Genomic DNA, 143,131 nt, shown 5'->3' with positions numbered 1-143,131 from the left:
TAATCAGGATTTGGATGTTATTAAAGTAACATTTTTTTGTGAAAAGGAACTGAATTTATAAAAATGAACCAACTCTTCAGCCAGACCTGTTTTGAATTGCAAAAGCAGCTGGGAGATTTGGCTGAAAAGTCAAGGTTGGGGTTTTTTTTCTTCGTCAGAGTTTGTAAGATATTTGGAGGGACATAGCATTTATTTCTTATTTCTCTGAGTTTCAGTCCAGGTCTTGGAAAAACCCATCTGACAGTGAGTTTGTATATTTTACATTTTTTCCCTAAGTATGCTAGGCTCATTAGCAAGCCTTGGAAAAGGCATGCTTTGTTAAAGTGAGTATGGAAAACAAGATACTAAGGGCTCAAATCTGTCTCCAGAATATAAATAAGCCTAGCTTCCTTTGGAGCAGATTCTGACCACAGTTATACTGGAAGCCTTGTTCCAGGGAGAGCCATGAATGTGCGTTTGCTCGGAAATGCTGCACCTTCAACAAATTTCCTCACAGTGCTCACTGAGTTCCTGGCTCCAGGATGTGCCATCTACCTGCAGAGGGGCTTCAGGACATCCAAAGCATCCTGGAGGGCAGGGATAGGACATGGGGTGTTGCTGGGTGGGAGATCCCTGCCCAGCAGCAGTGGGGGTGTCAGGGCTGTCCCAAATCCTGCTGTTTCCTCGCTGCCCCACGGCTCTGGCCAGCAGCAAGCAGGCACAGGCAGTGAATAGTCTGTTGCTGGCTATGGGCTCCCTGGAAAAGTTTTCTCTTCCTGTGGATCAAGGGAAAATAAATAATTTTTCCTTGCTTTACGTGGAGCTGTTTGTTTGGTTGTGGTTTTGCCTCCAGCAGCAGGGGGGTTCTACCTCTGCACCCACCAAGGACGTGGCAGTGGCAGCTCAACATCCAGTGCCTTAACTCTGGTTTGCTCCATCCGACACCCACTGTGTAAATACTACAGGATTGGCTCCAGTGTGCTGACCAAAGAGGGCACTGCTCCAAACCATGCTTCAAAACCTTAAATGAAATAAGGAAAAGATGTCTGTGGCACTGGGTGAAGCAGTCATCTTCAGCTGAGCATCTTCATTTTTATGGTCATTTTTTAATGAAAATATGGGATTTGAGAAGTTTGTATGTATGAAACATCTGTGGGAGCACTGCTTAACCAGTTGGCACAAGGTGGATGTATCCTCATGAGACATAATTTATACTTCCCTGTTAAGCCAAAGTTGTTCTATTCACTATCATTATCCTAAGCTGGGTCCTTTGGTGATCTCATAATTCCAGAAGTACAATAGCCAAATAAGCCTTGATTAAAGAGGTCCCTGTTTTCAAGCCAAGCATATGCTAATACTGGAGAATAAAACAGTGGAGATGCAGTGGTACTGGAGAACTTGGAATATCCTGAATTTCTGCTTGAGAAAAACACAGTTTCTTGAGGCAGGATGTAAAATTTTGCATTTGAAACATACTCTGGAGCTCAGGTCTCCCCAAAGGATAAGATTTATCTGGTTCTTGAGTTTATCTCCAGCAGAGTATTTATGTGAGCCTGGGCATAACACCAGCTGACACCTTTTAGATCCCTGAAATGTCTCAGGCTGCTGCGGTACCACGTGGCAAACCCTGTGAAATAATTTTGATGAATCACTGTTCTGGCTGTAAGTGGTTTGTGCTGTAACCCATCTGTGCTAGCAGAAACATCATCTTCACAGAATGTTTATTTTTGTCAGGTTCATCAGCTTTCCCTGCTACTCTGTCTGAAATCACCTTTTGTAGCATTACTCTGGAGATAACAACATTCTATTTATGCTGTTAAAAGGCCAGTTAGATTAATACTAAAAACTCCGCTTTTGGGTAGCAAATTTGACATGGTGGGAAATGATGCCTTTTTTAATATTCCTCATAATCTCTTTTTTGTGTGGCAAAACTGCATTTATCTCAACAGAGCTCCACAGCAGCACATTAACCGTGCCCAGCATGTGCAGTTTTCCCTCACAAGGTGCAGTGTCATGTTTCTCGTGCTGCAGCAGTGCACGGTTCTGTCTCTTGGTGGGATTTACTAGAGGAGCAATCCTCTTCCAGCTGGAGGAGATGGGAAGGAGGAAAATATTTTTCCATCTGTGTAGACTTGAGAGCAGCTCTGGAGTGGCGGGAGAGCAGGACTGTTAAAGAAGGACTGTTAGTGGTGTCGTTTAACAAAATACAGCAGGACTCCCTGGAGCTCTGGGACCAGCAGAATTTGCCTTCCACTTCCCTCTCATATCCTCTCTGGCTGGAGCCAAAGCAAAGGGAACTGTTTGCAGAGCACAGGGAGCAAATGCTGTTAAGTGAGCAGGTAGGAGGAGGAACGGTGTGCTGGAGTATCCGCTCGAGCATTTGGGGAAGCCTCGGAGTATTTGGTTGAACCTTCCTGTAGTCAGCAAAGCGCCTCGGGAAGGCACGTGCAGCAAATCATTCATTACCTCGGGGCTTTGCTGCCCGAGAGCAGCCTGCCTTCGGATGCAGGGCTGCATCTTCCCCTGCATAACGCGAAACCAGCATTTCTGGGAGAAGCCAATTTCCCAGCTAGCTGTCATCTCTGCGTTCAGCTCTGTGACTCACTCCTATCCTTCACCAAGGCACTGCTGTCTTTATCTTCCTATCGAGATAATCAAGTGTCATTCTTACTATTTTTTAATTTGGGAACTGGGATTCAGGGAAATTGCACAACTCTCCAGAGAGGAAGGAGCCTGGATCCCATAGCACTGACTCGGTGCTGAGCAGGACCAGGTGTGTGACCCATCCTGTGATCTCAGGGCCACTCTGGAGGGTGGCACTGGGATCCCCAGGTCAATCCTCATGACGCTGTGCCCTGCTGAAAAGGTCTCTCATGGAAACCTACAGGTGAATTCCCTGGCTCTATTCGTTAATGATATCCCAGGTTTATTTTCTCGTTTGTCTGGTGTCACTAATCGAGCAGTAATTGAATTAGCTGGAAAGAAGGATAAGATAAATTACGAGGAGGAATTAACTTTGTGCACCTGAGGTCAGAAGGCTCCTAGAAAATTCAAGGTGAGAATTGGCTGGACTATAAATGAGATTTAGCAGGAGGATACCAAGTTCCCTGGAGAATCGAGAAGCAGAAGTGCATATTACAAATCAGCTGTGAAAATCCAGAGGTGTCTCAAACTTTTTGGGCAATCCCTTTCTGTTTTAAGATGGGGAAGCAAAGGATGGCATTTACATTCTTTCCAACTGCTGTATTTGATGAAGAGAATTTCCCTGAAATTTATCTTTTCATTCTTGTGTGAATAGACTCTGCCAGAAAGATATTTTCCCTTCTCTATTAATATTAAGGTAGTAAATTGTCTGTCCCTGTGTTCAGTCACTGGCCTTCCTTTTTTTTCCCCCTCTGGTTGGTCTGTAGTTTAAGTTCATCTTTCATGAAAACCATATGTTGGATTAAAGACACGTTATTATTTTCATGCATTGTAATGTACTCTATTACCTTCTCCATCACAGCCCATGTAAAAATAATTATTATTCCATGTGTCACTTTGGGTACATTTAAGATTCTTTAGGTCTTCTCTAGAGCTTATTTCTGACTCACTGGTCTCATTCTATTTTTATGTCAGAATCAGCCAAATATAAACATCTTAATTTTATAAAAGGCTTTTAAAAATATGAAAAATGCATGTTAAAAATAAATAGAAAATGAAGTCATTCAGGAAAATATTAAGGGAATGACAGTAAATTATTTCATACATTGAAACTCCATAAATAAAGGTAATTAAGTTGCAGTATAAAGAAAAATTCCAGTCTTAAACACGAAAGCAAAAGCAGCAGTTCATACACTTGCATTTGCTTTGACAGTTGTATTTGCTCTTATGAACAAAGGTTGCAATTAGGTGACTTTTATGGGTTTGTGAACTTAGCTTTTTGCAGCAAGTTTAACCTGATTATCCTGACTCCATAGCAAGAGTTGCATTCGATCAGTTCACTTGATTGTTAATGTTCCCTTCCCACCAAACCTCAGCTGTGGCTGTGTTAAATAAAAATACAGACACTGGTATGGTAACCTCACCATCTGCTATGCAGCCTTGGGTTTTGTTCTGGAGTTGGAGTTGCGATACGTTACTGGAAATCGTGGGTTAAGTCGCTGAAATTAGATGGGACCCCTGCAGTCTAATCCATAGGAACCAGCCAATTCTTTTGAGTGTTCTGTGTTTGATTAGTTGTACTGTAACTAAAGAAATTACCAATAGTCTTCTGTCTGGAAGTGATTAACCCACCAAGTGCTCATACCTATATTCTCTAAGCATCTTCAAATAATATAAGGCTTCATTTATGTTCCTTAATAAGGAAACAGATGAAAATCGTTTCCAGCCTTAATTCTGTGGCTTGTGTGTAACAAGCTGTTCTGCCTTGTGCCTCGGTGATGGCTGTTCAATTGTTGGTGATTATGCTGCATTTTAATTAAAGAGCTAAAATGCTATTTGTATAAATGGAACGTGCTTCTCGGCACAGCCACGACCCACAGAGGGAAAGAAATCAGATAATGATGGGAGCCACCTAAGCAAACAAAACCTGGCACGTTGACCCTGCACACTCGTGGAGATGTGGGTGTGATTGCTTGAATTATGGCTAAATTTCTCCTGGCCTCCGCAGCATCAGAGTTTTCATTCATTGAGGGAAAAAAAGGAACAAAGCCTAGGGGGAAGGAAAAAAAAAAGCCTCTCTCAATTCTGACTTCTTGATGATGATGATGATGATGATCTTTGCTATTTAAAAAAAAAAAGCAGATTGAATTGTTTTGTTAGATTTGCAGACTGAAAGAGCAGCAAAATACAAATTCATCCTTATGTGGTTCTCATTGGAAGGAGGAGATTCATGTCCTGTCCCCCAAAAAACATAAGAACTTTGTGCCTTGAGCAAGGGCCTGGTGGCTGAGGATCCCACCAGGGGAGGCCTCTGGAGTTTGGTCCAGCAGGCTGGACTCAGGGCTTGGGTGAGGAGGCACACCCACCTCGGGGCTACCCACCGAGCTCACTGAGCCTCTCTGCCCTGACCTGCCCACCAGGTGCCGGAGTTCAGCTGTGAAATTCATTGCACCTTGCCCCTCCCGTTGGACTCTCAGCTTCTCTCCAGGTGCTCCCTGACCGTGGGCAGAGGGAAAGAGGCCGGGTGAGTTTTGCTGTGGGAGCGGGACTGCACATGGCGGGAGAATGCCGAGTGCCCGCCTTCGCCAGCCGCCCGCTGGCGTAACACCACAGCAACCTCTGCACGTTCTAGTAAAACTAACCTCCTTTTCTCCAGAGCAGGCCAGAGCAGGCCTTGTGGGAAAGGGCAAAGGAAGAAGGGCCAATAAGGCCCAAGGTTTTGCCTCGTCTCTTCTGGGAATATTCCTGCACCTGTTTTCACAGTAAATGAATTTCTGCATTGGCCTGGAGCTTGGGCTGTGCCCTGCAGATAGTGAGGAAGGCACAGATGCCTCCTGTGACATTCCTACAGTCTTTCATTTAACTCTTCCTATGCATAAAGTGTGGATAAAACCAAGATAGCCTCTTACAGCATGCAAATTAATGCAACTTCCTTAAAATAAGTAGCACAGTACGTCACGTGTTGATAAATAACCAACAGATGACACATACTGAATTTCAAGAGTTTCTGTGAGGCCACAAAATAAAAATCACTGTGCTAAATTCCTAAATTATAAATTCTGTAATTGGATTTCTCCTTTTGATTCACTGTAAATTGCATGGTTCTCACAGCAGCTTTTCAGTGGTTCCTTGGAAGTGATTATTCTCACGGAATATTTTTTTATCTTAAAAATCACTCCAGTGTTCAGCCTGAACCTGCAACCATGTTGTAATTGGTATCTCAACTGGTTATTGCAGGAGAGAGACGCTGCAGATGGGAAAGCTTTGAAGAGAAGCATTTCCAAAGTCAAGGTTTTTCATGTGCAGCATTGCACAGCACAGAGAGGTCTGCGTAGAACAGTTTGATTTGAGAAATAGGGATATAAATGCTCTGGGAGGTTTTGATGTACTCCTAATATTAAGGAATAAACCAGACATGAACCAGGCCCTGGTTCTCACCTGTGCTGGAAACCTAAGCATGAATCCCAAATCCATTTTAACCAACTGATGCATCTCCTTAATTTTCATGGATTTCAAACTGAGCTCAGCTCCTCCACAAGCATTTGCTGAGATGCATTTTAGATGAGTTCATCAGAGTTTGTGTTAGTCTGTAATATGATGTATGTAATGGGCTTTTACAGTAAATAGAATTTGTGGCTTCATTTCCTGTGCCATGCAACTGAAAGTTCTGTGTGATTCATACAGAAAAATCTGCTTACACAGCATTTGTCGTTGGCTGCTGCTTGTCCTCAGGCTGCAGAAATAAGGGAGAGATTGGCAAATCAGACAGGTAAATTTGTGTGGGAAATATCACTTCATGGTGCAGGGTAGCCCATTCTGTACCTCCCCTCAGCACTGCACTCAGGAGGGGTTGATGGGAGCCAGGATCCTGTGGGATTCTGCAAGGTGGACACGAGCATTTTTCATTTGCTGGGCTTTTGAGCAACATGTATTCACTGAGAAATGAAGAGAGCAGGGATGCTGTGGAAATAACCTGACTTCTTGTGGGCTGTGAAGCCATGGGAGTGTCAAAACTGGAAATGGGATGGTCTGGTTTGCACCACTGAGCCTCTTCTGTGACCACCCAGTGGTGCCTGGTGCCTCCAGGCCCTGGAGAGTGGAAAGCAGAAGTCAGGGATGGAGGGGAGTTGCCTGTTGGGTCTGAGGTGGAAAAAGGCAGTTGACAGCTTTTGCCCAAACCTCTCAGTCCATGGCAAGGTAGTGGAGGCAGAAAACACTTTTTGTTGAGCAGGGAGTAGAGTCTGAAATCTAGAGGGGTTGTTGGCTTGTCCCGTCTCACACAAAACTGCAGCAAAATGGGAGCTAGGGAAAATCCCTGGCCTCCAAAACAAACTCCTCATCCTTTGTTTGCTCTGTTTTGCCTACTTTGGTTGAAAATCCTCGGGAAGGAGAAGCTCTCACCATGAGTTACACTGTGCTTAGAACAGCCTGTCTTCATCATGGCTGGTACTTCTAGGAATTACTGCTTTTCCAAGGGAATCCGCATCACGGAGAAATAATAATACTCATCCTTACTGAATGTCCTTTCCAACATTGCAAGGACTAAATGGAAATAGAGAATAAAGCTACTTTTCTGGTTCTAAAAATAATTCTTCTGGGTCATGCGGAAAATCATCGTGGAGGTTATTTGTGGGAGTTCAAATGTTCAGTTGTTCTGCTTTCCTTTTTCTAGGAATTGCTGCATGCCCGAGTGTCAGCCTCCAAAATTCTCAAAAAGCTCATGAAAAGAGCTGCTCTGTTTCCTTTGGAAAAACTGGATGGCAGTGGAAGGAGAGAAAAAAAAAAGTGTTAGAAAGTGTTACGGCTTTACTGGGATTTGGAAATACATTTTAGGATTTACCTATTGGTGTCACAACTCAAACTGGACAAGGAATTAATTTGGGGATAGAATTTATTAATTTTAATGTGTTGTGACCCACCTCTAGGACAGAAGGACTGCTCAGGGGTGCAATGTCAGTGGAAAATCACGAGGTTTTCCTTGAGAAACAATGCCATTCCTCAAAGGTTGGTAGTGTGCAATAAAGGAGGCTGATGGGGAGCTGCTTGGAGCATCTTCCAAGGTTAAGGAAGGGCTGTTTGATGTGCTCAGCGATGAGGGCACAGCCATGAGGGAGTGTCTGTGTGGGTCCTGGGGACAACAGGAACCAGCAAAGTTTGCCCAAAAGAGATGGGTTTCCTAAAAGCCGCTGGCAAAGGCAGGATGCTGAGGCAGCAGAACTGCTGACCAGCAATTCCTGCACTCTTAACTGTTTGCCAAAATATAATAATTTTTTTTTATAGTCAAAGGCTGAAAATAGGAAAAAAAAATAAAGCAAACCAGTGCTGGTCCAGTGTAGAGCAAGTGGTTTCCTGGTCCTAAAGCAGTTGTCAAACCACAGGTCATCAGCTCTGCAGTTTGCAGTTCTTTCTCTGGAATAAAAGGAAGGCAGAGCTGAATAAGCAGCAGAGAGGTTCCTTCTGGGTGCATCCACACTTTAAAGGCTACCTTGTTCTTTTTAGCTTGTATACCAGCATATACATTTAAAAGATAAATGAAATCAATCAAGACAGGAGGTCCCAGCCCTTTGCACTCTTTAATGGTTTTTTTTCCAGCACAAAATGTCTTTTTAAGTCGGGGAGTTATATCATATATGGGAATTCCTATGTCTTGGTAACAAGAGAGGGGGATGGGACAAAGGTAGCGGATCTGTGAATGGTAGGAAGATATACAGACAGTTTTTATTTTCTCCAGCTCCATCCTGTCTGCATGTTAACAAAAGTAAAAAAAAAAATTGGTTCTGTGGCCTGTATGGTGCATTTTTTGTAATCTGTTTGCATGGAAGAGAAAACTCTGATGTTCCTGTAAAACTTCTTTACATCAAACAAGGGAAGAAATCAGCTCACCTGTCAATGCTCATCTTCTTTCTAGCACTAACTTTTCATCTCATGTTCTCTTGCTGCGTGCTGTACAAGGATGAGGGAGGGGAACACCACAGCACTGCTCGTTTGGAGAAGAATCTGTTGGACAAAAATTGGCAGGCTCTTAGCCTCAAAGTTTCAAATCTATTTCTTGATACCTGTCAGCTTCAGGAGCACAGCATTAGCTTTTCTCCCTCTTCTCTGTCATGTCAGCAGGCTGAGAAGAGGCTGAAATGAGCTGATTGTCTCTTTCTTGAGAAAAATCAAGGCACAGCCAACAAATAGCAAGCACAGAAATCTGAACAACTGAAAAGCTTCTTCTGCCTTAATTAACTTTCTTGGCTCTGAGTTCTAGTCTGCCTAAGAACATGTTCAGCAATGAGGTTCACAGAGCTGAAAAATGTTTGCACTATGAGATATAACTGCTTATCACATTATCCAACCCTGATAATAGATGTGCCACCCTGGGAGCCAGAGGTTTGGGGCAGAGGAAAGATCACTTAGTTCTGAGTAGAACTAAATGCTGAAGGGATTTTGGCTTAGTAAAACAGCCATAGGCAGGAGAAAAATTAGGATTTTGCCAAAGAAATATTGGGGGGGGGGGGGGGGGCGACATTTTACTACTGGCTTTTAATCTTCTTGGCTTCTCAAATACATAGAGGGACTGGAGAATAGTTACTGAGTAATCTGTAGTGAGAATTGGCTGTGTTCTGCTGGGTTAGATGTGTGTGCAGCATTTCTTCCGTGTTTTCAGCCAAAGCTTCCCGTGGTGCTGCTGCTGTGGAGGATGCTGAGTCCCAGGTGATGGATAGTCACCATTCCAGGCCTGTTCTCTGAGTTAGGCCCAGTCCTGCTAGAGGAGCCCTGGAAAGTTGGGAGACCTCGCATACGAGCTCATCGGGGCCTTGGGCTGGCTGCTGGAAATTCTCCTTTCCATGAGCAGTTTAAATCCTGTGGAAAACTCCCACTGACTTTGCAGGGATTATCCATTTGTGGAAAGTTATTTTGAGGGAGGTGCATTCCTTTGTAAAACAGCTGGCAACGAGTCTGGGCAGCGCTGAGGTCTCAGTCCTGGCTGTGTATTTTTGTTGGTCCCAGTCTGTCCTGTGCCACGCACAATGGGAATGCACTCCGTGGCTACAGCTTGCACTTTCTGTTTTAGTCCCATAAAAATAATAATAAAAAAAGAAATCAAGGCTTGAGTGCCTAGGTGTTTTCAGATATTGGACCCCTTGGGCTATATCATGTCTGTGTCTTCGTGCAATTCTGCTTGAAAAACACAGACCCAGCATGACCTGTCTTTTGTTAGGGCTTTTGGGCTCCCAGATGAGGGAAGTTGCATCATACATGGAACAGTGTTTTCATTAATTTTCTGAGCGTTGTTATTAATTGTACTCTTTTTCTATTTTAATACCTTATATTTCTGTTTATAGTGTGTTTTTTTGATCTCATTCATCTGTGTATTTTCAATAATAGTCCAATATTTAATTTGAAGGTAAAGTAGAAAAGTCCCCATGCTAGTTCATTTAAAGAACATGTCATCTGCTGTCTGCTCAACACATTTCCTGTGATGTTTCAAGACAGAGAACCCTGTGCTGCTTTTACATTGAAGAGTTTGCTAGCAAAAATACACCTCTTCTGATTTAAAATCAGGACCTACATTTCTCACATCCCCCTGTTGTCTCGCACACAGAATCCCATCCGATACTGCTGTGCCAGAAAACATTAGCAGATAAAGTGCAGAGCAGGTCAGGGTATTCCTAATTCAGATTAATGACCCCATTCCGCTGCCTCCTTAGCAGGAAATTAGAAAGTGCTGGGAAGGAGAAAATAGCGATTCATAACGTGGGGCTCTCTGTATTGGCAGTTGCACTCATTAAAGCTAAGATATTGTTTTGATATAAAATAATTGAGCCTGACTTATTTATGGGCTGCGGCTCATGGAGATTCCTTGAGAAGACTGCTGGCTCAATGTCTGGATCCCCCTTCCTAAGGGGGAGCTGGCCTTCCTCTGAATTCCTGCTCATGGGAAATGAGTTACTATGCAGAAGTAAAATTTTTGCCTGGATAAATGGTCCCAGTTCAAGAGCATTGAACTCCAGTCTAGTATGGAAGTATGGAATGCTCCTTCAGAGAGTGATATCCATGCATGTCACACGGGCATGGAGTAGGAAGGAGCTCTGTGTGTGACGTGTCAGGTGAGACTGGGCAGAGGCCAGGGTGTGTATGAGCTTGGATTTTCAATTTTCAGCACTGGCACTGGTAATCTACAGTCTGCTGAAATCCTGAATCAGGTGTATTAGGTGTCTCTTTTAATTCTGGGTCGGGCCTGTAATCTTTAAGGACTCTACTCACCGGATACTCCAAGGTGGCCCCGTGCACAGCTCAGTGTTGCCTTGATTGAACACTGAGGTCAGAGGCCAGCAGGAGCCAGAGGTCCCTGCAAACCCGCCCCGTGCACGGGCCCGCTGAGCTCTCTGCCTCCGTGTCATGAAGACAAATGGCATTTTTTAAAATTCTCCCAATGAACTAACATTCATTTTCTGGTGTCTCTTCCTTCTTTATTGCTTCCTAATGAGCTTCGTTCCCATCACCTCTAGCCTTCTGCTTCCCAACCTGCATTTACACCCTTGCATGGAAGAGAAGCAAATTGAACAAATTAATTAAGTTGGCCTGTCTAATGAAATGGCTTTGGTGACTTCTGGGTTTTCGTCTCTTGCTTTTTACAGGAATCTTCTACAAATCTTTAATGGCCACAGTTGCTGGGCTTTTTCTGTCCATAGTTGACAAGAACATCACGTTTTCTTTGTATGGTGTCTCCAACTTAACTGAGAACATTTCATTCTCTGTCTATATTTATATTTTTATATATATATTACATACACGTGTGTATTTTTACTCTTTATTTGTATATTTTTGGTAGTCATTTTGCCTCCTTGTTTATTTTTTTAGCAATGGAATTTTCATAAAAGTGCTTTTCAGGAGCCATTTGGAATAACAGCTGTTTCTTAGGAGAGGGGCTCTGTGCTATTACAGTCCACAAAACTTCCTCTTGACCCTGGACTGGTCAGGGTGTATTTTTTCTCCTGTTCTTCTCATGCTGCTTTGTTTGCCCTTGGACAAGTCAACTGATTCAGAATCAAATGTTAGCTAGGTTGTTATTTTCTTGCTCTTGCAGATGACACAACTTCTAACACAGCACCACTCTTACCAGATGAAAGTGCCATGGATTCTTTCCAAGGAATATGTGAATAATTTTAAATTCCTCTGCTGAAACTGCTTTTACTGAACCTTTCCCCCTTCCAATCTGCACTGTTTTCACGTTGAAGTAATAAATACATACAGGCCTTTGGTATCTGGTTACCTTTCTTCCTTTTCATTCCACAGCTCATCACTTCATTATAGCTGAAAAAAAGTGATGCTCCTGTGAAGTGAAGCTTGTATAAAACACTGTTCTGGTATGAAACAGTGCCTGAAACTTCAGTAGTCGTTCATGTAAGGTCTGACATGTCATGTGTTGAAATGCCAGTGGGAGCCTGATTCAGCTGCCAGTGTTGTTAACCCTGTAAACTTTAGTGGCATTATGGCAGAATGAGAAATACAAATTTTAAACTCATCCTTCTGTGCCATTTAATTCACTGCACATGAGCATGTCCAGGAGGAACAGCACAAGATTTTGTTCTTGCTTCTTCTATCACACAGATTATTGTGCAGTATTTTGCCATTGTGCAACCAGAATGTGTAGAGATGGATGATAAATATGGGGAAATTATTATTTTACACACTCAGTACATTGTAGTGAGTACAATGGGTTCGTTTCAGTCCCCAGGTATGCAGTTGCTAATACAGTCTCAGAAGGAATGAGGGGATCCAGAATAAAACAAAAGCCATCAATTGGGGGTTATTATGGGAGAAAGAAGTTCTCAGAAATTCTTTAAGCCGCATCCTCTTTCTATCCTTGTGTGGTTTTTATGTACTCTTGGTGTCTTTATGTGTTCCTTCTACCCCAGTGATAGAAAGGCCATAAATGGCTCTCTGTGGGGAACTTAAAATGCCAGAAAGTGCTGCAGAAGACACGAGCTGGGTCAGCGCTGCTTACAGTGTTCACCTCTGGAGTCAGACCTGCTACTTGGAAAGCTGCATATCAGTGGTGGGTTTATTTGTGGTTTTTTTCTTTTAGTTTGGGATACCAGAAAAAGATACCTCTGCTGAGAAGAGTGGCCTCACCTCTAGGTGAGATTTTGGACAATTTCGTTCATCCTTCTGTGTTCACGTTCACTGGCTCCAGCTTTCTCAGTTGAAGGAGCCTCTTCCTGTCTGGAATTTCCTGCATTCAAGGCAGTAACAATTCAGCTGATTTTGGGAATTTTGGGAGCAGTCTGCACTCAAAAACTGTCACTAGGACTTAATGGAAGCAGCAGCTGGCAGTGCTTGCTGAGATGGAGGGTAGCTCGTAGCAGGATGAAGGTGAAATAATTTGTTAAAAGCTGCTGTGCAGGAGTAGCGGGCCTGGGAACGATTCAGCCTCGTGATGCCCATTCTTCCCAATGCCTCCCAGTCTACAAACAAGGGTGTTTGACCTCACAAGGGCACAGATTCAGCAAAACCTAGGTTTTGTCACTACGTACCTGTCCTGCCTCAGGAGGAGCAGTTTCCTCGCTTGTGCCTTGGAATGCTTTGGAAAGGGACTTTCTAGGTAATGCTGTAGTTTTGTAGGGAATAATCCAATTCTTTTAGTCTGAAAAATCTCTTTAGATGTTTAGGAAGAAGCCAAATTAGGGGAGAGACAAACAAGGATGTGCAAAGGACCACAAATAGCATGGGGGGTTTTGTCAGTTTTCTTCAGGAAAAGAAGCCCTGACACCTCTGCTCTACATGTTTGACGTTCACTCCCTTTATGGGAGCTGGCACTGCAGAGAATATGTATTTATAGGGATGTATTCACACAACTTTGCTTCACACAGACTACTGATTTAGATGTCTAATTTAGGAGCACAGGCGCTCTCTGTAGTCGGCAGAGCCTAAATGAAGGTCTCTGAGTTACCCCCTGAGAGGAGGCACCTTTCTCCACCGAGTTCAGAGCAACCTGACGTTCCTAATTTAGGCCCGTAAGCCACGCGTGCAGTGTGTGAGCCTTGAGTAAACAACACTCAGGGATTAAGTGCTGGCCCTGGCACTGCTTTCCCCCACAGGCAGTGAACTCTTCAGAGATCATGACTTGGTCAGACTTGAGTGTGGCTGAAGAGAAGGATCATCTTCCTTCCCTGCTGAATGTAGCCAGATCCATGGGCCTCAGTGACTTGAGGGCAGAGACACACTTGCATAGGACCGTGCCCAAAATACCATTTAGTCAGTGAGGGGAAAGGGAACTCCCTACCCCAGACCCAGCCATGCATGCTCAACTTCAGGTGGTAGGGCAGGTAGTGGCACGAGCCCCTGCAAGCTGCTACTTGCACAACTGGCTACCATGGCTGTTATCCTGGGATGAACAGAGCTGGAAAAATAAAAAAGGGAAGAAAACCCCACCCCAAAGCAACCCCCACCTCTGCAGAAGTGGAGGTTAGTGAAGTGAGGACCAGAAGGGATCTGGGAGCCCCCATCTCCTCCATCTGCCTCAGCCGGGGGCTCTTCCTGTGACCCCGCACAAATTGTGGATCTCTTGCTGCTTCTCCACCTCTTTGCAATGTGAATGGTTTTATTCACAGAAGGTGATGTCACGAGATTGTTGTGAGGGGATGTGACTCAATGTTTGTATAATGCTTTGAAGATGAAGAGTGCTAAGTATTGTTATTTGAGATGGCAACAAAATAAAACAAAGTATGTTCGGTGCAGCTGTTCGAGCCAAATCCATTTTCAGTTTATCTTCCAAGCAGGAATTCAAAATCAAAAGTAAAAATCCTTGCCAACTGGAACTTTACAGCTTGATGGGAAAGTTAGAAAGAGAATTAATTGGGTTTTAAATAGTTGTAACTGTATTGCGATGGAGCGTGGAGTGCTCATCTACTTCTAATTGCCAGTCAGTTTGGAACTGGGAATCAAGGTTTGCTCAGGGGAATCTTTTTTTCAGAAAAGGAAAATAGTTGAGCCATCTTGCATGGCACACTGTATAAACTGTCAGAACTCTGAAAACATGTGCTTTTTCCACTTTATGCTGCCTTTTTGCAGTAATGCAAACCATCAGAAGATGTGGAAAGCAATGAAACGGCCAAATGCCACCACAGAGCTCCTCGGGGGAATCACTGTCCCCTCCCAGACAGCTCAGCCTCTGATCCTGCCCCAAAGGGCTGCTCCAGTAGGGCAATGGTTCTCCCGGCCCCAGCAGCCTCTGCCTGGGATAATCTGGGATCGGGTGCCACCGCTCTGTGTGCTGGCCCCTCAGCATCTGCTCCTGGTTGCTCATACAGGGGTCCATGACAGGAGGATTTTCCCTTTGGATCAGGGTTGTCAATAACCACACAGCGCTTACTCACTGTGTGATAGATCAGAATTTGCTCCCCGGCCTTTGCGATGGCCTTTAGCCTCTCTCCCCTCAGTTTTGGGAACACAGAAATTCCTGTGCTGAATCAGGCTAATGGTTCAGCATTCCAGGAGCAGCAGCTGACCTAAAACCCCAGGGACAGATGTGCTTCAAAATTGTTTCTACCTCGTGGTTGATATTTCAAAATATGAGAGCAAAAATCTGCTTCCCGCAGAGTCTATAAAAAGGACACAATAACGCTTTCACTTCCCAGGAGCAGTGCTGAGCCCAGACCGTTTGCAAAACACTTTCAAGTCCTGGACTTAAATTAGCAAAGCTCAACTATTTTTACCTCCCAAAGACCTGCCCCTCTTAAGGAAATGTACATTTGATTTAGAGTTTTTCCTGATGTTCAAAGGGGACTTGGACGTGTCTCTCAGCCTCTTGTGTTTGATGGGATTTGTGCATGTGAAGCACCTTCATAAGAGGGTTATTCATTACTTCTCACTTTGAGTGAACACACTGTTTTCCAGCTAAGCCATCCTGTTTAAGTTTTGCTGTCCTGTGCAGAGGTATGCCTTCAGATCCCAGTTTTTGTTTTCTTAATACTTTTGAAGTTACTTGTTCCTAAAATACGACTCTCAGTAAACATTTCAGTGCTTTAATTTGGCTTCAATTTACGTTTGAATATTAAAGTTCCAAAATAGTTTTATGAGCAAATAAAAATACGATGGCTCTGGGAGCCTTTCTTTTCAATATCTTTTAGTTATGTTAAACTCTGCACTCAAGTAACTGCCTTATAAACAGCTTTATACTGCAAGTCATTGGAACAACATTCCGTAATGGCTTGCAAATGGCATAACATTTTGTGCCCCAGTTTCTGCAGCCAGAATGAACAAGATCATTGGAAAGGTTGCTGATAAAAGTGGGCATAAAAAAGATAACCTTAAATCTAAACCCTCTATATCACAAGCAATTGAACAAAGTAAAAAAAACCCCATATATATTTCTTCTCAGAAGCGACACGAGCCAGCCCAATCCTGCTTGCTGAAATGCATTTTCTTATCATATTCCAAGTAAAATTTTTATTTCTTTTAAAGCTGTGCTTGCTGTGACAAAAAATGATTGCATAAATCATTTTTCCTCACCTTTGGAAAGCTGATTCTCTCTGAGAATCAATTAGTTAGCTGCCAGAAGAAAGCCTGGATCATATATTCTGGAACACTTAGTGGGCAGAGCAGTGTTGAAACACCCGTGGCAAATGTTCATTACTTGAGGTCTGGCAAAATTAAAAGTGCAGCACAGGACTGACATTTTTTTAGTTAAAACCTAAGGCATTACTGGAGAGAAACCTGTATAATTAGATGCTTATATTTCTTTTCAAGGTGTAAATCTTACAGATTTTTATGAATGTTACCATCAGCTACAAAAATGGGAAATAGCAGAAAAGATGGTCAGTGCTAGTGTGGTATTTTGCAAAATCTTGATTTAAAAAAACCCATCAAGTCACTAAAAGATATAATCTTTTACACTTATTGTCTTGACAACTTTGATATTTCAAGTGCTTTTTGAAACACATCCAGAAACTCATGGGACCCGGTTCCACATGGTACAGCTTCTTATGCCCCTCCCAAAACATAAACCCCAAACCCACCAACCAAATACCTTGCCTGAGAAGTTTTGACAGAAAATGAAGCTTTGTTAACTGAGGGACCTGTGCCTCTTTTGTGTGGGCAGTGTTTTGGGTGTCAGCTGTTTGGTGATCATACATTTTAATTAAGGCAGGGCACAGTGATGTGTGCGCTTTATTTGAGCTTGTTCTCCCTTTTAAGCCTAATGAACTTATTCAGCCCCACAAGCAGGAACAAGCCTGTCAGATCCCTTTGCCAGCGGACTTTGGCACAGATCCCTGAGCAGATAGTGTGAGATGGCGTCACTCAAGAGAGGGAATTGTCCAATCCTATAGAAATCCAGCTGCTGTTCTTAGTAAAATACAGTACTCTAAGGTGGGGCATATTTTCCTCCTACCTTCCTGTGAGGATGGTGATGCACTGGGGGAGAAAGATGTTTCCCAAATGCATTTCTAGGAACAAATGCTTTTGGAGATGCTGAGGTGGCTACACCACTCAAATTCTGGCTTTCTCACTGCTTATTTTATAAGCTGCTCTCAAGCTTATGAGCTGCAGCCGGATGGACTGTGGTCCTTCTGGGAAACATCTCTAGGTTTTATTTCATCAGAGTTTGAGAGCTGTAGCCATGAGTTACTGCGCAGTCACCTTCACATGCACTACACTGTGCAGTAAAAGCAAACTGCTCAGGTTTTGGTTTTTATTTTGATTTGATTTGAACAGACTTTCCTGACTTGCGTGCGAGAGAAGAGAGTGAGGCAGAAAGATCAGGTGGCAGTTTTCACAGGGATGGTCCCAAAGGTTAGAGCAGCAGTTGAGGATCAGGATTTCTGTCTTTTCCCTGCCTCAGTTATGGCTCACTGTCACTGAGAGAATTCACGTGCTCTTTCTGAGCTCAAGTTCACAGGGATTTTCTGTCTGACACGGTGTGATAACATTGTCTCATGGTGGTGCTGAGGGAATGATGTGTAGCTAAAGCAAAGACTTGGACCAGGAGTCCTGTTCTGGTCAGATTTACATCTGTCTGTAAGCCATGCCTGAGCTTCCTTCTTCCATCAAACGATACTGTAATCCTGAATTTATACATTAAGGAATCCCTTCAGTGGGTAACCGCAAAGTGGCCAGCGGTACAAAATGTCGTGTGCAATGTCCACATGCAAGAACGGGGTCTGTGAGGGGAAACCCTGTAAAACGGGGGGAGATTCTTGGGAATCACCCCGATACCCGTGGAAGTGGCTCTCGCGTGAGTCACAAAAGGCGTGGGCCTTTCCTGGGAGAGGCGCAAGGCAGTTTCTCCGGAATCGCTCTCTGTGGTGCCGTTGCCTCTTTGCCAGTGCCGGGAGAGCAGGTTGGAGGCAGGCGCAGGCCTGGCGGCGTGGGATGCTCTAAAGGGCCGTTAAGGACCACGCCCGGAGGTGAAGCCCCTTTTTTTCTGTGGAGATCAAACAGGAGGGTGTCTCAGGCGGTCGGGGGAGCGCCGATGTGCATATTTATATAAGTGTATCATTTGTGCGTATTTTATACGTGCCCATATCCCTACGGGCCGGCGCGCTCAGGCATCGCCTGTGTGCGTGCGCCACCTGCCGGCCGCAATGCCCTTCCCGCCTTTTTTCCCGCCGCCCTTCCCGCCGCTTCCCTTGCTACTTTCTGTGGGACCCAGGGAAGAGTCGTGAGGGGATGTGGTTGAGGAGGGAACCGCCCCGGCAGGCTGCAGGTGTTTTGAGCTGTGGATAATGTCCCCATGCCGTATTACATGTCACCCACATTCATCCCGCCGTATTTTTGAGTTTCTCCAAGGGAGACCCAAGTTCTCAGCCCCAGAGGAAACATCCTCTGCACTCTTTGGAGATTCTCCCTGTGGGGAGATGCCCAGACATCTTCCACTGTCTCTGTCTGAGTTAATGCCGGCAGGGATTTCGTTTAAGGGACCCTGTTTTCCATTAGCAGTTACTCCCACACAGGGCTGCCCTCCCAGTGTTCCCAGCCTTGGTGTGTGGTTTGTAGTGCTGGAAGTCACGCACTGTTCCAGCCCTCTGTGGTGGGAACAGACGACCAGAAAGGCCTGGATTTGCCCTATGTAACCTGTGGGCACAGCTGGCCTGTGCAGGTAGCCCTCAGCCCGGGGATTTGTGTGCTGGGAGGGCTTCCAGAGGGTCCTGGAGAGCTGAGCCATCCTCTCAGATCCACACTCTCCCCATGGAGCACTCGGAGTGACTGGTTCCATGTGGACGCATCTGGATAGGTGGCAAAAGCTGAGGAAGATAAGTCTGGGTCAGCATATCTTATCAAAGACAGGTACAGAGCAAGTTTATTTAAGCTGTGTTTGACTTACCTGTATAAAAGCCAGAGGGGAATGTAGCTCTTGGCTCCTCAGTACAATTATGTTTTATTTGATACTTTATGTCTAATTTCTGCAATTTTAGTGCTCATATTAATTATTTTTGAAAATGTCAATTAATAGGTCCGGGGGTTGGTTTATTTGTCTGTTTATCCCCAAGTGATGTTCACTAAATAACAAATCCACACAGTTCACCAAGCTGAATGAAGTCACTCCGCTGCTGTTTCCCTACTTCCCATGCAGTACTTCTCATGGACAGATGAGGCTGCTATGGAATTGGTTATTTCAGCTGGGAGAGTGCTATTTAGGGGACTGTCCTCTGCCTGCTAGATACATGCTGAGGGCTCTGACAAGCCTTGACACAAGTAGTTACTCCTGCCTGGCTTCTTCTAGCCTAGATCACTATAAAGTGCAATGACAGAGGGCTGGTTACCCTTGACAGATGCTTGGAGGTGATGCTGAAGGTGACCACCAGTTTCACAGTGTGACACGTGTATCAGTGCTTCCCAGTTCTGTGCAGGTGTCACCTCGCTGCCACGGGCACACCCAAACTTTGGTTTGCATTTAGAGGGCACTGGGCTGCCTTGAGAGCTGCTTCTCCCGTCTGCCAAAATTCCTGCCTGGACTGCTCCTGCTGTTTTTTACTGTAACATTAAGCTTGTAGACATTACAGCACTGTCAGCTGGAATCCCTGGCTCCACCACTGACTTCAAATTTGTAGTCTGGCCTTAACCTTAGCACAAGCAAATGCTTATTTAGGTTGTTTTGCAAGTGTATGATTTAAAGACATCACCAAATTTCTGGCTAATCAAGATCTTTCCAGAAGCAAACAATAAATGGCAGCAAAGCATATTCTTGAAGTAGATTTTACGTACAAAAATCTGAGCATTAGAAATCTGTCTTTTTAGTAATGAGATAAAAAACACAGAATCAGCTTCTAGGATCAAAGATAAATCTCCTTGTTCTACACATAACACATGGTATGGGATGATGATGTGTAACAAGCAGCACACCTGACACCCTCACAATGAAAACCACTTTCTCCAGGCAGAACCGTTTGGTACCCTTATAAATCCAAAAGAAAATCAGGTTGTATTGTCCCAAGAAAGAGCATCTACTTAGAGCAGACCAAAATGTTATTTTTCCCTAAGGGAGCATATTGAATGCAACATTATTCTCCAGGTAATGGACAAAACCGTTCTTTATTACAAAGACTTCATGCCCTTTCATAAGCGTTAATAATGCTGGGGATGTGTGGGTGGGAGAGCAGGTGGGTAGGAGTGCTAAATGGAAAAGCGAAAGGCAGAGCTATGAGGCTGTAATTTCTTATGAAATATTGCTCCATGTGATACCTCTTTGCTTTGAAACATTTTTATAGAAGAGAAATACTTTGCATTTCCTGCAGTCTTCAAGTTTTTGCTGGTTTTTGTAACTGCAGTACTTCTGGAAGGCGGTGGGGAGGGGATAGCTTAGGAAAGCCTTTATTTATCCCAATGACGTCCAGTAGCACCAGCAGTGGAAATTTCCTTGTGCTCTGGGCCAGTGCCTGAATCTTGTCTAAAATCATCTCCTAGGCTCAGAGCAATATCCCTCTCCAGCTCCCTCAAGCCTCCCGAGATGGGACTCATTGCTGTTCTTCCAAAAACATTTTCCTGTGCTTCAGAAATTGGGTGGTTTTCCCTCATTATCCTCTTTGGAGGTCACAGAGCGATAATGGCAGCAGAGGTGGCTGCACACGGGTGGATTCCGGGGGATTCCTGGGATGGACTCCATGTCCGAGTACCTGGAATCCTTCCATCTTCTGTTTGCTTGGAAAATTCTGTCATTGAATCTGATTCCTACATTGTGGCCACCAAATGTTTCAGCCTCACAGCTCTGGCTCATGTGGCAGTAAGGGCCCTGGAGATTTTTTCCAGTTTCAACCTGTTTGGCTCACTATTGCTATTGTAAAACTGTAAAACCTTCCCCACAGGTACTAGTAAAGGTCTAGGACTGTCCTTTCATAAGAATTCCTATGGGAATTCCCATTCAGGGTCCAGAAAACTCTATTAACACAGTTCTTTCATCCACAGTGTCCAGAAATGCTTTTCTGAAATGATCAGATTGAAACTTCTCTTCATAGTTGCACAGATTTTTTCATGGCTGAAAGTAAAATCCAGTGAGCTTGAAATTTCACTATGTAGACCTCACCAGCCAGCTTCTATCTAAATTAAAGAAAGACTCCATTTCTAGGAATAATAACATTATAAAAAATAATTAACACGAGAATGAATATTTGCAGCCCTAATAGTCAGAAGCAGGAGAGGTAATGAGCAAGATTAAAATCAGTGCTGGCCTTTCCTGTTAGAAGTTTATGGGCATTTAATGAATTTAAATGGAAAAAGGAAGCTGATAATTGAATTATTCGTAAGAACTTTCTTCAGCAGGGTTTGAATGATTGCTGTTGGCTTTCACTGCTGTGCTCCCATTTGTCACCTCAACCCGTGCACTGGGAGTACTGGATCTATATTTATTTGTAAGCAGGCAAACGTGGGAAGTGTGCTATTGATGGCATTGACTGGAAACATGTAACCAGCACCACAAAAAGGTGAGTTGGAGCAGGAGCCAACTGCTCAGAGATTGCTACAGCCACCTAAAGAGTTAGACAGGAGCAGAGAAATCATTTGAAAGAGGTAACTGTGTCAGGCTGGAGAAGTGCTTTTATGCCTCTACTTAGAGTTTCCCATGTAACAACTGACAATTATATGGGGACGTGTGGGAAAAAGAGGTTCCTACAGGAAACTCTGGGCAATTTGCATTGGTCCATAAAGAAAGGCAGAGAACAGCAGAAAAAAGGCAGGCTCAGCCTACACAACTAGCAGGGAAAATGCTGCAACATGAATTAATTTTCATTAAAAAGGTGCGTGGAACAGCAGGAGGACAAACTGCAGCTCTCTGCAGATGGAAAGGGCAGTGGGAGGAAGATGCCAGCAGGGAAAATGCTGCAAATTGGTGTTTTGGAGAAAAGGCAAATGCGTTCACCCTGTCAGCTGCGGGAGGTTTCTTTTTATTGCAGGCTGTGTGTGGTAGCTAATGTGTGTGCATCCTTGTGGCTTTGGGGATTGTTAGCTTGGGTTGGTTTTAGTACCTGAAAACCCTCAAAAACTACTGGAAAAAAATCTAACAATTGTGAGTTATCCCGACACTGACATCCCTGCAGACCAGCGGCCTGCAAAGAAACCCAGAAGGAACTTTTCCCTTCTCACAGAGGTCTATCCATTTGCCACAAAAACAACAGATGTTAAAAGGAAGTAATTTTAAACTGTAAGGTTTAAATTGGCAGCAGGGGAAGACAAGTTGCCAAAATGTGTTTCTGAAAGCCTCAATTCCGCCTAGTGGGAGACTTGCACGTTTGGCCTCTGCACAGAGACACTTGCATTTCATTTAATCTGCTGTGGCGCAATCAGAAGGCCCTGGCTAAAAGAAGTGTCCTGTGAAGCAGATCCAGAGCACTTGGCCCATGGAAAGCTCTGCACTGCTCTGCTTTTATCTCTGGTGGTGGTTTTTGAGGTGTGTCGGTGAGGGCTGCACTCACCAAGTGTCTGGTGGGGGTATTTGCCATGTGGGAAGAAGCAATGGGATTTGGTCCCTGGAACTTCCCAAATGCAGCTTTTCTGTCTGGGTGTGAGCGCTCCAGTAGCTGAAGGGAGTTCACAGTACCCCCTATGCATGAGCAAAGCTTAAGGAAAAAGAGATTACAGTGACAGGGATCTGTGGAAATAGCTAAAAAGGCAGAGGGTACAGGACAGCTCCGAAACTCTAAAATTACTTTGTAATAAGTTGTACAGGATCCTTTCTAATTATTACACACATGTACAAAGAAATGAGAAGTGTTTTGTAAATGTAGTGGTCAGAGAAGGAGAGTAATTGAAATGTTAATTCTAATCATATGCTATGCCCATGCATTGATTTTTTAATTCATGTTATCCATTAATTAGTTAATGCCTGTAAAGCACATTGAAGATAGAAAATGCTAGAAATTACTATGGACTATTGTTACTATCGTTATCCACTAAGTTTAATTAATTCTTGTACATTTTAATTGGATTATTGAGATGTAAACTTGACAAAGATGATTTCGGACCAAAGGCTGTCCTCAGAATCCTGGCAAAGTGAGCAGCTGCAGTGCCCATCCATACAAATCAGGAGACTGCCTTGTTTCTGCAGATTGATACATAAATCTTCTTAGGTTCGTGCTTCATGAGCATTGCATCTGATGGCTTCCCTCTCCCCTGGAATGCTCCTTGTTTAGGGCCAGGCTGGGACGTGTTCAGCCCGGCCTGGCGATGGTATTGCTACAGGAGGATGTGTTACAGTGCTGAGCAGTGATTTATGTTCCTGGAAGATGAGAAACAAGAAGATTATAACACAAAGATGAGAAGACTCTCAATTTCCCTGTGGGGCCAGCACATTTCTGTCACCCTTTGAAGAAGGGGAGTTGTCTTTAAACCAGTAGTGTCTTTAACAGAATCTGGTTGTAGTTTGTTCTCGTTCCTTCCTATGTCTGTAATCATGATGAAACCCTCTGACTTTGTCCTTCATTCTTGTCTGTGCTTTGGAAGGTTGTATGGGAAATAACTGTTTCTATTCAGCCTTATTTATTTATTTATTTATTTATTTATAAATAGCTGCTTTTGAGGGAAGCATCGATATCTGATCCTCTTGGAAGAAAACCTCTGTGAGGTTTTCCTTTCAACTTGGTCCATATTGCTTCCCCCCGCCCCTGTGATAGATCAGGGATATTCTGGGTTTGTGTGAAGTTGAAAGTGGTCTAGTTCCAGAACCTGCTTTATTTCCAAAAGTAATTTCTCAGCTGCACATCTTCCCATGGCTGTTTGCAGCAGGGCTCGGTGCTCTGCATTTTTTCCAAATGTTTTGATTTTAATGCTTATAAGAACCACTGTTAAAAAATCTCCCACCAAAATAAAAAAAAGGCATTATAGTGGAAAAAGGAACACAAACACATTTGCTCTTTTTAAAAAGACATTTATCAAAGTTCAGTCAGCTGGGGTTTTCTGACACATGGCTGACTTGAAAAATTCTCTTTAACATCTTTGCATTTTAGGCAATGTAAGAAAGTACCACTTGGATTACTGCAACTGTGAGGATTTTAATTGACAAGAGAAAAAAGTAGGCATTGTGATTTTTTCCCCCCTAATTATTTTTTGTTAGATATTTCCCTCTTCTAATTTTGTTTCTGTAATTTTCTCTGTGCAAATGTCATTCTACTTTTACAAAAAGATGAGGACCAAGGCTGGTAAGAAGTACTTGAGCAGGGTATGAGTCCAGCAGTCCTTGCAAGTAATGGAAAGCCATGTATTGGAGCCAGTGAGTTTTGGGACAAATTCTAAAATATCTAACTGGTCTCTGCCTCTGTAGCACTGAATTCCTATTAAAAATTAGTGAAGTTTGTTTCCTTTTTAAATCATAACTTTCTTTGAGTCAGTTCTGGGGTCTTATGTAGTGACATCATACCCCAGTTCTTCAGGACTAACCCAGTTGTCCATATCCACAGATGCTAGAAAGTTACAATCTGTTATTTAGCCTTGAAGAACATTGGCCGAGTCAGCCTAGGGAATCTCATTTCTGGGTTAGATCCTCCTTTGTTTCACATGGTGCTGAAGTTGCAAGAGTTTGCTATGCAAAAATCTTTGTGCACACTGTTTATCTAATGTTACAGAGAAAATGCTCATCCCCTGAAGGTTGGGGGTTGGGGTTTTTGGCATCTAATATTTCCTTGTTGGGAACAATTGTTTCAACTGCAGCCTATCAGTTTATTTTCAGAACCGCTTGCCCTTGGCATTTTTCATACCTCAGCTGTGACAAAATGTACAGCAGTGTGATTCTCTTTCCTCTCCCTGTGTATTCCAAACGTTAGGGTGTGTGTCATCCCAAATTGCTGGGAAGTGACTGAGGTCAGCAGGATTTTGCTGGCCGTTCTCAAGGAATGGTTTGTGCTTTACTTAGATTAAATCTTATTTCTTGGAATTGCTAAATTGCCCCCTCTCTGTTTTAGCTCTGTTTCATTCAGTTTAGAATGTCCAGTCTGGTCTGTCATGCCTGTGGCTGTGCAAGCCATACACAGGGATTTTCTCTACCCATGAATTCCTGCTCCACTTAAAAACCCAAACAAGCCTAAAAGCCTCTCACTCCAATGCCCAGTTTCCTGAGTTCATGCATCTCTTCTGGAATTGATTAAGTAATAATAGCTCAAAGGAGGATGCTTAGAATAGAAATCCTGATTTGGGTGTTCCTTTTTGTTTTGCTGTTCCTGTTCATAAGCAAATAGAACAAAATCTCCAATAATGTGCATATCATTGCAGCACAGTGTTGTAATGATACAGCATGTAACATTAAGTTAGCACTAGATAGAGTAGTTCACTTACCTAATATATTGAACACAGCCTAATTAAATATTTAATGGATTTTTCCCACTGAGAGGAATCAGCAGAATAACTAACGAGTGTGTTCCTGGAGATGAAAGTTGCAGAGGAAGGTGATCTGTGGGGATTGTTGTTCATTCAATAACCTTGTGAGCTGCCTTTCCAATTACTGATATGTAGATGCATATTTCAGTGGCCCCAAACCAGTGAGAACTTCAAAGTCTTACTGCATGACACAGTGGTAAATGTTCAGCTGATTACTGTTTGCTGAACTGACAATAAAGTTGTGGTTTGTTCCTTCCTTAGTTTAATGTGAGCACAGCTTTGCAGTGAGAAATGCCCATATATTATTACATGGGACACTGAGATTTAACTAATTCTGCCTCTTTCCTTTGTAGGAACCGGAGATCTAAAGGTGTATCTTGTAAATTCTAGGAGCACTGTCTTTTTATGGACTATATTGAGGACAGTCCTCTCCTTTAGTAGTTCTATAGCCTCAGCTCCAAGGGGTCCCACTCCATGGCTGGGGGTCTCAGTTGCCATTGCAGTACAAATAAATAAATGAGGCTCAGCATGGATAATGCACAGCAGTCTTTATTCTGTCCTGAATGGCATTGTCAGAGCTGATAATTAATTAATTTCTGGAGCCAGTGGTGTCTGCACAGGGCTGGAGCAAGTGAACATTGTATCTCTTAGCAGGCAGCTTCCTTCTACAGTCCTGTAGTTTCCAACTGATGTGAAGGCAATAACTTTAGATCCATCTGGGCTTTAATTCCAGCTGAAACTTACAACTCCGCTAGGCACTGTGATAGTTTTACTGCCATACCATTAACTCTCCTTTTCTGGCAACCTTTCTTGTTTTTCTCATCAAAAATAATCTGTAGATAGCAATTAAAAAAAAAAAAAATTGGCAAAAGGTGTCTACTGTCCTGGGCAGACTCTCTGTTCACTGGGCCCTTTCACTGACATTGTGAATGAGCCCAAAGGGCTCTGAGCACCAGCTCCTTCACCCGTGTTACTGCCATGTTCCACCAGAGCCCTGTGAGGAATTGCTGGTGAGCTGGAGACCCAGGGTTTGTTCAGATATGGGATATAAACCCTAAGAAATACTGCAGTCATCTTTAAATTGCTGTAGCAGCACAGGGAATGCACTCAATAGGAAGTGCCATGTTCCGTTAGATAAGCTCTGAGTGCTTCATTTCATAGGAGCCCAAACACTGAAGGGTTTTGTTGTTGTTGTTGTTGGGTTTTTCTTCTGTTCTTTTCCTTTTGTTTGCATTTTAATTAAAAAGGAAAGGGGGAAAAAAGCCCAGTTTTAAAAAAGATGATAAGGAAATGGGAATTATCAGAGCTGCAACTGGTATAAAGAAAGTGAATGTTATCACAGCCACATCTGCTGGAGAGGTTGTGTTACTCCTGCTGCTTTTTATTCTGTAAAACTTAAAGGGTCTTGGAATTCTTTCTTGCAGCAGGAGCTGTGCAGAGCTAAGCACCCCTCAGATGAAGCCTGGGTGAAGGCTGGCAGGGCAGCATTGTGGGTTAACTTGTCAGGAAATGAGCTGTTCCTGAGCTCATCCTGAGGGATGTTGTGGAAAGCAGCACTCCAGATGCTGTGGCCTGGCCACTGGCTTTGGGAAGTGCTGAGATGGACTTGGGGTTGCAGTGAGGATGAGACTGATGTGGACTGATGTGCAAATGTCTCCTGTGGGTGGTCCTTGGTTTTAGGCTTTACTATCATTACTTGGTTTCCAATTTTGTACTCAAGGACCAATGCTTGGCTGGATGAATGGTTTTGTTTGTGTTTTTAAACTAGTCTAGTATTTAAAGTGACTGTATGGGAATCTTCAAAAGAATCTAATTTTGCTTCTCTGTAAATAGGTAATCCTAGTAAAGATGTGAAAACCTTAGGATGGGAAGTTTGGATAATTTGGAAGTCCCTGGAATGGTTTCCCACTGAGCTGTACTGTGGAAGTTGTCAGTGAAACAGCAATAGACAGCGAGAAATTGGCTTCTGCAACAGACTGCTGGTGTCTCTGTGACAAAGTGGTGAATAAATAACCAATGATTTCGCAACAGAGCCCACCTTACTAACCTGAAATTTTGGGATATGTGTTGAAAGTTACAAAATCCCGCCCTACCAAGGAAGGAGCTGGATATAAAAGGCCATTGCGTAGCTATGAGTCAGCTGGAATGAGTGGATGGGTGACTGATTTAAATGTTTTTTGATAAATTAAGATGATTCTAAATGAAAAATAGTGTTACAAACCATTGGAGATCTGTCCTAGTGTAGATTAGTTTTACTAAAGCACACATAGCTTTGTAAAAAATGCAATGAGTAATCACTTTTTGTAAAAAGGTTTTATTAACACATATCAATAATGCCTTAATCTCATTCCAATGCTTGTGCTTACTAAGTATGTTGTAAATGCTTAAAGCTCTATTGATGTCTTAGAGGAGGACAGAAGGTCTCCATCTTCATGTCTGTAGATACTGTGTCAGTATTTGCCCCTTTTCCAGGGTTGGGGGAGCAAAGGATGATACTCTAGGACATGCACCTCGTCTCACTTCCCACCATATGGGCATGTACTTTATTTCCATCAGCAATGGTGGAAAGAAGCATCTGGCCCCTTATTAACTCACTAATCAAGTATGAACAGGAAGTAAAGTCCAGTGTTACTCAAATGATGAACAGGAGCACAATTAAAACAACCCCACAGATGCTCTGGTTATGTGTCTGTGTTGGATCCCAGCCAGAACAAACTGTCAGCTCTGCAGAAAAGTTGCCAAGCCCTCCACGATAAAATCAGCTGCATAAAAATGTTGTAATTAACGATTTCCCTCTAACATCTACGGATGCCTTTAAGTTATTGTTTCAGGAATGTTTTCTGCCGAGTTGGAAAGGTGCCTGTTTCCATATTTTATGTTGCCTCTAAGGATCAGCCGTCAGCCCACTTGTTTAACCGTGGGCAGTTATAAAGCATGTTCATTTACATGAACCTCACTGAGATTAACAGACGGGTTTGGGAGCATGGGCCAACACCTGCAGGAGCAATTTCCCTGTCAGTTTGAGTGGCAGTATCTGTTCCTGGCTCAGGAAAAGATCTTTTCCTTACTCACCTAATCCATGACTTGGGGAACCTGGATTTGTCCCGGAGGAGGGGCACACAAGTCTACAACTGAAATAAAAGGCAAAGTGCCTACGTGAGACCTTCCAGGAGTTTTCATTCTATTACAGGTTCCAAGTCAAAGCTGCAAGTCTGGCTGAGCCGCAGCCACTGGCTAAGCTCAAGCAGGACGTGCTCATTGCTCTCCTCTCCTCTCCTCTAGGGCATCTTTGGTGTCTGTCCCGAGTCAGGGTGTGTTTAGTCTGCTCCAGATGCAGGCTTCTGTCAGCACGGTTGGGCTTGCTCCATCTCCATCCCTGGCCTTGTGTGCTTCTTCCAATTCCCTTGCATCCCATACAGGTTCTGTGAGCCAGATCAGTGCAGTCATCCACGGGAAAACCAGTCATTATTCATAAGTGGTAGATTTTGGCATTATTTTTTCATTGACTCACGAAGCTGATCCAGCTCACCACACACTTGCATGGTTGCTGAACCATGAGGAAGGTGTAGGTGGCAACAGGAGGAAGTTCACAGCAAACTTTGCTTTGTGAGAATTTCTGAATTTTGAAATACGGAGGTAAATTTTTCAACAATTTCAAGAAGAAAAATCTTTTAATGTAGTTAGTTTTCTTACAAAATAAATAGAAACTATTTACCACAAGCAGTTAATTAAAGGGGTTTAAGTTGCAACTTTCTGAAATTTTGAAAAGCTCAATGACAAATTCAAGCTGATCTTATCTCCTCTCTTCAGGTTGTTAATTTGAAAACTTTTTTTTCTAGATTTCTTTTATGTTTTCTCCTAGTTGGAATTACATGAACTTCTTTCTCTCTCACAAGTATTTCTGGGATGAGAAAAGTGCATGTTGCCTAGTCTGGTTTGCTCAAAGTTGGCTCTTTACTTTTACCTGTGCTCAAGTTCAGGAGCAAAACATGAGGATTCCATCTGTAAATGCTTTGAATACAAAAGCAGTCATTTTGACGACTGAAGGATTTTGTTTCTGGCCAGCTTTAGCTAGATGGCGTTATCCATAATATCCTTTGTGCAGTGGAAGTGGGCATGCAGTGAAGTAGGAAATACTGTGTGGATGGCCTGGTGTCAGACTATTAACTTTCATAGGTACCAACACTGTGAACACTGCTGGAGACTCCATTAGGAAAAGTTGATCTATATTGTATTGTAAAATGCATTATCTAATTTATGCTGGTGCAGTGACTACAGGAGTGGCAGTCAGGGCTGGAAAGTGAATCCTTTGATGGTGAAAGAGCTGGAGGAGGAGTGGATGGATCCTGTGGCCGGTAAGTGCTGGCACAGCTGGCATTTACGGCAGGGATCTGTTTTTTGTGACCGTGGGACGCTCTTTGAGTGTCAAGGACTGTTAGGAGGAGGTGTGATCCTCCTGGCCAAATAAGGCAAGAGCATTTTTCCAATGTGCTGGCAAAAGCTGCTGAGGAAAACTTTAACCTAGGATGGACAGAGAGAGCTGACTACAACAACACAAATGAGGGAGTAATGGACCAGACTGGCAAGAGATCCATGGCTGGGGTGCTACCATGGTGGAGAGAGGCTCTGTAGGGACAGGATGGGGAGGCGAGGAAGGGGAACTCTCTCCTTGGTTAGGGATGGGAAAGTGTGGAGCTCTGCCTAGGGACAGGGGATGAGCCAGCAGAGAACGAACGGGCTGCACTGGAGAGCAGCTGATGTTGGGGATGCTGTGTTGGGTGTCAGCTACAGACACATGACTGATGGGAAGAACATCTAGGAGCAACTGTAACTAAAATTACTTGATCTTTTCATTTTTAAAGCTCTCTCCACTGCCTTCCAATTTGGGAATGACATTTTTCAAGTCTGAACTCCTCTCAAAAGTATTTTTGGAAGGTCTGAACAAAAACAGTTTAGCCATCTTTGTGTAAAATGACTGCTAGGCAAGTACTTGGCTATGACATATTTTTGGCAGAGAGCTATTGAACAGCTTTAGGGCCTCACTGGAAATGTCCAAAAGTGTTTTTAAAATCATCAGATAATTATTATTGGTTATAACAATGCTTAGAGACTCCGCCCAGCAGTCAGAAACTTAAAGCACCGGAGGGTCTGGAGGCAGAAATGAAAAGCAAGTCCTTGAGGATATGCTGGGGAATTTTCCAGCAACAGTTGCTGGGTATCTGCATGTCCAGGGGTGAGCAGGACACAGCAGCGGAAATGTTTCTGAGCTGGCAAACTGTGGTCAGCTATGGAGATTTAATTGGCTGCGGATCCACATTGCTGCTGGCATTTGGCACGTGGTGTGAAAGGGCTGGAAGGATGGACAGGGACTGCCATCCCCCTTGCCACTGGACAGAGGCTGCAGCAATCCCAGCACTGCCCTCTCCAAGCTCATTTGCCCAGACTCTGCACTTCGGGCTGTGAATGAGAATTATTCAGGGGAGTATTGCAAAAATGCAGCTTTAATGTGAAAATTGCAGTGTTTGTTTTGGGGCAGTTGTGGTCCTCACCAGTGACGGTAGCAGCCCACGAAGAGGGAAGTACTTGGCATTTGATCAGTGAGGTGTTCTGTCTAAAAGGAAAGTTTTACATTTGCCAGGAGATGGGAGTAATTATGTTGCACTTCCCACTCCGGTTTTGATCTTGTTATGCAAGCATGAGCGAATGTGAAATTAGACCTCTCCTTGTAGAAACGTTCCAGAGTAGTTTCACTTGATACGTTTTTGCTTCCATTATTAGAGCTACACTTTTCCCCAGACTTTTGAAGTTTAAACTACTTCCGATGGCCATACTCTATGAATTCCCCTTGTCTCACTGGTGCCTGTACAATAAAGCTGTGTCTCCTGAAGACACAACTGTGGAGGCGTTCATGTTTGTGAGGAACGTGGTGTTCCCTGAAGCTGTTCATCTCACATTCGTGCTTTCTATGGCACCTTGTGATCAAAAGCTGTGAAATGCTGCTCCAGAGAAACACTGGTAACGTTGAGGCAAGCGGACAATCTTCCCTGAAGCTTTTGTATTAAAAAGCTTTTGGACATTTTTCAGTTAACTGTTTATTTCATGGATGGAAATTAATTTGAACTTTTAAAAATCCAATGTCATGTGACCTTTCAGCTCACACACTGCTGAATTAGAAGAAGAAGAAAAGCCTTTATTTATTGCTGTCTTTTCGCCAAGCTGTTCTTTTTCAGTCGCATTAAAATGGAATATATTTGGGCATAAAGGATGACAGCTCCTTTTCATGGCCTTTCACTGTATTTTTGCTGTGGCTGGTCAGATGCTTTTATCTCAAGCTTTGTTCTTTACAGTGGGAAAAAAAATCAGAGGATTTAAGAGAGTGATAGAGTTTTCAGAGAAAATAAAAATTTCACACAATACTTGGCACTGCTCAGGAAATGGGATTTCATGCTGGCAAAGCTCTGTGCTTGGTTGGAGCTCTTGTTGACAGTGATGGGCTTTGGGGTTCCTCCTGCAGCTGAGCCAACATGCCACCTTCCTGTGGCACAGGTATTCCTTGGAATAGAGGCAGAGTATCCTGAGCAGCAGGCTGGACCTGTGGGAGCAGCTCGAGTGGGATTCCCACGCCAAGACCCATCCTGGATGGAACCAGAGTGTCTGGCATGTGGTTGGGAAGCTGAAGGTACATGGAAAATGGATCAGCTGAAAGAACATCTCTGCATGGCAATTGGGAAAGGAAGACACGGAGGACTCGTGTGGTGAAAAGTCCAAGTGTAGCCTGCGAAGAATAGGAGCAGGAGAACTTTTATTGCGACCAAGTACAGCTGGCAGTTCAAGGAGAAGGTCAGCAGTAAGAACAAAGGAACCGTGTTTGGTTCAACCATTGTTGTAGCAACTTTTAAATAGGACTAAGAGCAGAAAATAATCCTTGGCTGGTCTGGTCCTGTGGCATTGGCAGGAACATGCCAAGGAAGCTGGCAGGGACAGCGACATGGGACAGGTAGAGCACAGATTCAGCAGCTGCCAGTGGAGAGGCAGCCCTGCTCACAGGGTTACAACCTCGTGATGTGCCAGTGTTGGCATTAACTTCTTTAATTTTCCCCTCAAGAACCAGAAATCTTCTTTAATCCTACATAATTCTAAAATTGCAGAACTGGAGGTAGTAAGGGCCCATTAAGCGAGGCAGCCTCCTCTGCCCGCAGGGGGATTGTTCAGGGGGAACTTGGTGATTGAAACATAGGGATTCAACCAATTACTCACCTAATAGTTTCAGTTCATCCACTTCTGCCTCTGAGATCTGTCGTCTCATCTTTCTTTGTAAGCAGCATGAATGGATTATCAAGTTTCATTCTCAAATCATCTGCAAGGCAGATTTATGCAGAGTCTTTGAATCTCTAAGCAAATTGGGGAATATGAGTCTCTTGCTTCACTGCGGCTGAATATTCTTAGGGAGGGTGTATCAGCAGCCCAAGCCTAATTCCTATGAGGGGCTTAGCTCATGGCATGCGACCTTCAGCTCGAGTGAGGAGCTGCGCTAAGGTTGGGTGCGAGCCCGTCTGTGCCTGCGGGCTGCGCTGAGCGCCGAGGCGGTGCCGCCCGGCGGTGATGTAATGTGACCTCTCGGCAGCCGCCCCACCGGAGCCATCGCACTGATGCGCGGGCGGCCGCGTTTGTGCCTCCGTTCCGCGGGGCGCGGCGGTCACCGGCCGGGACGCGGGGCCGGGAGGGCCGGGATGCTGCCGCAGGTGCGTCCGTCCCGCAGGTGTGTCCATCCTTCAGGTGCGTCCGTCCCGCAGGTGTGTCCATCCTTCAGGTGCGTCCCGCCCGCCGCCCCGGGATGGCCCCGGCCGCGCTGCCGGGCATTGGCCGGCAGGGGGCGCCCGCGAGCCGCGCGGGGCCCGCGCCGCCCCCGCCCGCACGTGGCTCGCGCCCCGCTGAAAAGCCGCGAGCGGCCCCGCGCCCGCCAGTGGCGCCGGCAGCGCCCGCTCCGCGCCGTCCTTCCCGCTCCTTCCCGCTCCTTCCCGCTCCTTCCCGCTCCTTCCCGCTCCTTCCCGCTCCGCCGGCCGGGCCGCGCTGCGCTGCCCTCCGCCATGGTGCGCGGCATCGGCACTTCGCATCTTCCCCTGCATCCCGCAGCCCGGGGGCGGCGGGTACCGTGAGAGCCACCGCGCATCCCTGCCGCTGCGGCGGGGACCAGGTGCACGCAGCTGGCGCTGACCTGTTGCAAGAGCCGGGCTTCCCTTGGGGATCTTTTGTCTAGGTCTTTTTTTCTATTTTCTTTTTTTTTTCTTTCCTTCTCGACGGGGGAAGTTTGCTTCCCAGTGTGTGGCCCGGCTTCCTCCACACCCTTTCCTCCTCCTTTTCCTCCTTTTTTCCAGGATCCGCTGCCTGGGGCCAGAAGGGGTCTCCCTCATTACCCCCGGCCCAGCGCTGGAGCTAGGGGCACCCCTTGGGCTCCGGGCTCGCCCTTTCCCCCGGCGGCGGCGGCGGCGGGGCGGCCCCGGGAGCGCGGGGAGGCTCCGCGAGTGCCCCGGGCTGCCGGGCCGCCACCATGTCCAAAGTGGCGGCGGAAAGTTGCGGGGCAGTGCCGGCCGAGGACTTGTCCAAGGTGTCGGACGAGGAGCTGCTCAAGTGGAGCAAGGAGGAGCTGATCCGCAGCCTCCGCCGCGCCGAGGCCGAGAAGATGAGCGCGATGCTGGACCACAGCAACCTCATCCGCGAGGTGAACCGCCGCCTCCAGCTCCACCTCGGCGAGATCCGCGGCTTGAAGGTAGCGGGGTGGGCAGGATGGGACCCCTGAAGTTTGTGCGGTGTCTCCGCGACCCCGCCCGTCCCGCCGGGATCGATCTCGTCAGGTGGATGGTCTGGGAGGAGCCGCTCCCGAGAACCGCATGGAAAGTGGATGAGGACTAGGGTGCATAGCATTTGATCCCACTTAAAAATCCAGTCTCCGGCTAGGAGATGACCAGCTGTTCGGCAGGCTGCGGGGTACAGCTGGTTTATGCTCTGCCCCAGTATTCTTTTGGGTTGATAAAAACGCTGTCACCTTTGTGTTAGACTTCCTTGGTTTTGACTGAGGTTAAATGATCCTGCCTGAAGTGCACGAGAAATAAGGGCTTGTGTAGCTCACGCTGTGAATCTGTCAGGCAGGCTGGTAGGCTGCTGGAGAGAGGTGGTCATTTCCCGGATGCAGTGCAGCATGTGGCAGGTGATGGCAGACCCTTGGGCTAGGGTTTGGGATGATCAGAATCAATCTCTAATTTATTGTCTGAAAAAGACATCTGGTAACATACCTCTGATCAAACCATTCCCAGCTGCGGACTTGTGCAGCCTGCAGTCAGAAGCAAACCAAGTCTGTAATAGCTTATCCCTTCTTAATTTCACTCTCTTGGTGGATGAGAAGCTTAGTCCCTAATGCTTCCCTCCTAGTTCTGAGGACTGGGAAGAAAAGTGTGACTATTTACAGAGCATCACCTTGCCTGTGGATTATAGACCTAGAAAGTTACCTTAAAGTAGGCAGGACTACAGAACATTTTCTGGTTTATTGCTTTGAGCATTTTCAGGAAATTCCTTCAGTGAGGTGAGGTTGGAGGGAAGGAGAGAAGAGACAGAGACGCAATGTGGACTTTTGAATTATTACAGGAAAGTGCATTAGAAGAGAGTTCTTCACTTGTAAATTGGCTTTAAATGACAATTATTGAGAAAGTGTCTTTGATAATAGTGTGGCATAAAATAAGTAGCTCGTGGAGGAAGACAGTTCCTGCCTCCCAAGTTTTTGTGTTCTGCAAAGTGTGAGTATGTGTGTCCCTTTGATGGTGTCTGAGGATAAAAACGACCCATCCATGATGGTGTTTAATAAAACTGAAGCTTATCTTTTAAATGTAAGTTCAGTTACAACAATAGCATCTTTCTCCCAGTTATGTGCAAGAGTGTGACATCATCTGGGTTTATGCATCTTCCAGATAACTGACAAAACACACTTAAGATGTGTAGGAAGGAGTCACGAATTCCTCTCTCAATTCCAAACTCCTTAAGTCTTGTTTGACTTCCGCCTTTTGTTCAGATGCCTCAGCTGGGGCTTTCAGAAAGAATCTGGGACAAGGAGGTTTTTTGAACCCTGTGTTGGTGTCTGGAAAGCTCCCTCCTTTGTCCTGGGTGAAATAACTGCACCATGAGTAAGAATGACCAGCTGGATGGCTGCCTCCTGCTTCCTGACTGAGGAATTGTGGACTTACACAACTCTTTTATTTCATTGTGGGATCATCTCAAACATCTCTCACTAGCAGAGGTTTTAAAGGACACATTATAGCCTTGTTGAATTTTTTTCTATTGTCAAATACAGGTTGAAATTGTTCAAATTCCAAGTTATTTTGAGGCAGAAATCAGACAAACGCAGGCATTCATGCACCTAAATCCAGTGGAGTTAAAAAAGCTTCATTTTCTTAGGAAACTGTCCTAAAATGGTGTTTCCATAAGACTAAATTTTTAACAACTGTGGCTCATCTCTAGTTGTAACGTCATACATAAGAAGGAATGAATATGTAGATGATGGGAGAAAGATAAATATGGTCACAAGTCCAAACTAGAATGATAAAATACTGAAAATGTTTTTATTCTGCTGTAGTAAACCCTGAGCATTTTTACTTCAGAGCATTTGCTTCAGACTGTTCCTCACTTAGGGAAGGGCATAGAATCACATACTTAATTTTATTAGGGGTGAAAAATCTATTTAAGCAGATTATTTCATTTCAGAGTGGTTGAAGCAATCCTGGTCAAGTGATTACTGACAAGGCTTTTTATGCAAATCAGAAACAAAATCCAGCAAACCCCAATTTTTAAAAAATCTCTAAAATGGTCATCTTTGTATGTGACTATGCTTTGGGGAGTAGGGAGTGTAAATGTTAATAATTAATTAATTGAGAGAGATTACAATTTCTGATGTACCTTGCAGTTTTATTCAGCAATAACTTGCAGGTGAATATTTCTCAGGAGAGCGAGATCATCATGAGAGCACTTACAATCTTTGCCCAATTTGGGAGCTAAATTACTCTGATATTTAGCATGAAAATTAATTAAGCACCCGAAACTTTTCTGCTGTATCAGAAGTTAGAAATTAGCTCCAAGCTAAGGGCAGTTTTTGCTGGACAGCAGCTTTGTTTGCTTGAAGCATGGTGCTGTTACAATGTGCCAGATCTGCACATGGAATTATTTATGCTTCACTGGAGTGCTTAAGTGTGAGTTTGCAGCAGTGCTGTCCGCTGGCCTGTGTAACAGTTTAACATCAATTCCTTTAGACACTCCTCTGTCATGACAATCTTTCTTTTAAAGGACATCAACCAGAAGCTGCAGGAAGATAACCAGGAGCTGAGGGACCTTTGCTGCTTCCTGGACGATGACCGGCAGAAGGGCAAGAGGGTGTCCCGCGAGTGGCAGAGGCTGGGCAGGTACAGCGCCAGTGTCATGCACAAGGAGGTGGCCTTATACCTGCAGAAGCTGAAAGAGCTGGAAGTGAGGCAAGAAGAAGTGGTTAAGGAGAACCTGGAGCTGAAGGAGTTGTGCGTGTTGCTGGATGAGGAGAAGAGTGGAGGGGCAGGCAGCCGGAGCTCTATCGACAGCCAGATCAGCCTGTGCCAGCTGACTGCCACCAGTGCGTACATCAGAGATGTTGGGGATGGCAGCAGCACTTCCAGCACAGGGAGCACAGACAGCCCAGACCATCATAAACACCACCCAAGCACCAGTCCAGAACACCTGCAAAAACCTCGGGGGGAAGGAAGCCCTGAGCACCAGAAACACAGGAGTATCAGCCCAGAGCACCTGCAGAAGCCCAGGGGTTCTGGCAGTCCTGATCATCACCTGAAAGGGCCGAGCCCTGAGCATCACAAAACCATTGTCAAAGTACCTGAACAACAAAAGCACAGCAGCAGCAGTCCAGAAACTATCCCAAAGCACGTTTTGAGTAGTAGCCCTGAACACTTTCAAAAGCAGAGGCCTAGTGGTAGCCCTGAGCATCAAAAGCACAGCGGTGGCAGCCCAGATCACCTTCAAAAGCACACACCGAGTGGAAGTACAGAGCACCTGCACAAGGTGAGGGGTACGAGCCCGGAGCATCTCAAACAACACTATGGAGGGAGCCCAGAGCACCTCAAACACCTCAGCGGAGGCAGCAGAGAAGGTACCCTCAGGAGACAAGTGACAGATGAGCTGTCCCCTCACCACAGGAGTTTGTACAACGGAATGAATGGTGGGTCAATACTTGTAGCAAAAGCTCACTTTGAAAATTGCTAAGGTAGTTTCAGTGCTGTTTCAGCTATTTCTGCGGCAGGAATGAGGTTTGATGTGAAAGGAAAGGCAATGAGTCTGGTGTCAGCATTATTCCTTTAGTGATTTAATTGGAGTACACCTGTTTGTCCATCCAGCAGGATGGATGTGGGGTAGATTAAAGAAGTAGGGGAAAAGTGCATTTGAGTGTTGGTGTAAGGTATCAAGGAGGAACTCTTGGCCCTGACCCTGCTCTGTGGTTGGTAGATGTAAACTGTTTGTCCCTAGGTGGATTTCTATTTGCATAAGAGAGGAATTGCACTATGTTTCTTGTCCTGCCTGTATCTGAGTCAGCAGAGTAGAGGTGAGTGTCTCCAATTTCATTTCCACCTTCCTAATCTACCTTGTCTGTAGCTTTAAAGATTTTAAAATTTCCTGTTTATTGATTGAAGGCTTCTTATGTCCTTTTCCATAAACTTTGGAAAAGATCCTGGATGAAGAGTAGGCTCAATAGAAATGAATGTGATAGCTCCTAAAGCTTTTCAAAGCTTTGAGTTTGCATATTTTTATTCATAACAAATTAAAAATTTAGGAAGATCAGAAGGGGTTTCTTTGCTGTTGTTACTGCTGCCTTTTAGAAAGGTTTCCAATAAACATGCCTTGTTTTTAAGAGCTGTGTATCCTCCCTGACGGAAATAAATTACTTGTCTTAGGAGAGTCACAGTGTAAGTATTTTGTTATTTGGAAAGCTACAAAGTTCAAACATCCTACTCTGCTGTAGAAATAGCTCTTTTTAGACTTAGCAGAATTCCCATAGCCTCCTGCCTTTTATTTCTTCCATGTGCCTTGGGATGTTTTCATGAAGGAAATTAGTGTCCTAGTTAAAAACCCTTTTCTCAGACCTTCACACAGGTTTGAAGTCAAGCTCTACAGAAAGTGATGATTTGGCCTTAGCAAATGGTCTTGGATGGAGTTCATGTGTGTCCATTTCATAAGCAGCTGTGTGCAGCTGTGTTGGCATCAGTGGAAGTGACCACTTGTTGGATCTGCTTGTGAGATGGGTGCCTTTGTCACACTGGTCCAGTTACTTGTTGGGATTAACTTGCAGAATGCCTTCAGTTAACCCCTCTCTGCAGGGGCAAATCCACATTGTTTTCAGTGAAATGTGTATTGTTGACAGGGCTGGCCAACCCCAACATGGTAAGTGTAGAGACTCCTCTTTTTAATGATCTTAAAATGATTAATAAGGTGAGTGTGTGACAAATACGTGAAGATGTGTAATACAGAAGTTATTCAAGTTGGTCTTGCACAACTTCCATTAAATGCTGTATTTCTTTCTCCATTCAGTTCTTCCTGGTTACAGTTAACCTTCTGTAAGTAGCATGAAATCTGGAACCAGACTTCCTAAAAAGGACTTGTTTCTTGCACCCATGATGTTCATCAGTCCATCACAGGTTGTGTAGGAAGGTGACCTAAGGTTTTAAATGTCTTTTTAAAACTCACAGGGGAGGGAAGATATGGTTTTTCTGCTGCCAACACTGTAGGCTTTCTGTTTGGTTTTTGTTTGGTTTTTTTTTTTTCCCCAAGTAGCCTTGTTAAGAAGCATATTCCTGACAGTGCAGTGAAAGCAGTTATTACTTTATTCCTGAGTTGACTGGTATCCTTTGTGCAGCATATTTCAGCTGTCAGAAGTTTGGACTCAGGCCACAAGGTGCTGGAGAGGGCAGCTGGTGCTTTGGGAGGTTCTTTATTGACTTTAATCAGAGCTTTGCCTGCCCTGTGCTTTATATAATCACTTTTACAGAGAAGTTCTCTTTGGTTTGACAACTTCTCTCACCAGAAAGTTGTCAAGCCTCTCTTCTTTCAAATTTATGTAATTTGATGCAAGCTTGAGGTTTAATTCTGACATCTGTCTGACCTTGATCAAACTTGGTAAAACTCTTGACAGCTCTGCTGTGAAGAGTTTTTAAACTTCAGGGAAATACTTGGTCTTCATGGCAAAGCTGAACCCTTCTGGATTTATTTTGTGTTATTTTGTGTTTTGATTTTGTCAGCTACTGTAAAGTTGTGGGGAACAGTTAATATGGAAGTGGTAGAAGTGCTGGCCATTATCATTTTTTATTGTTGTGAAAGTAATGTGTAAGTCTTAATTTGCGTGTTCTGTGTGTACCTGACCCTGCCAGCTGAATGTAGGTGATAAAAGTCCTGATCTTGCTGTAAGGAATGCTGAAATTGTGACAGTGGGAGTTAGGAAATGGCCTGAAAACATGGCCCTAAACTCTGATGAGCAATACAAAAGGACAATATTTTGATTGTGATCCCAAAGTCATGCAGTAAATATATCACATTGGTGCAATCTAGTTTGTTTTCAAATTTGGAGTATCTCTAGCTGGCAGATGTTCGCACATCTGTGTCATGAGTTTGTGGGGCACTTCTAAGCTTATTGTAGTTCTTGCAGACTGTCGTGTGAGCAGCAAGAGCGAAGTGTTGGTGACCGTCAGTGGTGAATGGCAGAGACAAACATGTTTTGATATTTAAAGGAGTAAAACAAAGTATTTTAACTAGGTAGTCAGAATTTACCAGAGTCAGTACAAGCCTGTTCCCATCTTGGTCTGAACTGGACTCTGAATCGTATCTGAGAGGAGAAGTTATTCCTCTTCATGCTGTCAAACCTCATTCAAAAAGTGCTGTACTCTCTACCTGGAACTGGTGTTCCTAATTGGAAGCATGTTTGTGAACAGCCCAGCTTTACCTGGAGAAATGGGAGCTTCTAGCAGCTCCCATTTACCTGGATTTGTGATCCTGTCAGCACTTGGTGACCACAGGGAAGCAGTGGATTCCACAGGGGGGTGTTACCTCTCCCAGAACTCGGGCTGTACATAAAGATGTGTGGGATGGATTAGAGAGTTTGCAGGTCCCTGACAAACTGGAGCTGCCGTCAGAGCAGTTGCAGTGTAATATTACAATGCCATCAGAAATGTGATGTGCAGCTGTAGCTGCTTTGCAGGATGTGTTTATGCATTAATCATTGGGGCTTCATGCATGTTTTAAGCTATGCAGGAAGTTACCTCAGCCTCTCCCTCACAGGCACAGCTGAAGGAATAAAGGATGAGGTGATAACATTTCCTTTCATAATTCTTCTCATCTTCTATGGTCAAAGGTTTGATCTTGGTATTTTTTCTTGTATGGCATGTCAGCTTTCATTTATAAGATTTATAACACTTTGAAAAAGCCTTCTACTTCATGGTTCTACATATTTTTCTGAAATTAGTGTCCTCAGCCTTTGGAGTGACAGAAAATGGGATGGGAGAGCTAAGTTTGGCTTGGTGCCTGTTAATTGAAAACGTATGTATTTAATTCTAGAGGTTTTAACCAAGTGAAACATGGCAACAATCTTTTGCTGTAATCACACCAAGATGTTCTGGATAATGAGAACAGAGGTATTTGGGATAGAAAGATTGCTGAAATTAGATGAGAAAATACCAGCAGTAAAAACATTTTGAAGAGAGCATTAATGCAACCTAGAAGAATACATGACAGTTTAGCTCTGACACAGATGTCTGAGGTGTAAGTGCCTCTATAAATTGATCAGCTTCCAGCATTTGCAGTCTAAGTGTTGGTTTTTTAATCTAAGAGATTTATTTTCAACTTTCTATTTTAAGAAGTCCTTTGTTTTGCTCTGAGCTTTGACTTTTGTGTGAAAGGAAGGTATCCAAAGGCTTTCATGTGTGCTTCTTGCTTCCTGCTGAGGTTATTAATGAAGAGAAGTTAAACTGCTGACTAACACCTCCTGTGCTGCTGGAGCTGTGAGGGCTCTTACAGAACAAACGCAGCATCGCCTCTCCTTGAGCAAAGGTGTTTGTAGGCTAAACAGAGACTCAGCCTAAATTTTGGACACTTTCTCTCATAAATGCACTTGTGAGAAGGAAAATGAAATTAGAAAATACTGCACTGAGTAACAAGATGAAACTGCAGTGTGACTCCAGAGAGAAGAAAACTCACAGCAGTGTTACTGAGTTAACTGATACCCTCTCTGTGCAAACAGCTCCCCTTTGCTGGCCAAAGAGTGGGATGATGTCATGTTTCAATGTATGCTTGCTTACACGTTATGTTTCCTTAAGTTGAAATGCAAATAATCTTCCTGCCATTAATGGCACTGTACAGCACTCTGTGTGTGATTTGACCTTTCCTGGTGGCACCCACGGCTGCACATCTTGGAGCCTGAGGCAGCATTTCTTACTTTTCAGACTGTGACCAAAGGCTACAAGGATTGGTAGAACCTCTTCCTTGCCAGTAAGAAGTGACCTAGTGTTTATTTCAGGTATTTATTTTTGAAGTGTGGAGCTCTGAAACTTTGTCATTCAGAGTCTTTCAGTTGAACTCTGTAGGTTTGATGTCAGACTTGTAAATTGGTCTTAGCTGTTCCACACTGTAAGAGAACTGGGGCATGAGATGTGAATATGGATGTAACTACAGCACACCGCATTTATTACCCAACTCATTTTTTTGTGGAGTGATTTTTCATGTTGAAAATGTGTTTTGTAGTAGCAAAACAATGAACCTACTAGAAACCCGTGTTGTAGGACTTTTGGGAGAGGTTTACAATTACGTATCCTTAACTTCACTGACAAAACTTGTTTTGATTTGAATGTTTTAGTGTGCGGTGGATCATCCTTTCAGCAAAACTCTTGATATGTTAATGGTGGAGTGATGCCTCTCCTTATGGAGAGAGTGGCCTGATTTCACACGGTTGTCTGGATGTTCAGCACTGATTCCTGCACGGTTCAGAGGCTGATCCAAGTAGCAGGCAGGTGCTGGGGGCAGGGGTTTGCTGTTTGGTGCTGTGGCTCTGCTGGCTGCAGTGGGATGCGCAGGCAGGGCTCACCTGCGCAGCCCTTCCTGCTGCAGGACTGACAACACCCCAGCACCTTCTGGGAAGTCACTGCTTCCAAGTTTTATGTGTCTTCCTTTCTCCCTTATGCTGCATATCCCGCTACACAGGCGACTCTGTTTTGCAGTGAGAACTTGATTAATTCAGCCGTTCTTTGATGGAAGCAAGAGGCAGAGTAGGGAATAGAGACATTACCTTTAAGCCATAACCAGTGTACCTCGTATCTCTGGGAGCAAGGTCCCTGCTAGTCCGTGAGAGGGGTGTTAATGAGGTGGGAGACAGTCGGTGCTGTCAGGGATTTGGGACCTGGTCCCCCAGTTCCCGCAGCAAAACCCCCTGCGGTGACTCCCTGCAGCACAGTGAGCAGGGCCCGTCCCTCCCGAGCATTTAACCGGGATGGAGAGGAGGAGCCGTGCTGGCTCCATAATTGGAGATGTGTGGCCATCCCTCGCGTTTGGAGTGTCTGCTGGAACTTCCTGACACCTGTCCCCGGAGCTCCAGGAGGGAAGGGCTGCTGATCAATCACCGCACCGGCACCGATGGTGTCTCCACAAACATCCTGCAAGCCACCGCCTGTTCCCACCCTCTGACTGTAGTACTGGTACACCTGGGATGGGGCTGACATACTGATCTTTCTTTTGTTGGTTTTCTTTTACTTCATTAGGTATTTTTGAAAAAAAATGTATTTTCTGAGTAGTGAGTGGAAGTTTGTTTTGGTGTGTACAGGAAGCAGAGAAGCTTATTTCTTTTTCATGGTGATTGGGTCAAGGTGTAAGCCATTTGCCTTTACCTCAGAGAGCTTATCAGGAGTTTGCACGGCTGTTAGTATTGTCTGCCTGGCATGAAGCGGGAACATTTGTGTGTTATTTTATTTTTCTTAGTGCCAGAATGGCAAATCCTCACATTAAAGCCTTGTCCGAGTCCTTGCTTAGAGTCCTTGCTTTAACCCGAGCTCAGGACCCCGTGTATCAGTTCTTCACGCAGCTTTTGGGGTTAGTGTTACGAGTTTATAACAGTAAAATATGGGTTTAGAAACATCAGTGACTAAACTGTAAAATTCTCTGAACTCTGGCACTTACAATGCAGTCAGCATATTACAGTAATTTTTGGTGAGTGCTGCTTGTTTAAGAAATTCAACCTTGTAGTGTGTATTATGTGTGCCAGTCAGAATGTCCTGTCTCTTCTGTCCACCTGTTAATGTTTTGGCTTTTTGAAACTTTTATTATGAAGTTAGCAATGGAGAGTTGTTGCAGGCTGTGCAGGGGTTGGAGCTGAATGGGTTAAGACTTAGGGAAGAGCGTGGCAGTCAGTGCAGTGTGGGGTTCAGGTTTTGTACTGCCACACACACAAAGTGCATGGATGTTGACAGGAGTAAGGGACAGCAAGGCATTTCAAATTACAGGGTATTTAATGAGGTATAATAAAGCCTTGTGTACCTAAGAAAATTACTCTGGCAATGAAAATTCATTGGCTTCTGAGCTAGCAAGTCATGTCTTAATTAGTAAACTGAAGCACAGCTTGTCTTGGGTCATACTGTCATATGCACAGATATATAGTTACAGAGGGAGCACTGAGAGTTATCTTGAAGTCGTGATCTTGATGTAAATCTTGTCTGCCTGTGCTTCTTCACTGGTTAAGGGGTTGTCTCTGAAGAGAATCAGCTATGACTGAAACATAGCTTTGAATTTTGCTTGATGCAGGAAGCAGTACAATAATCTGTTTGAGAGGGAATGAATTATACAAGTGTAGCAGGGGGGTGAAAGACATAAGCTAAAGTTGTCTTTAAAAAAATTAGCAGTAATGATACTACTCTGTGCACATTTAGTGGGCTTGTAAATTTGGTTTTCTAAGTGCTTTTAATTCTGCAAGGCACACAGAGAAGGGGCAGGATTGTGATCTGTGTCCATGAGCATTTGGTGCACAGCATGCAAGTGTGTGCGAATTTATTGATTGTGAATGGAAAAGCTGCTGTCTTGAGCTAGGCTGTCTTAAAGATGAACAGTTCTGTAAAGCCTGTGAATAACAAATAGTCTTAGTTGTCATTTCTGCTATAAAATTTTGGGCATATTTGCATTGTTTCTGTAACATTCATGGGGAGTGAAGAAGCCAGCAAGTCTTTGTAATTCAGCAAGAAAGTGCTTCTTCTACCCCTTATTTTTTTATTTGCATGATTCATGTGAGCTTTACTGGTTTGTAGAAGTCCATATAGTAAATTAAGTGCTTATTTGGACCAATGAAACACATCGGTGTTCACGCACCCTCAAGAGTCAAAGATGTGTCATAGCTGAAAAAGCCCAGTGAGCCATGTGGTAACCAACAATATGGAATGTCTCCTAAAGGTCTCCATTTTGGTACTTCCTCAAGGTTACACAAATTATTCCAGAGCCTTTATGCCTGTAATATTAAGCATCTCTAGATCTGATCAGTAGTGAGATAGCTCCTTCAAATGTCTGACCTCAAAACTCTCTAGATTTCTTTCACTGCATCTCTTTAAGCTCCTGTGAGCTGTGAAAATTTGCCTTGATCAACTGTGGAGCCTGTAGCTGTGACTTGGATTCAAAGAAAAATATCTGTGCTTTCTGCAGAGGGTACAAGGCTGATTCATCACTCCGTGATAAGCTCCCACTTAGGCCAAGTGCAGATAAGCCTGGAGAAAAGCATTGATTGCTGACCCACATCCCCTCTTGGCTTCTGAGTCTGTTTTTGGTTTGTTTAGTGAACGAACTTTAATGGTGTTCAAAGTCCATCTTATGACTTTTGTGGTCTGCAAACATTACTGAGGACATTAAGATGAGCCTCTAAAAATAGTGTTGGATTATGAGAAACAAAATGAACATTTCACTGAAGGCAGATGAATATATTGAGCACAAACACACGAATGCTGTGAAGCAGATCTTGAAAATTGACTCGGAGCCTTCCAAGGATTTGAGCACTTCACTCCTTGTTGGCACGTGACTTGAACTGAAATGGGATGCCCGGAGAGAACAAGATGCTTAAATATCTGTGCTCATGCAGTGCTCTGAATGAAGTCACTTGTCTGTCACTGCCATTCATCTTGTTTGCTTGGGTCCCTTTTAGAAATCTATGTAACCTGAAGTTAAATTTTGAATTTTAGGTTTTTACAGTGCCACTAAGTCCATAAAGAAAACATGACGAGAAAGCATTCCAGCAATGATTTTTTCCTAACCAGCTCTCCAACCACTGAGACCAAAGGCTCTTCAGTATTAACTGAACAGCAGAAGATACCAAATCTATGTCTCTTCCAGGTACAGGTGCTAAGAACTCTTCCATTTATTCCTGTTGTTGGGACTTGATGCCTGGCCTACACTCCAGGCCATACTGCTGAATGCTACATTGTGACCACTTACAACCATAGCACGTGCAAATATTTTGGAGAACTATGAGGACAAAAGACCCTGACTTTTTATGAAAACAAATCCTCATTTCAGTGTGAAAACATTGGGATTTATGTGTTTTACTTTCTCCATGAACGTAATAAAATGGGAAGATTTTTTGAGTAGTGTATTCAATCTGATAAAAATTAATCACTGGATTTCCTGACAACATGGAAATGATGGATCAGATTATCTGGGAAGTCTGGATCCTGCAGTTTTATCCTGTCAAGTCACTCCATCATACCGGATTTTTCAAGAATGAGTTGCACAGTGTTCACTCCTTATATTGATCACAAATACTGCTAATGCATGCTGCTGTATCCCTGGAATCCTGAAAAGGTGCCTGGGGAACTCCAAAAGGAGATGCAGCACAAAAGGACTTGCTTGACCCACTTTCATGGTAACTCTACAGCAATCCAAATTAAGGTGTATTTACTTATCAACTGCCACCTGGAAATGTGGAACACTGGAGTCAGTTTCCTGGGCAACATATTCTATTCCATCTTTTCCTGTTTCATGGTGGTTTTTATTTGATTTAATTTTTTCAACTAACAAAACTGACAGCTGATTCCAGTGTCACTTTGGAAAATGGATATTTGAAGGATTGGTGAAGAATGTTTGAATGAGAAACAGTTTCTATTGGTGTTGAGAGCAAAATAGTGTTGAGTTTATCGCTGAAAAGATCTATAGTTTAAAAGTAGCAAACCTTGGCTGTGTCTGCTTTGTGCTTAGGAGAGTTGCACTTAGCACATGTATTTTTCAGTCAGTTGATGTTAGATATTAATCCTGCATGTCACTTAAACCTAATGTAAGGTTTTTGGATATTCCTTGTCCTTGTTGCAGGGCAAACAGGATGTTGACTGCAAAGATACAGTCAGGTGATGCTTGTTCTCTAACACTTGGGTGCTTTTAATACCTCCCCAGTTTTGTTAGATTTTGATTTATTTGTTCTTGCAGTGCTGCTCAGAAACACATCATGATGCACAGGAAGTAAAGAGGCTCTGGAAAATCTTGGGAAAGGATCTGCAGTGAAAGATAAAAGTTACTTGTAGGTTTTTTACTCCCTGGAATGAGAAAAATTCAGATAGCATTTGCATTCTGTTTATTAGGAAATGCTGTTTCCCAGGGAACCAGGAGCATTTTCATGCCAAACACTGAGGCTCACCGGTCTGTGGCTTTGCCCATCAGGGCAGTACTTGGGTGTCAGGAGTTAGCTGGTGACTGAACCATTGTTTGATTTGCTCCTCAGGTCATGTAACTATTGATATGGGGCCCAAGTGCCAAATTTGTGTCCCATCATATTTGTGGAAACACAGTGGGAAGGGCTCTCTGGGAGAGTTTCTTCACTGCTCCAGAAGTCTCATCAGCTGAGCACAGTCTGTTTAGCCACACCCAGAGACATCTGTTGCAAACAGAGAGAGAAATTTCAGCAAACATAGATTTCTCTATTTTAATGGTGTAAATCAGAAGTATCTCTTTGCCCTACAGATTGCAGGTACAGTTCTGTTTCTGAGCACCATCCCTTTAGCAATCTAAATTCAGGATTCAACTCCTAATTGAGGGCTTGAGCCAGCTCAGATCTGTGGAGAACCAGGGGTGGATGAGATTGTAGGTCTTGGCTTGGCATGATGCTGGCTTGTCACCTGTGGATCTGTCCATGTCCAGTTCCACCTGTGTTTCTTCTCCACGTGATGGAATGTGTGCCCTGATAGCAAACCAATCAGCTGGGCCAGAGGCTGACTGTGTGGGGTCGTGAGAGTTTGGGGAGAGCTCATCAGGTTTGGGGATAGTCAGACCTTGCATCCTGTTTTGCTCTGGTTTTGTGAACATGTGTTTTTATGTGTGTGTTGGGCAAGAAACTTCTCCCTCTGAACACAAAGCCAAATGCTGAAAAGGCCAAACCCAAGTATATGTCAGATCTGAAAGCCAGCAAAATAAATGCTAAGTGCCATCTATTTTCACAGATTCACAGCTTATTCTGAGTTGGAAGGAACCCACAAAGATCGTGGAGTCCAGCTCTTTAGTAAATGGCCTGTATGGGGACTGAACCCACAACCTTGGTGTTATGTGCTGAATTCACCGTCAGAGGGAAAGGCTGAAAATCTGTAACATATTGGTCATCCTATTAACAATACTGATGCCTCTTCTGGAAACTGCCTTTGCAGTATGTCTGTCCTTTTCAGGCCCAAACCTTCTGCTCTCGTTCATGCTGCAGAAGCTTTCTGAGTTCCATGGAGTCCTGTGAGCTTCTGTAAGGTGCAGAGCAAGTCTGTGACCTCAGAGGTGGGACTGGGGTACCTAGGGGAGAGGAGGATGTTGTTGTTTTCCTTTGCTTACTTGCTTGCTGTGGAAAGCCATTGGAAAGTCCTGTCCTTGCTCCAACTTGTAGTGCTGGAGTTTGAGCCTACAGAGGGTTTGGGACCAGTCTTGTGTGACGGAGGAGAGAAAGCAGCTCTGCCCAGAGAGCTTGGCTGGATTACAGAGTTCTGGCCTTGGAGAGCTCCTGTGTGTGGGCTGGGATAGCATCGATGTGTGGAACATTGATTTACGTGTGTGAACGCTCCCCTGGTGGCAGCCAAGTCAGAAGAAATGTCTTTATGAAGGTGAGACTTGATGTGTATAAAGAGCTGTGGGTGAGCTGTTACCCTGAGCAAATGCTTACACTTGTCGGTAGTGCCTGGTTCACACTTGCAGCTCTTACCAATACTTCTGGAAACAATTTACCAACCACACGATACTGTCATCATCACCTGTGTATTAAGAACCATGAGCTAAAGACAAGACAGGATTAATCAGCCACCAACTAATGCAGGTTTCCTGAGGTTTTGCTGCTGATTATTCCATTACATTATGCCAGTTTTCTAACAGCTTTTTTCTTAGTCTGTTTTCAGCATGGTGTAAAAACATGGGCTGAAGTTACTCACATGCCTAGAAAACACCTTTATGAACAATCAGCTTGAGACAAACATTTTCAAGGTGTTTCCTTTCAAAATCAACTTTTAAGGCAATGTTTCCTTCCTTTCTGAATTTCCTGAATTGTGCTAGTGGGAAACAAAGCTATTTTTAATTCTCTTTTGTGTGTGCAGCAGTCCTGTTAGAAGCTGTTAATGTACCTTTTGCATTTACAGGGCTGCTTAAAGGTGTCCTGGTACATGAAGTGACTTACAATGAATCCACACCTGAAGGGCTGTGATAGCTTTGCTAGAGGAAGCTCTGTTTTCTGTCTTGTTTCTCGTGGCTTGTTTTTACTGTTGCAGAGCAGTTATGTAGCTGTAGTTGTCTTGATTTGGGAAATGAAGATGCTGGTACCAGTCAGAGGCATGGTCAGCTCTCTGCTGGGGATTTCAGGCTGCGAACCGGTGCAATCCAAAGGAGCATTCATCTTCCATCAGAATAAAATTTGAAAAAGAACATTCTTGAGCTTAAAAAAAATGAGAACACAGTATTTTGGCAAGATGGTCATCTGGCCCTCAGCATCCATCAACAGTGTGGCATGTTGTGACTGTGCCAGGGAGGGGGCGAAATGGTGCTTAGCAGATATAAATCTCCATGACGAGGTTCAGGCTGAACATCTGTGACTTGGCAGATGTGGAAGGGAGGAACTCGGGATTTGGAGCTGTGCTGGCTGAGCGCCGGCAGACTCCATTCTAGCAGGTAGGCGGCTGCTGCTCTCTGTCAGACACTGCAGGCTGAAAGGTTTGCTTAAAGTCCTGTGAAGCCGGGGCAGTGCTGAAGGGAACACTGGGGAAAGGTTCTCCCTGCCTGCCAAAAGCTGGAGGTTTCCTCTGCAAAGTCGCTGCAGCAGAGTCGGTTCGGGAAGTGTTTGTGAACGGCCCCGCTCCGGCTTCGGTGCAGGCTCCAAAGCTCCTCCGTGGCGCGCCCTCCGCGGGGAGCCGGGATTTGGCATCCCGGGATCACAGCCGAGGCATTCCCGGCCAGGGAGATGTGCTGACAGCACTGCAGCAACAACCCTGCTTGGGAGCACGACGTTCCTGCAATTCCAGCAGCTTCCTGCCGTGCCAGGCAGCGAGTCCTTAATGGCCCTTCTCAGCCGAAATGTGCTCTGAGTGCAGTTTAATATTTCAGACCTGGGCAGAGATTAAAGAGACATTAGTACTGCTACTATTTTAATCTTAATTACAAACCAGAGCAAACACCAGGTCGTGTGTCCTGAGCATGATTTAGCAACCTGTTAGTCTTTTAATTATCTCCGTCCTAATTAGATTGCTCTGATTATTTGGTACTTGAAATAAGTGTATATTTTTTAATTCTTGTGGCAGTAACTTTTGGAAAAAAATTCATTGCTTTTCATTTTGCAGACATTTTGTCTTTCATGGTGAAGTACAGGAACATATGGTGCTACTTCTGAGGTAGTGCTTGTCTAAATATCTTTGCTTGTAAAATTTTCTGCAGAGCCATATAATTTTCTCCTGTAAAAACATTCCTACTGTATTTAACTGGTTTTATAGCTACTTAATGGGATTATCACGTTTTTATAATTGCAAACTTGTTATGGATGTAGGTTAAGAATTTAAACTCTGAACCCTCAATAAGAAAAATGAGCAGTAAGTAGTTAGAAATTCAAAGATAGTAGTAAGAAATAGGGATAATAGTATGAAGAAAATAAAATAGTTTATCTAAACACATCCCAGGTATTTTGAAATGGCCAAAGCAGTAATTTATTTTTAAGCTGAACTCTTGGACTATCACTGGCAGTCAGTAGACATGAAAGGCTCCAATCCAGTGTCCAGAATCCTCCCATGGGAACTGGTTACATCTCTGTTTGTGCTCAGTCTGGTGAACACGCTTCCCAAGTGATGGTGTTCCTTCTGCCTGAGCCATGGGAAGCTTGAGTCAGGAGCATAGATTAAAAAATGTAAAACAGCAGCACATTCATCTATATACAATGAAGGGAGACTGGAAATGTTCCTGAGTGTGGCACAGCCAGGAGAGTCAGAGGAGCGGAATAACCGGAATATTCTGTATGTTTTTGTCTACATTGCTAGACTCTTACCCAGCATGAGAGATGATTAGTGAGAGGCTAATTGGCCTGTTAAATAAACATATTTAGAAATGTATAGAGATATGTATCTCGGGAATGATGCAGATCTAAACCCCTTCTTACACAGCAGTGGGAAATGCATTCCAGGGGCAGTGTGCCAGGCTCCCTCTGTGCTGCCTTGGACATGCTGAGCCAAGTCTGGAGCTCTTCACAGGCCAGGTACCATGGAAAACGCTGCAGGGATGAAGCGTCTCCAGGAGAGGAGGAGCTGGCCCAGTCATGCCGGGAGCAGAGCTCTCTCCCCCTACGGGATCACAGATGGAGCAGCAAGTGCACAATTGCTGGAAGCGGAGAGACAAGAGAAGGATGGATTGAACAGGATCTCCTTTCTCCTGCAACTGGATTCAGGACTGATTGCCATCTCTAGGGAAACATCACTCAGATGTGGAGGTAGTTTTTGTAGCTGTAATGAGAGCAGGCTGTGTTAGATTCTGAAGGTTTGGAGTCGCATGCTGCTGAGCACAGACAATAGGGTTGCTCAGAAAATAGTTTCTGAGTTTTTTGGGAAGAAGAAAGTAGATGAGGTCAGACAGATTCAGAGTTATATCTGGGAGTGCATAGGTTGAAAAGTGAAGGACTGAAAAAACAGAAATGTTAGGAGGACTCTGGGCAAGGGAAAATGTCATAACCCAGATACCCAAAGTTGGATTGTGTTGAATTTGCTCTGGTTTTGAACAGTATTCCTGCTTCCCAAAATGAAGGTGTGGGACAGCAGAATTAGATTACAGGATAACCAGAGCTCCAGCATTTCCAAGTTTGAAATGGTAGGAAAAGCTGTAGGCAATGACCACTTACATGTCACTTGTTTGTGGGTGCCTGTGTAGTTTTTCAGTCAGTCACAGGTATCAGTTTGGTGTCCTGCCCACCTCATTCTGCTGTCAGGGGATAAACAGGGCATTTATTACAGTGCCAGCCATGGTGCGGTGACCATCGTGGTGCTGCTGGTCCTGACCAGCTCCCAGTGGCTGCTCAGGATTTGTGTTTCCGTGGCACCTCTGAGCTCCCCTGTGGCTTTTGGTGTCTTGACCTCTTGGAGGAGCTCCTGCCAGTCTTTCCTCATGAGTGGGAATGGAGCTTTGGCAGTCCTGGCAGTTGATAGTCTACAAAAGTGAATTTCTTTTTGTGTGGCCTCTGCTCCTCTACCAGAGTTCTCTGTGAAGCAGGATTCTTCCCCCATGTACTGGAAGGCAGAAATCTTTCATTATGGAGTATTTAATTTTTCAAATGACTGCTGCTACAGTATCAGTCAATAGTCTGTTAGTTGAAATCTGCTGCTGAATCTGAGCTTTCCTATTAAGAAAGGAGAAAGCAAAATATTGTTTCTATCCACTTTTACTGAATTAATCTTAACGATTTGTGAAAGTTGTTACTGTGAGTCCTTTGATTATTATTGCTGGTGAAAAAGCAATTACATTGGAAAACCAACTAAAAGTCTATTGTGAGATTAAGACCTACAGTTCTAGTTTTTTCCTTGATTTATTTTTGTTAGTGGGTGATTGATTATTCAGAGTGAGACAGGGATCTAGGATTTCCTCCAGGTTCCCCTTGTTAGTCCCTGTCTAGCAGCTGTTTGAAGTTTATGGCACTATGAAGTTCCTACAGGTGCCTGTGCTTTGGGGCTTGGAAAAAGATCCCACATGAAGTGAATGGGGAAGAATCTGATGGTCCATTTCTAACATGGCCATACAGGTTAGCAGCTCATTTAGGGGACCACTTGTCTCATTTTAATTCAACTAGAAAATGCCCACTCAGCTGCACAAATAGGACTATCCATCTGTACACCTATTATGGGATCAGATTAGTTAAAGTAAAAGCAGTGAATTAACTTCAGTTACAAAGGCTGCCATGAATTGCTCAGTAATCATTTAATCCGATGTTACACAGGTAGAAGCCACCTTATAACTAACATATTATACTACAAATTTTTGATCCAACATGAGTTTTGAGGGTTTTTTTTTTTGTCTTCAGCATTGTCAAGGAACTTGGCTAAATAGCCTTACAAAGGCAGAAGGTTTGAAACTTCATTGGATAATTTGTAATGCTTAGTTTTAGCCTTAGGACTATTTCTAACTATAGCTTGAAGTACCTTTAATCTCTCAGTTTGTCTAAATGGTAATTCTGCTAAATTTAACAAGAATCGAAGGTACTGTGGGATTGAAAGTTTTCCTGGAAGGTTACTCAGAAAAGAAATTTCCTTGTTTTTAATTGCACAGGCTAATACAAAATTGCCTTTCTGCTTTGAAAGCAGAAAGCAGTCACGTAGAGTTGCCTGGGGACGTCCATCCATCCATCCATCCATCCATCCCACCGCCAGTGTGTTTGTGAAGAGTCAAAATGTTTAGCAGGGAGGGTTTTTGTATTTCTAATTTCACTGTAAGGTAATATGTGCTTTTTAGGGAAATATATAGCTGTGGGCTACATTTGTTCTCAATTGCCACACCCCATTCCCTCCATGCTCCTGTACAAGGCTCCAGGTTGGACGCGAAGCTCTTGGTGGGAAATTCCAAGGGTTTCCAAGGGATGGTCAGTGCAGGAAGGTGCACGGTGGATGACATAGAGCTTATTCTGTAGCTGTTTGAATAAGCTTGATATTCAAATGCACAGTCTGAGATGCAACAATAAGGGAGAAAATAGAATTAATGTGAGTGTTGCCAATCCATTACTGTACTGAGAGCAGGAAATGAGCCCTGCTCTCTGCCATAAATTGATATTGTGGAAGTCTGGGAGCCATCCTTGCTGAGCACCAGAGACTGCCTAGTATTTCAAAGGAGAGCTGTGTGTGAATTGCACTCGAGCTGTTAGGTCACAATCTGTGATTGCACTTCTGGAGATTGGAAGTAGTTTTTGCCTGTTTCCTTTTGACATCACTCTGGTGGCAGCTGAGGGCCAGCAGTGTTTGCTGAAGAGATAATGGTAGGATGATGGCTGTTGTCCTTGAGGAAATGCAGATTTTAGTCACTGATAATTAAAAATCACAGTTACTGTGTGATCTTGGCTGTGGTTTGGAGATTTTTTTCCTCTTAAGACAAGGAATTTCTTAAAGCATTTCACTGGAAAATGGAACTAGATGGAGGAACATGGTGGTGGTTAAATTGCGGAGAGAGTGAAGCGCAGGACTGTGGAATCTTTGGATGAAGTTCTGCTGTGCTGCAGTGACTCCTGTGGGCATCACAGGAACAAATGTGGTGCGATGGTAAGCCTGGGATCTTGAGGGTAAATCATTCATTGAATGTATTGTAACATGAGATGTTCTGGTGTTTAAATATTTTGAATGAAAAGAGCATCGTATGCTTTTTCAGTCACCCCCTTCACTAAAGGTGTAAAACAGAAAAATCCATATACACTTAACATCCTAAATAATTTCTTACACATGCAGGAGAGAGATTTGAAGTAGAAACAAGAAAATACCGAACTGGGATTGTTGAGCCTGTTTTCTGCCAGGAGTGGAGTCCTTGAAGCAGGAATAAGAATTAGGATTGCCAGGAGCAACAACTGACCTTTCAGCGCTTGGGGTGCTAAGTTGGCAGATCACAGGGGTAGTTCCAAAGTACAGCTCCCAGCCTGTTCAACCCCATATTGATGAAAAATGGAATATCAGAGGGAGAGAGGAAGTTTATCTTGCTGCAAAGAACCATTCATACAATGATTATCTTGATTTTATTTTTGCAGGAACATATGTTTCATGTTTAGTACTCAACTCCTTCCTTAAGTCTTTGCTTCTCACCATAATTAGAGTGTGAAAAATCAGTGTGAAGGAAGTAGGTGGGGTTGGAATAAAACCTTGGCACAGTTGGCCACATGTAGAACATCCTTTAGAGCATTAACAGAGGTGAAAAAGTGTGGCCGGTAAACCACGGGGAGAAGGGACAGGGATTTGGCTTTAATTTCATTTTAAGTAGGAAGAAGAAATGAATTTGAATGAGAAATTGATCATACACAGTTTGATCCTCTTGTAGGAATATTGCCATTGATTTCTGGAGGAATGGGATGTACCACCTTGTTTGCCTGTGACTGTGCTTTTCTCTTGGAACAGACTAATTCACGGACACTCCAAAGACCCCAACCCAAACAAAAACCACCACAAATAAACAAACAAAATCTACTTGACTGCATGGAGACTAAATTAACTTTTAAATCTCTAATATGATTGTTATGGAGGAAAGACTCTCCTTGAAATTTTGCTCCTTGGACTAACTCCACACTGTTCAGTAGTGGCAATGGTTAATTCATTTTCTAAAGATCACGAAGATACACGAGGCTGAAACTTTGTGATTTATTTTGAGCTCTGAGGAATATAATGTGAAAACCTATTCAGGTTTTACTGGCTGGCCAGAGACTGCAGTCACTTTAATGAGACACAGCTAAATTTGCCATGATAAAGTGCTGCTTCGTGCATGAAATAGATGTTGTGGTCCTGTGCTGGTGATTGATGATTTATTACCTTCAAAACTGTAGAACCAATGTGCAGAATTAATTTTGAGTGGATTATTCATTGTTTTTACCCCCTGGAATCTTGTATGATTGATAAACATAATTTAAAAGGAAAAAGCCAAACTCAAAAATTAACAGTGAGAGATTTTAAGGTTGTGCATTTTACAACACCCCCCCTTTTCCCCATGAGATGTTTTACAAACCTAATGTAGCATCAGTTTGTGCTGCAGAAGATGTTTATAGCTCACTTCATTCTGGTTCCTTATCAAATTACTGGTTTTACTCTGTAAAGCTCTCGGGGGATTGAGTGAAGCTCCAGTGTATGGATCATCCCTCTGTGTGTGGGCCTTTGTTCCCTGCAGCAGTCCCTGGGCTGATCCCAGCTGACAGCCCTCAGCTTGGAACCCCAGGCACTGGGAGTCTGCTCATGGGGAAATGCCCACAGCCGGGCTCGCTCAGCCAGGGGGATTTTCAGCTCCCAGTCTTGTATCTGCTTCTATCCTTTAACTTCTGGGGAGAAAACCTGCTCAGGCAGAGGGCTAGCACTAGAAAACTGAGAGGAGAATCCAGCCAGCAGAAGATGGAGAAAGGCAGAGGTGTGTTAGAGGCAAGGAAAATGATTAATGTGCTGTGGTTGTCTCCCTGGAGCACAAGCACCCCACGACACAGAGTTTTAGGGTTTTTTCTGGTGCAAACAAGCCTTGGGTCTGCCTCTTGCACTGTGGGGATTTGAAAAAACCTGTGCTACTCCCCCAGTGGGTTCCTTACACTCAGCTGTGTAAGGATATATATTTATGTACTAGCCTGTCCTGGATGTCTCATTTTGGCAATGCTGGGTCTATAAGATGAGCTGCTGATGGGCACTGGAGGTGCTCATCCAGCGTCCTGCCGGAGCAAAGAGCAGCTCGGCTCGGCGGCATCGGCCTCCAGAGCTGTACGTGTCTGCTGCTGGAACCATCAGTGTCAGCTGCCCTTCCAAAATCCAGGGAATTAGGCAACATAGGATATGTGCTCTAACAGGCTCCATAGCAACTAAATGTTGGACTTAGGTGAAATTTTGTAGGTCCTTAAGCAGTTTTGGTCCTTGCCCTACAGAGCTGAGGTGAGCTTTGCTTTGTGAGAGGTTGTTTCATAATCCTCCTTTAGACTTGGGCTCATGTGCAGGTCTGGGGTGACATGAGGGCGCAGCAGCATCTTAGCTGACAAAAGCAAAGGCTCGGTGTTTCATTTAATCCTTTATTTATTTAAAAGGAAAGAAGCTGTACTTTTGCAAGCAAGGCTCTTCGCAGCATTTGATAGCTGAGCAGGGTCAGTCTGGATCGTTACCTGGATTTTTAACCTCTGGAAAGAACACAGGTGTGCTTGTGATGGAAAAACCATTATCTTTTGAGTCTGTCATAAATAACCTGAGGGTAAAGGTTGAAATATTAAGCTGAGATTCTTTCTACTTGCTCTTTGAAACACTAAAGACCAAGAGCCTGACAGTTTTCCAAGGCTCTCTGCAAACATTGGTGGTGGAATTATCATTCACTTTTTGTCAGGAGCTGCTGTGCGGTGCTGCCGTGTGCTCCAAGCAAACACAGCCCCTGTATCCCTCTCCTTCGAGTCCTGAAGCTGATTCATGTTCTCTCATCACAGCACCTATTTATTCTCTTTATCACAACCATCCTAACATCATCTCTTTGCCCCTTGTCCATGCCACTCTTCAGTTTTAAGGTTTTGGTAGATTAAATAGATTTAATTATAATCAAAAATGTCTGCTGAGGCTGGGAATGGTGCAGAATGGTGTGAAAAAGAACCATTCCCATTCTGGGGAAAAACTCCCTTCTCTGGCTTGTTTTCTCTCTTGGAAATTCTGTTTCCCTTGTGCTTCCCTACACATCTTCAGAAACTTAAGTACTTAAGAATTTTATGATCTATAAGCCAGTGTTTCTGGCCTTCATAGCTGGTAAAGTAAATAAGTACCAGGTGACTCTGCTCCTCAGACTTGGAGCTGCTCACAACTCCTCTGTCCATTACAGACACCAAGCCCTGCAGTGCAACAATCCAGGGCATATTCTGTTTGGTAAAAATCAGTCATCATATTCTTTCTACATCTCTCTGTTTTGTTATATGTCATCTTGGATTTATCAGAGTGATCCCTGTTTGGGTTTTCATCCCTAAATCTGGCCAGATTGTCTGACAAAAAACTGTGGCTAAGAGACAGTTTCCTTAAAGGGCTGTTGGCACTCAGTCTTCACCCCTGGAAAAATTGTGAAAAATGAATGGTATTGTGGGAGACATGGGTTTGTTTCCAAGGACTAAGCTTTATGCTCAAGGTAGTCATAGGAGAGTGATTTTAAATTATTAATGTCTGGAATGTGAAGTCATCAAACTTCTGCTATGGAAAAATCTTTTTGTATTGGAGAAATGTATCTTAGGTCAAAAATATTTTTGTCTTCCTCAGCAGCCAAACCTCTGTAGGCTCTTTGTGACTCTCTGAAATGATGCTACGTGGCTGGAGTGGTGCTGTGTGGTCCTGCCTGGGCAGGACAGAACAAACCTGGCCACACTGACCCCTGTTTGCTGTTCCTCTGGAAGAGGCTTCCCACATCTCCTAGAGGTGTTCTGTGTTATCATTCCAGGTGCTCAAGGCATGAACTTCCACCTTTTCTCAGTCTTGGCTTTGCTTTCAGTGGTAAAACACATTTTACTGATTCCTTTTGCAAATGCTGCTTCAGTTTCTCTTCTGTCTCCATGGTGTGCTCCTCACTTTCCTGTCAACAGAAGTAATACACCTTTCTGTTACTATGAGTAATGGGGGAGATTAGCACAATTCTGAATCTCACTGTAAGTTCAAAATCTCTTATGGATGCTGACAGAGAGACCACAGCTTGTTACTATCCTTGAGACAGGAGCCTATGGTCACTCTGTCAAAGTCTTGATGGGTGATGATCAAACTTCTGTTTTTCAGGAAGTGTGAGATGTGACAGATTGAACAGATGGCAGGCTGGGCTTCATTTTTGTGTCAGAGAGATGCTGTGTGTTTCAGTGCTGGTACAATTACCCCGTCCCTGGGTATTTAGCAAACAAAAATGGTTCCTCAGGGTAGGAAAAAGAGTAAAATGGTCTTTGGCCAAGAACAGCATGTGCATCCAAAATGCTACCTTTTGGAATATAATTAATTAGTAGAATTAAAGCTTCTAAAAAGCTGAGTGTTGTCAGCAAGGAATGAGAGATGATCTTGAAACAAGATAAAACTTTGGGATAGAAAACACTGAAGGATTCATAGACTGGTTTAGATGCCTTTAAAAGCAGGGAAAGGAGATTGACTGTACTTCCTAAAGCCACAGGTATCATTCCAGCTTCTGGTTCTGGAAATTCAGATGATGTGAGCTTTGTGATCCTGATTAAATCTTGTCAAAGTTCTCTCTGTCTCTCTCTCTGATACACTTGCAGAAGCTTTATCCTCATGTCCCAAGGCAGAATTTGGATTTGATGCCTCCCTGAGGATATATTGCACTTGGTATTACATGCCCACTTTGCACTGTATGCTTCAATCTAGCTTTTCCTCGTTGAAAGGCAAAGAAATGGCAAAAAAATAGTAGAGAAGAAATGAATGTCTTCTATTGGAAATCCAGAACAAATTTGAACCAACTCCATGAGTGTGTGAAGTTGCAGTCCCTCTGTACCTGCTGTGGTGGAAGTTTTGGTTTTAATCCAGAGGGAACAGAAATGAAACTCTTGTACATGAATGAAACGAAAACCCCCAAATGTTTGCCTGACTAAGGCAAGTTGTTTAATGGTGTGGTTTGTTTCGAAGTTTTTAATATTCTTTTCCTTAGAGAAAGCAAACTGAAATCCTTCCCCCTGGCTGAGGTTTTGCAGGTGGGCAGAGTCAGCAGGAATGAGAAGTCTCTGAAGGACAGAAGGATAGGGAAAAAGGGCACTGTATAGTTTCTAGGCAGCATCCCTTACACTTAATGCAATGAGTGGTTAAAACAATAAGCAGGTTTGGTGTCAAGTTTTGAAGATGCTATACCAGAGCCAAGAAAAGGGGAGAAAGGCAGGAAGCACTGGGATGTGCTGAGGGTGTTTTTTGTCTAGATAGAACACATAAATAGTAACTGTTTCAAAGGGAAAATAGAGGTTGCAGAACTGCAGAAATCTGAATTCATGTCAGGGCTGCTTTGGCTTCTGCTGAGTGTGCAGGCCCTGGAAACCCATTCCATGTCAGTGTGGGAGAGGAGTGCTGTGCTCAGGAGTCCCATCCGCCCGCAGAGGAGCAGGCTGGGGCATTCCTCGGGGAGAGATGTTCCATCCCACAGCTCCGCAGTTGCTGCAGCGTCAGATGCTGAGTGCCACAGCCGGATCCTAAGCTGTAGTGATGCTCTGGGTGTCGTGTCAGGAGGGATAGATCAGGGGGGAAGTGTCCGCCAACGTGTTGCAGTGCCAGTAGTCTTGGTGCTGACACTATTTTTACTTGCCTAGGCAGCATCTTGATGAAATCAAGGGAGACTGAAAATGTTTAAAGTTTTGAAGTGGAAAGGAAATAATAATGATGCTTTTCTCGAGGCCAGTTCTTTTCTCAGCCATTTCTTCACTTCTTTCCTCAGTAAGTGGGGAGGTCTGACTGCAGGAGCTGGTTTAATCTGATTTAGTAACAGCTGGAATACAGAGACTTTTTGTTCAGCTGTTTATGCATCTTAATACATCTTGTTCCTTTCACTTTCTTTCTTTTTTCTCCCCAGAAGAGTTTTAGCAAATGCAAAGACACTGTAATGAGGAGGGAAGAAAATTACTCCTGACCATAGAGCTGTGGAAATTAAATACCTCCTTTCTTTTCCCTTCTCTCTTACTAAAGAAGGGCCTTGTGAAGGTGACTCCAGGCAACCAGCCCCCTGCAGCCACAGGGAATGGGAAATGATTTGTGTGGGCGTTCCAAATCACCAGATAAAAGTGTAAGATTGGAAGAGACGAGATGCCAAGCCCTTAACTAATTTAAGGTGGCATAATGCAAAGGACTTCTGACTGATGGAGAATTTGGCTTGGTTTTCAGATCTTCAAGGCATTTCATACATGACATCAAATAATGACAGCTCTTCTGAAAGCTTCAAAGATTTGGATAGTGGCCACCGCAATGATGCAGAAGTTTTTCCTTTCCATCTTCCTGCCATGCCCTGACTTTACTGCTTAATAAAATAGTCCATTTTACCTGGTAAGCTCAGCCAGTCTTTTATGTAATTCATGATATGGATTCGGTTAAGGCTGTGCTACACACAGTGGATCTGGTTACCAGGTGCAGCAGAACTTCAAAAATAAGATGAATTAAACTGTGGAGGGGGTTTTCTGGGTCTGACCATTCAGCTTTGGGGTTCCAGTGGAGGAATTCAAGCTCCATACCATACTTCATGGGTTCTTTTATTTAGAAGTAAACAGCTCAGCTGGGATCTCTTAGCCTGATGTGAAATTCCAGCCTGATGGTTTTCTGATAAATAGTCTGTCTCCTGGCCTTTGCTGAAGCTTTAGGAAGAAATGCAAGCTGCATGTAAAGCTGCAAGCAGAGTAAGCTGTATTTCACTTTTATAGGGATTTTTATCAGTTATTTTTATTGTGCTCATATATTAACACCACTAATTTTCACTTTTGTTCCTTAAAGGCTTAAAACTAAAGCTTATTAAAAGATGACAGACTTTTCAGTATTTCCTGGGAATGGTAAAGGAAAAGTCTCATGAAGAGGCATCAGTAAAAACAGGATATCCATCGTTTTATGTCCAGTGGGCTGGGTGTGTTGCTTATGTTTGAGCCTCTCTCTCTGCTGCAGCTTGTACTCTGTAGGGGTCTGGGTGGGCAGAGCTGTTATGTGTGAACTTCAAACAGGTGAGGGTGTGATGCAGATGGGGTTAAACACCTCTGACTTACGAGAGCATCTGTATTGCTCTGCATTTGATTTGTACCTGAAAATGTCTGTCAAGTACAGGTACGTGTGCTTGTATAAACCCTGCCTGTGAGGTGGTCATTACTCTGATTTTGGAATAATTTCATTAAAGAAAAGGAGGCAAATACCTTCATAGACTAAATCTCCTTTCCTCTAATTTCATCACTGTGCATTTTGCTCTTCACTAAGTTCAGGAGCAGGTCCCCCAGCCCTGTTCCCTGGGCTCTTGCTGAACCAGTGTGAGAGCAACCAGGGAAATAAATACCTGCAAGTTCGCCCAGAAAGTGCTTTTGGCTGTCAACAAAGTATTGAAGTATTAACTTTCCAGATGAGTGGGAGCTGCTGTTGTGTGCTCCTACTGCTGTCTCCTGGGGGCTTCACTGGGGAAGCACTGGCATTTCATCTGGGGAGGAATCCTGCTCCTCACCTGGAGTCTGCCATCAGAAGCCCAGGTATTTATAGCACATGCACCCATGTGGAAAGTGCTGTTATTGGATTTGGGGCACTTTAGTTCTATACTTAGCTCTGTTACCTCCAGTGAAAACCCTTGCGTTGTGCCTGGTAATGTTCCTTAGCTTGCTCTCAGCTCATGCCACTTGTCACTTCTCTCTGCCTCTAGACAACTGCTGCCATGTGTCTGTAGGTTCCAAAACAAGGAGAATGAAACAACTTTCAGGCAAGTGATGAGATTAAATTGACACAGTGCAGGACTGGAGCTGAAAATGTTAGACTGCTGCTATCCCTTCAAATGCCCTTTTACCAGCTAAGAAAAACTGCCTTTAAAAAAAAATGGTTGGACATGAAAAGAGGGTGACATTTAAAAGTGAACAAAGGGAGCATCCACAGAATTCACACCCAAAGTGTGAGTGAGATCAGGAAGAAAACCCCAGTTAAAGTAGTGATCAAGCAGAGGTCGTCCCTAGAGGAGGTCTGAAATATTTGTCCTTCTGTCACTTTTTTAGCAAAAGATTCAAAGGTTTCTGGGAGTAAAACCACTGGATGGTGTTTGCTTAAGAAGCGAGTCATGCCTAGGAAAACAAACTTACTCAAGATGCATCCCACAACAAAACAAACTTATTTGGGATCAACTTACTTGAATATCATAAATTAGTCCAATTCCACTAGAATTCGATATCAGTTAACCTAAATACAACCTAAATACAAATGCATGTGTTTTGTTTAAGCTTCATTGTTAATAACAAGTGAAGCTCTGGTCATCTCTTCCTTGGAAGCAAAAAAAAGAATTAATTGGTGGGGCACAACTGGAAAAGACTTTTTAACCTCTGAGGAGAGACAAGGGAAAAAGTGAAAATATTTAAACGGGGATAACTGCAAAAGACAGGTTGAGGCTTTAGTGTACTTCTAGAAAATGTAGGAGATGCTCTATGAAATGGTAGCAGGAAATTCAAAAGCAATGAAAGAAATGAAGATGTTGTTTGAGTATATAAATAAAATTTGCAACTGAAAGAGGTGATTGATACTTAAAAGTAATTTATAATAGAAAAAAGACTGAAATGCGGGTTTTGGGAACTCCTGCGTGGCAGAGCGATCTGGCTGCAGCTCAGTGTGCCAACTCCTGTGTGCTGAAACACCAACTTGAGTTGTCCACTTAAAGGCTGTCTTCACCTCTTATACTGAAGCTTCATTTCATTCTCAAGTCCTACCCCATCAATTTTTAGTTTTAATTATTTTTTTAATAGATCAGGCACAGAGCTGTGCTTGTTTGGAGAGGATCCCTCCGTGCAGAGCCTGCCTGCATTTGCAGCGTAGATACAAGTTATGTGCGTGGTTTGACTCGCACTCAAGTGAGCTCACCCTGAGGATGCTGTGATTTTTAAACACTGTGCCTTTTTTAGTGCAGTGGATGGTTATAATTAAGGGAATTTGCAAGTAGAAATTTGTTTAGGCTAGATGTGCAGACATAACACCACACAGATTGCATTCTAAAGACACACACAAACCTCTCTGTGAAAACATGGCTGAGCAGGCAGGGAAGAGGTTGAGTAGAAATAAAATATGAAACAAGGGAGAAGCCTGTCTCCAGTAAATGAGGAGCAAAGGCATTCCTTCCTACAAATGCAGCAGGATCAAGCAGGGAAGAGGCCACAGGACCATAAAGGAAGAGGTGCATTATCTACAGCCCCATCTATTTTTACACTCACTTGTCTTCTACTCCCCTACCTGCTTACCAGCCTTAATTTATTTTATCTAAGTGAATAGATTGAAATGAAAAATTAAATTAAAAGGAGCTAAGTAAACGATTTTGCCTTGCAGCTTCCTGCAGGGTATGGAGTTGGGTCATTTGAAGGAATTTAAATTCTTGACTAGAAGCAGGTGAAAGGTTGGTGTTGGCTTTCATCTGTCATTTTGCTGGAAGTGTAATAAACCCCAGGTAACAGATGAGGATGTTATTGCTCTCAGGTTGATAAAGTCTGCATGGGAAGGGCTGCTCAATTCTTTCAAATTACCCAACTGCCAAATTATAAACAAACTCTGTGGAACACAAGGAGTTCTTATGAATTTTATCTCTTTCATTTTGCCATGCTCAATATCCTGCCCTTTATTAAACCACCTAAGGGATGGACAGTGAGAATCGAGAAATCTCTTGCTGTTCCCCGGGCCTCCTCCATCTCTCAGTTATTGGACTCCTTGTTTTTACTAAAACTGGTGTCGCTTCCCCAGTGACAGGGGTGTGCAGAGCGTGGCCCTTTTGGTGTCTGCTGAGGGATATGAAAACCATCTCTGAAGCACTGGAAGTTTTCCTGCTTTCTGCCTCTTTCTCATGGACATGGGATAAATCCCATCTTGAGACCTCACCGGGGAGTGAAGCGGTGAGCAGTGCTTTGGATCAGATTCTAGGTCACAGGGGTTTTTTTAAATTTTATTTTACTTCTTAAGATACAAATTTAGAAACTCATTAAAGCTTTGTCCTTATGGATTAGACATACTTAAAACAACGGCAGGATTTTCTCTGAAGGATATGATAGAATTTGTTGACAAGATTAAGGACAGGCGAATGGTGTCACCCAAAGCCCACAGGAGTTACTGAGTTTACTGGTAAAGGATTTGGATCTGGCCTCCAGGATTTTGCAGGTGAAAAGAAAAAAAAAAAAAAAAAAGCAGCTTATTTTGCTTCTTGGATAAGGAATAATTCATTGCTACTTCCTAATAGAAACCGTGGGCATTGATTTTCCATGGATTTATGTGTGGTGGTTTACAAGACTAATTTTTACAAATGGTTTCTGTTGGCAGATGTAAGCAGTCTCCTGCTGCACTGGCTGAACAACTGCCATTAAGCAAATGGTTGTCATTAGCAGGTACTTTTTTAAGCTTAATTTTGTTTAAGCATTTTTTTTTTTAATCCAAGTATCTGTAGGATTGCAAAATGGAGGAAAAAATCCATGTCTAGCTCAGATTGCTGAGAAATCTTTGGGAAAATTGGTTTATAAAGCATCTTAAAAAGATGGACACAGCTGTACAGTGTTGACTATGTAATTCTAAATATAATTCTAAATCCTATTAATTCTAAAAACAGTTTGATGAAAAGAAAAGGAAGCTCAGGGAGAAATATAACTGCATGGGATAAATGGGTCTCTTGAATACATAGACATTCTGCATGGAACTTACCTGCCCTGAATTTTTAATTCAATGATAGATCTCTCTTCAGCAGTTTCTTTTTAAAGCAATACCTTAGCCAAGGGAACGTGAAAATTATAATCTCAAAGTTCTATTTCTGGAGGTTTCTAACTCAACATTGAACCATTTATTCTGAGGAGAGAGCTGCTGTGTGAGGTCTCTGGTGTCCTGGCAGGGAAGTTGGGCTATTCCCTTACCTGCAGTGTGGGCTGTGGGATACCTGAATACCTGAATCAGCAAGAGCCTCCCTGCATTTTAAGAGCCCCTGGTTTACCTGATACCTTTGTAGGAGTTATTTTAGTAACAATTATGTATTAGAGATCTGTTACTGTTACTTTTGCCTTGAGGGCAAGGAAGTCCTGGTGGTTCTGTGGGAATTCCAGCTGCTGCTTGCAGCTCTTTAAGTGCTGAAAGGTTTTTTGTTTTGGGATGTTTTGGGATCTATCTCCTTGGGTCTACCTAACTATCTGAGGGTGTTGTGCGAGCGACCTTTGAAATAAACTGGGATTTCTTGAGGATGTTGGGTTTGTCCTGGGAACTGTGATCCAAAAGCTAAACCTTTGTCCTCTTGATGCCAGCTCTGAATGTGTGTTCAGCTACTGCTGTAAACACGCTGTAGACTCTTTTGTGAAAGTAAAAATTACTTTCTGCAAGTGCTTTACCACACTTTCAGTTAAGGGTTTTAAAACATGCATGTGATGCTATTTTCACGACACTTATTGTTTGTTTAAGGCACCTATTAATGTCTTCTTAAATATTCATATAATTTAGATTTTACGTGCTACTGCCACAAGACAGAGATACTTGTTCCATGAGAAACGTTGTACTGTTGTGTTTTATACTTCAGGGCAAGGTTAAGACTCAGTCATTCTGCATTATATCTGGATTTAAGAAACAGGAGAGTCATGGATCTCAATTAACTCTCTCTTGCTCCTTTTGGCTTTCACATCTGTTATGGCTTTGACGTGAAATACCTGCAAACTGCCAAATTTGGCTTTATGTAAACTTAAAGAATTGAGCGTTTTCAGTTTTTATAGGCTCATTTTGTTTCAGTGTCATTTTGCATCTCTATACAATTAAGAGTTTTTAAAAGTCTTGAGTCTTCATCTGACTCTTGTGAAACCAAGGGAGATTTTTCTTCATGGCTTTAATCGGAACAAAGCTGGCACTTGGCTGCCTTTGAAAATCAGACCTATAACTTAATAAACAACAAATCACTGTCAGCATTTACAGTGGATGTCAGCATTTGCAGTGGCTATAAACAGCACTTACACCATAAATGTCCCCATTAGGTTAATCCTTACAGAAGTGGAAGGGTTACTCTTAGCCAAGCCCGGGCTGTCTAGGTTTGGCTGGATGCAGGAGGCCCTTTCCTAGGGAACGTGTCCTGGTGGTGGGGTCAGTGTCTATGTATTGCTGTGTGCAAACAGGCAGTGGGAGTCCCTTTGGAGAGGGGTTGGCTCTGGAGGAGGGAAAGAGCAATGGAGAGCTCCTGGGATTTACAAGGGAAGTTTGTGTCTCAGCCCAGGAGTAGCTCCCATGTTTGCTGATGCCGATGACAATGTGTGTTCTGCTCTTGGGAACATCTCCTGTCCCTTCAGCCAGGCTCTGCTTCTTGACACAAGCCAGAGTTCCTCTTATAGTGCCTGGAGCAATTATTAATACGGCAGTTGTGTGGAAATGCAAATAAGTGTACCTATTTTGTGTGGTCTCTAGATAACGTGGAGTGAAAATCAGATTGTTGTGCTTTCCCTGGGCTGCAGTGGGAGGAACCACGGAGAAAAGCAGTGGCTGTGCTGCAGCAGGGCTGCCCTGTGACGTTGTCCTGTGCTGGTGAATTCCCTTCTCAGCCTTCTCTCTATCCAGGGAGCCCAAGTCAGTGCACCTAAAGAGCACAGTTTGGGTATGGCCCCCTGAGTTCCACCCAAGTCCTGCTAAAGGCGTCTGAATGTGTTTCAGATCCATCTTGAACCCAGAGGCGCCTGTGGCCCTCTTCAGAACCATCACTTTCTGCTCCACGGGTGGCCGTGTCAGGTCCAGACCCCCGGGAAGAGCTGTGGCTCTGCTGTGTTCCCATTTGCCAGAGGCCTGGGGGCTGTGGGCAGGGCTGTTTGCAGACTGTTCACAACTTTGGGGCAGCTGTGACCAAATTCCCCACTGACAGCACATCCAGGATGGTGCTGGGGCAGCCTCCCATCATTTCAGGCACTGACTTCACAGCTCCTGTAATATAAAGCAGCTTTTATGTGTTGGCTTTTTATTTTTCTAAAATGGAAGCTCAAAAGCTTTTATGGTTTTCTGACACATGATCCAGAGAGAGAATAAAGAATACAGAGCTTTTCCTGCATTTTTTTTTTTTGGAAAATTGCTTCCCTTCACACCTGCTTGCATTGACTAATTCAAGTCAATAAACCAGGACCAAATTTTCACTCATCCCCTCATATTAATCATCTTATCCATACAGCTTCCCATCGTGGCTCTTTAGGATGGGGACATTGGTTGAACTGGTTTATTACAGAAAATATGTCATGGTCATTCATATCATAATGCTCATTACATTTGTGACACTATATCAGAATTAGAAGCCTTTAAAAGAAAATGCCACGAGTACTCACTTCCCCTGGAGCTAAATGAGTGAGTGAATGATCTCTGAAATGAACTGAGTAATTAGACATTTTCTCTCTGGAGACGGGACAGACTCCAGGAATAAATATGGGCAATTCCCGTTTTGAAAGGAGCATTTGGAAGGGTTGCAACTTGTTCCTGTAATAAAACAGGCCAGTTAGGAGCAGAAATGTGAGGGACAATTGCTGAAAATACCCATGGAAAGAAACAGCTCTTGAATCCCTGGCTGGCTGCAAAGGGGGATGCGGGGCAGCAGTCAAAATGCCCGAAGTACCAGTCACAGGTCAGACAAATAATAGAAGTGACCAGCCACATTATGGCCAAGGACAGCCCCTTCTCGTGCTGGATTAATTAGCATTCAAGATGTTTCTGTGTGAATTCTAACCCCTTGAAAAAGGCCCTAAATGGCACACTTGAAAATGGACTTTTTCACTCCTTTGAAACTTGTCCCCTCACCTTTCTTTGCAACAGGATCTAACTTCAATGGAATGTTATTTTTGTGGGCCTTTTCATTATTTAAAAATTTTGTTTTTCTTAAATAAATCTCAGTGTTAAATCTTCATTCATATGGCCTCGACCTGGCTGCCTTTTTCAAAGCATATTTCCCTTCTGTGGGTCCTCCAGCTGCAAAAATACACAATGTGAATGTCTGCCCCAGGGTCAAAGTGATGCTTCTGAGTGTGAAGTTTAACAATGTGCATATTTATCCAGCTGATAAACATGTCAAATATAAGAGACGTGTTTGACAAGGAGAGAGGAACAAAATTTTGAGGACATGGAGGCAGATGTCCACTCTTACTGCTTTCTGTGGGCTTTCAGGTGTTTTTGTTGGCACATTTCTAAGTGTTCAGGGTAATAATTTATGTTAATGGGTGATATGAAGATGTAAGGAAGTTACTTAATTGCTTATTTATTAATTCCCAGTCTCAGAAATTATCAGGCAATGAGAGTAATGAGAATGGGGTAAATCTGAAGAGAGAATTTCAAGTAAGCCCAGAGTAAAAACTGCAAAAGGACCTGGGAGTTTGCTAATTGATTGTCTTCATGAAGAGAGAAGTCATGTTTAAAATTGTCCATGCATCATTTGTTCTAATGTAATAAGCAAAAACTATATAAAAGTAATTTTATTGGGGGGCAAAAAGTAATTAACCTGTCCTGTTACAATGAAACAGATTTTTTTCTAGAGAGAATTCTGCTGGGGACAGCAATCCTACCTTTGATTATGTGCTATTGCATTATGAGAACTGCAATTCAGTCATACTCATCTTGCCTTCAACAGATTTTCAATTTAGTGTGCTATGAGCTAACTGAGCTTAAACTTGGTATGAGGCTCCTTAAAGGTGACATTTCAAATAAACATAATTTTTCTGCAGTCCTTTCACAGAGGAGCTTTAACAAAGGAATGACAGATGTGAAGTAATCTCACAGTCAAGAAATAGAACTTGTAAAACTTGGGTGTTTTGAGTAACGACATCCTTAATTTCTCTTTTGCTTGATTAACTTCTGTACTGTGGTTCCCAGGGCCAGGAGGAATTAAATATAGTGTGAAGTGACTCACTCCCTGTGCTTTGGGAGACTGAGCTCTGGGTAAGAAGGGTTTAAGCTCTCTTGAAGTCTGGAGCAGCAGGTGAGGGGCAATTCCTGGTGAGAAATGGGAACTCCACAGTCAGCAGGTAAAGGCTGGTGTTTGGGAGCTGACTTGCAGCAGGATGAACAGATACCAGTCCAAATATTGATTCCAGGCTGCTGGAGAGGGGAGGAGATTGTCCTGGGAGAGCTGCCCCAGCCCTGCTCTGAGGCTGCAGCTCACACTGTGAACCTCACAGTGTTTACAGCTGGGTGGGCACGAGGGAGAGGCCACATTTGTCCCTTGTTTTGGTCCCTGCTTTGGGGATTTAAACTGGCTCATATGGAAACTCTGGAAGGAGGGAACCTGGCCTTCCTTGGGGCTTGGTGACCACCAAGTTACAGCCACACTGGCACAGAGAGCAGGGGCTGCAGCTGAACCTGTGCCCAGCTGCCCCCTTAAGTGAACGTGTCGATATAGATGCAAAATACAAATATTACCCTATATAAATATCCTATTTAGCCACGTCCCTCTGCCCAGGAGTTGCAGAGCAGGTCGCTCACCCTGTGCTGTGCTCACCTGGCTCCGTCCTCATGCTGGCAGAGCAGCCGCGCTCGGCTTGGCCATGGCTTGCACGCGGCGTCCAGCTCCTGCTGCTCCCACATCCGTCATCTCCAAGGCTTTATGAGCCATCTGACCGCCCTGTGCCAAGGGAAGTGCTTCGTGGCACTGCACCCAGCCAGGGGTGGCAGGGCAGCCGCTCACAGAGATATACATCAGCAAGGGGAAGTGGAATTTAAACTGCCTTTTAATTTGTGCTGAGACAGGAACTGGCAATTATGAACCAGCACCATTTAATGAAATATGCCATCCTTAACAGACTGGGAGGGGGTGCTTAACATGTAGGGCAAAGTAAGTGCTGTGTCTGATTGGATTAGAGGCAAATTTAATCTTGTGGATGACACCGCTGATTCAACAGTCTACTTTTTTCCTAGGGTCAAAGTGACTTTGGCTTGACATGTGATCTGCTCAGTGCCCTAAATGAACTGTAGGCTGGATGGGTTTGATTTCGTATTTCAACAGGAAAAGGAATTTAATTTGAGAAGCTGTGATGTACAGTATGGGAAATTATCTTTTTACAGCATGGGAAAGCTTTTCTGTGATGCAAAATTTCCCCAAATATGCTCCCCAGGCAGCAAATAATAACTCGCAAAGACATTTCCCCAAAATACCAGCACTTACTACAGAATTGGTGAAAACTTGTGGTTTCCATTATATTTTTCAAGCCTAAATCCAAAGGATAAATATCTTTTTTCCTGTAAAGAGGTTTATCTGACTCAGCAGATTTGATTGAATGTTCTTACAAGAGGGAGATGAAAGACTATGTAAGTAGGTTAAGCATGGGCTGAATTTTAGTGGGAAAAGCATCTTGAGACTTCAGAAGCACTTTAAAAATTGGTACTCAAATCACAGGTGTCCTGCATTAGTCCTAGGTCAGTGTGTTAAACATTGAAGAGTGAAGTGTCTCTGATTGAAGACTAGAAAAACTGATTTGGATCTTGAAGTAATTTGTGTCTATGATGGGATGTCCCGTTCCTGGGAAATCCCTGTGAGACCGGGAGTGTCTTAACACCTGGGAATTATGAACCGAGGCAGCTATTGTTGCAAGGGAGGAGCTTTCAACAGAAAACATTTTCAATTTATTCTAATGTATTTATTTTGCGGTTCTGAAATGTACTCTGTTGCTCCAACTCAGACTGTTCTGTGGTTCTCTGAAAGAAACTGGTTTGGTGGCCCCAGCAGTGGATGTTATTTGGCTTTGGCAAGAACAAGGAGAGCAAAGTAGGAATTGACGTGACACAGTGAGCAATTACCCTGAAACAAAATTGGCCATTGCCAGCATTTACCATGGCCAGTGGCAAATGCTTGATGCTCAAGGGATTGTAGGCTTTGGATGCAATGGATGGCAAGAGGAAAACACAGCTTCTTTACAGGGAGTTCTTTACTGCTGTGTAAGAAACACTGTGTCTATGTTAAGAATGAGGCAGTAAAGATAAGGTGCTTTTCTGAAAACAAGATTGCTGATTGTTACTCACTTCCTCTGATTTTACTTTCCCAAACAGGTCTGCATTCCTCTGACTTCCACAAGAAGAGATTTGTCTCATTTGTTAGTTCAAACTGAGGTCAAGTTTCCTTTCTTTGAGTCTGCTACCCTGTCTTTCCCTTCCAAAAGCTTCAAATACAGGTGTGAGTCTATCCCATAATCTTTCTCTTACTAAAAGTTCCTTTAGAGAGCTGACCCTTTAATCTCACATTCTAAGACAGAGCAGTAACTTGTGTGTTCATGTTTAACTCAAGTAGAAGGATTTTTATCAAAACATAAGATGTCCTCAGTAAGGGCAGTCATCAGCAAGCAAATCTGGAAGCTGACACAAGGCTCAACAGCTTTTAGGTAACAGTTTTGATGTTTAGGTGGAAATGATAAATGTTTCATTAAAATGTTGGCCAGGCAGCTCTTGGTCCTTTTTACTTAGGGACTCCACCAAAAATGGCTGCCAAAGTCATGCACCGGGGTGAGCCTGGTTTGATCCTGTTGTTGCTTTTCCTCTTTCTCTGATGATGGGAAGCATCCCTTGGAGTCAGTGTTCCTGGGAGTGTGGGTATAACCCTCCGTAGCATCCTTGGATCACTGACTAAAGGAAGGACTTGACTAAAACCAGGAAAAGCCCGTGGCCTTCTAACAACCCCCGCTTGTCACCACGTGTGTTCTGCAATGGGAGCACTTTTCTCACTGTCCTGCCCAGTGTAAATTGTCCCTGTGTGCTGACTGTGGAGCCAGGCCCCGGTCATCGTAGAACAAATGCTCTCAGCAAAACTCAGCCAACTGTGTCAGCCTCCTCTGCAAGCCTTCCCTTACCAAAAAGTGAAAATGAGACCTGGGAATATTGTCTTTGAACAAACAGCTGTGAGAGCAGGAGGAGACTGGGATGGGACAACTCACTACTGCTTCCTGGGTTATGGGCTAGAGATGTGTTAAATGCCTTTTTTGCCTTCTGCCTATTTGTAACAGTGGGACAAAAAAAAGGTGCAACCAAACCAAACCCCAAACTAACCCAAAGCCAGGCAAACAGAGCAAATGGAACAGTTCTCGTTACTTCTCACTCCACTTGCCGCCCAAGTGCTTTGGTCAGTTTGGCTGATGAGGAATGGTGGGACTTGCCACTGCTGGAAGAGGTCAGTTCCCACCAGAACTGGGACCTGAGTGCCCAAGAAAGGGTTATTTCAGCTGTCCCAGCAAGTGCCCTTTCCCCTGGGAAGTGTGGGCTGGCCAGGTAGGCAGGTGTGGAGCTCTCAGTGGCTGTTCCACCGGAGGAGCTGCTGCCGCTGTTGTTTTTCAAGGAACCTCCTTGAAATGTGTTTATGCTACGGGAAAAGTGAGCTTATAATTTTCCTGAGCTCCTGGCACCTTTCCAGGAAGGCATTGTTTTGTGTGTCAACTCACTCCGGGGTTGGTGTGTTGTAATTGCTGCTCCGGGAAGAATGGGAGGAAAGGAGATTCCTTTTAGTCTCCAATCCTGTACTCTGAGATTTTTCTGTTAGTCTTCCTTAGGACTGGAAGTTTCTGTGGGGTTTGGAGCTGAGGGCAGTTCTCTGTACCCTCGGGTGAGGCCAGGATTGCTTGTTGCCATCTAGGAAATACCAGGGAGCTGCTGGGGGTAATCTTTTGTGTAAGGTTTAGAGATGTTGTTAACAACTGTAGCGTGACAGATCTTGGTGCCACGGAGGCAATTCCATACCTGTGTAGAGCAGGTGGATGCAGGAAACACTGTGGGATGTTCTGTGGTTTTCCAGCTGGGGCGGGTGGGTTTTCTCCTTGTGCTCAGCATGCTCTAAACAAGGTGACAGAGGGTAATTGATACAGGTTTCCTCCTGCTGTTTCCATAGGTGAACATGAAAGCAGGGTTGTCCTGAGGAATGGCAGGAGACAGTGCACATGGATTGGAGCTGGTTGTCGGGCTCACAAAACCCATGAAATATATAAGCCTCCTGCAATAATTTATTGCTACAGATCTTATGTTCATGTCCTAAGTCACACAAAAAACCTCGTTCATAAATTTAATTTTGGTCCAATTGTTTCTGCCAAGATTTTCTTTACAGGAAAAAGCCCACAGACTTCTTTCAACTATATCCACTTCCAGCAGCGAAAAGGAAACCAGGCATTCCTGGAATTATTATCAAAATTCCTTTGTCTCCGCAGGGCAGGAAGCCAGACTGCTTTGTTTTAATAGCATTTTTCTAGCCTTAAACCTCTGACGCTGTCTATATGTCTCAATTTTCTCCAGAAATTTTGGGATGCTGTCTGCACTTTGTTACAGCAGCTGCCCTGACAGCTCATTTATACACTGATTTTACCTTTCTTGCCCACAGCACTACAGTATCTGAGCTGATCCCTCTGTAATAAAACAGTGGGTAGGCTGGTTTGGTTGTGTCTCTAACATGACTTGCTGTGGTCATACATATGTAATGTAATGTGATTTGTAATCCTCCCCAACTGTTTTACTTGGAGTTTTCCTGCAGTTTGTAGTTACAGTCACATCTGTATTTTATGCCCAGAACTCTGGGAATAATTCTTTTTGTCTTCATTCTAAAAAATCTCAGGAGATTCAGCCCCACTATGCAGCTATTGGTAGAGAAAAATGTCAGTATTTTTTAGTTTCTAGAATTTATTCTATTTCACAACATTACTGTATTTTAGTTTCATTAGTAGTATTAACCAGGCGTGGTAAGTGGGACTGTGCTCTACCACCTGCTTGGGAAATGCTCACATGTCTCTTCTATCTTTTTGCCTGCTGATGGGGCAAATTCTTCCTCCTTGTAATTCCATAAAAGAAGCTTTCAGAGTGACCAGAATGAAATCTTGGTCATTTGAGGGTAGGTAGTTCATGGGAAGACCCTCACCTCACGTGCACGTGTCCACATAAACACATGCACTTGATTTTTGAGTCTGACTCATCTCCCAGCCTGTGTTGTGTGGCCCAGAAGGGGCAAGAAAGGGCCCTGGGGAGCTCCTCATGCCGGGGACAGAGGATTAGTCATGGATTGCTCCGTGTAAACCTCAGCAAGGACACGACAGCTTCCAACAGTCTTTGTAACCAAAAGCCCTGTGCAATTATTTGTATGTTTGGGGAGAGGAAATGCGTAAATTGCTTTCCCATTAGTGAAGTAACCAGGAAATAAACAGAGGAGACCTCGTTTAAAATGTTTGTTTTGTTCCGATGATGAAGATAAGCAGCTGGGAGAGCTCTCAAGTTTGACTGCTCTCCCTGAGTCATCCCAGCTTTGTCTGGATGCCGAAGGCCCTTGTGCTGAACACAGCACTAAAGCCCTGCAAATGGATGTAGATCATTTAGAAACTTGAGGAAGTATTGCAACTGCTAATTTGCCATTTTCCGGTTCTAGAGCACTTCCTGCATTTGGCTGATTTCATCTCTGTTAGTTGAAATGGTTCTTGGAATGTAAAAAGAGAAGGGTGCAGGGGCAGCCAACAGCAGTGGCCTCGATTCCTGAGTTTGAGGGACAGCTCACAGGGGACACGGATCTGGGAATAGCTGTGCTGGGTAGCTGATTTGGATGTCCACAAGAGTGGACAGACCATTTCATGGAAGGCAATTGCAGTCCTCTAGGTAGGGCTGCATGGAGAGATAGTTGAGTCTTGGAAGTCTAGTAAAGTGCAAGTACTTCATTAATCTTTGATTAGGAAGATGCTCACAACACCTACACGTAAGGATCAGCTTCACTAGCACTGGGGAGAAGTCCCCTCAGTGGAAGAGCTGCCAGGCAGCAGTATCCTAGGGGAGCTGCCACATCTGCTGTCCTGGGATCTCCAATGCAGCCCAGGGAATGGGCAGCTGGCTATTGAATGTGCTGACTTGGGAAATCTCAGCTGGTTTTGCTACAAAGACATCGCAGGTCAACAACCAACAGAAAAGGAGAGGACAAGGGGCTCCATTTGCTGTGTCTGGGGGTAAATCAGACAATCATTAATTAAATCATTGATTCAACAGCTTTATAGCAGGTAAATGTGTCTAGTACAGCATACAGCTCTCAGTAGTATGTGCTGTGCTTTGTTACCTGTGTTAAGATTACTTGTAAGTTTTGAATATTTTAATCAGCATCATGTTAATATAGCAGCAGTGTATGTTGATTGCAGTGAAATAACCCTGAAAAGGCACTCAGAAACCAGAAAGTTGTTTATGTGGAGCATTTGGCTTCCTCTGAAGCCCTGACAAAACACAGGCTCCCATGGTTTATGCCTTTCACAAGTGTTGTTCTGCATCAGTCCGTGATGTGGGTTTGTGCCTGTGCACTTTCACAAAATAAAGCACAGTCATTGAGTAGTTCTCAGGCCCAGCTGCAACAGTGTAGGATGTAGCCATAGAAATCCCAGGAAGGCTGGAAAGGCAACAAGGCAGGGGAAAATGTGGGTTTAGGACAGAAAGAATCTCACTATGTGGATAGGAAAATACCTAAAAGGTGCCTAAACCCCATCCCTGGGAGAGCTTGGAAGCCTAAAAGTGCAATGTGGCAGAGTTTGGCTTGCAGCACCTGAGTCCCCTCTGCCCTGGCTGCTGGGAGTCTCACTGGACTAATCCCATAATCCCAGCATCATATCAGGACCACAGAGATAATGATCCGACATACAGATCTTCAGAAATGAGGGAAATAATGAGCTGAAGCTGGGGCAGGATCCTCTCTTAGGTGATGCCTGGTCTGCTCTGGCACAGGAATCTTTCTGCCCCTAAGGTCAGGATGTTTGGGCTATCAGGAACATTCAGGAGACATCTGCAGAATTTTCCAAAGTGCTGAAGTAGCTGAGTGCTGATTTCAGCTAGAGCTGGACACTCAGGCTGATTCCTGACCTCTGAGGTCCCTCTTGGGGCTTTCCCCTCGCAGGGATTTTGTCTGGAGACCTGGATGCTCCAGCTGTGGAGGGAGCAGCCCAGGAGATGTGAGTCCCTAGAGAGCGACATGCTTGCACGGACAGATTTTTGGCTTAAATACCTTGTCATTTGAATATTTCTTTTCATTATCCCTTCCCCAGTCATTCCAAAAGAGTCTTACAGAGGAGCTGGAGACTGTACCGACAGCCCTTTCCTCTGCTATTGTGTAGCTGCCAGCTGAAATGGATAGAGCTAATTTTTCCTTGGAATTAGGTTCTGTGCTGAGATTGCTGGTGCAGTAATTTTACAGAATACTCATCTTTCCTGCTTTAAATGTGCCCAGCTCAGGAGGGACAGGCAGGCGTTACTGTGCCATGGCTCTTTAATGGGCTCTGGAAGCAAGAGGGTGGTTTCAGTCCCCAGGACATATTTAATCTTGTAACATCTTTTACTGCATTTAATAGCCTGTCCTACATCTTAATCACTCTGTGTAGAGAAATTAATCCAAAATCCCCTTTTGTTCTGATGATTTTAAGTCTACACTGTTTGCCCAGGTTGGCCTGTCTTCCTCTGGCAGTTCCCCAGCTTCTGCCCTTGCCTGCTCACGGGAATGCTCCCCATTGCTCCTCACAGAGATGGATAATTGTGCACATCTCGCTGCTTTTTCCCTTGGATGCTTCCTGGTTTTGTAGTTTTTCCTGCTTTGTTTACAGGAGGCTTTGGATGCTGTGTGCACATCACAGTTCATGCAGGATGCTCCTATTGCAGGGAATGAAGCATCAGCAGGATGAGAAGTGAGACAAGGAGCCGGAAACAGCCCGAGAGAGTGGCCCTACTGCCCCTCTTGCTTTCCTGGCGCTGCCTGCTGCCCAAACGTCTCTTGGAGCCCCTGCCTCTCCATCCAAATTTACCCCACGTAAACCCAGAACAGGGACTGTTGGTTTCACTCACACAGGGAGGAGGAAGAGTTGTGGGTTGGCTGTTCCTCCACATACTCATGTGGCTATCGATCTTTGTTGTGAGTTTTGGCATCTCTTTTGTAGTTGGAGCAAGAAAATGTTCAATGGTTCGGTGGCTTCAGTAATGTGAGAGCTTCTATTTCTGTACTCTGAGGAACGTCGTTTGAATTTGGGATTGAGTCACACGAACAGTAACCCATAAAAGAGGAGTTTACAGGTTGGATAACTGCCTCCTAACGAGGCACTAGATGAGCATAAAAATGATTGAGAGGTTTGATCTGATTCAGAATTCCTGGAGATGTAGTTTTCAGGTTTGGCCTATGCTGCAGTTTCCCAGGTGGAAGCCAATGTATTATTAACTAGAGATTGCTGTAGCAATACTAAAATTCTCACCTAAACTAACTTTTCTAAACTATGTCTCTTCAACATCTGATGATTGGAGCCTGCGAAATACAATTTTATGTGCTAAGAAAAGTGGCTGTGAGCATCCATGGGGAGTTGTGGGGGCGGTGAGGGCCTTTAGTGCAGGTATTTGGTGTCTCAGTCAGTTTGACCCTCTGGTTTTTGCACAAATATTGCTGTTGCTGGGAAGCTTTGCATTTTCATTTATAGTACTTTTTCATTTTGTCCTGTAAGTATTCGTGTAACAGTGGCACAGCAGAACTGGGAGAAGCTGGAGGTGGCTCTGTGGATACGGTGGTTTCTCAGTGGCCATGGGTTTGCAGGGGACCTGGGGCCTTTTCAGCAAGGGACACTTAAAAGATACAATTCTATGTGACAAGGAGGCACCAGGGTCAAGTTGAGATTTCTGTGTGAAATCAAATGGAATACTGGAAAAGGCAAGCCTGAGAATAGCTTGGCTTAGGGAAGGAAGGAGATGAGGGCGCTGGGTTGGAGAGATGAATGAGTGCCCTCATCTCCCTTCCTTCCCTAAGCCAAGCTGTTCTCAGCTGGTGCCTTTTCCAGCCTTCCATTTGATTCCATGCAGGAGCCTGCTGAACATCCATCCCCCTTTCCTTCTGCTGTGTTTCCAGTCCGGGGGCTGTGCCTGCGCTTGGGGACACGCCTAATGAGCACAGGAGAGTGCAGTGGCACAGGGACAAACCCCAGTGGCTGAGTAAATGGAACCAATAAAGATTTTACTGATCATAAACCACAGCCAATCAATACCAGAACAAGCTGACAGCCAGTGGGAAAGGCTTCAGCAACAGCATAATGGGTTTGATTTTCTCTGTTTCCATCAATAACGTGCCAAATGCATTTAGCACAGGCTGAAGGGGAGCTAACGGGATATCAAACAGGCCAGCAAGGAAAGCCTTGCTGTTGTCACCTCTAGCACCAAAAAACCCCAAACAAAGCAAGGTTAGTGTTTCAGCAGCCCATTAGTGTGACAGTGTTATCCAGCTGTTAGCAAGAGCGTTACCTCAGCTGACATCTGAGACCATTTTCAGGTGCTCCTAAAGTTGAATCCTTTTTTCTCCATGCGAGGTTTTTAAACCTTTTTTTTTTCTTTTTTTTTTTTTTAACTTTTTTGGGGGTTTTTTTCTGGATGAATTCAACTGGAAATTTTGTTGCACCTAAAGCTAAATGTGCAACAAAACCTCCAGCCTAAATCGGTAATGTTTTTAAGTGGAAGCCAACAATACATTTCTAGTAAGTTGTGTCACAGGCAGCATTAGGGTGACCTGGGGCATTCCTTGGTGGCCTCAGGAAAAGGGAAAGCCTTGGCAAAGCTTCACCACAGGGATGTGCGTGCACAGTCAGCCCAGACCTGCTCACTAACCTGCCTGATCCACAGTGGCACCTAAATCCAGGCAAATACAAACACCTTGAAATCTGAGTCAGACCCCATCACTGAATTGGCTAAAGGCATGGCAAGAGCTGCCTTAAGATAAGGAGAGTATACTTTCTTCTGATAAATAGTTAATCTGTGATTAAAAGCTGCTGCACCTGAGAAAACACTGGTTTTGTGTGAAATCTGAATAAAATTCTCTGATTACAGAGATAAGGTAATTAGCACCTGTCTGTGTGTAATGTGTGCTGAAAAGGGGAAACATGGCACATGCTGCCTGAGAAGCGTCAGGGCTGCCACTGCGTCCTGGATGTTTGAACCAGCATGTGCCAGCTTTTCCCTTTGCTAGGATTCAGTTTTGACACACTTGGTGAACTAGCTCAGCTTAGTTAATTATATTTTTAATTACTGGGAGAAGTCAAGAATTGCTGGATCCATAATCATGAGGAATCTGAGCTTGGGGCGGGAGAATTTCAGACAACAGCAAGACTGAGAAATGCAAACCCTGTCTTAGTGCCATGGTGCTCGCTGTCCCGAAACTTCCCAAGAATATGTGTCTTTGTCGTAAATAGCTCCTAAACATTCTGGTGAGCTGAATAAAATCCTGCCTTAGGCAGATGTCTTTCTTTCTACATGATAGCACTAATCCCAGTGTCGCTGCGTTGCCGGGGAATTCGGCTGCACTCTAATACGAAGTTCTCCAGCCCTTCTTCAGTAAGGGATGTTATGTAAGGTGTGCAGCCCTAATGGAAAATCATAGGAGACAGGGCTAAAAATGACCTTGGGAGGTTCTCTGATGCTGCCCCGGGGAGGTGGGTGCTGCCAGCACTAGCACTGAGTGCAAGGGGTGTAAATTGCTGAGTGTAAATCCAACAGGGCCTTTTTTTTTTTTTTTAAATATCCAAACAAGGTAGCTGAAAGGGGATGGATTGCAGTGATAACATGTCTTAGTCATGAGTATTAATACTGAGGTAATTAAATCAGATGACTAGGACAGGGAGATGGTTTGCATGTCATTGAATCTGCTCCCCAGTTAGCAGAGGAACCCTTTCCTAAATATGTGGAGCTGCCAGGGAGTTACAGGAGGGTTTAAAGTACCTCTTTCACAACCTTGGTTTTCGTCTCTCATTTATTGAAAGATTATTTAGTTGTCACTGCAGGGTGCTGGGTGTGTGCTTGAATGACCAAAATCTGATTTGATATGCAATTATTAAATTCCTGCCAGCACAGTGCAGGAAGCTCAAAGGTCTTTTCCAACCTAGTTAATTCTGTGATTCTGGAAGAGCAGCGTAACAAATGGAGTTTGTTGAAGTCGGACGTACCTGAACCAAACCCTCGTTGCCGTACATCAGAGTATCCCTACACCCAACATGCTGAATTCTTTGCCCAGGTAAATTGTTGGCAGTTTCCCTCATTTCTGCCCTCAGTGTTTAAAATGTGTGCCTTGGGATCTGAGAGTTCCAGATTCTGGTGACCTCCTTTAGGAGCACGAATACCAAAGCAGGACGTGTTGCTGTTAACAGAATCCAGGTGAATTTTGCACTGTCACCAAATTGTGTTTTTCCATTTTCTGGCCATGAGGATGTAAGGACTGCCTCAGAGCAGCCTTCTGTCCAGCTCTTGGGTCTCCCACTCTGTCTTTCCCTCAAATACTTCTCTGTTGGATAAAATCCCTTCCACCTGCCCTATTGGGCTTGTTACTCCAGCTCATATGAACAAGTGGAAAAGTAGGTTGAACCTCTGGGGTTTTGCTTTCTGTGGGTTTCTCATCCCTTTTCCAGGGATCTAATAAGTGTGTAGAGGACCTCAGACTTTAAGATGTTCTCCAGTGCAGTCCCACAGCTGCCTGTGAGTGGTAAAAAAAAAGAAACAAACCCAGAAAGAAAAAAGAAAATATCAGAATTTAACATGACATCCTCACCCATTCTAAAACAGCAGAGGATAATCTGGCTTAAAGAATGTTATGAATTCCTTGCTAGACTGAGATCAGGCACAGTGACATAAAAATGGATAAAACCAATGCACAAATATGCCTTTGGCAGCAGCATAAGTGTCTGGTAAAGTTTGACATAACCCCAAAATATCTACTCGCTTCAAGAGTGTGGATGTCAAAAGAAAAAGAGATAATCTACGAAAATATTGATGTTCTCTTACAACATGTTAGAGTGACAGATGTGGAGAGAGGGCGAATTGTCCCTGAATTTCCCTAAGAGCAAGATATTTCTGTGTCTCTAATAGCTCAGAAAATAATTTTATTTCAGCCCTGGAATGAGGCACCACACGTTGATCACATTCTCAATGATGTTAAGAGCACAGGAAGCTCAAGTAAGGAAGCTCATTTGGTGGTAACCCATTCCTGAGAATGGGAATTGTTCAAAATCGGTACATCCTTAGCAATGCCTCCCAAAGGAAGATGGGAAGGAGAGGAAATCATGTAACCAAGGGGCCCACAGGGGTCAAAACTGGCAGTAATGACATGAGCCAGGGACTGTCTTGTTTGCACAGGCTGTTCCAAAGCAAAGAGATGGATCATGTCGGTCTTCTCATAAACACTTTTAGATGCAACTTTTGTTTGGTTGGGTTTTTTTAAAGTTTGGTGACAGTGTTTCACTTCATGTGTTTTCCATTTCTCCATCTCCTATGTCCTTGACTGACTTTTCTGCTCATTTTTCCTCTAAGCTCATAACATCCCAGCATAAATATATTAACAGATCCTAAAATATATATGTGTCTAGTCTATGTGTCAAGAAGACTCACATACCTTAGGATTTACTTGCTCAAGCCTTTGGTAGATGACCTAATTTTCCCTTTTAGTCAGATTACAAGAGGAGATTTAAATAACTGTTTCACACTTTAGAAGGGTTAAGAGGCACAGAGATTCTGGACCAAATCCTCAGCTGGTAGGAGCTGGCATTGGGAAGCTGAGAACTGAGGCAGAGTTGTGTGATTTGAAGCAGCAGAGATCTCTGCTCTGGACTCACAACAGAGAAGTAAAGGAGTAAAACTAAGGCAGACGTTGCCAAGAGGCGTGTGTTGTCTGAGGAGATAAGAAATGCTTAACCAGGAAATTGCAGGCAGCCTGGAGCTGAAAAGAATCCAGAGGGGAACTCTCATGGAGGGAACTGGTGGGCACAGCTGGGAAATTGGACTCGACTCGACCATGAATCCAAATCCACGCTGCCACAGCAGTGAACTTGTAACCAAGGAATTAGAGCTGGCCGGGGCCAGAGGGAGCACCTGGTTCAGCCCCTCTGACAAGATGGGTACTCAGGGACCATCTCATGGAGAAAACAACAGAGGGAAGGGCTGGGATGTGCCGGGAGCTGTTGCCTCTGCTAAGGGCTGTGATGGTGAGGGAGTTCCTGCGGCTCCTCCCAGGGGTGCCTGTGCTGGGAAGGAGCTGATTTGGTGGGAGGGTCCCTGTCGTACAGAGTTAATTGAATGAGCTGTTCATCTCCTAAGTGCTCATCTGAGCCAGGCTCAGCAGCTCTCCAGAGATGCACCCATCACTAACTATGAAAATCCTCATGCAGCAGAGCACACAGAACCTCAGATTACCTCTTCCTCTTTTATTGCACAAGGCTATTTTTAATCCAGTGTCTGGCTGGGCATTAATTATCTTTGACAAATTACTTTGTATTGTCTTCATGTTGTGTAAATTCCCATGCATATTTTAGCCCATTGCAGTCTCATAAGAGCAGTAAGTGACACCTTATTTCCCTTATTTTACAGGCAGGCTGCAGTAGTGATGAGGTATCAGAGGAAATTCATGCCCAAATTCGTCTGTCAGTTGAAACCAGTGAACAGCTGTGTTCTCAACGCAGCTTTGCAGGACTATATCAGCCATCAGCACTGCCCTGATACCCATGGATTCCATACCATCAATCATCAATTTTGCTAATTACATGGCAATATGAGTACAAATGTGTGATGGGAATTGACATCTCAGAGGAAGTTGAGTGGATGGATCACTGAGTCAGGGATGAGTAAATGTGGAATTCCACCTACATACAAGGAGGTGCAAGAGTCGCAACAGTTTTTCTGCATCTTTTTTCTTACACTTGAGTGCTACATTCCTAGACATGTCTCTCTCTTAGATCCAGGACTTTAAGAGCAGCAATTCTATGTGACCCAAGAAATGTGTGATGGTAAAGCTCTTGGGTGCTTTTAGTGCTGGATCAGGAATCTCCTCTTCTTATGTCAAGTTCTTGGGGGCAGACTGGGAGTGACTCATGTTCTTCACAATGCACCAAAGGTTGCCCTTGTGGAGGTCAGTGAGGGACTGGTGAGCAGAACAAGCAGGGTTTGCTCTTGGTGCAGTTGAGAGAGCAGAGCAGGGCAGTGGGAGCGTGTCCCTGGCGTGTGGGGGAGAGGAGGACGTGCCGTGAGGCGCGCTGTGCCCCGGCCGGTCCTGCTGTCAACCAGCTCAGAACGTCCCGGGCCCTGGGGACACACAGCTGCTTTCCAGCCCAGCCCCAGCTGTGGCAGCACGGCCTGGCAGGAGCTGGGGCTGGAGCCCACGAGCTGCTGCACTGCCTGGGGAGGCTGTGTGTGCCCCAGAGCCCCGGGACTGTGCGAGGGGCCCCTCTGACCCTGGCTGCCTGCACAGCACCATCTGCTCTCCCTGGGCTCTGCAGTGCTGACCTGGTGGGATAATGAGTTATCCTTGTGGAGCGTTTGCAAATGGGGATGGGTTGGAAGGACTCAAGCCTGTGTTGTCTTTCTGTGAGATTCCTCGGGTCTGAGAAGGGACCACCTTAAGGTGCAGCAGTTCAGAATCACAAGCAACAAGGAATTGATCAGTTCCAGGATCAGGGCTGTTTGCTCTGCCCTGGGAGGAGCAGAGTGGGATGTTCCATGGATATTTGAGAGAGGCAATCTGCTGTGAGTACAAGTGAGAATGTGGCGCAGGCTCTGGCACTGGTAAACACAAGCAGATCTCTGTGGATAATATGAGTTTTTTTCTGTTTGATTTTTTAGAATCAACCTTGTCCTATGTTAGGCAGCTGGAGGCCAGAGTAAGACAGCTGGAGGAGGAAAACCGCATGCTGCCCCAGGTGGGTGACAGCCCCGTGGGAGCACCCGGGCTGCAGAGGGACCAGCAGCCCTTGTCCTTCCTGCGTTTGAACACCCAGATAACCAAAGGCTCTCACATCTGTTTGCTCATCTTGCTGTGTTTGAGTAGGAGATTGATTTAAGGCTGTGACAATGCTTTCATTAATTTTTTTCCTTTGCAGGCATTGATACCTTGCTAAGAAAAATTCTCTGGAAGCTGCTACTTCTAATTAATTAATTAATTTACGGGTTGGGAATCACAGTGAACTGACCCTTTGCATTCTGGTTTTGTTCCAAGAGCTTCTTGTTAAAATATCAACTACTTTTTACAGTTAGCCAAAATATTTTGCTCTAAAAATGCAAACATTATAAGTAATAATTGGGTCATATTATTTTTAATACTCTAAGAAATATATTAGATACATTAATGCAAGACTGAAAGTCAATTGACTAAATATGGTGTTAAAGGTTTTCCTAATGTGTTTCTAAGAATGCAAAATTTAAAAGCTCAAGACAAATGAATACACTTGTAACTTTTCATATAGGTACATACTTACTAGAACGTACTTCTATCATGTTTCATTAAATAACCCTTAGAAAATTTTGTCAGGTCTTCAAATGAAATTGCCCAATGGAAAAGAAATGAAGTTGGATTTTGTTTAAATTGAACACTAGCCATTGGTCTGAAGAAAAAAAATGCTTTTTGTTGGACTTAGTACCATTATTTGACTGTAAAATCCAAGGTAACAGTGAGGTAGTAAGAAGTAAAATCCACTGGCTCAGATTTATTGCCCTTTTGTTAAGGCAGAGTCTAAGTAAAATGTGGTGGATTTTCCCCTCACCTTTAATGTGACAGTTGGAAGGGCCTCTGCAGCTCTTTGCTTGGTGACCTTGGGCCCTTGGCTTCTCTCTACTCTGATTTTTGGATCTGGAAAAGAAGGACAACAAGAAAAGTCTGCTCATTAACATGTAAACAGTTTTCAGTAGGAAAGACAATGGTTGATCATCAGTGATAAAGAGTATTATTTTCTTTCAAGAACATTTTTCATGGCAAATGTTAACAAACCCACCCAAAAAGACTGTGTGGTTTGTCTTGGGTCTGAAACAACACTGGGAGATAAATTGTGCAGAACATTCTTCATGGGCCAAATCTTTAGAAGTGTCCGTGTGTTTTATGTTTGGTTTGTCTGGGTTTGAGGCGCTGAGGCAGAACCCACAGAATGCATTCCCAAATCTTACCAAAGCCTGGAACACCCACACTGTGGGCACTGAGTTCAGTGAAAATACCTTGGCTGGGGTGCCAAACCAGAGAATAGTGCCTGTGGAAACAGCCCAGCACCTAAGCCTGTAGCTGTTCCAAAATCATTGAAACAAAATACGCTGAGGGTGGGGTTTTGAAGGGGAAGAGTGAGGTGAGCAAGCCTGGAAACTGCTTTTTGTTTTCAAGTAGCCAGGTCAGAGTTTGTCTCATGTCTGGCTTTGTTGGCACAAGGATCTGTGGTGGAGTTCTGAAAAATCTCCTCGTATCTCTGGATACTTTATTCTAAGACTTAATGAGTGGCAAGAGTTCACATTTCCTGGCATATTTTACTCTTCCTCCTGGTTGAAGTCATGGCTTTGGGGAGAGGAAGGAAGTGTAGACACCAAGCTTATTCTAACTTTGCATTCATCACCTCGGTGTTACATTTGCCTGAGCTTGTTCTGAGAGTTTGTTATTCCTGTGGGTCCCACCTTGAACGTGCTCACCTCAGTGGTGATCAGGCCCTGTCACAAAGACAAGGATGCAGGATGGAAATGCATAAACTCCTGGCACTGGTTTAATTCCATTTAGTGGGAGGAGTGGGAGTTTGTTGGGCATGAAGCCAAGCCAAGTACTTTTGACAAATAAACTGAAAATCTACAACGAGCTCCACAACCGATGAAGGTTTTTGGCACGGCCCTTACTCAGTTACAGTGTCCTGCCTTAAAATTTCAGCAGTGTCTGAGTGAGGGATGCCTTTTGCTTTTATGGATAGCCCCTCCCTGGTAGGGTTTAGGAATTGCAGGATTGCACTTAGGAGAGAGGTGACGACTCACGCTCATGAGTGTGACACGTCTGCTGTCTCTGCTGAAAAGCCCTGGCCTTGTCTCAGGCTTTTTTCTCTCCTCCTGCCATGCTTTTCTTCTTTTTCCTCTCTGCTTTCAATATCCTTTCTTTCCCCCCTTTTCTGCTTATGTGTCACTCCTGGAAATGCACTGACACAATTGTCGACACCTCTCCAGACAAATCATTCTGTTCCTCTGTCACTTAGATGTGGTTCCTTTCCAATTTCTTTTGCTTTGCTTGTCTCCCTCCATATGTATTAGTTTTCTTTTCAAAACCCCACAGACCTCTAATGTAAAGGTTTTATTAATATTTAGTGGCAGGAACATTTCCAAAGAAAATGGTTTTAAGTGCTGCCATCACTGTTCTAATGGAACCCGAGTTTCAGCTCCCTCTGCTGTACCGAAGGGCTGCTTTGTCAGGGGAATTGCAGTACCACCACTGAGTCAATGTTTTAGTTTGATCAGGTAATAGAAAAGGTACAAAAATGGGAATATTCACTTAAGCCTGTTAATGTCTTTCGCTGTGCTGCACAGCGGTTGTGGAGATGGTTCAGAGCATAGGAGGGGGTTTCAGAGTTACGAGGAGCCGTAGGTTGCAGGTTTGCTGTGTTTGTGGGAGCTCTTCTTTTGTTGTTGTTGTCGTTCTCTGTATTCCTTCTCTCCAATAACAAGATATGACCCAGACCCTTTCAGTTTCTGGCCACAAGCAGGACTTTTGAGCAAGAAAGCAGATACTTTCCAAGATTTATGGCACGCAGCTGGGTCTTCTGTTGGGAATGCCAGACTGTGCCGGCTGCGGCCGGGCTGAGGGGTGAGCAGCTTGCACTGGTGCTCCTCAAACACTCCTGTGGGCAAAGCTGTGTGACAGCAGGGCCTGGGGGCAGCAGGGATAGAGCAAGAACGTTTCTGTTTTGCTGGATGAGTTCAGGCCAGAGTAGTTCCTCACAGGACTGAGGCAGGAGCAGCACATGGGCTCTGGCAGTGCCTTCTGCTGACTCAAAGTGCACATGGAACTGCAGCACCACTGGAGATTGGGTTGTGCAGCTGACATTGAAACAGGAGAATGCAGCATCAGCAATGCTCTAACCACATACAGCGTGTTGACCCTGGCTGGAGGCCAGGTGCCCGCCAAAGCTGCTCCATCACTCCCTTCCTCAGCTGGGCAGGGGGAGAAAATACTGCAGAAGGTTCATGGGTTGAGGTAAGGACAGGGACAGATCACTCACCAGTTACTGTCATGGGCAGAACAGACTCGGCCTGGAGAAATTAGTTTAATTCATTACCACTCTAATCAGAGTAGGATAATGAGAAATAGAAACTAAATCTTAAGACACCTTCCCCTCACCCCTCCCTTCTTCCTCGGCTCAGCTTTGCTTCTGACTTTCTCCATCTCCTTCCCATCAGCAGCACAGGGTGGACAGGGCTTTTCTTCCTTCTTCTTGAGTGTGTAACTCAGCTGCACTGAGCTGGAGGGCTGAGAATTGGGAAGCCATCCCTAAAGCCTCCCTGTTACTAAAACCTGAGATCTTCGCCTACCACTCAAATCTTGTCACACCACCTACGCTGTTGTAATGAAGATACTCAGCAATAATTAAAATATGTAGGGGTCAAAGATTGAATTCAGATCCAGTTGCAGCTCCCTGGGCTGTGACAGACCTGTTATGCCAGTGAGTATCTTCAGAGGCCTGGGAAGAGGAGTCTCCTCCCAGACTTGCCATGGTGCATGACTGCTCCCCTGCCTTATGCTGGGAGAAGCCAGATCAGGATCTGGCATCCACATGTCAATTAGCTGAAGATATCCCTGAGTTTTTGTTGGGGTGGTATTTCAGGGCTGATAAGCTCAGCTGAAACGCCCTGGGAATGCGGACATCTGTCATATAATGACAGTGAATGCATTTGCAAAAGACAAACTTGGCAAGTCACCCAATTTAAATTGCTTCGGTTCTTATTTGTTTCACGGGAGGAGGAGACTTTTCCCCTTCCAGCTCTTTGTCCTTGTAATTCAGCTTTCCCTTTCAGTGAAGGGGAAGGGAAGCATTGCCAGGATGCTGCAGACAAGGTGCCAGTGGGCCGGAGGTGGTATGCAGAGGGAGTGAGCGCCCAGCTCCCACAGCACAGGACCAGGAGGCAGCTCTGGTGCCAGGCTAGAGCAGAGCCTTCTGCTCCCTCTCACCTGGGCTCTGCTGCCTCTGTTTCCTCATTCTTTCCTTTCCAAGGCTTTTGGTCCTTTCCTATCCCTTTTTGCGGTATTTCTTGCACTTGCACTGTTGCTTCAGGCCCTTTTTTGGGGGTAAAAACATCCTTGTTAGCCCATTCCAGTCCTGGTATGTTTAACTGGGAAATGGTTAGGCACACATGAGTTTATTCTTAAGCTCTTTTAACACTTTCCATTTCCTTCTTTCTTCCCCCTTCCATTAGATTATCACATTTTATTTCAACCTATTTCCAACTCTTTCAAAAACCTTTCGCTGAGATCTGTGTTTTTTCATTTTCCCTCTTCATGACATGGTTTTAATTATAAATCTATTAGAAGGTGGGAATTGTTTGGTTAGTGTTTCTTTTTCTAAAATCTGTGTCACTCACAGTTCCATAGTGTTTGTCTCCTCCCTTCCTTAGCAGGTAGGATAGGGAATCCTTCAACCAAAATGTAATTAAAAGCCATTGAATAAACTCATGTTTCCTAATCATGCCATCAAATATTTGCTGAAAGAAAGTGAATCAAGAGCATCCACCCACCCAGTTCTTTCATGTGCTCTCGTCCCCAGTGTAAATTAATAGGCCATTAATGAAGGGCTCCAGTTCCCAGCAGCTGCAGTTCTGAGCAGGGTCTTTGTCTCAGGGTGTCCATTGTGCTTGACAGGGGAAGGCTGGAAGACAAGAGCTCATGAGCTTCATGTTACCAAGATACAAATTCAAGAAACACTTGGTGCACAGAGAGTTGCCGTTCTGAGAGGACAGATGGTCTTTTTTTCCAGTTATAACTCTAAAAGTCGGGAGTTACTTTGTCCTCAGGATTTTCTAGTAGACTGTATGGAATCTTCTGGATTTTCCATGTGTGACCTCCAAGGTTTGGAGCTGCCGCAGCCCAGAACGTTTTTCTCTTGCCTGTTCATTATCAAAAGAGGTTTCTGACAGGCCTGCTGGAAATGGCTGTTTCTGAGGGGATGTAGCCAGCAACAGTTTTGGCCACTCAGAAATCTGAGTGTGCCTCCAACCCAGTGTGAACATGTGTGGATTTTGGCAGCAATATCCTGGAGAAGTTTCTGCTGAGGTCTTTGAGGACAGGTGAAAAACTGCAGTGTTTGAAGATTGTGTATTTTAATTGACAGGAATATTCCCTAAAAAATGTCTCTGTTTTCTTTAGTGTGTTATTAATCCAGCAGAGCAACATGCTGCAGTTACTGCTTTCTGGTTTTCCTTTCTCCTGCCTGTTTGAAACAAGCTGACAAACACAGTCTGTGTTTGCTTTGAGCCGTACAGGGAAATTGAGGGCTGGGGAAATCAGGGAAAAAAGCTTTGAAAATCAGGTAGTGATTGAACTGATGTGGCAGCTACCCAGCAGGAAGGATCTACTTCCCAGTAAACCACTTGCCTCTGGGATAAGAGGCCGCTGCAGAATGAGGTAGGGCTTGGATGATGAGTGAACCAGTGCCCAGTGGACAGGAAAATCCTGCTCTCTTGGAAGCTTTGATGAGGTGACTGTGAGTGTCCTTGGGGCAGCCATGGACTGCTTTTCCCTTCCTGGCTCTTCCTGCGTGCCAGGCACCTCCGGAGGGGCTGGCACATGGACTCCCACGGACTGAGCTGGCCACTGGGCTGGGCACTACAGTGGTTTTCATTCATGACTGTCCTTATCAACAATACAGATTGAAAAAATGAAGCTTTCTACTGAGTTGAGTAGAACAGCTCGTGATTAATTCTCTCCATCACAGAATACCCTGTTCTACACAGGGGTCTTTATTCTGACCCTGGCCAGGGTACAGTGCAGGGTTTGCCTCTGGCACTGTGGGAAAATGGCCTGAGTAGTAACATTTTGTAGTTAGTGTGAGTGAAATGCTAAATTTCCATTCATCTGGGCTTTTTGTTAGGTGATATTACAGGACTGAGTCAGATTTCCTGTTCTTTCTATTCACTAGAGTCACGTTTTGGCATTAGATATTTTGTAGATTTTCTTCTAACAGCAAATGGATCTGCGCATTCAGGGATTCTTATCCTTGTGGGAAGTACACAGGATGTGGTGTGGGTTTTACCTGCTCTCTGCAGTGGGATGACCTGTACAGAGATCCCTTTAGACTCAGAAGAGGCCACATGCATGCTGCTGTACTTGGGCACAAGGGCTGGCCAGGCCCAGTAGGGAAGGCTGGTTGTGTGGGATGAGCAAAGAAGTAAATGATTTCTCAGGTGCTGATGTTATACAGCGCTGTTTGTTCACAATTACTCAAGATGTTTAAAGTTTATAGAGATTTCAGCACTACAGAGCTATGACTTCATCCCTCCTGTCTGATTTGGATCCACTTCCACAGTCTGTTACTGGATAAGAAATGAAAAGATCTGTCACACAGGATACTGATTCCAGTAGCTGGGTGCAGGTGCTGTGTGGAGCTAGGAAAGAGGAGGAAGGGAGCAGATGTCTGTTCCCATCCTCGAGGTCCTGCTCAGGATCCAGTTGTACTTGGGGCTGGGCAGTGACAGGGGGCTCAGAGCAAGGAAGGTTAGGCCAGGTTTTGGAGGAAGGTGAAACATGTCCATGCTCCCCCTGGGAAGCAGCAGCTGTGCCAGAGGCTCTGCAGACCTCAGTTCCTCATTCCCCAAGGTCCTGTGTGTTCAGACACCACCGCTTCGGCAAAGTGCCTTTTCCTCCTGCTTTGCTTCACTGCCTCAGGAACTCCTAACAGTAGTGCTGGAGTGCCTCCAGCTCACAGGGCCCGTGCTCAAGCTGGGCATCCCCATCATCCCCTGGAATAAGCTTCCTCCAAGGGAGGCAGAAGCTTTACTGCATCAGTGGAGTGGCCTCACCTGACGTGAGAAGTCCCTGAGCTGAGGATGGGCCTTCAGGGCTGCAAAATCTGCCTTACTTTTTAAAGAAAAGCTTATGTCTCTTATCAAGGACAGAGGGAGGAAGGAGAAGGATGTCCACAGGGGAAATAATAATTTTCGGTCTCCTACCAACATGTGCTGGCTGCTTGAAGCAGTGTGTTCACAAGTTTCTCGTTCTCATGAAAGGAGACAAAAGTGTGCTACATATGGCAGGGAAGAGGCTGTGGAGCACAGCTGCCTGGAGGAGAGCTTGAGCTCTGAGAGCAGCACTGCTTGCAGGAAGTTTAGATTTTTTTGTGTTCAGAAGGCTACATGTGTAGTCCATAGTCATTTTCTCATCATTTTAATGGCAGTATTTCTATTTTCTATTCAAAACTGACCAAAATCTTTGCTGCCTCTGGAGTTAGTAAAGAAACAGAATAGTTTTCCTGATACAAGCCCCAAAGCTGACAGACTGAGTCTATCCTAAGCCAGAATTGCTCCAAGCTGCTTTATTACCCCTTTTCCTTCCTCTTTAATTTCCTTTCCCAAAGTACAGCATTAAGTCTGGCCAGTCACGAACTTCCCAAAGTCATGAATCCTTCCCAAAGCAAAATAAGTCCTAAAGCCCCTCCATACATCACAGCAATTTAGTGATGGCCATTGCTGGGGAGAACTGCAGGATGCTGCCCCGCACAGCCCCGAGCATGTGCTGGTGTTGCCAGCCTGGTTACAAGATCCATTAGTGCCCACTCTTGTGGATTACATGGATCCAGTGCTTGGCAGGAGGACAAGTTTGTGTATGAAATGAGGTTTCAGATTCAGGCTTAAAGTACCTTTTCCATGGGTTTAGCATATGCAGCATTTTGGGGTTTTTTCGTAACATATTCAGGTTTTTTTAGGGTTTTTTTTGAATATGTGAAGTCCAGTCCTGCAGATGACTGTGGGGGTTGAGTTGATGTTTTAAGTGGCCGGGAGGGTTCTCTCTGCCCCTTGGCACTGCTCTGAGCCTGCACCTTTGGTTACAATGGCCTCAGTGTATCCCAAGAGCATTAGGAACTTGCTTTGGACTGGGTTACTTTCCAACGAATTTGGATCTGTGAAGTTCAGCCTCGTGTCTTCACTGTGTGCCCTTTTTCTCCCACCCCCACCTTCATCTTTCCTACTGTTTAGATTAGAGATACCCCCAAAAACTGCACTGTGCTATGTGCTTGCTCAGCAGGGCAAATGAGAGCCCATGGGGGCACTGTTCCTCATCAGAGGCTCTTTCCACTGTCATTATTTTTCCTTCAGAAATGCATTTCCCACACGTTCCAGCAGGAATTAATGCTACATTATTTCTTAATGTTTCCTACGGTGTTTATTACTCTTTAAGGAAGGAACTTTCCTTCTCTCTGTCTTTGAACATTTTGCTTCTTCGGAGTTTTCAATTTTTTTACACAAAGTTCTGCATAAGGAATGAAAGGGAAGAGCAGGGCAAGTTGGGAGCAGCTCAGGAGTGGGACTAGGGCGGTCCCTGCGGCTGCAGTGCTCACATTGCTGCCCACAGATGCAGCAGGAGTATTTTTAGCACTCCTCCAGAGCTGCCTGCTTGCTCAGGTTACCTCACTCCAGGAGATGCTTTACATCCTGCAAAGTTTGAGGTGACTGAGCTGGAAGAATTTAGGTAGCGTGCATTTTTTTGGCAGTGTCCTGAAGAGCCCTTGCAGGTGTCCACTGGGACAGCCCTGAGGTTGTCACTGCTGGGGACAAGTTGACATCTCTCAGGCCAAGGGGGCCATGGCCTTGCCCTGGAGGAGCTGGAGGCAGGGAAGGAGTGAGCTGGCAGCCCGGAGCTCCTGGCTCCTTCTCTGGTTGGCTGTGGCTCAGCTCATATTGCAAACCTCGCAGCAACGTTCAAAAATGTGAGTTCTGTTGAAGGAACAACCTCCAGAATTACTGAGATAAAATTAGACCTTCTCAAAACCTTCCTGTGAGGTTGAAATTATCTCTGTAAACTTTGTAGCACTTTTGTGAGGTGATGTACACACATAAGAAATTTTGTCATGTCCTGATTTTCCAGGGAGACGCCCTTGAGGGCCAGAATGTTTGGGTGACACTCTGCAGTGCCACCCACGCTGCCTCAAGTGGACCTTGGTTACTGTGGCACAGAAAGAGGGGAGCTTGGGAATAACACACACCTTCAGTGCTTCTGAGCCTTCTGCAAAAGAGCAATAAATAACTGACATCTGTTTTAATTAGTGACCAAGCCTTTTGTGTATTAAATAGTGTTTAATTTTTTGCGAAGGATGCCATTAGGATGCCAGGAGGGGCGGAGGGGAGTCACTGCTCTGCAAACGAGCCAGCCAACGTCAGTGGACATGGCTCAGCCTCTCAGCAGTCTGACTCAGTGGTAAATGCTCTGAAGGTAACGCTGCTCCTCTGGTACAGTCCATGCAAAACGTCCTGTCTGTCCCTCAACACGTGTGTATTGTCCTGGCAACATCCCCATGGGCACCACTGGGATGTTACTGTCATGAGTGGGGTTGTTTTTGTTTGTCACTCATTGCATCTGTGGACTGTGTGTATCCTGGGCAGGGTCCCGCCCTCACAGCCGTGTTGATTCCAGCTGTAGCTGCTCTCCACATTACTTACACTTGTAGTTTTTCTTTGAAGCTGGAAGTGGTGTTTTGCTGAATAAGGAAGTCTTTCATTGAGGATGCATGTTTGTGCTCCAGTGGAATACAAGGGATTCCTGTAACCCGTGCAAAGAGAAAGACTTTAATGCAGAGATAAAGCCAAGGCACACAGTATATTTCTGTTAAAAATGGCAGAGACCACAATCCCAAGGTCAATGCTGAAACTCCCTTGGGAACAGATGTGCTTTACCCTGAAGTCAGGGCTACATTGCAAAGGCCTGTGTGGCATTGATATACAGCAATTGACACAAGTAATCAGAGGGGTAAATCTCAAGTTCTCACTTCTGTCAGCAGTAAAACTGTTGCAATTAAAGAAACTTAGAAAGTGTTAGAAGATTCCAAGGTTTGTGGGGTGACATGAGACAACAAGTGGCTGAGTTCTCTGTCCCACTGCAGCACAGGTGCCAGTGGTACCCGTGTTCCTCTGGAGGGGAATGAAACTGAGGGAGAGCTGAGCAGAGAGCAAGGACTGTGTATTCCTCTCTCCCAGTGCTGGCTCAGACGTGGTTGTCTGGGGCTTTGTGCACCTCTTCTTTTCTGTGCTTCACTCATTCCTAACCTGCTTTAGGTTAAGGGGGTGTTATTCCCCACGTCTACAGGTGTTGCAGGGACATACTTGGAGTGGGAGGTTGGCACTCCTTCTGGAAGGGACTTTTGTAGACATTTGCTCTGGTTTTGAGCTCAGCGGTGCTGTTGGCTTGCCTGGACATTCGAGTTCCTGCGCACAGTGATTGTCTCCCTCAGGCCGGGTGACATTGGCTTCTCCTCCGTGGAGCCTGAGGAAATGGGTTTATGCAAGTGAACCGAGCACAAATTACAGCCATCAGATCCCTTCCTGTAACACAACCCCGGGGCACAGCAGTGCTTCCCCGCAGCCGTCTCGCCTGTTTTCCTGGCATGCAGAGGGGAGAGGCAGCAGAGAGTGCCCCAGCCCCTCTCCTCATGCCCTCAGCTGCACGTCCCCTCCGCGATGGCCGCCCCAGCCACGTCCCTGCCAGCTGCACTCAGCCCAGGAGTGCGCTGATCTCACCCTCGTACAACGTTCCCAGCTCCCGAGGAGTGCCTGGTTCAGAGTGCTCCAGGTCCTCTCTGCATCTTCCATGTATTTCACCTGCTGCTGCCTAGAAAATAAAGCTATGCCATGTAATTTTGTCAAGAGATCATGTGTCATTATGGAAAAAAGCCTTTTGTAGTTCTCTTAAAATACCCCTTGGCAAAGGCTCTTCCCTGAATGGAGCATTTAACAAGGTGCTTTTGACAACCTGTAGTAACAGCTGGTCCGTGTAAGTGAAATATTGGAACAACAGCTGATGCTTTGCTTGCTGAAATGGATTGATAAGAAATACACAGAGTTTAGTTCAATATGATGTGAAAGCTGTGCTTTAAGTTCACCAGGAGGTACTGCAGCAATTGATATAAATGAAGTGTTGTATCCAAATGGAAGGTGAGCTGTCAGCTCACAGATTGCCCGACTTCCCCATCCCCAGCCAGGGAGCAGACCCTGCTTTTTCCCAGGGTGAGGCATATGGGTTTGATCCCACCTTTCTGGGGAATGCACAGCTGATCCTTGCATCACTGCAGAATCAGGTGCAGGAGGAAGAATCAGCCAGCACCAGGAGCCTGCTTTTCAGTACAAATTTGGCAACTTGGAATTCCTGCAACAAAGAAATAGTCTCTGTTATAAAACCTCATTGTTAGTGCAGCCCACTTGTGAACAGCACGAAATCTGAAGAGCAGGACTGTGTTTTAAAGGGACATTTCCATTAGAAAGCAGAGGAGGTGGTTGTTAAAATAGTGCTGTTGTTTTCCTGACTTTGAAAAAAATGAAAAAATATTTTAAAAATTGCCTGGAATCTCCTGCCAGTGGAGGAAGTGGGGAACAAGAGCAGAGCTTTGCCATGCAGCCGGTCGGATGAGGCTCTTCCATGACCTGCTCCATCAGGCAGGATGGTTGGAAGAAGAAGTTGCCACGTGTGTGTCCCCATTCCAGTTGTATCTGACCAACCTGCTTGTGGTGCTCTGCATGGATTGACTTTGCACTGAGACAGCTGGAAAAATGTGCAGTGTAAGTTTAAGGGGTTTAATTTTGTATTCCATATTGAGCCTGGAAACACCTGAAGATGCAAAGTAATCTTCGTTTAAATGCTGACAGTATGCCCTTGAAGATTTTATATGGAAATTAAGTCAATTACTGTTTCTGTAATGCAATTACTGTTTCATTAGGAACACTGTAGTGTTAACATGTGGGTTAGTATTGATCAGAAAAATCTATGTGTATAATATATCTGGGATAAAGTACTGTATGACTCAGCTGACCTGAATTTATCCTTCATAAGAATAAAACTTGGCAAGTGTGATGAAGCCTGGCAGCCTCAGTTTCCCCACCTGAACAATGGCCCCTCTGTATTTTTCTGCCTATGATATTCCTTTGTAATTTATGGATAAAACCCAGTTTCTAACTCATACATATTTAAAAGTAATGCATAAAAATTCTTGTGATGTAAGTAATGCCACTTCTAAAATGCTCAATTTGACATTATCACTTCATTTGTGTAAATCTCAAATATATACTTGTATCCCACCTTGTCCCTTTGTTCCCCAGCCATTCAAAGCTCTGCTGCTGGCATTGAAATGCTCCCTGTTCCTCTGACTTCTATAATCTGTGCCTGATTTGACTATTGATATATTATTATACTTTTAAAATAGTCGGTTATTTTCTTTCTGGTTTTGTCTTCTTACACCCACCCAGTCCATGTTCAAAGCACAGTGGATTTGTGATGAACAACTTATAATGTTTCTTTTCTTTTGCATTCTCCTTGCAGTTCCTGCCAGGCTGTAACTCAGTGTTTAGCTGCAGCCTGATGCACTGTGGGTGTTTCACAGGAAACATTTGCCATGGCATCATTTTGCCTGTGAAAACAGTGGAACGATGACAAGTTTCACTTTGAGCTCCATAATTTTGATGCATGGTGTTGATTGGTACCAAAATATTGCAAAACGCAAATATGGATGTGTAATTCATGCTGTAGGAATTTTGTGGTGTTAGATGATTGTGCTGGTATGTTATTAAGGTAACGGAGGTGGGAATTCTCTCCTCAGGATGTGCATATGGAATTGGTGCCCGCTCATCAACAATGTATTTGGGAATGGTTTTGCTTTGTATTTATAAGCTTGTAGCGCCTTAGGAGAATGTAGCCACATGTGACAGCGGGTTTAGAGGCAGTTCATTGTGTATTAGTGAGCATGGGTGTAATTCCAAAGCACAGGAATGTCTGGATTCGGTCTGGAGGGGTGTTACTCATATTTTCCTCAGGTTACTGGGAAGCTTTGTTTGCAATTCACTTGGGAAGGGAACCCAAGGGAAGGTGGTATACACCAACTGGGATTTTAGGGTGTAGCTGGGCAAGAGGGCTCGGGCAGCTGAGATTTCCATGGGTATTTCCTGCTGCTCACGGAGTCCCACAGGGCTGGAATGCTGCTGCAGCCCGGAGATGTAACGGCTCTCACCTGCAGTTGGGTGCAGGTTCCTGCCTGGATTCCAGGGACATTCCTGCATCCTGGCACTCTGGTATGTTGGAAGTAAGCTAAAAAGGAATCTCCATGGCTGCATCCTCAGCCTCACAGCTGTCCTTTAGCTGAGGTTTCTGCTGAAATTTGGAGTGATTTTGAGTGACATTTTGACCTCAGCTTGTCACTTGTGCGTAGGGCATGGGCTCTCCTGTGTGGGTTTTCCCCTTCCTAGCAATCCAGGGTCACTCATTCAGCTGGAACTAAAGGACCTTGGGAAGTGTCATCTCCTAGTTTATTACTGTGTCAGCATTAGCTGCTTGGTAAATCTTGTCTTAATATTTACTGACAAGAAAAATTGTTGGAAGTCATGGTTAGGCGCAATGTGCCTTCTCACAAAAGCTGTCCAAGAGAGCTTCCTCTTTGATAGTATTAAGTTAGGAAAATCAGGAAGCAGGTGTTGGAAAGAATTGTCAGATCCAGCCTGGCTGTGCCACAGACACCCAGTCTGGGAGGTGTCCCTGAACCCCCATTTTTCATGCTCTCACCACTGCAGTGTTTCACTGCACAGCAAACGTGCCTAAAGCACACATGTTTTTTATGATGGTGACTTGGGATTTCTGGCTGCAAGGTTCTGGTCATATGGCAAGTTTGCAGGCTTTGGGTCATGCCCACCCACTGGAATTAAAGACAGTTCCCTTTAAAGACTTGAATTTGGCCCTGTAACACTGTAGTCGTGTTGCTTCCAGTCTGAAGTATTTCTGGTTTTCATGCTGACACTCAGGTTTTCTTCAGGAAAGGCTCAGAGAAACTGGGTTATTTTCCCATCTCTTGTACCAGATCACAGTAGGACCTTGGGTTTGTTCTGCCTTTGCTCATCAGCTCTAAGAGCTACCTTTTCAGGATGTCAGCTTCCCAGGATCCAGCTCCTTTGTCTTTATTCAGTGCCAGCTAATGCAGTGTCTGTTCACTGCTGGACTTTAGGCACTGGTAAAATACAAATAATGAATGATGACAATGGAAAACAGCTTTTACCTTTCTTGACAGTCATATTGCTGTTGGCCTGGAGATTAATGGGTGATTTAGTAGCAGTTACAAAAAAATAGTCTGAAATTGCAATACAATTGATAGGAATCACCATTCTTGTCTCTAGCAGTCCCTGAGAGGCCTGGGGACATTGACATAAGCTACTGTTCTTGTGCTCATATTCCATCGACCTTTCCGTAAGTCATTGTAAAATACCTCCCTAAATATTGGGGGGTATCACTTCTCTGCCTTTTTAATTCTGACATTGGAACATGGGTGTTAAGCAGAGTAGCACAGTGGCTGCAGGCACAATTCCTCTCACCTCAGGAAAGAACTAGTGGAATAAACACTCCTAATGCCTTCCTTGGTTTGAAGAGAACAAGTAAATGCTTTGAAGCAGAGGAAGAACTGCTCTGTGGTTTTTAAGCTGGAGATGTTTAGACACCTCTGGAAGGATCTTTGTGCTTCTGAATCACATTCTACAAGAGATGTGGTTGGGGAAATAGTTGGACAGAGTTTCTGTTGAGACCTGCAAACACCCTCAGTCTTGTGTGTGAAGCGTAAAATATCCCCATGATGCACGTGCCAGTTCATGTGTCCCTGTTTCTAATCATTTTTACCTGGCAGCATGTGCTTTCTGTGTTCACAAGGAATGCTGTGTCCCATGGGAGACAGTCTCTGCTCCTGTTGTGTGTCCCTCCCCTGTGTCCTACCTGTGCTGCATGGTGTGTGTTCCAAGCTGTGGCATTCCAGATGCATGTCCATAGGAACGCCAGTGCTCCTTAACTGGGGATAATGAGCTCTCTTTCCATCCCTCCCTCTAGGTTGTGTGGAGGAAACTTGGAGATGCTGCAGGGTCGTGCCCTGGAATTAGACAACACTTGTCAGGAAATCAGTATAAAGGACCTATGTAAGAGGCCCTGACCACATCCTCTCTCTGAAGAGCACGAGTTTGAACTGCCCAGGAGAGGGGAAGAACTGCCTGTGTCCGCCGCAATTCCCAGCTGACGTCGGGGGCTCTGCACTGCAAGAGACTGCTGGAAAGGGGGGACATTCTGCACAGGGGTCTGGCGGGGAGCCGTGTGGCAGTGTCCCCCAATCCTGCTGTTCCAATATCCCGGCTAATGAAGAGCTGCACCCTCACTGCAACGCTCCACCCTTAGAAGCACTGAGGTATTGCCATCCTAACCAAAAGATATTTGGGATTCTGCAGGCGTTACGCAAAATAAGTTTTATTTTGGTTAGTTACAGTGAATCTCTGATAGGTCTGAACGAGTTTGCCATTGGATTTAAGAGAGGTTTTTCAGCAGACTGGAGAGACACTGATAAACTGTGCCTTTGGTCTCCGCAGGTTTGAGAAAGTCGCTTCTTAGTAACTCACACTTCAGTCTGTAAAGGATCCGTTAATGGTGCTTAGGCAATTTCCAGGTGATTTTTTTGCTTTGGTAGAATACCTGCCTTTGGAGGTGCTAAAAGACCATAAAGTCCTAACCAGCCGGTAGTGTAGCATAACTACAGTACTTGTAGTGATCCGCAATTTCTTTCTAAATGAAAGTCAAGGTAGCTTTCTTTTCGATTCACGTTGATGCACATCTTCTGAAGAGGTGTAAGGTGTTTAATGAATGGCCCTTTAATTAACAGAATACTTAGGCATCACTCTTACAGGTCTCAAGTCAGGATTTCCATCAGAGTTTATTTTGGAAAATATTTTCCAATTGTCAGGATGCTAATTTCTACTGTTTAATTTAGAGACATGCTGGTTTATTTAACAAGAGCCTACAAGGATCTAAAAGATTGCACTGCATTATAAAAAAAGCTTTTCTTGCCACTGTAGCGTTCTTTCAAAGAAAAAGGTTTTATGATCCTCAGAGCATGTCTTTCATTATTATGAGGCAGAAAGCTCTTGTTCAGATTGCCTGAGATTTGACCAGACGGCGCCCTAGATGTGCTTAGTTTATTTTTATCTCTGTGTATATGATCCTAGTTGTGTGTATTGAATTACAACAATAGATATTTTGTGTATATCTTAAAGCAATGATAGTTTCATGTATGAATGTGCAACAGGCTTGTGACTGAATGCTGTTGCTTAACTTTTTACCATAGCTGAGTATCAAAAAGACTAATAAAAATTAATAAAAAAAAATATAGGAATGCAACAATTCCTGGGTTTCTGGTTTGTTCTTGGTTACTAAGTTTTGAGCCAAAGTCAGAACCTCTGTTTTTCTGAGCTTGGACTGTGTCCGTGGGCTATTTGCAGTGGAATGTAGCTCGGTTGCTGTACAATCTTTTGTTATATAGGCGTATGATGTAAATCTGCTATCTGTCTTCAGAAAAAGTGTGTTAATTTGCAGCAGTAATTCTGTTGGTTTCTGTTGTTATTTTCACTTGGTACCATTCAATGTAAGGCCTCTGATCCAGCATTGCTTTCTCGGGCAAAACTCCCGTTCACTGCTTCTCCTTGAGTTGGAAATGCAGAATCCAGCCTTCTGTTTTGAGCCATTGCCCTCCTGCGTGGTTTCTGATATAACCCCCAGCCCAGACAGCTCTGTCCTCTTTCCATGTTGTTTTCTCCCCTATATTGTTTGCAGAGTTCAATTTCAATTGTTGTATTCCTATCTCTCTGTATGTATGAACAGCTGTAACACCTGTACTTGTGCCTGCGTTCTGGACGCGCAGGGGCCAAGCGAGGGACACTGGTCTTTTGACACTACACTTGTGTAAATTTTGATACTGTATTAAAACTATTTTTTTACAGTTCTGCATATGATGGGGTATCAAGTATTGTGTTCATCTTAGCAATGGTAATAAATTATAGAATCCCAGCCTTGTTTGCTCTCCTTTACTGACTGAAGCTCTGAGCTGCTTGGGCTTACAGGCAGGAGCTGCTGGAAATCCTGCTTGGTTGAGAAATTAGCTGCATGCTGTGCATTTTTCTTCATTTTCTTGCCAGGTGTCTTTAAAAAATCCCAGCAAAGTGAAGTTGCTTCTCTGTCTTCTGTTAAATGAGGAATAGCTGTGTGTGATTGTGCGGGGGGCTGTGACCAGGTGCAACTCGTTCAGTCCTCAGCTGTGCTGCGTTTGCAGCCCCAGGACACCTGTGCTGGTTTCTTCTTCCTCCCCTCCTCACAAGCCAGTCTTGAGGTGAGGATTGGGGAACATGGAGCTCTTGGAGTCTTTTTGTTCAGGTAAGGGGTGCTGGTGGGGCTGGCAGTGTCCTACAGCGTGTTGGTGGCTTCATGTGCCACCACATCCTTGCCCCAGTAGTGAGTTGTGGGGGAAAGGGCTGGCTCTTACTGCAGAGCAGAGAACTTCCACTAAATTTTCTGGAGAAAAGAGATACTTAGTACAATCAATATCTTGAAGCTAATAAATCCCATGGGGACTCCTTAAAGTGCACCTTCCTAAGAGGAGGAAGTGGGCAGTGTGTGGAGAAGGGAATCAGTGCTCCTGGGGGGGGGGTCTGTAGCCTGCTGAAATGCCTATGTGCTAATGAATAAATGTTGCTGTAGTACTTGGGGACCTTCAGCTCCTCTGTCTTGCTCCCTGCCCCTGTGGTTAAGCCTTTTTCAGTGAAATGTAACTGTGCCAAGCCTTGTGGACTCTATGTACAGTTGTTTGTAGCAGACTTCTGCTTTGGTTGAAGATTTGCCCATGTTGTTACAGGCCCTTTCCCAGGATCTCAGCTGAGCCTGAATGAGCTATAAATTCACCGTGTGAGTGAATTTTAAATAGCACTTGTGTAGTGGATGTATGGAGTGGATTTTACCTTCTGTACTGTAGAAAAGCTGCTTTGCTGAAGGGTTAGAAGGTAAAGAATGGCACTTTGTTTTCAGCAAGTGACTGGTTTTAGTAGAGCCTGTTCCCCAAAGGCTGCACTTGATGGACATGTTTATGAACGTGGCATGAAGCCAGAGTGCCCTTCTTAATGTTTTGAGCAGAGCCAGCCCAAACAGCCTCTGTGGCCTGGGGACAGCGCCTGGCCCTGCGCTCCTTTGTGCTGCCCAAACCTTTCAAACACCAAATGCCCCCCAGGCTCTCTGTGTTGTCTCCGCAACAAATACCAGCCCTGCCAGGGCACTGGATTGTTTAATTCCCCAAATGTTTTTGAAGTAAGTCCTGGGGTGGTGTGAATTCTTTATACTGATCTCACCACTTTGATACAGAAGAAAGTAGCTTGGCTCCTCCCCCCCCACTTTTAAGTGGAAAAAAGTCTTGATGAGGCTGTCCTTTATTTTGAGCAGAATGGGCCATCAAATGCAGCTGCTGGGTATGGAATGCCAAAATCTCTATCTCCACACTTGTGTTTTCCAGGCTCAGGTGAACCACATACATGGGGACCCCAGGCATGAATGTCCCCATACTAGCACTGAACTGCAGTTCTGGTCATCCAAGATCCCAAAGGTAAGAACAGCTGACTTGATAGCAGCTCTGCCTGGAGTGAATAAATAGAGGCTGTGCATTAATTAATCAACCAGCAAACAGGAATTTGCTGGGCTGCTTTGGGATTATGGTACTTACTAGCACGTGCAGGCAGGCCCAGGAGTGAATTGTGAGCTGGTGTTTGCCTGAGCTGGCAACTCGCATCTGATGTGTGCAATGCTGGGAGTGAGGGGGAAGGGGAACTGCCAAAAGAGGAATGAGCAAATCATCTTGCTAGGAATTACTCTTTTCTTAAAGAAAAAGCTCCTTCCCCTCTTCCTTGATGGCTCCAGACTTCTCCTGTTTGGTTGGTTTTTTTTATTCCAGAAACAGCATGGCATGGTTGAGATTTTCAATGTGCAGAAGGTCAGAGAGGAGGGGAAGGCTTAGCCAAGACTATGTGAGATTGGTGGGGGTCAAGCAAAACAAAGATGGTAATGTGAAAGAAAATTAACTTTTGAATACTCTTACATAAATACAAATATGACTGTGTTTTAAAAACTTAAGAGAACATGGACCAGAGACATAAACCTTACTTGAATCTGTCTTAACTGTGAAAGCTCAGACACTTCCATGTGAGTAATTAGAAAATGGAGAAATAAGTAAAACCATAGTACCCTATGCTACTGATATGGGGGCTTTGCTGGAGTCAGGCTCTGGGGAGCTCCAGCCTAGTCCAAGCATTAGTGGCTCCCCTCATGCTGGCTGGTGGGGAAGGACCCCAGGGACTGCATCCCACGCTTCTGTCTGAAACAGCTTCCTAAACACCTGGTTCACAAAGGAGTGCCAAAGTAATAATACTGAATTATTTAATGTGTTTGTTAGAACATGATAATTACTCTCCTCTTGAATAAGAACTTGTTATAATGATCTTTTCAAAGCACTGGCCGTGGCCTGAAGTTTGAAGATTCTCTGGATTCCATCCCACCCCCCCCCACTGCATATAGGTTGAAGTGTGTGTGTGTGTATATATATAATCATATATATATATATGATTTTAAAAATATTTGTAAGTCTGCAGGTGAAAAAAAATAACACAGGGAGCCCATCCCCAGCTTCTGGAAAGAAAGAGGACCAAGGGAGGGGGTTGGGGACCTGCTCTGCCAGGATCCAGGTGGCTGCAGGTGAATCTTGTGCTGCATTTAGGTGGGACAATCTGTTTGCAATGACCTCAGCTGTGTGTGGCAGACACTGAGAGAAAAGCAGGGTGGGAGAGAGAGAAGGTGGTTTAACCCTTTCACAGGTGACTTTGTTTTCTTTTTATCATCACTGTTGGTAAGTGCCAGGGGCTCGGATCAGCCTGTGAGCAGTGCTGTTCCCAGGCCTGAACGCCTCCACTGTGGAGCAGGAGGGGTTTGATGGCATGGTTGGGTGTTTTTTCAAGAAGCTTTGGAAGTGCCTGGTGTGGCAGGGGACCATCGTGGCTCAGGCCAGTGTGCTGAGCTCTGGTAAAGCATAGCTTCACTCACACCTTAAGCATGAGGGTCACAGTGAAAGGAAAACGTTCTCTTGGGTTTGGAGGTGGCATTTCCAAGTAGGATCTGGTTTGTTGTCAGAGTGGTGGTGGTTGGCCTGGACGTCGGTCAATGGCATGGGGCTGTCGAGCTGCTCTGTTTTCACAGGTATTAGACTTCATAAGAGAGGAAATACACAATCTAAAAATAAAGTCTTTTCCTCCCCCTGCTGGAGGGGAAGCTTCCATAGACTGCTGTGTGCTCCCATTTAGGAAGGCCAGAGCCCACCCTACCCAACCTTGAGAATCCCAGGAAAAGTGTACCATGAAACATGGAAATGTTTCCATGGGAACTGTTCTTCTACTTCTGCTAATAAAACAGACCAATAACACCAGTGACAACAGGTCCCAGTTTCTGCACCGAACTACAAACAGTGAATGCTACAAAGGGAGCTGGTAAAGAGCAGAAGTGTAATCAACAGTACTCTAAATTAGGTATGTGTGTGCCTCTCGGTGAGAAAGCACAAGCAGATAAACAAAGCCCTTGGGGGTGGGGGGAGGGGAAAGGAAAAGATCATTTTAATTATAGCACATGCAGCCAACATAAACCCCATGGATTGTGTGAAATCAGGTTTGTTCCTCTGATCTGCAGCAGGAAACCCTGTAGCAGATCAAATGTGCTCAGGGAAGCTGTCCTGCTAATTGCTGCTCCTAGCTGAGCCAAAGCCAGCTATTTAGACAAAGGAGAGAATTCACTTCTTATTTAGTATTAATTATGAAATAGCATGTCTTGATGGGCTTCACAATAACACTAAATTTCCTGGGGAAAAAAAAAGTAGTTCTAATCCTGTGAAATAATTGGAGAATTAACCCATTGCTTCAGGCTGGAATCCAAACATGTGCATACAATTAGGTGCAAGATGAGTGATGTGATGAATAAGGCCTTTTCTTCAATCACAACCAATTATGAAACTTATTTTAAAGCCTTCCTTCCAAGCATTCTTGTATGCTCTGATGTTAAAAGAGCATGAGGTTCGGTTGTTTTTTTTTTTTCTTCTTTCTGGCATGATTTTCATGGTTCCTTTTGGTTTTTATTTTTAAACCTGTTGTGGCTGTTTTGCAGCATCTCTTTGGCTTCTCACTAGAGATTTCAGAGTTCTGCACTGAGTATTTTGAGGGTTGGATGTGTTGCTTGGGTACTCTCGTGGACAGGAGGTTTTTGTTTCCTCCTGTGCTTTTCCAGTGTGCGTGGGGTGTCTTGGAGCAGCTTATGTACGTTTGTAGCCATGGACAAGCAAAGCCAAAGAGGCAGGGAGGATGTTGTGTTGGTACCCTGACAGAATGGAAACTGCAGGAATATCCATACAGAGCATCCATAATCCATATGTGCTTATGTTAAGTAATAACTTTACTGTGTCCAGGAAAATGTTTCTGTGAGCGCTGATGGAAAACTGAGCTGGATGGGAAGGCAGGTATGTGCCAGCAGAGACCAATAAATGTGCTGCTCTAAAGGCACTTCAGAGACATTTTCAGGTGTAAAAATGAGCAGTTGGTTAAAAAATACAAACAAATGAAAAATAGACAACTTGAGGTTTTTCCAGCTACTTCCCTTGGCTCTTTTGAAGCTGCCTTTCTTCAGAGGATAGTTCCGTGTGACAGTGGGTTTGACTTTTTCCCTGCTAATACCTTGGCAGGAAAAATGAACAATGGAGAGAAGAGGCAGCCAGTGATCGGTGCCCAGACTGGCGCTGATAAGGTTTTATCTTTGACCTCGGTGAATTAATTGATGCTCAGGTCTCAGTCAGAAACGTCCTGGCCTGGTTGAGGAAGGGACCGAGGGCTTGGTCCTGCCCGTGTCTCTGTCCCAGGATTCGCTTCCCGGGATCGGGGCGGGGGTTGTCGGGGGTGTTTCTGTCCCCTGAGCTCCCCGGGGCTGCTTTTTTTACAGTGGGGTGGCTTCACGTGGTGCAGCCGGGACGGCGGGGACCGGCGGGAGCAGCACCCGCCTCACAGAGCCCCCTCAGAGCCCCACCTCCCCTCACAACTTCACTGACATCTCCCTCCTTCCCTCACGCCTCTCCCCTCACAACTCCTGTCTTCCCGCCTCACGACACCATCTTCCCTCACAACTCCCTTCCCAGCCCCATCCTCTCTCTTTCCCCTCACAGCTCCCCTCTCTTTCCCCTCACAGCTCCCCTCTCTTTCCCCTCACAACTTCCCTCACTCTCCCCTCACGGCCCCATTCTCCCCTCGCAATCCCCCTCTCTCCCCTCACAGCGCCGCCGGAGCCGGATCTTCACCCCCAGCACAGGTACTCGCCATAAACACCGAAAATACTGATCTAGGAGAGTCTGGAGGGGGGGAAAAAAAAAAAAAAAAAAAAAAAAAAAAAGAGGTTGAATTTGGAGATTTCCAGTCCTTTGTGTCATAGAGGGAGGGAACTTTTCTTGGGCTGGATGGAATCTACATAAATAATTTTTGCCTCCCCCTGTGCCCGTGGGTAACTCAGCAGCTGTTGATGTCAAAGACTGAGGAAAACTTTCTGAATGTATGTTATAAGAAACGGGTTCTAAGTCATATTTGCTGCATTTTAGTTTTCTGTCATCATAGAAAATATATAAACAGTCCATAAATCAGAGCGATTGGAAGAGGGAAAGATGTTTAGTCTAATTACCCTGTGCTGTTTGTTTGGATGGGGAGGATATATTAGGCAGACTTTTTTCTTTTTCTTCCCTAGGAGTAATTAAATATGCTCCCAAAAAGGTTTCTGGTTAAACTGCCTATTAAAATAGCACATTTGTAATTCCTATTTCACATATTACTAGCTTCAGAATTCCAGTGGCTGGAACAAAAGGAGCTGAAATTATATAAATTAAGGGATAGTATTAGAAGAGAGCTGTATAACCAAAGTAATTCTCTGCTCAGATGTGTCCTCTGAGTTTTTATTCTTTTCAGACACATAAAGATGGCCAAAGGGCAGGAAAAATGACTGCAGTGTTGAACTATAACTGCACACAAACCCAAGTTTTCATTCTGTTTTCAATTACTTGAGCGATCTGTACAATATTCCAACCCACCAGAAAATTAATGCTGGTTTACCAGATATTCACCTTAAAAAAAAAAAAAAAAAAAGAAAAAAAAAAAAAGGCCCAAATCCCTTCATGTTTCTATTGCTGCTTTACAGACACAGTCCTGTTAACTGGGATTTCATGGGTATAAATGACTGGAAAATTACCACAAAACGATGTATTTTCTATTCTTGTTTTGGCATGTCTGTTGCGATTTCCTGAGGAGTGGGTAAATTACATGGAAATTGTCACATGTAGTGATTAAAAGGGTTTAAAAATCAATTTCACCTTGCAAGTTGGTAGAGAGGGGTGACTCTGCGTGGGGTTTACTCTGAGTTAGTGGAGCCTGGGGCTAAAATGCAGGCTTGGTTTATTTGGTCTTAGTTTAGTGTTTATGTTAGTATGTGGTGTTACTTGCTGTGGTACTACTGGAAGGCATCTGGGAGTGCTTGATGGCCTTAGCCTGGGAACACTGATCAGAAAACTCCTGCTGTTTGAAGTCTGCTCCTGAGGGAAGGTCCGTCTAATCTGCTGCTGACTTCAGCCCTAGACTTTCAAATAATTTTGGAAAAGAAAGGTAGATCCCAAACAGCCTCATTAACACCATTTTTGTTAACACATTTTTCCTCAATTTTAAACATTCCAACAGGTGTCTGTTTGGGTTTTTTTTTTTGTTTACATCAATGTGAAATATTTATTGATGTGAAGAAATGCCTTCATCTCTTTGAGAGACAGGTTTGGTTTGCACATATTCCTGCTGTGCACAGGAACATTTGCTGCTGATTAGAGGGGTACAGCTCTGTTTGCAAAGCAAAGTGCTTGCATGAACAGATTTCTCCCCTTTGCCTTCTGGTTTCTCTTCCTGATTGGAGTTTTCCAGGTGCAAAATGGTCTTCATTCAGAGAGAAGACCATCTGTGTTTTGTCGATGCTCAGAGGAATAAAACTTTGCAGCTGAGAGCTGATTTCAGTCCCTCTCCTTTCCTGCCTTGATGCTGGAGTTGGTTTTGTGGCTGTGCCAGGCAAGTTGGCAGAAGCTGCTGGGCCTTGTGAAGTCATGCTGGGCTGTGGCTGGAGCAGCTCCCCGCTCCTTTTATCCTGTAGGAGTGTGTTTGTTTTGTGTAGGAATGTCAGTCTGTCAGAGAAACAGCATTTCTCCTGCAGACAGTGACAATAAACATTGCGTCGTGTGGTGCTTTAGCTCCAAGTCCAAGGTTCTACATCCCAGCCTCTGCTGTCGGCATGGCTCAAAGCAAAGCCGTGGATGAGGGAGAGAGATAATGCACAGTGGAGAGTACTCTGAAGGCCTTTGCTGTAGTGGGTGCTGTGAACCTCCCTGGGATGTGTTGCAGGGGTGGTTTTGATCACTCTGTGCAGTGCAAACCTCCAAATCTCAACATTTGTGTGTACGTGTCTCCCTCCTGGCCATGGAGGTCATGGCAACCAAAAGTGGTTTCCCTCAAAATTTAACAATGCCCATTTGTTGGCGGGGGAATGAGTAATTGCTGAGGGGTAGCACCTCAGTAGTGGCATCTGGGAGGTTTTGGTCCTAGGCCAGCTCACAGCTCTGTCATGTGGAGCACCAACGCAAAAATGTTTTCTGTGCTTTTGCCATGTCCAATTATTTGCCTGGTGAATGGGGGAGCTGTTTTTTCAGGCTGTAAATGTGGCCTGGTTCTCTGAGCCCCCATTCCCAAACAGGAACGCTCCCCCTGAAGGCTGAAGGGAGCAGCACACCCGCGTGTGGTGCAGGGCTGTCACAGCAGCCCTCAGCGCAAGCAACAGTGATTAGCAATTTCCAAAGCACTTCAGCAGGTTTCCATTTCCAAAAGCAGCTCCCGGATGGCAGGAGAAGCAAGGAGGCCCCAGCCTGTCTGCACATGGTAGGTGACAAAGTTCCTCAGCTACTGATATGCTTTAAAAATACATATGTGTTTAAATTTTCAAGAATGCTGATTCTTATCTGGTGGCTTGTGCAATTTTATCAGTTGTTTGCGTAAATAAATTTTTACCTACTCCAAGAATTGCCATGAATTTTGTCCTGGCAAAGGGCTTAATAAATTGCAGGAGACAAAAATGAAGAGGAAAGTGCAACCTTTAAATAGAGCATAAAGGAATCATGGACGGACGTGGAATTTTTTTGTTTGTTTTCCTCTGTAATGGATGTACAATATTTTTATCCATTACTAGCTGTTGGCTGTGGAAGTGAAAATATAGAGGTGGGCGATGCAAGCCATAGAAATGAGGAAATACTAATATGTAAACCCATCTGCATTAAAATATTACACTTGCCCAGAAGAGAAGTAACACTGGGTGTTAGTAGTGGTAGCAGAGTGATGGTTTGCTATTAGCCCTCATAATTTATCCCATGCAGAGTGCTTCCTGTGGACTAAGGGCTTGACAGATCCTCTCAGGCATCCTGGTGTAGCAGGAATCAAGGTTTTGTGTTTCACTCTTAACTCAGTGGATCAAGGAAGAGAAGCCAGAAAGCAGAACTGATGATTAATTTTCGGGGTGTGCATGTTATTATTGCTGCAAATCTGTATGGCTTAGTCCACGTCAGGATTGTGTGGTCTCCAAGTGGCTAAGGACATGTGCCTGCTTGCTCCAGGAGAGCTGCTCTGTCGTATTTGAAGAATTTTCAAGAGTCCCTCCTTGGGGCCTGTAGGGTGGGCAGCTCGGCCACTGCTGAGCTGGGGTGTTCAAAGAAGGTGGGCCCAGGGTTTCAGTTTTATTGTCTGTGCTCTCTCTTTCTCCAAGTGGTTGCATCAGTGTGCTTTGGGCTTAAAGGGAATATTGCTGAACATGTTACGGGTTTTAAAAAGTGAGTTTGATACTGCCGTAGGTCAAGAAATCACTAACTAGCGGGTTAGCCTGCAGTCAGTGCTGCGTGGCCATTTAGAGCTGATGATGCAGCCACAGGTTGTTAAACAATTTTAAACAGGCCTAGTTTCAAAGCTTGTAAAACTAACATTTAATGAAGTGAAACAGATCAGTGGTAAATTTTGTGCAGCAGCTCGGCTGTATTGATTGCAAGGTTCAAAGACTTTCAGTATGGCCCTATTAAACACCTATAATGTTAGGGCTGAAATGACGCTTGGCAAATGCTAACAAGGTTGAAAATAATTCCTGCTTTCCAATGATCTGCTGCCCTCCAGTCAGCAGGGAGCGATGGGAGCTGTTTGGTCACACAGGAGTTGCTCCTGGGTTAATCTGGGCTGGAAAGAAAGGAACTTCTGTGCTGGTGCAGTGGCAAAGGCAGCCCTGCAGCACCTGCGGCTGCTGAGTGTGCGGGTGTGGGAGCTCTCCCTGGGTTCTTTCGCTGTGCCGCTCTTGTCTGTTGTTCCCCGAGGGGATTTTTGCTGTTAACGCGTGGACAGGGCTAAACCTGGGCCAAGTGTGAGAGCAGGGAGCAGTTTGGCCCCTCCATGCCTGGGGCACTGTGGGTGGATGTGCACGGTGGCTCCGGGCAAGGACCTGCTGGAGACCGTGACTGCCACAGCGGCTGTTTGGCAGAGCACCTGAGAGTGTAATTTAGCTGTGCTTGGCTTTGGCACGCTAAAAGCTGGATCCTGGCTGCAGCCCGGTCCCCTGGTGAGAGGTCTGTAATTTGTAACCACTCAAGGCTGCCGGCGGCTTTTCCTCTGCTCCACGGATGTATGCCCGACTCCGCAGGCTCAGCTGAGCCATGCCCCCTCCTGCCCAGCAGCAGGGTGGGAATGGGGGAAGATGTATGATCAGGCAGGCAGTATGGCAAAAATAAAATCCATGTGGATCAACTGAAGAGTTTTAATCTTGCCTTGTAATAACTCCTTATCTCTCCATCCCCCATATCCATTACAGTGTGGTGTCACTGAACGCTGCTCGCTTGCAAATCAAAGTGTCCCCATGCAATGTAGTGACTGTAAATGTGTACACACACACACACACCAGGAGTGCACCCCTTGCTGTGAGAATGGGGGGTGTGCACGGAAACAAACCCACGCAGCTTCCAGGGCGAGTACAGCAAGGCAGGGCCTTAGGGAAAGAAGAGTCTGGGTGCTGCGTTTGACCCTGGAAGCTCCTGCTCTGGGTCGGCTGACATCCCACGCTTCACACCTGGGTAGGAAGGGTTGTTCTTCTGTAAAACAGCAGCTCCCTCTCCCGCATATATTCTGACAACAGCAATTAGAAACATAGCAGCACACCAGGGAGCTGCTAAATATAGAATGGCCTGAAGGGATGAGCTTATGTTTCCTGGATTTTTTTTGTTGTGATTCCCCACCCCTGTCTTATGGATGGTGCAGGAGAATTTAAAGGTCAGGTGAGCAAACTAGCTCAGAAAGAGGAAAAGGGATCCCTACCTCTGCCACCATGGCATAAAGAATAGGAGTAAGGAAATTCCATAGGGAAATAAAGGACCATTAACTCAAAATGAGTTTTTGCCAGCCTGTGGTGGATAAAGCTCCTGCTGGTTCTGGGATAAGGAGGAGGAAGCAATGCTGAACTAAGGGAGTGTGGGGGCTTGAGCACAGTGGGATGTTAGCTCTGCACTGGAGCTTGGAGAAGGGAAGTTTTGCTGAGGCCCAGCCCTGACCTGGCTGGGCCCACAGTGCTCTGGGACATCACAGCTCCTGTGCAAGAAATCCTGCCTTTAGGAAATTCTTTCCCTTTAGGAAATGCACAAAGAGTGAGAGCTTCAATTCCTGAATGTCTTAATTCAGAATGAGTTGTTGTCAGTGCTGCAATAACACAAATTTTGCTTTTGCATAATATATTATTTATTTAATGAAGGCTGAATGAAAGCGCTCCCTCACTCCCTCTCTGTGGTGTGCAAATGTCTGGGGAGGGTTTGGTGCTTGCTTCAACAGCTCACGCTCCTGAAGACTTGACATCTTGTTTATGTTACCTAAATAGATACATGCTATTTCCAGGACCTGGTGTTGGGCTTCTATGGCTGTCTTCATACACAGTTTCATTTTTAGCATAGGAGAGGTCACAGCATTTTGCCGACTCAAAATACCTGACACTGACAAGAGGAAGCAAATTTCATTAAATAAAAAAGGGGTTAGCACTGCACAGGCTGGTTATTTATAAATTGTGCTGCCAGTTGATACCTGATGGTTTATTGAACTTAATGAAACTCCTGTAGCCAAATGTGTATTTAAGAAGGCATTTGACCTTGGGCATCTTTCCTGCTGAGGGGATGCTGTCTGCTGTGTCAGTGGTTCAAAATCAATAACCTCCAGCACCGTCCTATTGAGAGCTCTTGTACTTAAGGGTGATATTGTAAAAAGTGACAATATTCTGCTGATGAATGACTTGATACCGGTATCCCTGTGGGAAGGGTGGGCAGGGTTATGTGGTGACTCTAAAAATGCACTGGTAATGAATGAAGAAAAATTCTGTTGGGGGTGCCACTTTATTCATTTAGTACTTGGAGCTGCTGCCCTTCTGTCAACCTTTACCAATGCTGTCCCTGGGGGTCCGAGTGAGACCTGTTTGCTATTGTGACTCACAAATTTCATGAGACTTGTTAGGAATTCATACTTTGCTATTCTCCTGCTCTTAGTCATTGTAGCAGGTTGATAGTCCTTATGTAGAAATTACACTTGTACACAAAAATCACTGCCCAAGTCTCACTTTAGGGGCTGGCTGGACATTTTAGGCTGTTGCCTAGAAGTAGTTTAAGGGTGAACATCAGGAAAGGAGAAGAGCTCTCTGATGCAGGAGTAAATGGGGGTAAAGTGGCAGTGGCTGCATTTATTGTATCAACTGGAAGAGAATCTCAAGCTAGAAGTGTCTGCCTTTAAAGGCCAAAGCAAAAAGTCGAAGTTCCTTTTGAGTATGACACTCAAGTCACATAAGGGGATGTACACTGGTAGACAGTTGGGTGTGTTGCCTTGCAAAGGGCTTTTTACAATATTTAAGGCTCCAGACTAACTGAGATGCTGTATATAGAGGAGCTTCTGTGCACAGCATCAGTCTGAGGTTGTTGGCACTAATTATGAACTAGGCTAAGCCTGGATTTTCTGGGTTCCTGGGTTGGGAACTGGGGGGTAGATCAAAGTGGATCTGTATGAAATATTTTGACAAATCTACTTCCGGCAAACCTAACTTGTGTTGGAAGATGTGTAGCCTTTCACAAGGGTAATATTGTAATACTGTTACTTCCCTGTAAACATCCCTATCATGGCTCAAACCTCTGGCTGTGGAAACACTCCTGTGTCTCTTGCTTGACGCAGGCTGACAGGAAGAGAAGCAATAAATGCAAGTGTACACGTCGATTTTTAATTGCAATTTTCCAAAATAACTTTTTTAATAACATCTTTTAAATACTTTATGTATTAAGGAGCTCAGCGGGTCTCTTCTTAATATACAGTGTGATTAATGCAAATGAGAAAAAATAGTCATGCAGACAGGCTTTTCAGCTAACGAACAGGATGCATAAAATATGCTCTGCCTCACTAAGGTATTACTGTTGTCTGACATTTTTGGAAACTCCCATGGAATTTATTTTGCATTAGCTTCTGGTAGTGCTGATGGAGTGGGTGAATTATTGCTTCTTTGTCTTGAGACTTGAGCTAATCCTCTGTGCAGATTTTTGGAAGTTTCTTTTGCACAGTTTGGAGTTAGGCTCATTATTAAGAGAATTGCACACAAGAAAGTTTATCCCAGCAGCACAGGCAGAAGAGACACATCACTGTGGGTTAAGGCAGTAGACCTGTAAGTCCTATTTTTTTGTGATAGCAAGTCTTAGAATTTTGTTGCTTGCTTTAGTCCGTTGTACATTATCTGTGTAATGTTTTTAAGTACCTGGACCATGTGCAGAGCACCTCCTGGTATTCTCTACCTGAAATACCAGTAAACTCATTTGGCAGGGAGTCCTTCATTTCCCATGCTCAATCAAAAAGCAGATTTTGCTCTCTAGCTTCTAAAGTCATCTTATTACAGAAGAGATTTTCTGCCCTGGAAGAAAACAGAAGAGGAGTTGCTAAAGAGATAAATGACAGACTCAGCCTTAAACCCTGAACTTGCAATTTATTTGCGGAAAATGTTCAGGGAGTGCAAAGACAGGACATCTGTTTCATGTTATTCCCAAAGTAACCTGCTTATTCAGCTGCAGACATCTCCGCCTGCTCCTCTAATGAGCTCGGATCTCACAACATTCCGTGTTCCTTACTTTGAACCTGGGCAGAGCTGTCTGAAGCAGGGGAGCACTTCCTAAAATTTAGCATAGAGAGAACCCTCTGCATATGTGCTGTTGGAGTCTCTCTGACTCCCACGCTCCTGGGGCTGTGATGGCTAAATTAGGCATTAGTGTACATGCTCCTAATGTAGGATGTTGTGTGAAACTAGAGCAGTTTTGGGGCTGGTGAGGGGTTTGGGCTCTGGCCTTGAAGACAGAATTTTTCAGTGTGATCCTTTTCTAATGCACTGCTGGCATTTGACATTTACCATTGACTGCTTATGCAAACTAAGAGGTAGCAGAAAGACACTAATTTCAATTTCTTTTTCCCCCTCCCTGTACTTTAATTTCACAAAGTAAATATCAGAAAGAACTGCTTTGCAGGTGATTTTTAGCACAGTGAGCATAACGCTCAGGGAATGCAGCTGAAATCCTTGGCCAAGGCTGCAGAGTCACTGTTTCAAAATGCATATGACTTTGGTGGAAGCTCTGGACTAAGTGCTCCCAGCCTGCAGAGGTGCCCGCAGCAGTGGGAGAAGTGCTCCAAAATGGTGCAGTCATCTGCTCAGGCAACCTTCTTTGGCAGGAAGGGAATGCCCTTGAAACTTTACAGAAGTGGCAGATCCTGGTCCGAGTCCCCTGCTCTGAAGGTGTCCATGGCAGTGGGGTGCCTGCCCTCCTTTGGAGGCTGGGGATTGAAAGTGGTGTTCAATTGTACCTGAGCTTTCTGAGCTGACTTCTCGTGACCTGTTCGGAGCAGAGTAAATGGGGCAGCAGGCAAGACAAAGAATGGCTTTTGTAAACTCCCAGGAAACTTCCTTATACTGTGCTATTTTTTGCTCTCCCTACAGTCAGATACACATTGTCAGACACAAATCCCCTCATTTGAGAAGGACCTTTGGTGTCTTATGCTAAACACTGTCATTAATGAGCCATTTACTTGGTGTGATGCCTCTTGCCTTTTATCAGCCACTGTTTCCCAGACTAGTCTTGGCAGGAGAGGATAGGTCTTTGACAGATTCCCAGGAGGGCTCAGGGCAGGGTCCATTAGGATAGGGGCGACAGCTAAGGAGAAGGAGTGTAAAACTGCCTTGTGCTGGCACCTCCCAGTAAATATTCTCAAATAATTCAAAGAACAACATGATAGATTCAGTGTACCAAGCCTTCCAGCTGCCTTTCCCACAGCAAATGTTGTGTTCTGCCCCAAAAGCCGTAGGTATGGATACGTGTTGGGAGCAGTGGGCAGCCCAAAGCCAGGAGGCTCTGGAGCACGTGGCTGGATTCAGGCACAGGGTGAGGCAGCCCAATGGAGTTGAGGGAGCCGCTTTGCTGTCCTACATGCAGTTTGGTAGTGTAAAGGTGAGTTAGGGAGATGGGATGGGAGTATCCAACAGTGACGGTGTTGTCTGTAGTCACAGACCAGAAAGAGAATTTCTGGAATTGTGAAAACAGCTGCTCAGTGCCATCCCAAATATCACTGCCTATGAAGGAGACAGATTTATTCTCCTGATCAAATATCTTCCCAATTTTGTCACCCTGACCAAAGACTCTTGTTCTTCATTGGTTTTTCATTTCCCACTAATTTTTCAGAGGATCAGAGTAAATATCAACAGTGCTTTTTGGTGCCAACAGAATCCTGGATGTGAGACTGGATGAGCTGTGGTGGCAAACAATCCTGGCCTGGAGGCACTGGAGCTGCTTTAGCAGCTCTTCTTGTACCTCTGCTCCCTGTGCCAGGAGCTCTGTGTCACACTAGCGGCCCCCTGCCACGCGCGAAAAGCAAGTGGCAGCGAGACTGAGTTACACGATCATCTCTGATGTGAAATCCGACTGCTCTGGCACGGTGATTTTCAGAAAGCTTCTACATCAGTGCTGGGCTGAAGGAGTCTGTGGGATTCTCTGTGACATGTGTCTGTATGTTGGACCTGACTGGATGAAACTCTGTAGAAGTGGCAGATTGAAGGATGTGTGAAAAAGATATGATCTGCAAAAAGCAACTAAAAATTGCATATAATGAAAGGGGATCTGCAAGTAAGTGTTTCAGTACAGTGCACCAAGAGAATCATCTTTATCATCGTGGTGATAGTCAGGTCCTCTCTGCTGCTGTCTCCCAGGAGCAGCAGATCCAAAGAACAGAGCTGTGACTTTCTCTTTTGGAGTGAGCAGGAGCAAATCACCTCATTCTTCACGAGGAAAAAAATTGCCAGTGGTGTTTGCCTGTTGCACAGAGCTCAGCACTCAGATTGTCTTTAACTGCAGTGCCTCCATTTGTAAAAAACCATCTTATGATAATTAGTTTTGTTGGGTTTGGCCAACTGCCAGGTAAAAAGCTGGATAACACATAGTATTGGCATGGTGCCCCACGGATCCAGACATGCTCCATTTCCAGTAGCTTTTGGAGTCTTTAGTGACTTGTACTGCACAGTTATTGCATATCCCGAGTCAGTGGAGGCAGCACAGTACACAGCTAAGTGCCTTTTGCAATGCCCAGTATTAAAATTTATTGTATTTAAGTTGCTATATGGGTAGAATCAAGTATAATGATTTTCTCTTTGTAAATGGGGTGGACTTTTCCTGTTATTGGCAGTTAGGCTTGCTGGGGCAGAAAAATAGATGAGAACATGGAATTACAACAGGCTGTAAACTCAGTTTAGCACCAACTATATATAATTATATTTAAGAAACAACAATAATGGCTGGAAACTATGGCGTGATAGAAAAAATGCGAATCCTCCCTGGAAGAATGCCTTTGCTATTTGTAGCCAATTTCACATGCTTAGTAACTTAATTCTACATTGATTTCTGTAAACGGTGCTGTAGCTCACAAGGTGGCATTTAGCACCTGGAATGGAGTAAAGAGGGGCAGTGGCCCCTCAGAGGGCACTCAGGGCTCTGATAACTCTTCACTGGGACCATGAGAAGTGGGAGGCTATTATAACAAAATTCTGCACACCATCAAAACCTCCCCCCCTTTCTTCCCAGGAAAGGCCAAAGCACAAACACTTGTTTGGAACCTGGGGCTGGGCTTTTAACCAGGGACTGGGATGTGCTGCAAGGAGAACTGCTGATCCCTGCTGTGTGTGTTGCACCTCTTCCAGAAGTGACCAGGCCTTTTCCAGACCCACTACTGTAGTTTTTCCTCCAGTGACTAAAAAATAAAATATACACAGCAGATGTGAGACCCACTGGAGCACCAAAGAAAGATTAATAGCAAACTAACAGAGGTGGATGTGACTGAGGTTTTGTCCTTCCTTCTGAATGACCAAAGAGTTTATTCACTCCCAATTTAGAAATTAGAATTAAAAAGGGGCATCTTCAAAAAAAATTCAGTTCACAGTGGCTTAGGACTTTGCTCCCTTGTGTTGCTTGCTAACCTTGGCAGTAAATGTGACATTAACTCTAATATGTGGCTGCAGGACCTCAGAGGATAATCGCTGCAGGCTCACAGCATGCGGGACAGGCCGGTGCCCTGCACCTCAGAGCCAGCATCCATCACACACAAACCAGGCATGGCAGATGCAAAAGATCAGCTTGTGCCCATTTAACCACAGGGCCATGCTGTAAAGTTCTGTCCCATTTAAAACAGTTGATTAACTGCAGTGACATCTTTACCATTATCTCTACCAGTCAATAGATTTGTCTCCATCTAAGCTTTCCTTTAGGAACAAGAGAGTTCTTGATACCTCAGCAGGCTGTTTGCAGATATCAGTTTTGTTTAAGCACTGTGATAACTGACTGTAAGGGGCTGATTTTATTCCTGTAATATTCATGTTAATAACAATAACTTTTGAGAAACCTGTTAAAAGTCTGCAATGGTATTGTAAAAGAAAGGTCAGATGCACAATTCCCCATTCCGTAATGATCAAGTTAGTAATTTTTGATGGATATATTAAATGATGCTGTTGTCCCTGGGCAGATCACAGAATCAAAATAGGCTCCTATTTCATTCAGAGTGTAACACCTGCAATGAAATGGTCTTCTGGCTAAAACAGGTGTTTCCAACAGAGGGAAGGTTTGCTATTTTAAACTGCATCCAGCCAATACTGTGGGTGTCTGCCAATAGACAGCAACCCATAATCTATATATAAATTAAACAAAACCCCTTCATGAAAAGAATATTATTAAAGCTGCAAAGTCAGGCACTTGGAGGTGAAGAAATGCCAGCGTCAAAGTTTCCTGGGTGACCTCATTTTGTCCTCTCCTTTGCTTGTGCACATGCATAATGATGCAGTTTATAATTATACAGCCAGAAGTTACTCCTTTTTTAATGCCATATGCCCATATTCAGCACCTGAAATGCCCTTGCTCTTGGGGCTGTGCAGTGCTGGGGCCTTGCCTCTGGATTCTTGCTACCTAAACCAAAAAGGTGATTTATGGAACAACACCAGACTTGTACCCTGGAGAATGTGTTGGGCTGTTGTCATGTGGATTCTGCAGGAATTTAAGCACTCTGTTAAAGCCAGAGTTGCCACATTGTGGATGAGGGTGTGAGAATGGGGCTCCACACCTGCACAGATGCTGTCAGAAATGGGCTTTACATCCAACACTGTGAGGAAAAATTATGCTGGAAATCTTTCAGGAGTTTCTCCTGGTGTTGTGTGTCTGGTGAGCCCTGGTGGGATTTTAAGCTCACTTGAAAGTAGTACTTGTGCTTTATAAGGCAATGTATTTCCTGGGGAATTTGGAGCATCGTTCTGGCAAGAACAAAGAGGACAAGTTTCTCCAGTCATCTGCTCCCGCATTTTAAACCTCTTTCTGCATACTTCTGATCCTCGGTACATAAAATATTATTGTAAAAAAGATTTATATCAAGAGTGTATCGTAATGATTCTCACACAAACAGTGATATTTGCAACTTTCAGAATGAAGTAATTGGGTATGATTTCATACTTCCTTTAACAGACTTAGCAGCACCGCAGCTCCAGTGACTGATGGTGGCTGCAGATCTCCCTGGCCACTTCAGCAGATCCGTCCCTCTGTGATCTGCTGCTTTTCTGCCCAAATCCCTGCCAAGGCATGGAGAGCTCTTGGCACGGCTGGAAGGAGCTCAGCACCCACATCTGAGTGTGTGTAAGGGGCCTTGTCTGTCACCTGGGGTACCTCAGCTGGCTTTAACTTGCTCCTGAGCTCTTGGCTGTGTGTTGAGCCTCTGCCAGCAGTGCCTTTCATTTCAAAGTAAATGAAACTGGGACTGGTCTATGTAAGTCTGCTGCGCTCCAGCCAGAGCTTCCAGCAGTGCTGAGGGCATGAGATCAGCTATAGATCGAGGCTGTGCTGTGTCCTCAGCTTATCTTTTCCGTCTGAATTGTCTCACTTTTTGTTTTGTGTCCTCTCTTCTCGCTGCTAGATCTGAGGGTTGACTTTGTTAACACTCTCTGTGCTGTTGGGGCAGGAGGTGTCTCAGCATGTCCTGCTTGTGCAGGACCCACCTGCCTGTGACTCGGGGACCAGTGTCTGCAAGGGCTTTCTGATCTCTGTGAAATCATAGTGCAATATAGATATTGAAACATGAGAGAAGAACTCGGGCACAGAAAATGAACAGAAGATCAGCTTTTCTGTATTAACTCTTCCTCTGCTGTGACTCTTGCACTGTGTGTGCACAGCTGTCTCTTGTTTTGAATTTATTTATCGTATTGTCAAAAAAAAGGGGGAAAGACCTCAGTTTTATTCAGCATGATTTTTTGGATAGATGTGTTAGAGATTATAGATCAAGTTTAAATTTCTAGAACAAATGTGTACATTTACACATGAAAAGTTCAATTGTTTTCTTTTTAAATAGAAGGTTTTGTTTAATACTTGAGTTTACTCTTGCTTCAGAAGGCAAAGGAAATCCTGCTATAGAGCCAGGGACTGGGAGTCAATAACAGAAGTTAAACTGAAATTAGACATGAAAGATTTATTTTTTTTTTTAATCTTTTGTCTCTGGCGCCTGAGAGAATGGTGCCTCTCTAGTTGAAGGCATCACACAAAAGGAAATTCAGCCTCATTGGAAAACGTTTTATTCCTCCGAGACAGAAGGGAAAGTCTGAACAGAAATATTTTTAAGTGTCAGTCTGTCTCCCTCTGATCAGAGTGTGCAAACTCACCACTCCTAGTTTGATTTTGGGGGGGTTACTTTGCAATTGTAAGCCTCTGGCAACAGTTGGCCCAAATATCAGCAGAGACTCCATCAAACCCCTTGAAGACATTTGGGAAAATAGAAATTTATTTACATGTTTACTCATTGAATAGTCCACGTACAATAAATTTAGCAAGGTTGCATCCTGGCATAAGATGTTTGCAGAAACTTTGAATTTTTGAAGTTTGCAGAAATGGAGCAAAAATGTGAGAGTTTGCAGATCAAAGTGAGTGGCACTCAGCTCCTGGGGCAGGCTTGGGGTCTACTCCCTCTGGAGGTTTTCCTCAGCTTTTAGTGGTTCTGTGTGAATTATCCTTCAAATATGTTTCTGTAAAGGAAATACCATTCCCAGAGGCAGGATCAAGCTGCTAAAGGTTGTTCAAAGAAAAAATAGCACTGGTTTTATTTACAGAGACAAAACTTAGCCCATGAGGTCTGTAGTATCAGCCTGCCTTTATCCCTGTGGTAGCAGCTGGGAGCAGGGGTGTGCAGGTGGAATGGGAAAGGACTTGGGCTGGTGTTAGGGAGAGCTGTGTGTTCACACGGGGTTTGCTGGTATTCCATTTGGGTTTGCTCAAAGGGGGCTGTAATCTCGTAAGCTTCTATTTCAGATAGGAATCTAAAATATGGAAGGACATGCCTAAATTGCAGAGATCTGAGAACTCATGTGAAGCTTTGCTTCTCCAAACTCCAATGTTGTCAAACTCAGCAGAAAAGTGCTATAAATGTGGTGTAAGTGAAAGCCACATCAGACTCGTGGTGTAAAGCCTGTGTTTGAGACAGACGTCTCAAAGACAACGAATATATGCAAGTCACACTTGCTGCTAAGGAACATCCTTATATCCTTGTAGAGAAGTTTATCACCTTCCTGAGCTCATAATGGTGATTTTTTTTTTTTTTTTTTTTTTTTCCTGGCTTGAGCCGGTGACTGAAGCTCATGTGCTTACAGAGGACCAGCTTGCTGTCATCTCGTTGGCATTCTGGTTTGCCACTTGCAATTAAATCTAAATGTATCTATGTGCCTTCCCCAGAAGACAAGAACCTGCTTGCAACGAGCTTCCTGGTGACAGGGATTCAACTTCCCACTGTGCTCACTTTGTCTGACCTTTGGAGCACCGAAGGTTGTGATGCACCAGCCTGCAGGGACCTGCACGATGTCTCTTAATTGTGCTCTGTAATCAGCGGCTCGTTTGCAACCCTCTGCAATGACACAGCTTTGTCCTCCAGCTGAGGGCACCACGAGAGGCCACTCTGCAGGCAAAGGCACGAAGGAAGATCAAACACTGCCGGCAGCTCTGCTTCGATGCTGGGAGGCTCCTTGGATCTGTGAGAGGGACCTCAGCATGTGTTTTATGGTGTATTGATTGGCAGAGGAAGCATAAAATACTGCCTAAACCCACATTCTCTTGGAAAGCTTCCATTACCCAAGGCAAAACAGGACCCAAAGGGCTGGGGTCCTAAAAAGCATTAATTCCCCTATAAAGATGTGTGTGTGACCTTGGATTAATCCAAAGTCAGGAGAAATAGGTCCCACTCAGTGTCTTGCAGGAGTTTGCAGGCTCATGGAAGGACCCTGTGATACACACCATAATAAACTCTGCAGGGATTAAACTGGGTGAAGCAGAGGAAACCTTCATTGCATCATCAGGGGTGAAGGAGCTGCAAAATTGTTCCACTTTTCCAGAAAAAGGAAGAGTGAAGAACCTGTACTTTGGCTTTGCTTTGGATTAGTAAAAGTCTGTGTATAAGCTCTATGTAGAAATGGGGGCACTTAGAAGTTGTTGCAAGAACACCTTTCACCCCAGCAGCACAAAAAATGCACTATTGAAGAAATGGAGATCGCTGGGGATGGTCCAAGAGAGATGGGACTTTGCTTCTTCAAGTTGTCCGTGGCTCAGGTGCTCCTCTGCCTGGAGAGCTAAAAGTGTAAGGGCAGAAATGGCAAGATAACCCCACCATTGAAATGAATTGCCATGTGCTCAGAAACGGGTTGGACAAGACACTCTATGACCATGAAATCACATTTTGGAAAGGTGGAATTGCATAAGCTTAGCCCTGAAGCTGCTTCAGCCTTGTGGAAGGTGTGAGCCGATAGTGTAGGATGGCTCTCTGAGTCCTTCCTGGAATATTTACCCTCCAGAGTCCTTTCTGGAGCATTAGGCTTTCTCATGTAAAACAATCATTCCCTGCTTCAATGGATTCTCATGAAATATAATCTGCATAAATGGAACTACTGTAGCCGTGTCTGGGTTGAAACATAACAATGCTGTAAGATGGAAAGAAATGGTTGTGTTTTTCCTCAAGGCAAAATTTCTCATATTCTTGACAGCTTTTGAAAAAAAAGGTGGTGTATGTGGAGTGAAAATCTTTGATGGGCAAGTGAAATAGTGAAATAAAAATGAATGATAGCTCAGTTGTTTCACTTTTTAAAGGCGAGGTCCTAAATTTCTAAAGTGGCCATCCAGATGCTAAAAGGCATAACTTTTACAATTTATTGCAGCACATTTTCTCCTTTATGTCCTATAAAACACTCTAGCTGTTCACGACCATACACCTTTGTCAGAGCATGTGATATGTACCTGAAATGTATTCATTCCCTCCAGCCAGGGGACCCCCAGGACTGTGTTTGCTTCAGCCTGTTTTACTGGTCCCTGTGACGAGCAGAAGTTGGAATGAGCTTTAAAAACCTGATGGTAGTGATGCCAAACCAACAAAATGGTACAAAGATTCTGTAATCCATGTTTTCCTGCATGGACTGGGCTCTAAAGCAGGCCTGGCCTCCTGTGGGATGTGCTTGACCAGGAAAATGCAAATGCAGTTTTTGTACTTTTTATCCTTTACTGTGGGAGAAACTGCATCTTGATGTTGTAGAGAGTGAACCTTAGAATCACCATGAGGACAAATGCAAACAAATGTAGCTAAAGAAGAGTTTGTTCTCTGCCTGGGAGGGAAGAGGAGGGTGAGCTGAGAAACCAGACTGGGGGAGTGGCTGCTCCTTTCTGACACCACCGACTCCAAACCCTGGGGTTTCAAGCCAGGGCCAATGTTTCTCCTAGGAGTAATTCAAGCCACAGCTGATAGGCACTGGGCAGGAGCTTGGCTGGATACCCCAGACCTGTTTGTTGTGTGCTGCAGAGCAGATGGGATCCACATGAGGTCCAGATTTCAGAGTCAGGATGTTTGCAGCCCAGGCAGGGTTCGGCAGCTGCCTGTATGTTTCTTGTACACATGGTGAAAAGTGGGCCAGATTATGAGAAGGGGGTGATTCTGTGCGTGTCCTGGTCAAAGCCGGTATATCGTGCTGTGCTTTTGTAGTAACCAGCATTTTTAACAATCTGCAGTATTTGTATGGCCTTACATTTCAGGGGAACCAAATACATCAGACTTAATTGCCTTCAAAGTGCTGCAAGAAAGTCAGAGCTCAGCACAGGCTGTACTGGGAGATCAGTGCTAGCACAGGGACCTCAGAAATCAGTTTTTACAAGCTCAGAGCTTTTACACATTGATAAATCAGTAACTTCTTACCTACCATAAGGGAAAGCAGCATAATATAGAAGTACTGATGTTCAATTTACATTTAAGCATATCCGTATTATATGGATATTTGACACTTGTATTTATTAACCATACATTCTTGTTTATGCTAAATAATTTAAACATATAGTGAATACATCATATAGCCCATATATAAATACATAACATTTTTTTCTTACAATAACTATTGGCTATATTTAGTTTACTACACTTTAGCTTAGTAACATGAGTTTTAATTAAGCCTAGTAAAAATGTTCTCTCCTGTAACTGTTCAGTAGAGAGGTAGGACAGGTTCCAGTGGTAAATGCGTTTAATCTCGTTAGGGAAAAGGGAAAAAAAAAAGATCTTTTATGCATTCTAGTGGTGAACGTTAAGGACAACATCTGCTGGGAAGATCTAATGTTGGGTTGGAAATTGGACAATCACATTGTTCCTAAATAAAGTGATCCTGCCTCTATGGGCTTAACTGGACATGAGGCTGATTTATAGTGGGCTACTTCCGTACATCAAATTGAATGTATAAACATTTTCATCAGTATATATGGAGTATTTCTAGACTGTATCTGGGAAAAGGTAACTAACAGGCAAAAAAGGAGGTTTCCCAAATTGCCAGTATTTTTACTGGTGTAAATATGAATACCTCTGCCAAGGCATTATGGTAGATGGCCCACATCTAAAGACCTTTCAGTGTAATGGGGATTTTTCCATTGCTTTCTCTGGCATTTGATTCAGGGTCCCTTTCCCTGGAATTTGGCTGAGAAGCCTCAATAAAGCTGTACAAAAATTGTTTATTTCCATTGCTGCTTAGCAAACCAACATGACATGGAGTATAACATGGTTCTGGAGGTTTAGTTGGGTTAAATTGTATTTTTTTTTTTTGCATGTTCACAGGCTGCTCCCTCCTAGCCTGTGGATTTCTGCCACAGGACTTATTTATTGCTCTTGTCTAGAGATCAGGAGCTGGGTGGTTACATCTGTCCTTTCCCGGTCAGACTGCTCAGGTGGCTCAGGTCAGCAGTGCATTCAGACACCCTCTCAACCACCTCCAACTCAACTAAAACACCTGGTCACACATGGGGAAATTTTGTACTGTGAATTCGTATAGGAGCACATTTGGAAGGCTCTGAAGAATGCCTTGGGTGTTTTCATTTTTGTTATTCCCGCAACCTTTGCAGAGATTTAACACCCGGTTATATTCGGATGCGGGATCACTTCTGAAGAACTCTCTGTTCTCACATGTTCTATACAAATACTTTTTCTGTATCAGGTCAGGGCACAAATGCTACAAAAAGTGTGATTTATTGGTAAAATAGTGATTTTTCTGAGAAAAGTTCAACAAAGAAAGGCCAAAACATCTCTTCCATCTGTCTCCCAAGAAGTACAAACTCCATCTTGAGATACTGTTTTTTGATTCCATGCTTGGAGACAATTGAGAGCCTGATTCCTTCTCCTGAGAAGAGTAATAGATTTTTTTCTTTTAGACTGGGTATGGTATTTGAAATGCTCTTGGGGTGCTTGCCTTCACTTATCTTCTGTTTCTTATCTCTTGAGCCAGCCAGTAAGTCACTGGAAGGGTTCTTTTTTTTGTGTGTTGTGAAGGGTTTTTTTCATTCCTTTCTATGTTATATGATGTCTTTATCATTTATATTCAGGGGAGTAACAGGGCCGTTGAAGATTACCAGGCCGTGTTGCTTGGGAATCTCAGCTCTGCACACATTTGCCACACGTTTAATTTGTAGGTAGAGAGTTTAAAATCTATTTTAGGGTGTTTCTTTTGCAGTAAGTGGAGAATGGCTGTCACCATGAAACCCAACTCTTGTGGAAACATGAGCCAAGAACAAATATATTTTACTGCTTTTGCGGGTAGGGCTCCGTTCCAGTTTTGTGTGCTGCGCTCTGATCAAACTGCTGAAGGCAGCCTGTGTGAGAGTGTAGATGTAGACTGACACCCTGCTTAAATTAACATGTCCTCCCTGTTTCTGGGGTCTGAGAGTTTTTTGGGTAAATATTGTGCTTGTTTGTGATCTATAATTGGTTTTGATCAGTTACATTGATGGAGGGATGGATGTTGTCTCCCTGGGGAAGGATCCATGACCCTCCCTGACTCAGTTGCATTAATTCACAAGAAGTTCTCCCTTCCTGAGCAAAAGGAGAGTTTCAGACCTGACTCTTCCAGAACCACAGTAAAGAGAGTCCAGATGGTTGGGAGGACTGGGATAAAACCTGGCTTACAGCCTGGGATAACTGCACAGTGAGGATATAGCCAAAACGTCCTTCTCTGGCTCTTCTGATACTCTCTTGAGCCTTCCTGCTCTCTCCCCTTGCAAAGATCCATATTGTCCTTTCTTGGCTTTCCTTTCCAGCTCTTTATTGCTTTAGTAATACCAGAAGGATCTCCTGCTCAAGCTGCCAGACAGGCAGCTTGTAATAACAGAGGCACAGAACCAGCACAAGAGATTTCCTGGTTTGACTAGGATTCGTGTGCAGGAAATCTCCTCCTGAGCCCCGTGTGAGTGCAGAGGAACATTGCAGCCTTGCAGCCCAGCAAAGACATGGAGGTAAAACCCCCAACCACCCCAGATTCCCCCGCCACAAGAGAAGGGTAAAAGCATCAGTCAATGTCTCCAGCACCTGTTTCATTGAAGGCAGCAGCATTTGGGTGAGCACTCAGCCCCTTCACTCTGTGAGCCCTGGCTCCCACGGAGGGCAGCAGCCAACGTGAGACCAGCATTCCCTGACTTGCACCCTCCGACAGTTTTCGTCCTCTGCCTTCATCCAATGAGCTGGGTGTGGAGCAGGGGATCTGTGGATATTGCACTGCAAAGGGAAGTGATTCCAGTAGGTGCTTTGGGAGAAGCTGAAGAGCATCTTCCATGGCCTTTCCAAACCAGAGTGCTCCGGAGCTGTCCCCGAGCTTATTAGCACTGAGCCCTCTTAATTCCAAGAGGCTGCTCGATGGCCACTTGGGAGATAAGGGAAGATTAAATAGAAGAGCATAAGTGCTTGAAGATGAATCCTTAATACCTATGATGAAAAGGAGGCTGGATTAAGTGAGAGTTGCACCTCTGTGAGCTTCATTTCAGAGCAGGGATAGCTGATCTCACCCCCAGCTGCCACTGGAAATCAGCAGGTCCTGGCTGAAGAAAAGTTCAAGCCATTCTGGCATTAAGCTAAAATCTTTTCTGGAGGTCTACACTTTAAAAAAAATAGTTGTGTAAGGGACTGAGCAGAATATTAATTGAGACTCTCAGGATCTGGTGGCAAAAGGATTGTTTAAAGGGTGACATGAGTTTTGTAAACACACAAGGGATGAAAATGATGAATCAGAGGAATGCTCTGGTAAAGAACAGCCTTTGGTCAAAGAAGATACTCCTTCCTCTAGAAGGTATCTTAGAGAGCTAAAGAGAAGTGATAAAGTGTGAACAGTAGTCCTGATTCTTCTACTGCACTTAGAAAAATAAGGACAGACCTTGCTGCAATACACAGGCTCCCACAGTTGGCAGGAAGGGCAACCCTGGACAGGAGGAGTCTCTCTTTCTCTGGGCTGGACTCCATCTTGGCTCCAGGCTTGTCCATAGGGATTTCACCTCTAGAAGGAATGCTGTGGGAATGGCTGCATGCCAGTGGCTACTGCAGTGGTGGGAGGGTTTCTAAGAAAACCAAGAGGATAGGTGGGGTTTTGTCCTCTTGGAAGGTCCTCATAGGAACAAGAAAATAAATGTACAGGAGCTCTTGACTCGTGCTGCAGCTGCCCCAGGGTGTATAAGCTGATGCTGGGTGCCCTGGCTGTCCCGGAAGGCAGCAGATAATCCATGTATGAGGGAAGGGCACAGAAATGGCTCTTTCAAACGGTGCCCATAAGTAAAACTAAATTTTGAACAAAGAGGTGGCCTCTTCTCTTCCCCCTTTCCAAGGATATTTGCTGTTTATTGAATGGCATCTGACCAAAACTTGCCTGTTTTGCACTGGTGCAGCTGATGAACACTCGAGCCTTTGACTAAAGGCCTTACTGGCAGATCTGCCCCTACTGGGAGTCTGGTGGAGCTTTGCCCATGTCTTGACTGCCATACTTGAGCCTGTCTCTTAAAGCTGACCTGGGGAGAGATTTAAAAAAATGCTTTGGTGTGGCCCTTTTCAGCAAAAGGATTTTATGTTGCTCCTGGAAAGTCAATTGCCTTGATGAAGCTTTTGGCAGGAAAGAGGAGCTGCAGCTCACAACTTCTGAGGGACTAATCTTGATGTGTTTATTTCTGGTGTCTTTGTTGGAGCTCAACCACTTTAGGGCAAGCACTTTTTTTTTTTTTAACCTCGGTCTGGATTTTGTCATTCTCTGAGAGCTCTGAGGTTGTAGAAACCCTCTGAAATGTGCCTGCAGCCATCACTTTGGGGCCTGTTTCACACACTCGTGCCTGAGCTGGTGTCAGTGCCCTTTCCCTGGGATTGCCTTCCCTGCAGCCCTCACTGAGGTGCCGTGGATGGGAGCACTGAGCAGAACGTTGGCTTTGTTGGTGCTGATTTCCTCGCATTGTGGTGCTTTAGGCCTGGCAACAACTGGCACATTGTCAACCACTGGAAGCCAGGAGATTCCAAGGGGAAGGTCAGTGACAGGGCACATCCCACCTGAGGGAGAGTCAGTCGATTGCACCAGGCTGTGCAGGCTTCCCACAGCTTTCCAGACCATTAAGTGTGTTAACATCAGTGATCTAAACCCACAAGAGCCAGGGAATTTGGACTTTGGGGTGAAGCTCAGGTTTCTAAAATGCATGTCTGTGCCTCAGTAGCCCTGTGTGTCCTCCACAGGGAGTTCCTGGGGGGATGTTTGTTGGAAGCTGGAGCAGTTGGCAGAGCCCAGTGCTGGGGATGGACTCTGTGCTGCACCGAGAGCTGTCTTTGATGTCTCTCACTGGTTGCTATTGTGACTGCTGTTGCTGTCAGGCAGAAATGTAGCACAGTGAGATGAAGACACTGATCTGATTATGGTGACAGACTATGAAAATAAACTTTTCTCTAAGAGCAGAGTTTTGACAGTTGACTTTTTTTTAAGCCCATTCATAAAGCTTGGGATATTATACTTTATTTTCTTACTGTTCAAAGTGAAAGGTTGCACGCACTAGACACACGTGGATGTGTAAAATTAAATGCATTAAGAAAACAAATAATTTTGAGTCAAATGTACGCCTCTTAAAAACTTATTGCATTTCTGGCTGTTTTGGGTCTGCCTGAGATGGAGTTAATTTTCCCCACAGTGCTGAGCTTTGTCTTGGTAGCGAAAATTTGTTGGTAAGACCCCAGTGCTCTGAGCAGTGCTGGCACAGCATCAGGGCTGTCTCCCCAGCGTTCCCCCTCACCAGCAGCCTGGAGGTGGGTGGGTGAGAACTTGGGACACAGCCAGGACAGCTGACCCAAGCTGACCAAAGGGATATCCCATTCCATTTGACATCAGCAGCAAAAGTTATGAGGGAGGAGGACAGGAGGCATTCATAATGGTGTTGTTTGTCCTCTGGAGTGATCCCTATGCACCCTGAAGTCCTACAGCCTGGGAAGTGGCTGGACATTGCCTGCTGATGGAAAGTAGAGAACGAATATTTTGTTTTCCTTTGGTTCTGTAAACTGCCTTTCTCTTTATCCATTAGATTCTTCCCATCTGATTTTCTCCCTACCCTGTCGTGCTGCGGGGAGCGATAGAGCAGCCCATGGGGACCTGGCCTCCAAGCAGGGTCACCCCATCACATCAAGGGACTTTTCTCTTTATCCTGACAGCACTGGGATCAGCTTTGCAAAGGCAGCTGAATGACCTGAGCCAGGAAGTAACAGAGCCTGATTGCTCATGGATTTGTACCTCATAATTGACTGGGCTTTGGCAAAGCCTTTCCTGCAGGACAGAAATTAGTAGGGCAAGAGCTTTTTAAGAAAGTTAGCTTGCGGTCACTAGAGAAAGGAAAACTTAGTAATTATATATACAATCAGTTCTGCTGGTGAGACAGCGATTGAGCTTCCTAGAGAACTGTCTGTGGAAATCTCTTTGTCTTTTTTTGGAAACAAAAAACTGTTGGAGAATACTTTGGGGAAAAAAGGTCATGACATTTGAGAGGGGAAAAAAGAAAAACACAGTACAGTGATTTCTGCCCCCCCCCCCCCCCGCCCCCCAAACCTGAAATCTGCAGTACCTGGTCTCCATACTTCTGTCAGCAATTTTCTTTCTCCTCCTATTTTTGCAAGAGAATTTTAGTATGAATTGTTTCATTACTTGTGAGGCACAGGAATTGCCTTGATTTCCCCCAGCCTGCACTGTACCTGTGCCCTGCCCTTCTGGCACAGCCCCTCTCTGCATTGTCCCTTGAATAATGAGTAATGAGCTTTTGTCGGGGATGTAGCGCTGGCTGGTGGGAGTGGGTTGGGTTTGGTTGGCTCCTGCCAGCAAACACAGAGCCATCAGCTAGGACAGCCATGGAATTCCCTAGTGAGGTCTCAGGTGTGGGAAACTGCACCCTGTTCTAGGAAGATTATCTGTAGAGAGGCTGTTATCCAACAGAACATAAAGAACATTTATTTATATTCACATTTAATAATGAACCATAAACTGCATCAAACAAACATGGATTCCCTGTTGAATAGTGTTAAATTAATGGTGACTTCTAGTTTTACCTCCTTCTTTGTGTGCTGTAGGGTGCTGCTTACAATGGGAGCAAAGGAAGTTTGTGTGTTATTGCACCAAATGGTTAAATAACATTTGCACTAACAGCAACTGTGCTTGTTTATTGGAATGCGGGCATCTGGCCTGTTTGCCTCCGTCCTTCCTGTTATTATGGATTGTTAAACTGTCAGACACACTTTTGGCTATCAGCAATTGCATGTTTAAAGTGAAGGTGCCATGGAGGGACTGGTTGGATTACCCCAAGGGGATCCCTACACACCCCACTTTGGAGTACTCAACGTGCACCAAAGGAAGCAGGGATTTTCCCACAAATTTCTATGGCTTTGGATCATCCCCTGCTCCTGTTCTCTCACCATTTGCTCTGTCATGGCTCTTGCTGTCATCAGCAAGCTTCCAGGATTTGGGCACTGCAAGCAGCAGGTACCAGGGCAGTGTATGTAAGGGGGGGGTGTTGTACATGGGTGTTATTCTCTACTTGCATAATTTTTTGCCAAGGAAGTGATCTTCGAAAATAAAACCCAGCTTTCTGCTGGGATCTGTGTCTGTGAAGGGCAGTGGGAAAGGGATGCTGCTTTTCCCTGACCTGCTGGATTATACCACTCCTATTTCTCAGCAGAAACGTTCTCCCTTTGCAAGCGAAGAGAGGATGTCTCAAAGAAATCTCTGCAGAGCTCTGACCTGTGCTCCCAGTGGAGCTGGGGTTAGCAGCACTCCTGTCTCCAGCTGTGAGGAGTGCAAATGGACTCTGCCAAGCCTTCCATATCCCTGCCAACTTTTTCTCACAGTTCAGTTGGTTGTTTTTTTAAGATTTGTTACAGAGCTTTTCTTTTTCAAAGTAAACCAATGTCATGAGCCTCGTACTTAAATGAATGCGTGTGCTCACGTAGGGGCAACTAATGCAATAGAAAAGTAAGGTTAGAGGTGATTTGGGTAATTTTCCAGTTTGTGAGTGGACACAGTCAAGTCCCTCCACACAGTCTGGGAGTGCATCTGAGCTGCTCAGTGCTTTGGGGCACTACATAAAATCCAGGTGCATTTTGTGCCTGGATTGTAACCCAGGCAGTGTGGTGGGTTTGGGGAAGTGGTGCTTGTGTTTTTTAGCTTCTCTTCTCTCTTGAATGCACTACCTTTGCAGTGCCTCTTGCTCTGATAGGCAAAATCCATGGCAGTTTGCTGTTTTTATAGCAGCCTTTTTTCCTAGGAGAAATACTGGAAATATGCTGTATCAATAGTATCCAACTCTGTTACCACTGGGAACCACCTTGTAACAACTGAACATTTAAATCTTTCCCTTCTGTGGTTGAGAGAAAGATCTTCATTCCTTACTGTTCCTAATTACTCCTCTCCTCAGTACCTGCCATGGGCAAACATGTAAATTTGATGGGATGAGGAATCAGCTTGGGTTATATACAGAAAAGCTGAAAATCTTGTGTCTGTATGAGACTGGATTTAGTGGGAGCATCCTGGAGAGCTGATGCACTAAATTTCACATGAACAAAGCATGGCCAGCACTTGTGCAAGGGTCCCTAATCCTCCCTGGCCATGTCTAATGCCACTTTTGAGCAACTTGCTGGAGTTCAGGAGCAACCACATCACTGAGGTTCATTACTCTGTTTGACTTTGAGTGCTCCGAACTGTCCTTGGCAAGGCAAAATCTGAGGGACTGGATTTGCAGTCAGTAAGGGACTGACTTATATTAAGCAGTAGAGAGTTAAGGTAGAATACACTTTATCATGTTTTAAGCCTTTAACATAAACAGCGATGGGTTGTTCTTATCTGAGTGCTTCCAAACAAGGTTTTGATCCCACCTCGCACATTGCTGTTCCAGCTGAGGGCGTAGGAAATCAAAGATAAAATGCCGAGATGAAATGACCTTCCCCTCCTTTCTCCCTGTACATGATTTACATTTAAGTCCAGATGCAAACCTAGATTTCACGGCTGGTTTTCTTGGTGTAGACTAAACCAAAATCTTGGATGCAAAGCTTGTCAGCGTTCAAAGTAAATGATATCACAGTTTATTTTCCTTTCTGGCAGAGGTAGAGTGAAATTCTCAGGCAGGGATCAGCGTACAGTGAAGAAAGCTTCATGGAAATGCTGCTGTTCACTGGAATGTATACTTATTTATTAAATTTCTGGAAATCTAGATGAAAGACAGGGAAGACAGAGGGCTTCTCCTAATGAAATTGGCAACAGTAATTGTAATCAAACTAAAACTGGTTAGGTTTGAAACAAGATAATTTAGAGTTTGACCAAAGCTTTGCATTGTTGATTCTCTTCCTTTCTGACACTGCAGATGCATTTCTGCTAAACCATTACGTGTTTAGCATTGACTTCCATTGAAAACACATTAAGACTGTGGGAAGATTTTTGTCACAGCAGTGAATCACTAAGAAGAGCTGTGTGTGACATACGAGGACAAAATTGTTATTTCAGTGTTTGAGCAGTGCCAGCACAAGGCACACAGCCCCTTTGGAAATGGGAAAAGTTGGGGATTGCTACAAGGCTCCTTCATCATCCTTCCTTACCCATTTGGTGCTGCTGAGCAAAGGTTGTGCTGGGGTGAGGATTTTGCTGCAGCTGGGAATGGAGTTGCTCCCTGGCCAGGGCAAGGAATGGTTGATGGCCATGGCATGAAAGGAATTACATAATTAGCTCCCACAGCCTGTATGAGAGTGCTGGTGTGGAATATGTCCCTAAACCAGAAATGCGCCATCTCTAGTGTTACGAAAAGTGCTGTCTCTGTTATGCTCCCCTTCCTGCAGAACTCAGGAGAAGTCACAGGAGCTGCCCAGACAAAGGCAGAAATAGGGATATTTTGAGTGGAAAACCTTTGACTTCAGACTTTATTTCCTCTACTGTTGTTGAGGGCACACAATAAATCTTCCCTAGTTATTTTCACTTGAGGCAATGATGCACCAGAGTGATGTGTTATAGCTTACCCTGGTGCAACAAATATCCTCAGTTTACTTTTTTACAAGCCTACTAATTTTCATGGATTTCTAGAACTGTTTATGAACTGAGGAACAGCTGCATGATGGAAAGGGATATAAAACCCCCTAAGCACAGAACCTTCAAAATATCTGCAGTGAACAAGCAGACAGACCAATACATTTATATTGAGAAATGAGAGAGACCCTTCACAGCTGATCCTTCATCAGCTGCCACTGGTATAGCATTGCTGTCTTGTGCCACATCCAAAAGTTTTGTAGGTGACCAGGGGTGGCACTTTGCGTCCTCTAATCTACACTGGAGATTTTTGCTCCAAGCCCTTTGAGCAAAAATGAGATGAAATATGGTTTCTTTTTGCTCAGAGGGGCCCAAAGGTCTTGGAGAAAAATCAATTTGCTTGACAGACTTGGCAAGGAGAGCTCTCAGCTGGTGGCTGGCCTCTCTCCAAACTCTCCCAGTCCAGGGACAGGCAGGATAATTTAGCGGATCTTGTTGCAGCAGAGTGGGATAACATATTCATGGGTGTCCAAGTGACCGAAGAGCTCAGTGCATAAGCGCTTGGGAGAACAAATCTGTTTGGTGCTGGCTCTTGCCTCCTGTGGAGAACAGGAACGTGTCTGACCCTGTCCTGTGGCAGGCACCACTTCAAAATCACTTTGAAAGGGGGCAATGGAAAGCACTGGGATGGTCCACGAATGTCCAAACGTTAATTTCTCTCAAAAGTACCCAGGATTTCCCCTCAGCCTGTGGGTATACCATGACTGATTTATCAACAGTTAGCTGATTTTTCCATTTTTCCTCAGTTTTTTTCCTTACTGCTATAACTTTTTAGCCTTCTTACCACCTCTGAGTGTGTTTTGGGTGATTTTAAATGAAATTTCAACACTACTCTTTTTCAAGAGAAAGCATTGCTGTTACTTTAGCAGTCTTGCAGACATACAGTTATTACTGCTGTAACACCGCAATGGAATAATATGACTCTCCTTGAACCCTTCTCTCTGTTTGTTTTTACTATCACTGCATGTCTTGGGATTTAAGGATCTCTGGAAACCTTCCCTGTGTGCAGCCCTTGGGAGGAGCCAGTGTGTGCTGGCACAGGTTGCCCTGGTGTGGTGGATAGATGAGTTTTTCAGTTTTCTCCAATTCCAGTTAGTAACTGTGATAGGAAAAGAACAAAGGGAAAAAGGGGCTCTTCTCCCTCTCCAACTGCAGCGTGTCAGCCCTGCCTTCAGCTCTTCAAACACATTGCATTGTAACATGGAAGTGTTGCATCAAGCAAATTTGTCGTATGAATGTGGCTGGTGGTGCTTGCAATGAACCCTGTGGCTTATGTTGTGTTTGTAGGATGGAGGCTGCTTTAAATTCATTACGCTTTCATTAAGTTTGTTCCGTGGTGCTTTCATTCACTGTCTGTGGGACCCAAACAAATGAGACTCCTGGAATATCAAAAGAAGGGTAACACAAGCATTAAGCATTTCTTTTTTATGATAAAATCATTCTGAGTATATGGGAAGAAAACTACAGAATGCAAATTGCAAGTTCTAAATGTCCAGCGTCATTTCTAACCTGCATTTAGAGGAATCTTGTGGTTGCCCTGCTTGGAAGAGTCAAACACCTGAAAATTCCTGCAGTGAGGGCTCCCTGCCATGCGGCTCAGCTGCCCCTGGGCTGCACAGGGAGGGTGGGACAGCTCTTGGGAGGGGTAGGGCAGAGCAGGCTCTGACATTGCGCATTGAAGGGCTGTTGTTGGGTTCTTCAGGTCACTTCAGACAAAGTCAGGAGTGATTCAGCAGAGCTGATTCTGCCTTGAGGAAGAGAAAGGAGTAACTGACCTGGGAGGATCTTTTCCCACTCTGTTTTCTGTGATACCGTTCCTGTTTCGATCCTCTGGGACCCAAAACTGTGCAGTATTTTGCATCTCAAAGTCAGCCTGAGAGAAGGTTATTGAATGGAAAACAAGTTTACCCAACAATATGGGAGATGAGTTTACAGAAGGTGTTGAAGTATTATTTGACATCACGAACTTGTGCTTTTACTCACAAGAAATGAACCTGAAAAACTTCATGGCACCCTCCTCTTCCCTGATAAAAAATGTCGTAAGAACACGTAGCAAAAATAACTTCAGCCCCTTACACCCCATCTCTGTCACAGGGCAATGGAGTAACAGATTAACACCACAACATTTTCTTTAGAGCCTCTCTTCCCTTCCCTTCCCACAGGCAGCCACGTGTCGCCCTGTTCCTGTATTACACGGAGAGGACAGCCCTTAGCTGCTACCTCTCCGGTTCTAGCAGAGCTGTGCCAATTAAAGAGACTTTATTTATTATGGAAGAGTTACTTACATCCAGTGACATTTCTGCTGGCTGCTGTTAAAATCCTCTCTGCTCCAAAGTCAGCAGCTGCATCTCAGGGTGACAAACAAAACTGGTACTGAAGAAAATGTCTCCTGAAGTGTTGAATGTAAAATTGTTTAATGGTAAATGATACAGCCTGCAAAGATATGCTGGGAAAATGGACCAAAAAGAGAAATCAGATTTAAGGTACTTCAGGTTTTTGCTCTTTGCAGTTACAGGAATTGATCATGCACAGTTAGTGAGAAGGGTAAAAACACTCAGGGGAGACACCAACACATCTCAGGAACAGAAAAGACAAAGGTTTCAGAAAAATGACTTTCTAGTTGTTTGTTGTTGTTTTGGTGTCTGTTTTTTTTTAAGAAACAATGCACTTGTTTAATCTTCCCCTCTCTCCTCCTTTTCATCTTCTTTCTTAAATGTCTCATTAGTTTCTACTGTGGAGTTGTGCAAAATCAAATGTTGTCAGCCTGTGCTGATGAATACCTCTCTGCAAACCTTACATAATCCATGCCAGCCCCAAATCAGGTTAGTGCAGAAATAGAGCTTTACACCTTTGAAGTGCCAATTCTGCAGCAAAAAGCAGCTGCTGGCATTCTGTGCCAGGCCAGGCTTTGCCAGCAGTCAGGAAGACATTGCACTAAGTTTTGGGACAGAAATGAGGAGTTGCAGCCACTTGTCTCAGATCCTTTGGAAGTCCTCTACTAATTTATTAAGTCTGAATCAGGTGCACTTTTTTCATGGTGACGAAGATGGAAAATTTCAGTATTTCCAAGACCATACTCAATAATGATACTGATTTTTCTAGTTCTCCACTTAACTCAGTGTTTTTCCTGCCTAACTCTGGGACATAGCAGGGAGACTTCTGTGCAATTCCATTATTGCCAAGGGCCAGATTGTCAGCTGCATGTTTGAGTGGGGGACACAGAATCAGAAGGACCCACAAGGATCATGGAAGTCCAACTCCTAGGCTGACAGGTTGCATTTGCAGCAGTGTAGGTGCAGCTTAGGCTGACTCTACTGAGATTATCATCCTTTGTACTCCATACAGGAGCAGCTATGGTAGTTTGTGCATCCAAAGCAGGCCGGGGAAGGGACTTTTGCAAGAAAGGCTGACAGGGCTGCAGTTTGATTTTTCTTGGTTACTCGAGAAGATGTTTGCTGGTTACACAGCATCCCTAGGGAATCCCTCAAAACCAGACAGGGTGCTCATTATTTTTCACTGGGCATGACCACTGCTTGTGTTAAGGCAATTTATTATTTCCATGTTTGCTGTCAGAGAAGGGTTTGTTTTGTCTTATTTTAAACCTCCTTGAAGCCTGTGCATAAACATTCACCTGTTGCTCCGTGGCATGTAAATAAGAATTGAGCCTTTTGTATGCTATAGGAATAAGATGGAAATGTTGCACTGAGGATGCAAGCAAACAAAATAGGATTATTGATTGATCTCTTGAAAAATGTATGTGCATTTCTCCTGGACCTACTGTGAAATGAAGGAATCTGAGTAAGTGTACATCCCTGAATCTCTCCCTTCTGCTACTTACCTTAGATATTTGGCTCCTCATATGTTGGGGCAGCAGCAGCAAAATGCATTAGAAAACAGAAGTACAAGTAAGGGCTGCAAGGAATGAAAAACTCTTGGAGGTGGTGTAATCTGCAAAGAAAAATGTGTTGAGGTAAATGGTCCTCTCCCAAAATGGGAGTCTGGCTGCAAACAAGGAATCAGAGAGAAAATAGGGAAAGTGCTTTTTACAGAAGTAATCCAGGGAAATCATATGCTACAACTTTCTTGCAGGCCAAGCACTAATTTAATCACAGGAGATAAAATGTGTCCTAGTTCAGTGCAGGACATGGCAAGATCACTGGCTCGTTTATTTCAGGGTTTAAGTGCATAAAAGGTCATTCTTTATTTTCCAGATGCTTCCTGCAAGCAGAGTATTTGGACCTGCTGCATGGTAGAGGCCTGAGGATGGTTCAGGAAAAGGGCCATGTCCAGTGTGGAACCAGAGGAGGCCTTGAGGGCTGCCTTGGTGAAGGCCTAGGTTTCCAAATATCTCAGTTTTCCTTGCTCTGCCACATGCCAAGTGCCAAAGTGACCTGCTTTTCTCTTTCCCATTTCTCTGTGTTTGGTGCCTCGCACTGGAGAGTTACTAGGTAACAAATACATAGACACAGAGAGAGAGAGAGATACTCATTAAATGAAGGACTAAGTAACTGCACCTTACTGACTTTAGTGGATCTCAGATGTACATCCTGTATTGCTTCTGGATCTGGGGGAATCCCAGCTTTGGATGTGAGCTTTGCCTGCAGGTCTTCTCCAACTTGAAGGAGCCTTTCAATTAGAGCTGCCTTGAGTGTGGCTTATCATTTGATGCTGCTGGCCTGCTCAAAGTACTTTCACTGGAATAAAACCCATGCCACAAGTCCTGTTTTATGATGTACCTGTCAGTGCAGGAAGTGGAAGGGGGCTGGTGGACACCATTGGGATACTCGGAAGTTAAAGACTAATGATCTGTATTCCAGACTCAGGAATGAGGGAGGGAGACAGGACCAAAGAAAGAGTGAATGTGGCTGATTCCTTAGTGCTAATATTCCTCAGAGAGTGTTAATGGGCTAAAGGGAAATTCAGCCACTTGAAAAGGAAGTTTGAAATAGGAGGATTACTGAAGGCTGAGGAAAGAAAGGCAGAGAAAGGCCCTGGTCCTGCTCCAGTAAGGGGATCCTAATGTGGCTCTCAGCTATTCAAAGCTAAAAAAGCAAGTGATGAGGAGGCTGTGCCCCCTCGGGAGGGATGCTTATGGAGAAGGGAAAACATTAAACCAACTGCTGTGTGCAATTTAGTCAGGCAAAAGGCAGAAAGGAAGGAAACTGGAAATGAGAATGCAGTCATAAAGAGCAAGGACCAGGTCAATGCTATTTTTAGTTTCCATCATGTTATGGTTCTATTTAGTGAAGGAAAATGGGGTAAATTCCTCTTTGCCATCAGGCAAGGATGAACGAAAACTTGAACTTTTGTCTCTTACTTCTCACTTTGACTAAAATCTGCCAAGAGGGTTTTTTTTCCAACTTTGTTTGTCCCGTCCAGGTCTGAGATAAAAGTACCTGCTATTTTTGTGATGTGCCAGTGGTGTTGTTTCTGGTGTTTATGAGGAGATGGGGATGGCCCTCCTTGCAGGCAGCTCACAGTCTGTGGGGCAGGCATGCATCTGGAGTAACTGGGGAGCTCATTCCCTCATTCTCTCCTCGTTATTGACTGCTTGGGTTGCTTCACTGCAGGTGGGAAATGCTGGGTTTAAGGTGGGGCAGGACACAGACTGCCACAAAAGCTGTGGTGAGGAGGGCATATAGCAGGAAATGGGAATGTGAGCCTGAAACACCGATAGGGTATTTAGCAGAGGGGGTGGGAGGAGGAGACTGCAAGACAGCCCTGCTGCTGCACTGGGCACACACCCCCCGGAGCCAAAAGAGGCTTCCCAGGCATGGAAAGAGCTCAGGTGGCTCCGGGGTTCCATGTCTCTTGCTTGTGTGGATTCGTCTCTTTTAGCACTACACTGCTGTATTTGACTTTTCAACACAGTAACTACCATTTTGGTGAATTCTGAGATGAGAACATCTCTCCCCACAACTCAAATGCCCGTCTCACAAAGACGGTGTCAAAATCTAATTATGAGTAATTACCCTATCATATGTCTCATCATTCATTCCTGTAATTAGGTTTGCAGGGCTCAAAGACTTCTGCTGAAAGATGTGTAAAACGATTCAGGTTTTTGATACTCGCCTTGAGAATGTTTGTGGTGATGTTTTGAGTCCAGAACCTCTGCAGTCAATAGCTGTGGCTGTAATGGACACCAAGCCCTTAGACCACTGCCAGCATTCCAGAGCCATCCACGTGCCTTGCCTGGGGGGAATTCTGTGGTGGGCACCATCAATAACATCCAGAGAGGAGATTCCTGCTGGAGCTGGATGAAGCCTGTGGCACTGGCAGTTCACACAGGGCAAAACTCCTCCAGGTTTGGGCAGTGAAGCCCATGGCAATGTGGGAGCCTTCCTTTACTCATTCCCATTTTTGCTTGAATTCCTGCTGAGCCCCCGAGTCTTTTTGCTTGAACACATCTGGGTCAGCTTCTGTCCTCGTTTGGATGTTGGTTCAGTTTTGGCTTTAAGCAGGTTTTCAAGAGAACAGCTGAAGGGAGAGACTGGCCCCGGGGAGCTGCTGTGTTAAGTAAGAACATTTACAGATCTTGTGGGTTGCATAAGCAAGCAGAGGGGGCAAAAAGGACAGCAGTCACAAGAACAGCTCCCTTCCCTGTCTCGTTGGAACAAACTTGATCTTTTCTTCTAGGACACAGCCATTACTTTTTAGACGGCAAACGAGGTTGTTTTGTTGTTTTGGATTTACAAATTGAATTTGTTATTAGCAATGACTCCACCATTGTGATGTTAAATGGCAGGAAATTGGCCTGCTCTGTTGCAGCCACCTCTTATTACAAGTATCTTTCCCCTTCTCTTCTAAGAGGCTGGGTTTTGAAAAGCCCCGAACAAGGACATTATGGAGAACTTTAGTTCAGTTTAAAAGCTAAATTAGAGTAATTGACTGTTTTGTTCTGATGATCAGAGACTCCCAGCAGAAAATCCTGAAACATCTGTAAGAGCCAGACTTGAGGAATAACAGTAAGTGATTCAAAGCTGTTTGGAAACTTATTTTTCAGCTCACTGACAGTTATGAATGTCATAATAATAATAGCAAAAATTTTCAAAAAACTTCAAGTCAAACTAAAATGCAAGGGCTCCTTTTGATTGCAAGAACATTATTTTAAAAACAAAAGGAAGCAAGGTATTTTCTCAGAGCTGGAGAGCGACTTTTTATTAGAGCATGTAATGATAGGCCAAGGGGAATGGCTTTAAACTGACAGAAGGTGGGTTTAGATTCAATATTAGGAAGAAATTCTTCCCTGTGAGGGTGGGGAGGCCCTGGCAGAGGTTGCCCAGAGCAGCTGTAGTTGCCCCATCCCTGGAAGTGTCCAAGGCCAGGTTGGACGGGGCTTGGAGCAACCTGGGATAGTGGGAGGTGTCCCTGCCCATGGCAGGGGACAGAATGAGGTGAGCTTTGAGGTCCATTCCACCCAAACCATTCTGTGATACTTGTAATTGAAAGACAAATCCAAGTCTTTATTTAAGAACATTGGTGGAGGTTTTGAGACTACTCAAAAGGTATTTGCTTTTATTTTCAACATGGGACTTGGCGCTATAGGCACAGTCCTGTGGCATGATCTGAAGTATCTTTATCCTTCACAAATCAGACAACCTGCCAGAATACGCTCGTTTGGTTCACTTTATGATTATCAGTCATTATTTCTCTAAAGGAAACAGCTTCATTTTGAATGGACTGATGCTCTGCATAGGTTGAATTTTGAGGGCTTTGCTTAGACAAAGTTCCCAGAGTTACCCCAGTGCAAGAGCCCATAGCTCTGCTTAGTGGCATTGTTGGAGCAACGGGATCCTCTGAGGGAGACACAAGGCAAGGACAGCAGCAAGGTCAGCCCAGAGAACTCTGAACTGAAAGCTCTGTAGGCAAGGAACACATTGCAGAAAAGTCAGGGGCAAACTTCAGTGAAACATCAGCAGAACAGCTGAAAACAAACAAAAAAGTTATGAAATCATCCCTAACAGATTCATCTGGAATTGTGACTAATGCATCGTTCTGGTACTCAGTGAAAGAAACCTCAACTCCAAATTTATTATATTTTCCTTTGCACATGTGGTTTTCATAGGTGCTGGAATGAAAACATGAAGGCAAGCCTATAAACCCCTCTATATTTAAAGTTAATGACACAGAAATCTCAGTATAGCTGGTGTGCCAAGAAAAAAAATAAATCACATTCTGCTCATCTTTACTTTTTGCCCTTTTTTGTGTTACTTTTGCTTTCTTGGGCAGATTTTGTCTTTAAACCAGTTCCCAATAAATGACTATTGATGACACCAGAGCTGCCCATGGTTTCAGCTGACACTGGCAGGCTCTGGCTCCACAGCATAGGACATGAACCAAATCAGAAATAAAACCTGCCTCTTAGCCGGGCAGGCTTGTGGCCACTGCATTAGGTGTGTACAGCTGCTGACCGTGTGACACTGAGTTTGGAGTTAATAATGAGCTCAAACAGTTTGTAGCATTTTGTGTGTTTTCCTTGAAATGTGCTCTAAAAGGTCTTGACTCAAAAATGGCTTTTCTTTTCATGGGGAAAAAAATACCAAGTCTTCCTGTTGAAAATAAATTGGTAACATGACCTGAATGCTTCCTAGTGACTGAAACTGGAGGACAAAGAAATCATAGTGTCTATTTATCTTAGTCACCTGCTTCTAAGCAAAGCTATTTTGCCTCTTGTGCTCCTCCATGGGTATGAAATTTTTGAACTCATTGGACAAATCCAACCAAAGCTGGCAAGAAAGAAGAGCAGAAGTCTCACAAATGATACATTTAAAAATTTCATGACATGAAGCAGATGGAAGTAAGTAACCCACTCCAAGTCCAACCCACATACAAGACTCCAGTTAGGATTTTTTACTAGGATTTTTTAACAAAAATCCTAGTTTGGCAAATTTGATCAATGTAGCCTGGGAAAAGACTCCACTGATGTCTGTCAATCTACCAAAAGATACAAATCAATATAAATAAAATTTTATCTGGTCTTGAGCAGCCTAATCCTAAAAGGTGTCTACTGCTGTTTTGCAAGTCTCATTGGTTTTTTCCATTTCTTTTTTTTATTTTTTTTAGTAGGTGATCTCATTATATTTTGGAGAATTGTGAATGTTTAGGTTTGGAATGTTTCCTGATTAAAAATTACAAACCCATTTCAGGCTACCAAGGTTTCCATCCAACAAGCTTCCCAGGAACTATGCCTGCAATTAGGATTAATTTACCAAATGAAATGACCTCTGGAGCAAGCAGGGCTTTCCCAGTCATGGGCCATCCCTGTGATGCAGGTTTGGAGAGAAAAATATTTACTAAGGAGAAGGGAAATTGCAGCACTTTGCTGAGTTAAAGGAACTGTGTGTAAATAAAGATACCCTCTGCTCCCACAGCCCAATTATAACACTGATGTGCGTGATCTGAAAATTATATGCTGTGAAAATAATCCCCGGTTACAGATCCGCCTCTGACTGGCTCTCCT

At 44.3% G+C, this 143,131-nt stretch overlaps 1 protein-coding gene and 2 long non-coding RNA genes across 5 annotated transcripts; 1 reads left to right on the top strand and 2 right to left on the bottom strand.

The window, feature by feature from the left end:
- Nucleotides 1–29,062: 29,062 nt before the first annotated feature.
- On the bottom strand, nucleotides 29,063–33,117 carry LOC116441653. Its single transcript, XR_004239208.1, has 2 exons — nucleotides 32,668–33,117; nucleotides 29,063–32,185 (listed from the first exon to the last, which is right to left on the bottom strand). It is a non-coding gene; the product is annotated as an uncharacterized LOC116441653 (long non-coding RNA).
- Nucleotides 33,118–33,380: 263 nt separating this feature from the next.
- CCDC85A (coiled-coil domain containing 85A) lies at nucleotides 33,381–101,073 on the top strand. 3 transcript variants are annotated; one of them, XM_032103784.1, is made up of 5 exons: nucleotides 33,381–34,177; nucleotides 36,736–37,651; nucleotides 83,865–83,941; nucleotides 93,328–93,447; nucleotides 99,076–101,073. In XM_032103784.1, exons 1-5 carry the CDS (start codon nucleotides 33,959–33,961, stop codon nucleotides 99,163–99,165), a joined length of 1,422 nt encoding a protein of 473 aa, XP_031959675.1. In that variant the 5' UTR covers nucleotides 33,381–33,958; the 3' UTR covers nucleotides 99,166–101,073. The 3 variants fall into 3 exon arrangements, with proteins under 3 accessions (XP_031959675.1, XP_031959676.1, XP_031959677.1); XM_032103785.1 differs by lacking the exon at nucleotides 93,328–93,447; XM_032103786.1 differs by lacking the exons at nucleotides 83,865–83,941; nucleotides 93,328–93,447.
- A 19,468-nt stretch (nucleotides 101,074–120,541) lies between these two features.
- Nucleotides 120,542–140,916, bottom strand: LOC116441651. Its single transcript, XR_004239207.1, has 2 exons — nucleotides 135,181–140,916; nucleotides 120,542–135,050 (listed from the first exon to the last, which is right to left on the bottom strand). It is a non-coding gene; the product is annotated as an uncharacterized LOC116441651 (long non-coding RNA).
- Between the last annotated feature and the right edge of the window lie 2,215 nt (nucleotides 140,917–143,131).

Source organism: Corvus moneduloides, chromosome 3, assembly GCF_009650955.1.
Source record: "Corvus moneduloides isolate bCorMon1 chromosome 3, bCorMon1.pri, whole genome shotgun sequence".
NCBI classification, from domain to species: Eukaryota; Metazoa; Chordata; class Aves; order Passeriformes; family Corvidae; genus Corvus; species Corvus moneduloides.
The sequence above is the reverse complement of the archived record's forward strand: the minus strand, read 5'-3'. Positions and strand labels throughout refer to the sequence as shown.

Bases quoted from the DNA above. Each gene is read 5' to 3' on its own strand.
- CCDC85A (XM_032103784.1), top strand. From the start codon at position 33,959: ATGTCCAAAGTGGCGGCGGAAAGTTGCGGGGCAGTGCCGGCCGAGGAC. The intron at 34,178-36,735 runs GTAGCGGGGTGG...TTTCTTTTAAAG, and splicing joins GCGAGATCCGCGGCTTGAAG to GACATCAACCAGAAGCTGCA. The intron at 83,942-93,327 runs GTGGGTGACAGC...TTTTTTGCGAAG, and splicing joins AAAACCGCATGCTGCCCCAG to GATGCCATTAGGATGCCAGG.